Source organism: Oxyura jamaicensis, chromosome 1 (genome assembly GCF_011077185.1).
Source record: "Oxyura jamaicensis isolate SHBP4307 breed ruddy duck chromosome 1, BPBGC_Ojam_1.0, whole genome shotgun sequence".
Lineage (NCBI taxonomy): Eukaryota > Metazoa > Chordata > Aves > Anseriformes > Anatidae > Oxyura > Oxyura jamaicensis.
Genome location: NC_048893.1, coordinates 20,734,061 through 20,852,443, shown reverse-complemented (window position 1 = coordinate 20,852,443; position 118,383 = coordinate 20,734,061). Strand labels below are relative to the sequence as shown.

Below are 118,383 nucleotides of genomic sequence, written 5' to 3'. Positions count from 1 at the left end.
ACCACCCTCTGAGTGAAGAACTTCTTTCAGATATCTACTCCCTTTTAGTTTAAAGCCCTCCCTCCTTGTCCTGTTGCTACACTCCCTGATGAAGAGTCCCTCTCCTGCTTTCCCATAGGTCCCTTTAGGTACTGGACGGCAGCACTGAGGTTTCCCTGGAGACCAGTGGATGCCTCTCCACAGGTCCCATGGACTTGTGCAGCTTTAGGTAGGTTCCTTAGCTGGTCTCAAACCTGATCTGTCATTCTCCCAGAATAGGAGATGATCGAAAGAGCAGGTGGCTTGCAGATTTATGTATTTTGTTGCATGTTTGTCTACCTGAGTTGCTGGTCCAGAACTAAGCTAAGGCAGCTAGCTATGTGTGTATGTATGCACAAGTTTCTCTTCTGTTCTGACTGATGCCTTGTCCTGACACTAGAGAGCAGCCGAACAGCTTCCACAGGGAGCAGCTGATGTTTGGGACCTCAGAGCTCTGCACTGCAGCGTAGCTAGAGGAACAAAGTCGTAGTGTTCCCCTGAACCCAGTGCACCTGCAGGAGGAAAGCCCCCACGGCCTACCTGTAGCCAACTGACCTGCCTTAAGTGCCAGAGCAGGCCCTTGATACAGCATGCAAAGATTGCGTGGGAAGAGGGAAAAGAGAAAAGGCAATTCAGAGCCCCAAACTGAGCTCCTGCTGCCATTACATAAGAGCAGCCCCTGTCTCTAATTTCTAAATGAGCCCTGTATAGTGAAGGAAAACAGGAAGGTTAGCAAGAGCTAAAAAACAAAAAAAACAGACTTCTCAAATGCTGCTCACAAGTACTGCTCATCCTCTTCCCACTGTGTACTGACACAAGATTCCGCAGCACGGTGTTATAAAACCTGCCTCAGGTTGCTGCATTCCAGCTTATTCCATTCCCCATTAGTGATACTAAACTGACAAAGAACAGTTAGTTTCTTGTGTATTTATCCAAAAAGTGCCTTTTTTTTTCTCTCCTTAATCCCTTATGCTTCTTTCACCTTCCTATTTCCAGTTTTCAAACATTTACAAAGCTAGTGAGCTGGGGTTGGACTACATGACCTGGAGCGATCTGTTCCAGCTGCAGCTGCTGTGTGACTTTTTCGGGTCAGCTTCAACACTGCTGCTTGACTCTGTTTGCCTCGCACGCCTGCTCCTCGCCCCCCGCTCTGTAACGCTGAGCATATTGTCCAAATTCATCCCTTTGGTGCACCTTCTGAAAATAAAATAAAATAAAATAAAAAATAAAATAAAATAAAATAAAATAAAATAAAATAAAATAACATAAAATAAAATAAAATAAAGATTTTACAGCAAAGTTAGGCCTTCAGGTGCAGCCTGGCAGTGGCACCTTTTTTCCTTAGAGACAGAAGACTTAAAGAAAGAAAAGAAAGTACAGAAGTGAGCGTGGGCTGAGCCCGGCCTCCAGCCAAGCAGCCGCGCAGGTGCTCCCTCAGCCCCCACCACCACATGGGAGGGAAAGCAGGGAAAGAAAAACAAGGGGGCAGGAGCAGGGAAATCCTGCAGAGCCTCGCTCCTTGCCTCCCACGAGCAGATTGGTGTCCGGCCCCACTCTGAGTGATGGCTCCCTTGGCCAACACCCCTGATTTTTAGTTTTTTATTGCTAAGCAGGATGAGCTAAGGTATGGAAGGAGCCTTGTGGCCACCTGTGTCCCCTCCCACCTCCTCACCCACCGCTCAGCCTGGGGGGGCCGCCTTGGGGAAGCAGGGTGAGAAAAAGAGAAGGCCTTGACGCTGGGAAAACAGGGCCCAGCCACAGCCAAAACACCGGGGTGTTATCCTGTTATCCTCCGGGCTGGCTGAGCCGCAAAGGCCAAACGGCCCTGGGGGGGCTGTGAGGAAAGTTAACCTCACCCTGTCCAGTACTATTAATTTTAATTTGAAAAATATTGCTTGTTTAGAAACAGCAGTTCAGAAACATCAAGAAACCCCTCAAACTGGAATTACTAAGGCGTGTTTTCCACTCAGTGGTATTGGATGGGCAGGTGAGCAATGCAGTGGTTGTAGCAGCACTATGCTTTTCTGCATAGTAAAGCCTCTGAGTGCCATGGACTGAAAGTCATCCAGAAACCTCTGAAGGCTGAATTTTGCCTCAGAACCTTGGAACCAGTAACTGCTAATTGTGGGAGGAATGGTGGAGGACAGCCAGCCTGCTTCCCTGAGCGCGTGGGGCTGGGCAGACGGGGAACTGGCTCAGTCCATCTTTGACCTCTTCTGCCCTGGCTTCGTTTCCTTTCACTGAGGAGAGATCTGGTGCCTCCCGGTCTGCAGAAGAGCTGAAAGGGCGCTCCTCTTTTCTTTCAGCATTGGCAGGAGAGGACAGAGGGGAGACACCAGTTTTCCAAACAGAAACGTGATGTCAGTCTTGCTACTGAATTTGTTAAATCACAAAAAGAGCATTTCAGACGCGATGCCTGCGGCGCTGACAGGGAAAGGCAGAGGGAAGCAGCCAGTGGCTGCGCTGGCTGCTCCCAGCACTGCCCACGGCATCAGCCAGGAATCCTTTTTGCTTCTGCCTGCAGCTCACACACCACAACAGGGAGGCTGCTTTGGTGACTGAGCAGGCTTTGCATCCCCTGCCAGGCCAGGGAGTCAGCACGGCTCTGCCATCCGCAGTGAAATCAGTTCCCAGGGCTTCATGGTCCCCAGCTGAAAAAATGATAAAGGCATTACCTTTTTTTTTAATGAAAATTTTTAGAAAAAAAATAAAAAGGAGCAAATGCTATTTAAACATCAGTGTAACTATCTATTGTTATAAAGTATTATTAAAATATTAAGTTTTTTTAAAGTCCACTCTAGAATTAAAAAATAAAAATAATATAAAAAAAAACAGCACATGAAGTAAGCTTTGCAGGTCCACTTAGCCTCCTAAAAATGTTTCTGCTTACGCTTGCACAAAGTGTGATTAAAGCTCACCTCTGGATTTATTTGCTGAATGCGCAGGTTTGGCAAGAAACCTGCAGTGCTGCAGACTTGTACTTGCCCAGCCAAAACAACAGCAGGGGAGGAACAGGAACAGCGAAGAGCTTCAGATTTTTGCATTCCTTGGCTGTGGAGAAGGGCAAGTATGACTTTTCTCCTTGTTTTTCTGCTCCCCCATTATTAGAGAGTTGCTGTAAAAACTGCACAACTGGTTATTTACCATGCCTGCCCCTTCAGCCCTCTGTCACTGCTACAGGGAGGTTTGGCCACCCACCTTTGCCCTTTGGGTGCTTCATAGCTCAAAACAGCACAGCTCTGCGACACTACACAGGCACTCCTTGTGTCCTTTGGTTTCCCCATGTCACCCTGCCACTGCCCTCTGACACAGAGCAGCTGAGCCCAGCAGTTGTAAGGCTGACTTGGGGGTGTGGGGAGAACTGAGGTGCTAAATGGGGGCAAATGCCCAAGACCACATCCAGGCAGCTTTTGAAGATCTTCAGGAAGGCAGACCACAGCCTCTATGGGCAACCTGTGCCATGGCTCAGTCACCCACACACAGCACAGAAATGTTTCCTGAGGGAGCCTCTTGGGTTCCAGTTTGTGCTCACTGCCACTTGTCCTGTTCCTGAACACCACTAGAAAGAGCCTGGCTCTGTCCTCTTCGCACTCTCCCTTCAGGTATTTATACACATTGATTAGATCCCCCTTGAATCTCTTCTTCTCCAGGCTGAACAGCTCGCAGGTGGTCCCCCAGCCTGTACTGATACTTCCAGTTGTTCCTTCTCAGATGCAGGAATCTACACTTGTTCTTGTTAAACTGTATTTGGTTTCTTCCTGCCCATCTTGCCAGCACTCTTTCCTGCCCATCTCTCCAGCACTGTTTCCAGGTCTCGCTGAATGGCAGCACAGCCTTCTGGCGTGTCGGCCACTCCTCCCAGCTTTGTGTCATCGGCGTACTTGCTGAGGGCAGCCATTATTCCCTCATCAAGGTCATCGATGAAGATGTTGAACAAGACCAGACCCAGCACCGACCCCTGGGGAACACCGTTAGTCACAGGCCTCCAGCCAGACTCTGCTCCACCGATCACCACCCTCTGAGCTCGGCCAGTCAGCCAGTTCTCAACCCACCTCGCTGTCCACTCCTCTATCCCACACTTTCTCAGCTTTGCTAGCAGGATGTCGTGGGAGACAGTGTCGAAAGCCTTGCTAAAGTCAAGGTAGATGACATCCACTGCTCTCCCCCCATCTACACAGCTGATGATGCCATCATAGAAGGCAACGAGGTTGGTCGAGCATGATTTCCCCTTGGTGAATCCATGCTGACTACTCCTCATAACCTTCTTCTCTTCCAATTGCTTGGAGATGGCATCCAGAACAAGCTATTCCTACACATTTCCAGGGACACTGGTGAGACTGACTGGCCTGTAGTTTCCTGGATCCTCCTTCTTGCCCTTCTTGAAGACCGGAGTGACATTGGCTATCCTGCAGTCTTCAGGCACCTCTCCTGTTCTCCAGGACCTTTCAAAGATGATAGAGAGAAGTTCGGCTATCACCTCTGCCAGCTCCCTTAGCACACATGGATGCATCCCATCGGGCCCTATGGATTTGTGTGCATTGAGCCCACTCAGACGCTCCCAAACCACTCTCTTGTCAACCAGGGAGGAGCCCTCTATTTCCCAGATCCTTTCTCCTCCCTCCAGGGTCAAGGAGTCCCAGGGGGGAGTCCTTGAAGCAAAAACTGAAGTAAAGAAAGCGTTCAGTATCTCCGCCTTCTCGGCATCTCCTATTACCAGGACACCCCCTTTGTTCAGCAAGGGACCCACATTATCCCTAGTCTTCCTTTTACTATTTACATACTTAAAAAAAAAAAAAAAAAAAAATATTATCCTTTATCTCTTTTGCAAGCCTCGCCACTCTAGGTGGGCTTTACCCTTCCTTGTCATGTCCCTGCAGGCCCTGACAACACCTCTATACTCCTCCCAAGAGGACAGGCCTTTTTTTCCACATTTCATAGACCTTCCTCTTCCTTTTGATCTTATCAGTGAGCTTCTTGCTCATCCACACAGGTTTCCTGTCCCCTTCCCCGATTTCCTACTCTTCGGAATGCACCAATCCTGAGATTGGAAGAAGTGCTGTTTAAATGTTGCCTAGCTCTCACAAGCACTCTTGCCTTCTAGTAATCTAGCCCATGAGATACCCCCAAGCAGGTCCCGGAAGAGGTCAAAGTTAGCTCTCTGAAAGTCCAGGGTAGCAATCCTGCTTTTAGCCTTACTTCTTCCACCAATTTCCATCTGGAACTCCACCATCTCATGGTCGCTGCATCCCAAGCTGCCCCCAACCTTCACATCCCTAACAAGCCCATTCCCGTTGGTAAGGACAAGGTCCATGTCCCCCATACCAGCCCACCCCTTAATTCTCACTCACAAGCTCTCCAATTGTCCTTCACCCTCCCCCAGGTGGAGCTGGCTACACTCCAATTGCTCCCTCACATAAAGGGCAACCCCACCCCCTCGGTTCCCCAGCCTGTCTTTCCCAAAGAGGACATAGTCCTCCATGACAGCGTTCCAGTCATGCGAGCTGTCCCACCACGTCTCTGTGATCGCAACGAGATCATGGCCCTGCAACCAAACACAGATCTTGAGCTCATCCTGTTTATTTCCCATGCTCCACACATTGATGTACAGGCATTTTAGGGAAGCAGCAGGCGCAGTTACCCCTGCAGAGATGCAAGAAGAAGATTCCAGATGGGGTATCGGGATCATTACCTTCTCTGAGTAGCCCTCAGACAATCCTATGGGACAACTCAGAGGTTTTTCCCTATTATTGTCAACAGTGACAGCAGTGACAACTTCCCCCAGCCCTTCTCTGTCACTTTTAGCTCCCCTCCCTTCCCCCGTCAAACCTAGCTTAAAGCCCTGCTAATCAGCCCAGAGAGCTTGTTCCCCAACACATTTGTGCCCCACTTGCTGAGCTGGAGTTGTGAGATGTGTTCATTTGATTGGTGTCAATGTGGAGCAATGCTAGGGCCACACGATAAAATGTGACTTTCTGTCTTATACATCCTTGTATAACCAGGAGACTAAGGAAATAGAGATGGTTAACGTATGTATATAGTTACTGTGTTGGGTGATCAGTGTATGTATATGGTTCCTATAGTCAGTGGTTAATGTCTGTATATAGTTCTCCTGTTCTGCACTGGTCACCTGACAGGAACAGCCTGGACCAGTGTTGTTGCTAGGCAGAAGTCTGTGGGGGAGAGCATGCATGGGGTCTGGGGTCGAGAAGATTCCAGAACATGAAGAAGGTATGCTTGAAGGAGGACACGCCCACTAATGAATATGCATTACTAGCTGGGATATAAGCCCGGAATGGGACCTGTGGGGTGTGCGTCTTGGTGGAGCTGAGACTCCCAGCGCACCCACTGCTGTTTGCTTGCCTTTAGTCCTCTAACAAATTGCTAATTTTAATTGGAATCCTATTTGAGACTCAATCATTTATCACAGAGTCAATCAGCAGCCCACACACCCAGCTTCTCAAAGGGCTGCCCAAGATCAAAATACTCAAAGCCTTGGCCCAGACACCACCCCCTCAGCCAGTCGTTCACTTGTCCCATTCTCCTCCTTCTTTCTGGGTCCCAGTCACTCAGTGGGAGGATAGAGGAGAACACTACCTGCACCCCCCATCCCTTCAACAACCTTCCCAGGGATGTCAGGGATGTAAAGTCCTTTTTAATATTACTCTTTTTCTTGTCACAACTTCCCCGGACCCAGCCTGAATGACTATAAGAGGATAGTAGTTTTCTGGTTTAATGAGCTGCAGCAGAGCCTTCCTAACCACTCTCCAGGAAGACAGCACACCTCTCTGGAGAGGTTATCCAGGCGACAAATGGGAGCCTCAGTGTCCCCCAGCAAGTAGTCTCCGACCACTAAGACTCTCCACCCTTTTTTTGTGGCACTGTTTTTGATGCAGCGCCCCATCCGGCCCCACTCCCTATACTTGGTACTTCCCCCCAATCATGACATGCTTCTCAGGGTTGCTTCCTGTGTTCCAACTACTGTCCAGACCCTCAACCTCTTCCTTTTTCTGCCTGAGAGCCTTGAATCTATTACCCAAGGACACCGTGGGGGTTGGTGGCACCGTGGGTGTCGGGGGCAGATGCCTCTTTCTGCTTCAAGCTGAGACAAGGGTCCAGCCCCTTTCCTCTTGTGGGCAGTCAAGCCCTCTGTCCTGCATGTGATCAGCTGGGTCAGCTACTACCCCTTGTAGGGACTTAGGAGGGGGCCGCTGCGCATCAGTAGGTGGAGGTTGACACCTCCTATCTGTCACCCTCAGAGACTCACAGGAGCCCCTCAGGCTGCTGATTACTCTCTGCAGCCCAGCCACCTGCTCGAGGAGTTCCTTGAGCATGGCACATGTGCCCCCATGACAGCCCTCTCTTCCCTGAGGACCCAGAGGGGGCTCCAGATGCCAGAGCTCCCTGCAGTCTCCAGCCTGGACTGACACTTCACCCCTCAAGGGATCCACCTGAGTGGGAGCCCAGAGAAGCCCTGTCTCCTCAGTTTGGGTCACCGCCTCAGACTAGCCACTGCAACGGGTGCACGGTGAAATCTAGGTTATAAGAGGCAGAGCTCCCCGAGGAGAGCAAGAGAAAAGGAGGAGAGGATCTTCCTCGCGCCCGTCCCTGCCCCACGGGAACTGCCTGCGCTAACGGCCGAGGCGGTCCTGGAGGCGCGCCCTGTTGGCGGCGCTCCCTAGGGACTAGGGTTGCAGCACCAGGGGGTGGGCGGGCTGCTGTCACCCCCGGATCCGCCCTCAGCACGTCAGCGTCCGCGGCAGCACAAGCACAGCTCCTCCCTGCACGGGGGCACCGAGGCTGCGGCTCTGAACCGCGTTATTGGGGGGGTTTAAGGGGTTGGCTCCGTTCGTCTCCCTGGCAGTAGCCCTCGCTGCAGCCGATCCGCGCGAGGTCCTCGTTAAAATGGCGGGACGCGTATAGCCACAGGACCAAGCCCAACCAAAGTGTTTCCACAGAACATTGTTGGCGCTGAAGAGTCACAAATTCATTTCGAGTACAAGTCTTTTTACACAAGCATAATATTTGTTTAATAAGAAATAATTACTATTTCACATACAAGTTGTAAAAAAAAAAAAAAAAGGCAATTTATAATTCAAGTATTTAGGCTCCCAAATGTTATAGGCTCTATTTCCTTCTCTCTAAAGAGCTGATCAGAAAGATAAAGTTCTTACCTAGATTAAATTTGGTTTAATTATCACTAACAGTCTCCCACTGACACATCGTTCCAGAAACAAGAACAGAAGAAGCTGTCTATTGTGAGGATGAAACTATTGTCAAGCCCATGAAGAGTACAAGTGCTCCATTTGTATTCTGGTCATCACTTTTATTCATACAAAGCATCAATATTACCACATGCACTGAGAAACCAAGCATTTGAATGCCAGCACAGTTATAGAATCAGAGAATCATTAAGGTTGGAAAAGACCTCCAAGATCATCTGGTCCAACCATCACCCTACCACCATTGTCACCCATTAAACCATAGAATCATAGAATGGCCTGGGTTGGAAAGGACCTTAAAGATCACTTAGTTTCACCCCCCTGCTCTGGGCAGGGTTGCCAACCACTAGAGCAGACTGCCCAGAGCCACATCCAGCCTGGCCTTGAATGCCTCAAGGGACTGGGCATCCACAGCCTCTCTGGGCAATCTGTGCCAGTGCCTCAGCACCCTCTGAGTGAAAAACTTTCTCCTAACATCTAACGTAAATCTCCCGTCTTAGTTTAAAACCATTCCCCCTTATCCTATCACTATCAACACATGTAACCAGGCATTCCCCCTCCTGTTCATACGCAGTATTTAGGACTCCCAAGTCGGTAGCATCACATGGGGTTGTTGTGGCCAAAGTGCAGGCACTTAGCCATGTTGAACCTCACTCACAGAATCACAGAATGCTAGGGATTCAAAGCGACCTTGACAGATCTAGTCCAATCCACCCACCAGAGAAGGAACACCTAGAATCACAGAATATACCAAGCTAGAAGGGACCCATAAGGATCATAGAGTCCAACTCCTGGCACCACACGGGATCACCCAAAAATTCAGACCGTATAACTAATAAGAGCACAGTCCAAACGCTTCTTAAACTCCAACAGGCTGGGTGCAGTGACCACATCCCTGGGGAGCCTGTTCCAGTGTGCGACCACCCTCTTAGTGAAGAACCTTTTACTGATATCCAACCTGAACCTCCTCTGTCACAGCTTGACTCCATTCCCTCAGGTCCTATTACTGGGCACCTAGATCAGAGCACACAGGAAAGTATCCAGGCAGGTTTTGAATGTCTCTAGAAAAGGAGACTCCACCACCTCTCTGGGTAGCCTGTTCCAGCGTTCTGTCACTCTCACTGTGAAGAAGTTTCTTCTCATATTTAAAGGGAACTCCCTATGTTTCAGCTTGCACACATTGCCCCTTATCATCGGATGTCACTGAGAAGTGTCTGGCTCCATCCTCCTGACACTCACCTTTTACATATTTATAAACATTAATGAGGTCACCCCTCAGTTTCCTCCAATCTAAAGAGAAACAGCTCCCTCAGCCTTTCCTCATAAGGAAGATGCTCCACTCCCTTAATCATCTGTCTCTCTGCACTGGACTCTCTCAAGCAGTTCCCTGTCCTTCTTGAACTGAGGGGCACAGAACTGGACACAATATTCCAGATGCAGTCTCACCAGGGCAGAGCAGAGGGGGAGGAGAATCTCTCTCAACCTACTAACCACAGCCCTTCTGATACACCCCAGGATGCCATCAGCCTTATAGGCCACAATGGCACAGTGCTGGCTCATGATCATCCCACTGTCCACCAGGACCCCCAGGTCCCTTTCCCCTACACTGTTCTCCAGCAGGCCAGTCCCCAACTTATACTGGTGTCTGGGGCTGTTTTTGCCCACATTCAGGACTCTACATTTGCCCTTGTTACATTTCATTAAGTTTCTCCCCACCCAATTATCCAGCCTGTCGAGGTCCCACTGGATGGCAGCATGGCCTTCCAGCGTGTCAGCCCCACCTCCAGGTTTAGTGTAATTTGCAAACTTGCTGACAGCACACTCCATTCCCTCGTCCAAGTCACTGATGAATATATTGAACAGCACTGGTCCCAGTACTGACCCTCAAGGGACTCCACTAGATACAGAACTCCAATTCAACTCCGTCCCATTAACCACAACCCTCTGGCTTCTTCCCTTCAGCCAGTTCACAGTCCACCTCACTACCCAATAGTCCAGACTACACTTACTCAGTTTAGCTGTGAGGATGCTCTGAGAGACTATGTCAAAGACTTTACTGAAATCAAGACAGACCACACCCACTGCTTTACTATCATCTATTCACCTGGTTATATCCTCAAAAAATGGTATCAGTTTGGTCAAGCATGACTTCCCCTTGGTGAAACCATGCTGACTGCCCCAATGACCCTCTTATCCTTGATATGCCTATAGACAGCACCAAGGGTAAGTTGTTCCATCACCTTTCCAGGAATGGAGGTGAAGCTGACTGGTCTAATGGGGCACCCCCCCAGTAGGCTCAATAACCAGCTGATTCAGGAAGCTGTCTTCCACACACTCCAGGAACCTCCTAGACAGCTTCCTCAGGGGTGTATTGTACTTCCAGCGTATGTCAGGGAAGTTAAAGTCCCCCATGAGGACAAGCACTGGAGATTGAGCAGCTTCTGCCAGCTGCTTGTAGAATGCCTCATCCATCTCTTCATCCTGGTTTGGCAATCTGTAACAGATCCCCCCATGATGTCTGCTTTGTGGGCTGACCCCCTGATCCTTATCCACAGGGGCTCTATCATTCCCTACCTCAATCTCAACAGCATGGAAACACTAATACAGAGCCATGCCACTGCCCCTCCTCAGTTGCCTGTCCCTTCTGAAGAGCTTGCAGCCATCCATTGCAGCACTCCAGTCATGGGAGTGGTCTCACCACCACATTTCAGTGATGGCAGCTCAGTCATAGTTTTCCTGATTCACAATGGCTTCCAGCTCCTCCTGCTTGTTGCCCATGCTGTATGCATCAGCATAGATGCACTTCAGTTGTGACATTGCCCTCACCCTCAACCCTGGGACTGCTCCCCCAGGCTCATCTCTGTGGAGCCTCCCTTCATCCCCGTCCCCCTTCATACCTAGTTTAAAGCTCTCTCAACAAGCCCTGTCAGCTCCTGGGCTAGAACCTGTTTCCCCCTTTGAGACAGGTGGGACCCCTCTACAGCCATCACAGAAGCACAGAACTGTAGGGGTTGGAAGGGACCTTGAAAGATCATCGGGTCCAACCCCCCTGCAAAGCAGGTTCCTCAGAGCAGGCTGCCCAGGTAGGCGTCCAGACGGGCCTTGAATATTTCCAGAGAAGGAGACTCCACAACCTCTCTAGGCAGCCTGTTCCAATGCTCTGTCACTCTCACTGTGAAGAAGTTCTTTCACATGTCGGTACGGAACTTCCTGTGTTCTATCTTGCGGCCATTGCCCCTTGTCCTATCCCCACAAACCACTGAGAAAAGGTTAGCTACATCCTTCTGTCTCCCACCCCTTAAATATTTGTACACATTGATAAGATCCCCTCTCAGTCTTCTCTTCTCCAGGCTGAAAAGACCCAGGTCTCTCAGCCTGTCCTCATAGGGAAGATGCTCCAGGCCCCGTATCATCTTTGTGGCCCTCCGCTGCACTCTTTCCAGGAGATCCCTGTCTTTTTTGTACCAGGGAGCCCAGAACTGGACACAGTACTCCAGGTGAGGCCTGACCAGGGCAGAGTAGAGGGAGAGGATCAGGCCAGGTCCTGATCAAGAAATAAAAATTAAAAAAAATCCTGCAATGGCACCAGTCTCTCAGCCATGTATTGATCAGCTGGGCTTTCCAGGTCTGCTCAGTATCCCTTCTTGCCACTGAAGGGATAGAGGAAAACATCACCTGCACACCCACTCCATCCACTAACCATCCCAATCCCTTGAAGCCCCCTTTGATAGCTTTCAGGCTTCTCTCAGCAATTTCATCGCTGCAGCCTGAATTATCACTAAGGGATAACAATCAGAGGGGCAAACAGGGACAGGAAGTTTCCCCACAACTCTTTGGGCCCAGCCAACCAGCCAGTTTTTAACCCATCCAAGCCTTGAGCAGCCGGCTTCTTCAGGAGAATGCTGTAGGAAACAGTGTCAAAAGCCTTCCTGAAGTCTAGGTAGACCACATCCACAGCCTTTCCCTCAACCAGCGGGCACTTCAGTCAGGCTCGTCTTCTTCTGGCACTCCTCCAACCAATCTCCTAAACAGGCAAAGGCTGCCCTCAGGAAGTCCAGGACAGGAGTTCTTCTAACCTCTCTTCTTACTTTTTCAATAATCAAAAACACTATTAATTCATGATGGCTATACCCAAGACAGCCTCCAATCTTCACATCACCCACAAGTCTTTCTCTGTTAAGAAGCAAAAGATTCAGTGGGGTGCCATCCCCAGCCAGCTCTCTCACCAGCTGTGTCAGGAAGTTATCTTCCACAAACTCCAGAAACCTCCTACACCATTTCCTCTATACTACGTAGCATACGTCTGGTAAGTTGAAGTTCCCCATTAGAACAAGGGCTAGCAATTCCCCCAGCTGCTTGTAGAGTGTATGATCTGCTTCTTTGGCCTGATTAGGTGGCCTGTGACTCCCACCATGACACACACCTTGTTGGCCTTGCCATTGATTCTTACCCATACACACTCAGCTGTCATCACCATTGTTCAGCTCCTGACAATCCAAATACTCCCTAAAATACTGGGCTACCCTCCCACCTCTCCTTCCTGTCCCTTCTGAAGAGTTTGTAGCCATCCATTGCAGCACTCCAGTTGTGCAAGCCATCCCACCATGTTTCAGTGATTATAACTGTGTCATAGCCCTCCTGCTGCACAATACTTCCAGCTCTTTCTGTTGCTTGCCCATACTGTGTGCAGTTGTGTAGATGCACTTCAGCTGGGCTAGCGATCCTGCCATCTTTTTAGGGGAAGAAGGCTTAATTCCTGCACAACCATTCCTAGGCTCTTTTGTGACTTCTAACCCGTCAATGTCCCTTGTGCCTTTGCTGCCGCATGGCTCTCCATCCCCTACCTCAACATGGGCAGCAGACCAATGAAGTTGGTCTGAAGTTTCTTCCAGTTGAACTTTAGCAGAAATATTAAGAGTATAGTCACAGCTGGTGAACATATCTATTAGAAATCATAGAATCATTAGGGTCAGAAAAGGTCTCCAAGATCACCTGGTCCAACCATCACCCTACCACCAATGTCACCCATTAAACCATGCCCCTAAGCACCATGTCCAACCTTTCCTTGAACACCCCCAGGGACGGTGACTCCACCACCTCCCTGGGCAACCCATCCCAATGCCTGACTGCTCCTTCTGAGAAGAAGTGTCCTCCCATTTCCAACCTGAACCTTCCCTGGCACAACCTGAGGCCATTCCCTCTAGTCCTATCACTAGTTACCTGTGAGAAGAGGCCAACCTCCAGCTCCTCACACCTTCCTCTCAGGTAGTTGTAGAGAGCAACAAGGTCTATATTTTATTAAACCAAAAGCTTGGGCAGAGCTCCTTGAAAACACTGTTCTTCTGTGTCCCAAATGGAAAGATATAAACTAAGAACAATATCAGCACAGTTATGATTATCTTGGAGCATCTTTTTTTCCCCTCCAATTAATTCCTTTGGAACAAAAGACAGCATTGGTTCTCCAAATTTGTCACTAGGATGCTTGAAGTGTCTTTCGAATTGCCAGCATATACCTTTCTCATCCCTCAGTCCTACTTACCCAGCACTGACTTTTTGTTAGATTTTCCATTAAATGGTTTGGTTTCAGTAGCACCCAAATTTGGAGAAAAGATAATCCCTGATGACAGTCATTTCATCAGTCAAATTGCTATAAAAATAGATTATTTCTAGCAGACTAGGTTACTTCTAGCATACTGCACCAGCAAGTATTACTTATTGTTGCCCACTTCTTAAAGGAATTTCCTCTTTCAACTACTCCATTCTTCCATGGACTACATGAAAACACCTTCAGGTTTATCCTTTTCAGTAAGGAAATGTTGCAGGGAAGAGTTATTAGAGATTCTAATTTGTCAGACATTCATCATCAGCTTCTCTAGGTCAAAGGCAAGACAGAATCAATGTTTACATTCAAAACATCACCTATTTACTGTGGCAGCAACAAGAACAAACTGTTTATTAACAGATGGATAAGCACAGCCCAGCTGTTCTCCCTGTTTTCCCTTAACTCATGCCTTGAGGAAGATTTAAAAGAGCAAAATTCAACCTGAGCTAATAACAAACTTGCACAGGGTTGGAAGAAGAATTTACCAGAGTGCACTTAAATTCACAGTGTAAAAGAGTAGCCTCTTTGGAAAAGAGAAACCTTTGCACTAAGCCAAACTTGCCCAAGATTTCAGGTATCTGAGCCAGTGACAAAGCCCTTTAAAAGTAAGTCCAGAAAGCTAACTAATGCCTTTAAACGGCAAATTTTGCTGACATTGCAATAATGACAACTGAATTCCCCCTGAAATCTCAGCTGAAACCAACAAAAGGCAATAAAAAAAACCACAAAACATCAAACAAAAAATCAATAAAATTTTCAAGCAAATCAGTTCCCATCGTCCTCCCATTATCCGTTATAGTCCTTTACACAAGCTCAAATAGTATGTTCCTGAATGGCAACTTTCAGCATAAACATTTTCCAGAGACCATGGAACCAAAGTAAGTGGTACAAGACCAAAGTGGGAATGGAAGGACCCCACTGACCAATGTGAACAGACAGCTACCCCACCTGCATGCTTTTTGTACAAGGAGACTATATTAAGAATGTAAAAACAGACAACAAATCTGTATTTGAGTACTAGGATCACTTATATATAACGCTGATGCTAATGGGGTAACTGACATTGGCTGAGTCAACTGGCTTACAAATTGCACCCATGATTTTAGTAAATGTTTACACACTCATAGGCAAATGTAGAACCTGAATGAACTTCACTATCAAGATTTTCAAGTGCAAATATACAGTTTCCCTTAGTTCTGCTCTTCATATATTATACCAAAAAAAACCAAACATTTGATTCCCCCCAGGCCCCTGCTTGCACACACTCTAAAAACAAAGATTAAATATCAATCTAAGTGTTCACAAGAAATGAACTACTTAAATGAATCATGGCTTAAAACAAGCAACACTACCCCTCCATTAAAGAGGACAAAGTCCCTGCATAGAAAAAAGCAGCAAATGAATGTTAGAAGTACTATTAGTTAAGACATCAGACAAAAATAGATCAGATTCCTGACTTGCTATTTTTGTCTTCACATAACAACTCCATTTGGATGTTCAAAAGTCAGTGTGCTCCAACACAAAATATTGCTTTCTACTTGCTGTGTGGTGTGAATAAAGCAAAGACTTTGTCTCAAAACCAAATATTAATGATGTATACAGACTGCTGATTGTTACTGGTTTGTTCCAGTGATCATAATTGCTCCAAATTAAGCACAGCTGAAGACTGTTGTAGGTGCATCCAAATGTGGGGTTGTTCCTATAACCTAACAGCACTTTGACGTTCGCCTTGCTTAATTCTTCACTGCTGAAGGAGGATCTGAGTCTTCAGTTTACAGCAAAAAATAAGACAAGGCAGTTATGAAGATCATGTAACACAGAGCTCGGAAGCCCACAGCGGAGGTTTACTGCAATATGGTAGTCTGCTTATGGTTGCTTGAGCACAAGCAGCTGCCGGAGCAGTTGCTTCCTCCTCTTCTGTGTCTCCTGTCACCTCTGTGGAACTTCCTGTTTCTTGGAATGGATTCTCCAACAGTTTCAATACATTTCTTACCTAGAGAAAAGACATAGTATGGTTACGAGAATTTAGAAAATGAAGGCAAAATGATATAGAAAAGAACCTCAAACTAAGTAATGACTGAGTATATTGTATTTAACATGCAAATTCCAGACAAGCCAAATATGAAACGGATGAAAAATATCTATATAAATAAGATGAAAGTAATACCTGGCTGAATTTGTATCTGCATGGAACTCAAGCTCAAATAATTTAAAATGCACATCTTAAGTCCCAATTCTTTTGTCATACTTCTCGGAATACATTAATTCACCCTTACTGAGCATGTAGCAATCCATATGCTGAACTCCACAGATGAAAGCCAAGGCTTCTAAAAGATACCATTCAGCAGTAAGGAAGTTAATCCCCAACCATCTTCCAAGATAAAACCCTTGTCTTCACTATCTTCAGAATGGCTAAGTGTCCTGTTTTAGGATCAGGTTCAGACTCAGATTTTCAGTTCCTTTCTTTGCTCTGCAGCCATTAAAACCACAGCTCACTCACAAATAAGATGTTCCAATTAGTAAATTCCCAATCCCCTTACAAACATGCCAGAGTTAATCTCACCTAGCATAACATTCATCAGCAGCAGCACCACTATGCCTCCATGTAAACCTAAAGAGATATTAAGCAGTAATCTTACCTCTGAGAAATCTCCATTTTCAGCTGCTTCTATGGCATTCTGGGCAATATAATTTCTCAAGATATATTTGGGATTGTTGGAATTCATAACCTTCACATGATCGGTATTCCAGGCATCAACATCACTAATGCCTTCTATTTCTTTTTGTAAACGGACTCTGAAATTAAGTAGAAACAACTGGTTTGGTTCAAGAATGACATGCTGAAGTCTACCTGTTTCCTTGTCTCAAGATCTGTAGTTTGCAGTTCTTAAATATTACATCACCTATAACCCTCTCAGTTTATAAAACTCAGCACAACAACAAAATAAAAAACGCCACTTGCTGTATCATTTGAAAGCAGCATTACAGTCTATCAGCAGGTCATGATGATGCTCGAGCAAGTGGCACTAACCTTCACATTGAAAACTTGGCTTTTAAGTATTTGTGCTTGTTAATTGGTTAAAAAGTTTGTTGTTCTGATAAAAGAAAAAGGATCTGATACAACTAAGACTGCCTGATCTGCCAGCAGGCAGGTATACTTGCTAAAGTTCTCAGACCCATAGGAAAATGAGATCACAGCCAACCAGGTGAGGAAAAGTTTTGCTGTGTGGATTTGGTCAGAAACAACTAATGGTCTTCAAGGAATTTTCAAAATAGAAAGCCTCCAGCTAACATTGAGCTCTTAAGCCTCTAAATTATACCTGATAAAATAGTCTGAACTGTTTCTGGCCTTGACTTTTACAGTTACTCTTTAAGAATACTTCTATTTGCTTTCTATATTAGCATATATACTTTTCTTTTCCCCTTCAGAAAGAAAAAAATGCAAAAGAATAAAATGTTTATAGGTCAGCCAATTCTAGTTAGTGAGCACTTAATAGGTCACAATTGAAATCAGGCTCCTGCTAGAATCAAGATCAACATTCTTAAAGTGCTTTTAATATTGACTTTATGCTAGTTCTTTTCTATGACACCCCCGGCCCAAAATATAGAAAAAAAAAAACACCATGAAAACAGACAGATGTCCTTTAACTTTCACAGATACTCATTTTGAATAGTTAATAGCATTCTCAATTGCCTGCAGCCCCACCCCCCACCCCTCAGTCCGTATACTTTCAGACAGGATGTTTGAGATATATCTGTTATCAAACAAAATGCACAGCAAATATACTGCTAGGTATACTTATAAACCTTACTTGTATTTTTCCAGCCATTCTGTCCAGTGTTTTTTATTTCTGCCGAGTAAATCAGCTGCCGTTAATTGCTGCAGTTTAGTGAATTGTTCAATGCGTTCTAATTCTTTATTTATATTAGCTTTTGTTCCAATTAGTGCAAACAGTTGAGGATTAGACTGAGCCAACATCAGCATCATTGACAGTTGTCTGGGAACAAGAGGAAAACACACGGTAAAGTTAAGCTGCCTGTCAAGAATCATGTTTTTGCAACCATAAAGGAGATAGAAAAACATTCACAATAACCTGTAATTTCAATGGATAAGTTAAATATCATTGAATTACTTCATAATTCAAAAAACAATTTTATAACAATTATGCTTATTTTACTGTTCCTTCCCCCTTCTTCAATGTGTTTAATTCACATTCCTGTGATATACAATGCACAGATAGATCTGAAACTCTACCAATTGGATTTAGATGCACAATTCTCGTCATAACACCCTAATTTGAAAGGAATTTGGAATAAGGAATCTGAATTTACACCTAGGCACCAAGATACCAGAGAATGCGTACTTTTTTAAAATGTACTTTTCTAACATTAATATCTAACAGCATTCAGAATATGTATACGTCACCTACTAATCTCACTAATACTAACAGATTATATGGGGAAAGATACCTCATACTTTTGAGTCACCATCCCTAGAGGTCTTTAAAAGACGTTTAGATGTAGAGCTTAGGGATATGGTTTAGTGGAAGATTTGTTACCGTTAGGTAGGAGGTTGGACTTGGTGATCTTGGAGGTCTCTTCCAACCTAGACTATTCTGTGATTCTCATTTAAGTCACGAGACAGGTTTTTCTGTTTATTTCCTTATCTAAGGAACCTAAATTGGTTCAGGGAGGGTCAGGCTGGGTGTTAGGAAAAGGCTCTTCACCCAGAGGGTGCTCGGGCACTGGGACAGGCTGCCCAGGGTCACAGCACTGAGCTGCTGGAGTTCAAGAAGCATTTGGGCAAAGCTCTCAGACAGGGTCTGATTTTTGAGTGGTCCTGTGTGGAGCCAGGAGTTAGACTTGATCCTTGCGGGTCCCTTGCAGCTCGGGATACTCTGTGATTACTCCCTGGCATTGCACAACTAATTATATCCGAATTGTATTTTCCTACTTCTACTAAGCAGAGATAAGCTGAGTGCTTTCATTTTTTTTTCAGTTACACAATGTATTATCCACATGCGATCTATGCACCTAACACACCAAGTCCATGATTGCCAAGTGTTGTGATAAAAGTCAGTTATGCGTTCAGTTTAATGTAGTACTGTACCCCCCGCCCCGAAGTTTTACCTTTATCACATGATTTGTGATACCTTTTGTGTTCCTCCCTAAGCCTAAATGTAACACTTAAAATAGTATTGTCTTATCTCTGTAACATGGAGCGTCCTCATGTTTACATGGTAGTTGTTTACAGTTTCAAAGTAGCTGAAACCTGGAACTTAATTAAACAAACAGTATCCATCACCTTCTTAATTTATTTGCCTTTCATTTTAGGGTATCATCACTAAAATTTAAATAAGTAGCACCTCCAAAATGATAAACGATTACAGCCAATACAATCAATTATCTTGCCATAATACAGATCTTATGTGAACAAGTTGCACACCAATTCATCTTCTCAGCTCCCTGCTTTACACAAGTTAATGACTTGTGATATCAACACAGAGAAAGATGAAAAATTTGGTAGATTTGTTACAGTCATGGAACATTTGTGAAAGAGAGGGAGAAGAAAAGCCCTACCCAAAACATTCCCACTTGTAATTTTTCCCCCATCTGGGAAGACATTAGGGAGAAAAAAAGGACAAACTTACGGGGTCAAACACATTGTTTTCCACTGCTCCAAAAAGCAGAAAACTCCTGCAATTGTTTTATAAAGCAGCGGTTGAACAAGATCTCCTATTTTAACACACACAGAGCAGCGAAGCTGCAGAACACAAAACATCAAATAGGATACAGACAGTACCAAACAGGTTGCAGAGTCTAAAGTGCTCATTACAGTTATACTTGGCTCAGAGCTCTGGTGGCTGAAAGTGATTGGCCAGCTGCACGTAGGACAGTACACTGGCAGCACACTGGAGTCATTATTGTTTGAATCCATTTCTTCTGTAAAATATTTCTGTATTACTTCACTATCTGGCACCCTCTCATTGGCTCAGTCAGCAGGGAAAGTGAAGAAGAAAAAACAAAAACCCAGACAATCTTAGCCCAAGCTAAGTGACTTCTGGAAGTCACTGCTGAGAACTCACTGGTCACAAAACACACAAGAATTTACATTGCAGTAGATCATGATGCATCTGTTTGACAGTGAAATTTCCAAATTTAATATTACTAGAAAAAAATATTAGTTTATTACAGTAATGATAAAACTTAAAGCACTGGACAAAGTTTTTAAGTAAACAACAGCATTACCTTGGATCCATCTGAGGCTTGAAAGCAACTTTCAGTTCTTCCATAGAAGCACACTGACTTGCAAGCTTTTCTAGGAAGTCTTCCAGTCTTGAAGGATCAGAATCTACTGAGAATGAACTCAGCAAGTAGAAAATATTTGTGAAGTCTCCACCTGAAAGAGTGGATTCTGTGGGTAATGGAACTGACAAATGGGCAGGAACACAGGTCCCACAGTTCCTTCCTAACCCCCCACAGCAGCGTGGGTAGCCACTCTAGAGACAGATATATTCGTCCCTCAGCAAGGGTGCAAATATGACACAGGGAGTGCCCTGTAAAAAGGGCAACAACTGCCACACAGTTCGCAAGAGTGCAATTATCCTTCAGTCTTTCAGATGACAATGTAGTCATGCAAGGCTGCTTTCTTGTAAGGTCAGGGTGAAAATTACAGTTTGGTGCAGCTATAAGGTACTTATGGTCTATTAAATAATAACCTGATGCAACCTTCACCAACCTGTGAGATGCATGGTTTCGAGAAGTTCAGACACCAGCTTATTATCCTCTTCTAATTCCAACCGAATGAGGCCTAGTTTCTTCCTCATCTTCTGCAAATAATGTTTTTCAAATTCCACATCATATTCCTCTTCCAGGATGAGCTCGCTGATTTCCAAGGGCAGCTCTGGAACTAAGGCTTCAGCGAGCTTCCCTAGATTCCACTTGCAAATCTCTGGCTGCTTGTTGTAAGCATAGCGCCCTGTGTTATCAGAACCATTGCAAATGTGCTCAGGGTCATACCTACAAATGAAGAAATAGTTAGCATTCTTCTTGTTATCTGGACACGAATACCGTGTGAAGCACTCTAGGAGACTAAAAAGCCCTGAAAGGGAACAGTCCTTCTTGGAGTGGAGGAACCCCACATGCTACAAGACCAGTCTAACAGTTAGAGATGTTGTCAACACAGTTTTTCAAGGTTGACAAGAACTACAGCACAAATAGGACTAGCTTAACCTACTTTGCTGTAAAGTGGGTTCATAAATCTACTTGACAGCTAAGATATTAAAGCAATAGTGAACATCAGCAGGATTGTTCTATACAGCAAATTGATATACACACTTTGAATACTGTCCACAGGCCACACTGACCTGTCCATAAACCCAAAAGGGCCATAGTCAATAGTTAGTCCAACTATGCTCATATTATCTGTATTCAGCACGCCATGGCAAAAGCCAACACACTGCCATTCAGCAACCAGTCTTGCTGTCCGTTTCGTTATCTAAAAGAAAAAACATTTTCATTTTTCAACACAATGCATAAACATTCATACATTTACACACATTTGCTAGTCCAAGTGGATCTTTCTACTGTGGGAACTCTGATGGGAGCAGACTCTGGCAGTAAGCCATAAACACAAATATCGTGAAGACAGCTTGCCTCCCTCCTCTGTTTATCAACTGCCTGGTTCCTAGATCTGCCATTTCTGTTTGTTCCCTCTTTTACCTTCCACACTTAACTTGAAAGTCAGTTGCAACACTTCAGAGCACACTGGAGATAGAACACAGAAGTATGGTATACCAACATCAGACTTGCATACTTCTCTAGTCATAATGTAAAGACATTCTTTTGCTTACTACTTATTTTAAAGACCCTTTACAGACAGGAGAAAACAGCAAAAGTCTGAGAAATAAGATGAGCTATATGTGACAAAACTCAGTGTAAAGTCAGCCTGCTGCTTTACTTTGTATGTAGGAGTGATTTACAAAAAGGTCGGCTGTTCAGACAAAAATGATCCTTTGCTAACAAACTTCAATACTGATAAGCACTTACTTCAATCTGCCAAGAGTGGGAAAAAAAAAATCTAAGAGCTCACTTTTTAGCTAAACACATATTCCAAGAAAGGTAATTTTATTGAAATCTAATTCTTCACTGAACACATGCTTTACCAGAGCTTTTCAGTTGCTTGAGTATTATCTTTTGTTGGAGCCTTAACTGTAATCAGTGCATGTGCTCCAATCGTCAAAAAATTGAGTAATATTTTAAAATTATTTAATTTAGCCCATTTGTCAAATGCAATTAGATGTGCCCAATGAAATCCAAAATCCAGGAAATTAATCTGGCTTTTAAATAAATCTTGGTATTTCCAAATACCTTACTGAACTGCCATAAACAGTTTCATGTAGCCATTAGCTAGAGTCTTTAAATCAAATTGTTGTCATAGCTAAAATCATTTATTTTTCCAATCAGCTATCAATACAGAAATTTAAAGTGAATATTCTCTCCAGGCTGTGGTGCAAATGCATTTTATTAAGGTTTAAAAGTGATCTTGTTAACAAAGGAAATATTAGTTTTATTCATCTGTCTTCAAACCCAGAATTCTTCCACTTCTCTTTTTTAAAAACATGAGGTCAGATGAAGGAAAATTAGAAAATTCTTGCCCTGGGATAATCTAACAAGTAGTAAAAACTGTAAGTAATTGTTAGAACATAAGTTTTTGGCTCACTTTAAAATCTCAGGCTTCTACATTTCCAATATGTGGTTCTCTGCACATTTCTCCTGTATTCTGCTTCACCGTGCAGTTGAAAGCCAGTTGCCAGAAGGCACTCCAAGTCACTCCATGTGTACAAAACTGATTATAAACCAGTAAAGGAGACACACCCTATGTGATGGCACTGTGCCAGAAAGATTGTAAAATTCAGGAGAAATGAAGCAAAGAGACCCCCAAAATACAGGCTGCCACAGATGGGATAAAAGCTTTCCAGCAGGAATGCAATTTGTGACTGCTGGATGTCTTTCTGTGAAGGCATCACACTGCCAATGTCCTGGTCAAAATAAATGCAGCTAATGAGAGCACCTGAAAGCAATTAAAGATTGGATACCACTCAAAGATGGGTATATTGATTAAAAAGAGACAGCTTTGTATTCACTTTGACCTTCAGCTTTTTTTAATCACGTTTTTCTACTGCTAGCCATACTTTAAAACAAGTATGGTACATACATATAAACAAGAGCACTCTCTTAAAAAGATGTTCATGCAAGTTTAAACAGCATCTACAAATTATTTTAGAAGTATAGATAGTGGCGGTTATTTTCTGGTCAGCACTGCCAAATGCAATCACTTCTACTTTTCTCCTCCTGTTCTTCCACGGTACAAAAAGAAAAGATGAAAGCATGTTAGAGAAGAGCCGACAGCACTACCCTACTATTAAAAAAGACACCAGTGTTTGGTAAATCAGGCAAGGCACTATTCAGATGAAGATGGCTATGGAAAATCTCCACTTAGGGAAACAAAATATGAAAATACAATGCTAGGACAGACCCAGACTGGGGGAGCACAACAAAAAAGACAAGAGACTGAGGAAAATAAGGAAAACATGCCAAGATGGAGGCAAGGAATTAGTAGTAACTGGGCCAGGGAAAGAAGTTAGAGGCAGAAAGAGGTGGGACTGACTTTTGACAGTGGGACACGAGGGGAGCTGAGGGGAAAATGATCTTTGTTCACATGCACTTCTGCAAAGATCCTGAAATTCCATGTTTTTTTTTTTTTTTTTTTCTAATGTCAGAAAGTGAATGTGCCATCAGCTACAGAGCAGTACAGACCATGGTTGGTGACAATCTACAGCCATCATTGACTTCATTAATTCACATGTGAGAGGTCTGTCAGTAAAATTAACATCTTCCGCACCCAGGGGTGAACTAAGCAACTGCTTGCTTTTTAAAAACTAATTCAGTTATGCACAAACTCAAAACTCACAGAAGTTAGAGAAAGTCAGATTTTAAGGCTGCCTTTTGTCTCCTCATTGCTCTGTTATGAACATGCATCATGTTGCTGTCACTCTCTAACAGGGCATTTCAGATATCAAAGCATCACAGCTGTTTTTACTTGGACTAGTCAAGTATGTTAGACTGTTACAAGTACCCAGGAAGCAGAATAATTATAAGTATCACCTTCCCGTTGGAAGGTTATATTCCTATTTGGATAGTAATATTTAAACTTCAGGTGAACTTCTATAATGGCTCTCCAGTAATTGTTAAGGTCTAAATGTATACATTGATTGAAAACACTTCAAAACCATTTCTGAGAAGCCATCCAGCCTCTCCTCTGAGCACAACAGAATCACCCATCACCATGCCATTTCTGAGATATTTATCTCACTTGATCTTACTGTTCCCCCAGTTGGAGGTTTTGCAACTTCACCGGGAAAGCCGTCTCACTGCTTGACTGCCTTTAAACATTCAAATTCTAAAGTATGAAGTTAAACAAATGCTGATTGCAAGTCACCTTATAATTTGGAAAATAAAAGACAGGAAGTGACTCAAATTTCTCAACATTTTACAAGACAAAACCTTGCAAATGCGATCTCAGTACCATTAATTCATCACCTAACAGTCAGGGCTAGAATTCCCCCTCACATCCTAAAATGCTCTTAGCAAAATTAAAAAAACTGTTTTGGGAAGCTCACCAAGAGCCAAGAAATCATGCCTTACTATTAAAAAGGTAAATGATTAACTGTTTTTATCAGTTTGGTCAACATCAGCATAACGTTCTTTAATAAACAGTTGGATTAAGAGTGTTTTCTCCAAAGAAAAGAGCAGTTAAAGCAATCAGAAGATGCAAGCTACCAACCAACCCGTGCCTAAGATGATTTTTTGAATTTTTGAACAAAGAAGAATTTTTGAAGAACAATTTAGCTTTCTTACCTCTTTGAAGAAAGCAGCATTCCTCTGAATACTGTTGTCTGAATAAGCCTCCTGGATTTCCGGATAGAAAGTGCCGATCACATAATCGAGCATTTGTATTCGAATGTCATTTCGGTTGACACTAGGACCCTTGCGTCCTGTATATTCATCAGGAGGTTTAAAGATTTCAAAAGAACCAAATCTGTTGAAATAACAAAAACATGTTTTAGTAATACTTTTTACCATTCTGTGATCTTATTAACTTCATCTGATATTACATGTAGTAAAAAGTCTACTGTTGTTACAATATCATTTTTAAAGTTTAAGACCAATCCTTCAACAGCCTGAGAGAAAAGACCTGAAGAATTCTCACGCTGAAGCTAACGAAACAAAGTTACTCAGTGCAAGGAAGCACACACATCCACATGTAAATACACTGACAGATCAAGACCCTAGCTAGTACTGAAGAACAGATCATTAAGTTTCTTAGAACTGCTTCTACAGAAAAATCCTTATCCTGAGTGAACATACAGGAACATGACTTAAAATACTAAGTATTACATCACGTACATGATAGGTTTTTCCATACACACATGCACAGATAAACATGCATTGATATGTATTCCTTATGCCTCACTTTTCCCTAGCATGATGTCGCCTTCCAAGAAACAATGCACAACCCCAGTCCTGTTTTGCATTGGAACAGGAACTCTGTACACTTATCAGGCAAGGAAAGTACTGTCTTAAGGCTTTTACAAGATACCCCCAAACTTGGGAAGTACTGTATTATTAGAATAGCTTGGAAAGTGAGGGTAGAGCTATAATCCACCAATACTACCAACATCTAAGAAGATCCCCAACATCTACCTATTCCTCACAGGCATAAACATGAAAAATCTCTTTCGAGATCTGCAGAACTTTCTACCACACTCACACCCTCAGTCCCTAGTTAATGTTTACCTGCCTGTGTGCAAGGTGCTACCTCATCTCATCCACTGGGCTAAAACAGCAGCTTTCCACAGCCTCACAAAAAAGTTACAAGATTCAAGAATAAGAAAGATGCAGATGCTGCTGTTATAGATATACAGTTAAAACGATATTTTTGTGCTTTATTTTAGAAGAATAGTAAAAAATAAAATAAAAAGTAGGCTTCTTTCTACCTTAGGAATGTAGAAGCTATTCTCAGAACAACTGTACACCTTTCTTTTTTTGGATTTCCATCATAAAATATGTCACGAACAACTTCCGAGTCAGATGTCACACAGGTTCCAGCCCTCGTTGTTGGTATTCCTAGGTGATACATGGCCTCACTACACAGGAACTCTCGTATGCTTGACCTCAGGACTTTACGACCATCAGCTTGCCTGTAGGAAAGAGACATTGACAGGACTGAAGTCTTCTGGCTATAAAGGAAGGAGGACTCCTGCTTCCCCTTTAGCCATGGGGCAAGGAAAACTGAGTTGTGAAGTGCTCTGTCCAAAGTCACACAGCAAAGTAGTGGCAGATAGGAGATGAACACCAGATCCTCAGAGATTTCTGAGGATCTCTAAGAGTTCAGATTTGACAAACACACTAGCTATGAAAATCACACAGAATAGAAAATTTTTCTAATTACAGATATCCCTTCTAATTGCTTTGTTTTTATAGATGCAATAGACTTTCCAAAAATGAAAAGAATCTGGATAAATATAATGTGTCCTACAGTATTTAAACTTACAGCTGAATTATATAACACATCACTAAAATAAATTCAGACCACAACTGCCTTTCAATGTCAGTAAGCTTTGAAAATAACTTCTGTAGTATTTACCCCCTACCTTTGCAGTCCTTAACCAGTACACCGCAGAAATTAAACAAACACTGTAGCTGTCCACTAACAAAACCCTGTTTTTTATTGTTCTTGGTGCAGGAAGAGCAAAGCAGAAAGAAACAAATGAAACAAGTGACTTATAAAGTTCACTTTGCGGTTTCCTATTAATAAAGTGGCTACCGCTGGGCCTTTTAAACACTGTTCTTTGGGCTTTTCTGGATGAAACATCTTGGAAAGGATTCAGCCCACTCGGGCTGCCTCAGTAGCCGCAGCCTGACAGCAGACACCACCGCACCGTGAATTTTCGCTGAGTTTTGCTTGGAAAATCCTCACCCTTCATCACTTCGAGATGCCCAGGGTTGTGTGACCTCCCGCTGGGAGCAGCACCCCCCTTTTCAGCCAGGTCTGCGCACCCCAAGGACCGGCCGGGGGTTCTCTTACCGGGAGAAGGGGGTGAGGCCGGCGCCCTTCAGCTGCATCTCCCAGCGGCCGCCCCGCGGGCCCAGCACCTCGCCCAGGTACATGGCGGCGCCGTCGCCCAGCTGCCCGGCGAAGCTGCCGAACTGGTGGCCGCAGTAGCAGTGCGCGGCCGGCTCCGAGCCCGGCAGCAGCTGGTTCCCGCTGAAGTACAGCGCCGCCTCGGCCTCCCGCTCCTCCACCTCGGCCGCGGAGCCGGCGGCTTCCAGCCCCAGCAGCGCCAGCGCCGGCAGCGACATGGCCACCAGCCGCGGGTTGCGCAGCGGCGTGGGGCGCACCCGGCAGAAGCAGGCGCCGGGCACGGCCCGCGGGGCGCTGTCCTCGGAGGGCTCCACAGGCAGCGAGCGCAGCGCCAGGTTATCGAAGCGCAGCACTCCCAGCCAGCCCCCAGCACCACCGCCGGCCCCCAGCCCCGCTGCTGCCCCAGCGCCGCGCTCGGGGCTACCCTGCCGTGCCGAGGACGCCGCAGGGTGCTGCATGGCGGCGCGGAGGGCGTCAGGACGCCCAGGAACCCTCAGGACGAGCGACAGCAACGAGCTCTTTCTACCGGTGCGCAGCACCGCCGCCATTCGGCGCCTCCCGCCCACGGGGCGGTGCCGCCGCCATTTTGCACCTCCCCCAACGGGGCGGTGCCGCCGCCATTTTGTACCTCCCCCGCGGGGCGGGGCCGCCGCCATTTTGTTCCTCCCCCGCGGGGCGGGGCCGCCGCCATTTTGTACCTCCCCCGCGGGGCGGGGCCGCCGCCATTTTGTACCTCCCCCGCGGGGCGGGGCCGCCGCCATTTTGCACCTCCTCCCTGCGGGGAGCACCGCTCGCTGCGCCTGGGGCACGCGGGGACGGTGGTGCCGTAGAAGTCTGTCAAGTATCACTTTTTGGGAAGACAAAGACTTTTTGAGAAGACTCAATTTTGAGGAAGCAGACATTCTTTAGGAAGCAGTCATTCTTTAATTGCGGCGCTGGACGCATAGGGGATCACTCCACCTAGTGCGCGCACTGAATTGCCCAGGCTCCAGGGGTTATATACAATCAAGACATACGTATTCATTCGTTTTCCAAAAATAAAAAAATATGTCCACGCTATTTCCCAGAACTCGTTTAAGTAAGCGTGCGTGTTTGTTTCTACTGGTGGTCTTTCAGGTTCTTCCCATGTTCGTCGCTGGTGGTGTTTAAGGAAAGCTTGGACGTGGTGCTTTGGGACATGGTTCAGCGGGTGACAGTGGTAGGGTGATGGTTGGACCAGGTGAACTTGAAAGTCTTTTCCAACCTTCATGATTCTATGATAGTCAATTTATGCATGCATGCTAAGCTAGGTCATACATCCAAGGACTTGCATACCACGAGTTCCTCACCTATCTTTTCAGACACATCCTCCAGCCTTGGGTCATCATTTACACACAGCTTCTAAACTTATTTTTAAATAAACATAGTAAAGGTTTGGTCTCTCTGTTCACAAAGCATCCCAGATTTGGCTCCGTTATTCTATCAGCGAGAGAACCGCCCGTCAGCCGGTCCCGGCCCCACCGGGGGCGCGCAGCGAGGGCGGGCGGCCGGCCCCGGGGGAGGCGCTGGGGGTGGTGCTGAGGCGGCCCGGTGTCCCCCGGCACCAGCACCGCCACACCCCGGAGGTACAAAGAGCCGGGGTGCTGAGCCCGGAGCCGCCATCTGGTGGTGGAGGACGAGGAGGAGGAGAGGAGGACGAGGGTGCGCTGGGGACCGGTGTGTGGTGAGTGAGCGAGTGGCGGCGTTGGTCGTGTCCGGGGGTCTCCTCGTAGTGCTGCAGGCAGGCAGCGTCCCGTCCCGTCCCGTCCCGTCCTGTCCTGTCCTGTCCCAAGGGAGGGGTGCGAGCAGGCTGGTGACCCCGAGATGTCGTGGCTAACGAGGGGGATGAAGTCGAAGGAGAAGCCAGAGTCGGAGAGCTCTCTGACTCAGGAGGAGAGGGGGCTGTTGGTGCAGGCTATGCTGGAGCACGGGGGCGATCCTTGGGATTACAAAGTGATCAGCCAGGATCCCACTCTCAAAGCCGCTGAAAGGCACTGGGTAAACTACATTGCCACGTATCATCCTAAAGGAGAAAAGAAGTGCTCGGCCCTGCAGTGGCTGCTGTTCGATCTGGCCAGTATCTTGCAAGCCACAGTAGAAGAGAAGGAGCAATGCATAAAGACCTTGCAGAACAACTTGCAGGTGGCTCACAATGAAATCCTCGCGCTGCGCTGTGATAACGCTCTGCTAAGCGAGCAGGCCGAGCAAGTAAGAAAAATGAAAGAAGAACTCAGGGCAGAGAATGCTGATAATGCCCGGTTAAGAAAGAAAGTGCAGTGCCTGGGTAAGCTGTTATCCCTCGGGAAAGGCTTGGACCAAAGGAAGGTAGTGGCTCTGAGCGAGATAAATTGTAACCCAGAGACGTGGGATGGGGATACCTGGAATGTGGAGAACCAGGAAAACTCTGCGGTGCAAGGGGTGGGGACCAGAAAAATAAAGCCGGCGGAGGGAGATGGAAGCCAGGGAGTGGGGGATATGTCCAGAAAAGAGAAAGTTTGGAAGAAACAGAGGGAGGGATGGCCTGTGTGGGTAAACCGAATTTGGACTTTAGAACAGCACACACCTTTCACATACGAGGCAGCGAAGTGGGTGGTAACAGTCATAGGGCTGCCTTGGCCCAAGGTGGGGGCGATTATCAGAGCCTTGCCCCCTGAAGAGGCACTGGGGGGAGAGATCTTAAGGCTGGTGATTAGAAATCTGGGAGAATATGAGCCTCTCAAGGATAACATGGAAGGGGCGCCCTGGAGAGACGTCCAGGAGGCGTCAGCCTATGTGTGTGGGAATGTGGTGCTCCGGGTGCTAAAGCAGCAGGAGAAGCCAGTGACCACTGACTTCGACATCCTCGGGGTGAATGTGGAGCAGGCAGACATAGGGGTTCTGGCATGTCGTGCTCCAGAGGTGCATAAGAGTTTTTTCATCAGCCTGGGCTCTACTTTAATTGGCCGTCCCCTCCATGAGTGCATAGCTATGTTAGAGAACTTGGGGACCCTCGTGGGAGCGGGGGGAAAAGAGAAGGCAAAGAAGGATGTGGTGGGGGTAAAGACAAGGACATACATCCCTAGAGGAATAATTTGGAGATATTTAATAAATCAGGGAGTGAATGAAGGAGAGCTAGATAGTCAGCCCACGGGAGTTTTACTTGCCAAAATGAAAAAAATCCTTCAGGAAAAGGGGATGAAACAAGAGGAGATTTGGGAAAAACTGAAGCAAACAAAACCATCACCTCCTCCTTCTATCCCAAAGAGAAAACTATACCCATCGCTGAGGGACCTTAAAGATTAGGAGTCCCAGCCCCTGGTGTCAGTGGGATTAACCTCCACCTCACTGACTTGGTATTCAGGGGGCAGAGACTGTGTGGAGGTGCGGTGTCTGTTGAAGGGGGAGTGGGAGCTTACGAACACTTTCTTAGTTGATACAGGATCAGAAGCAGCATTAGTAGATTACTGGGGTCCCCCACTCCTGGGTAAATCAAGCTGGATGTTGGGAGTAGGAGGGGGGGAAAATGAGGGGGGGGAGAAGTAGAAGTCCAGGTGTGCATAAGGGAAGATAAACTGGATGGGCAGATAATCCTGGTAAAAGTGGGGGGGCAAGCACTTTAGGAAGGAATTTCCTGTCTTAGTTCATGGACATCTGTCCAAGAGAAAACTTACTGTACTGCTGCTTCAGAAGATGAAAAGGTGTCGTGAGTCGTGAAGTACTGGGATGGAAGTGAAAACAAAATTAGAGGCGATATGTAAAGTTGTAAAGAGCTGGAGACCCGCTCTTCCATTCCCAGTACTGCTACAGTGCAGAAGCTCAGAACAGTTATGAGGAGGGTCAGGAGGCACAACAAAGGTGTAAGAGAATATGATTTTAAATCCCTATTTTCACGATTCCTGTAGAAATCCAGAGATGTGGGTTATGTGGACAGTGGAACAGCCTTGCACTGAATTGTAAGTTTGTGTTGGGTTATGTCTTTTACCCCTGGGAAAGGGGAACGTTTGAACAGTGTCAAATTGATTGTGTGGGCCCCTTAGAGAGATCAAGAAGGGGGTTGGATGAGTTTGTGTTTGTTGCCGTTGATGCAACAAGAGGGGTAGAGGCCATGGCAGTCTGTGCAGCTACTGCAATGGTTTGGTGTTTGCGTGAAATATTGAACAGATTTTGGTCCTCCATTCTTAATTAATTCAGAAGCCCCTTGATGTATGCACCAGTACAGAAGTTACTTAAAGGGATGGGGCTGTGTCAGTTAAATCTTATTTCCTGCCATCTGCAGTCCTTCAGGATGGTGGGAAAAGCTGATAGCTCCATCGAGGTGAGACTGAAGCTAACGGAGGAGGGCTGAGGTGGGACGAAGCACTAGTTTGTGTGTTGGGCTGTGCGAGCAAAGAAGACACGAGGTACCAGTGATCACCCTTGTGAGCTGGTATATGGCTGTGGCCCAGAAATGGAAAAAATGGACAGTAAATGGGCTAAACAATTGTGTGCCTCAAACACCAACTCGATCTTGGAACAGTCAGCTCAGCAGAGAGCATGGGCTCAAGCAGCTCTCTGGAGTTACGCAGCTCATGAACAGCATACCAATATAAAAGAACATTACAATAAACCCCACTGGGACATGTGGTCCAATGCACACCCATGTACCAAGGGGAAGGCCTAGAGAAAATTCAGGGGTAATTGTGGCTCTGTTCTGGGGAAACACAGTACTAACTGGAAACAAAGAAGTTTCATGGGTAGAGGGGACTTGCTGCCAGAAAATCAAAGAGAATGTTTTTAACTAACTAACAAGGGAGACTGAATTTTTTTTCAGAGACACAAATGTTGCTGCGGGATTGATCACAGGTGTGGATCACAGACATCCTCTGCAAGAACCATCTTCTTCGAGGTGCCCGTCATTGTTTTAAGGAGCATCACAAATACCATTAAAGCCTTGCAAGCTTCTAGGTGTAAGAGCAATAGTTTGGACATGGAACATGACTGCTGTTAATAACTTTAATTCCTTCATGAAAGATCTCAAAGGAATCTTAATATGAGACCTTGAGATAACAGGAATGCTTGGTTTCACAGGAATAAGCATTTGTCAGCAGGCCTTTCAGAAATGATTGATTTTTCTCTGTAAGAAAACAAGGATTGAAAAACAGATGGAACTAATAAATTAGATATTCAGGTTGGATCCCCGTGTGGGTCAGCCACAGAAGTTGCCACAGAAGTTGCATGGATCCAAATGGTACCTTTGCAACCCGTACAGTAATAGGGGGTGCAGTTATATCACCAGGTTACCTAATTGTTCAGATGGTGCAGATGTACTTTTGGCCACTGAGCATATCCAAAGCTAAAATCACACTGTCCATTGGTAACCACAAATTTTAGTTTGAGAAGATAAAATGAAATGGGCCAAAAATTATATTAATCCTGTAACCTGGGGAAAGAATTAGGGAATTGACATGTGAGGCATGCACAGTTCTAGAATACATCCTGAGTGTAACCCGTATAAATGTAGGCTGTGCCTCTCGTGGTGGTGGAGTCTCTATACTTGGAGATACTTAAAAGCCATGTGGAGATGGACCTGGACAACTGGCCCTGCTTGAGCAGGGGCATTGAACAGGATGACCTACCTCTAGAGGACCCTTCCAACCTCAACCCTTCTGTGATTCATTGTATGAAACTGTGGTGGTTTTACCCTGCTAGGCAGCTGAACACCACAACCGCTCTCTCACTCCCCCTCCTCAGATGAGGAGGGGAAGAAGTAAAGAACAACTCACGGGCTGAGATAAGGATGATTTAATTAAAGAGAAAAAAAATAAGGAAATATTATTATTAATTAAACAATTCAACTAAAGGGAAAAAAAAGGGAAAGGGGAAGAGGGAGGGGTAAAGGGAGATAGGGAATAAGAGAGAGGGGGAAAGGGAATAACAAAAAACAAGTAAAGGCTATGTGGAAGTGCAGAGGAAAGAAATTACTCTCTACTTCCCACAAATGAGCGATGCTTGACCACGTCCTTGAAGCAGGGCCTCAACGCACGTAGCCGGTGTTCGGGAGGAGGACAGATGTTTTTGCAACGAGAGCCCACCCCTCTCCTCTTCTTCCCTTTTCCACCTTTTATTGCTGAGTGTGACATCATATGGTATGGAATATCCCTTTGGTTGGTTTAGGTCAGCTGCCCTGCTGATGTTTCTTTCTCACTTTTTTGCCCGCCCCCTAGGAGGGTTAGAGAGAGCCCTGATGCTGTGCCAGCACTTCTCAGCAGCAGACACAACACCGGTGTGATACCACTGCTGTTCTAGCTACAAGTGCAGAGCGCAGCACTGTGTGGGCTGCTGCAGGGAAAGTTAACATCCCAGCCAGACCCAGTACAGAAACTGGCAGGAGTTCTGAATCATGTGCAGGGTAAGTTGTATAGAAGGTTGTTCTGCCTGGAGAAGGGAGGGCTCTGGGGACACCTTATTGCAGCCTTTCAATAGCTAAAGGGAAGGATTGAGAGACTTCTTACCAAGTAGTGACAGGACAAGGGGCAATGGCTTTAAACTGAAAGAGGGGAGATTGAGATTTGATTTTTTTTTTAAAAAAAAGAAATTAAATTCTTTACTGTGAGTGCAATGAGGCACTGGAACAGGTTGCCCAGAGAAGCTATGGGTGCCCTGGGTGTGTTCTAAGTCAGGCTGGATGGGGCTTTGGGCAACCTGGTCTAGTGGGAGGTGTCCCTGCCCATGGCAGCAGCGTTGGGCAGGGTGATGGCTGAAGGTCCCTTCCGATCCAAACCATTCTATGATTCTAAATTGGTAACAGATTTCAGACCACTGTTTGATGCAACAACAGTGGTAATTCCTTGTGATGGCCCAATTTAGTGTGGTAAAAGCAACTACCAAGTTTAAAATAAAACACCAACAACAAACTGAGGGATTGAATAGCATCTCTGTCCATCTATTGCACTCAAGCTCAGTTGTTAGCCATTGAAAGAACAAATTGGTGGTTAGATGCCTTTTAATGGTATAGCTCCTTTCTCATGGGGAATAATGGAGGTCCTGTACTACAAGGGAATTTTCACCAACCACTACTGGAAATGCACAACTAAATGAAACACGTGTACTACTTTTGTACAATCTGTTGCGGACCACGGGAGGATATTGTTATACACCAGTGGAGCAAGTCAGCATGGGATCTCCCGTGGTAATTGGTAGGAGGGCAGGTTGTGGATGTGTTGCCTCACCTCTAGTGGGACAGAGGGAGGATAACGTGACACCTGTAGCAGCAGAAGAACAGGGATGAGGTATCGGACTTGTCTCCATGCCTGGTGGTGTATATTGATGTGCCTGTTCCCCAAAGCTGGGTTCTGTTCCAGACCGGAGGACTAATGACGTCTGTCTGTGAACTGACGGTCCAGCAGGACAGCATGCAGAAGGACGCCAAGAAACTGGAGAGCGGACAACAAACTGCAAGTTGATGGATCACCTTAGAGAATAAGGAACTGTTAGAACTGGAGACTGATAGCAAATTGTTAACTGTACGTTATTGGTATGACATTTGCACGGATGTGTCACCAAAAGCTAATGCTATGCAGTGTAATCACATAACCCTGTACTTGCTACTAGTTATGACAGCATTGCCCTTTATCCTTCTGTACATGCTCTGCTTCTTTCAAAAGGAAGGACCGCACTGACATGCCCAGGTGAACATCTCACATACGCTGCTGTCCTAACAGCCATGGTGGTTTCCAGCCGGAAGGGATTGAGCTTACGAGCATCCAGAGTGGTCTGCATGTCCTTGGAGAAGGTCAGTCAGGCCAGGGGGTGACTTGTGAGTGAGAGGTCCTGCTGGAGCACATGGCCCCGTGCAGCCACGGCCCTGGCAGTGAGTGGCCTAGGGCAGTGCATGGCCAAAGCGTGGAGAACAGGCACCTCTGCTGCAGCTCTCTGGTGTGTGAGCTGCCAGACAAGGTCTTGCTTGTGCTTGGTTTGAGCTCGCAGAAGGATCAAGGCTAAAGTGGAATAATTGTGTCTAATAATTAAATGAGGATAAACCCAGTGGGAAAACAACAGGGCGAGGGGCGACGTGAGGATCTGGGCTGCCTGCAGCAGTTATCCCCATCTGTAACACTGTATAAGGCTGTGCTTGCCTCAGTAATGGTGTCAGGAAAACTACATTTAGGTATGGCTGTAGCAAAACTGGGACCAGTGGGGAGAAAGTTAGGGGCAGCTTGTTTATTTAGGAGGGAATTGGGTGGGGGAGAGACAATGCGAGGGTGACAAAAAGGTGAACCTGAATGATGAGGTGTAAAACCCACCAACGATGACCAGAGGACACGTGCCGATGGCAGGAGTGTCACCTACAGCTGGTAGTAGACCCACGCAGCAGAGGAGATCTGGGATCACCACTCGGGCTCTCCATCTATGAGATCTACGGCTCATAGCTTCGTGGCTCTGCATAATGGTCTGCGTAACTGTAACTGAGCAGTGGTGTGTCACTTGGATTAGCCATTATTTTTCTGTTTTGCCAGTTTCCTTGTAGTGTGTTCATCAATAAACAGTTTGCCTCAGGTACCTCTTGGGTAGCTGCTCTGAAGAGGGAGAGACAAACCTCGGCCCACTTACAGAGTGCAACCCGTGCCATGAAGTGTGCCACAAGCCTTCCTCTAACGTACCTGGGCAGCAGGAGGCCTGGACATCCCAGGAGGGATGTGTAGGGCAGGATCTGGATGACACATGCGCAGGAATGCTGTGGTTAGTGGGCCTGCACACCAAAATCCCTCAGTGTGTCATAGCCAGGTTGAAATTGCTGGTGATGGAGAGGAACCACCCAGGCTCAAAACCATCACAAGAAATGCGCTAGGGCTTCTCCCGAGGTTAGGCCTTTCATAAGGGGCAAACTAAGCCTATCCTCAAAACATTACAGATGAAGCAATCCACATTAATTCCAAACATGTTAAAACAATGATTCTTACCCCAAAAAAGTGTAATAAGGAAATTCTCTAGCAGTGTAATCCTGTATTTCCCATAATGTGCCCTAAGGGAACATAATCATACTTGCATCTGCCTCCACCATCAGTCGTCACACCAAGAGGAAGGCTAAAGGCAAGCATGGCAGGCATTCCTTACAGACAGGCTGCTCCGGTTTGGGTCGCTGTCACTGACCCCAGGCACAGCGCTGGTGACAGACACCAGCCCTCCGCAAGCTCACCACCCTCTGAGGGTTCCCCAGCCACCTGCCTGCACTGAATCACGCACGGCATCCCGGCTGCAGTCGGTAGATGGCACTAAACCATCGCTGTTGTGTTTTTCAGCTAAAGCGGAACGCGAATAAACCCGCAGCACTCGGTGCCAGCTCAGGCGGTAATCACAAGGTGAGAGACAACACCGGGATGGCAGCCGGGAGGGAAGTGCAGGGAGATGGAGAGATGCTCACGGGTAGTGCACACCTACAAGCCTTCAGCACTCGTTCCATGGTAAATCACAGAATCACTGGGGTTGGAAAAGCCCGCCAAGATCACCTGGTCCAACCATCCCCCTACCACCAGTGTCACCCACTAAACCATGTCCCTAAGCACCACGTCCAACCTTTCCTTAAACACCTCCAGGGACAGTGATGGGCAACATGCTCTTGGCCCCAGAGGGCTCCAGGGACAAAAAAATAAAAATAATAAAAAAAGCGCTGGGGCTGGCAGGTGTGCACATCACTCCCTGCAGAGACACTGCGTGTTAATGGCACGCACACTCTGATCTAAAAATCTCTGAATTACAGTGCCCAGTTTGTGAAATCAGCTTTGTAGCCAAAAACAGGAATGTTTTACCAGTGAAAGAATATTGCTCGGCTGGGAGGAGATGCCACTTAAACTGAATTCATGGTCTAAACACGTCTTATTTTCCTAGAAGTCTGATTTTTTTCTTCCACTTTCCATCATGCATCAGTCGTGAGTATTTTAGATAAGTGTGAAAGCAGCAGCGTTTTTTTCCTTTCTCAAACTAACACCACTAGAGCTTCCCTTGCAGCAGTTCCAGGGACAGCCAAACCCCAAGAAAGGGAAAGCAAGCACTGATTAGGAATGCCCCTGGCACAGAGCAGGGCCCAAGGGAAGGTCTTACCAAGGAAAAGAGCGCACACACCACCAGTTACCACCCTTTTGCTTCCTGGGAGTGAGGATAAGGCCAGCCCCATCTTTGCTGCTGTCCTCTCCCCAGAGAGGGGAAGCTTTGTTTGCCCCTCTTTGGTAAGACCGCAGCACACAGAGGACAAGGGGCACCTTCCACCTGTACAGGCACTAGACCTATTTCAGGTTTTTTGAGCTCTTTATGTTGTGTTCAAACTTTCCAACGCACATTTCAACAGCACTCAGCATCACCCTGACTTCAGTCCAGCAGTCAGAGCTGGGGAAGTGACCCTTCTGCAAATACTTCAATATACGTATCTCACAATAAAGTCACTCTCAGAACACTCAAGTCTAAAATTAAAGTTTATTTCAGGCTTAGAAACAGGAAAATATGTACATGAGATCTTTGAGTTACACAGGTGACCGTGCTTCTTTTCCAGCTGTAGTTCCCATTACTGCCTGGCACTTTGAGATAATTTGAGATATTTGTCAGTGCTTTTCAGATGCTTCACAAAAAAACAGCTTCCGGGGGAAATCTGGGCACTGTTAATTCACCTTAAAAGTCAAATTTTTAATACCGTTGAGCATAGAAATAAAACACATCATAAGCACAGCCTTGGGCAGCTGCATGGGGGCCATGCTGGTGGCCACACAGGGAGTGCGAAGGGGGCTGCTGCCCTGATCCCTGCTGCCGACTGAGCAGTGCCCGGGAGCCAACCTGCTGTGTGGTGACACGTCAGCCGCCGGTCCCGGGGGCAGTATTCGACAGTAACTAAAAAAGAAAGTGCTTAGTCGGTACTTTTTATTCACAGCCACAGCTCAAAGTGCAAGTGCTGGAAGCTTTTGCCGGATCAAGGACCACACAGAACTGCACCCACAAACCTTACTTCACACTTGTGTCCAGGCAAGAAGTCTGGCCACTGACCAAAAAGCATGCAAGTAGTGACTAATGAGCCAGTGCCTTTTATGTGCGGAGTGCTGCTTAGATGCATGCTTTCAGTATGAGTACGGGGTCTTTTTTATCAGCAGCTCCCCCACCCCTTCAAAGCAACGGTCATATTGAGCTACCTGGCTCCGTTTGAAAGTTCTGCTCCTAACTCCACACCTTTTCCACTTGAAGACTCTTTGATTCCCATGCAGAGGGCAGCACCCTAAGCACCAGTAACCATCTGTGCCTGATGCCATGCAGGCGTTTGAGCGCTTTGCTGGGCTGGGACTAAGGCCATCAGCTCCTTGCACGACTGAGCCCTGGAGAGAAGTTAAAAGAGCAACAACAAAATCCACTCACCATGCCTAATTCTGTGCTCCAAATTTGGAAGCCTCCATTGAAAAGTTAGTCTCCCTGGGCGTTCAGCAGGGCAGGGAAACGCATCCTTTTCTTTACTGATAACATGCAGCAGGCAAAAAAAAAAAATCTAGTTTCCTTCCTTCAGCATAAATACCCCTCAGTGGGAGGTATTTATTCCAGCTGAAGCTCTTGCTCAGAAAAACGTGGTGGATGGTAAAACTGCTGTGTACTAGACCTAGCTAATCAATGTTTTTTCCCAAAAATACTAATATGGAAAATAAATGCCTTCGAGAGAAACGGTGGTTAAAATATTTTATTTTTTATATCATAGAACATACTGCTGTTTACTTTAAATCACTTTAGAGTAAAGGCACACATTGTTAAAAATACTTCAAATTTACACTGCATGTACAAATGCATAAGCAGATGTACATGTCCCCCCAAAAATACAATATGGCTTCATAAGGTTGAGGTGGGGCTGGGACAATTCAACATATATTTAAATTTTACAGGATGCTTTTAACACTGAAAGGACTGACCAGAACAGAAGAGAATGGACCTAGAACACTGATTGTTACATAGACAGTATAACACATTGAATACAGAACATCGAGCATTCACGTATGGATTCGCAGGACCGTTAGTTCTGCAAATTCATCAGGCTTTTCAAGTGCCACTGAGTAAACAGTGCAGGCATATGATCTGCCAGTTTGCAATAGTGGGAAGAAATCACAAATTCTCTGTCCACAGACTCCTTTAAGAATCTGCTGATATGCTTTGAGGAAAAAAAAAAAAGAAAGAGAAACAGACTTGAGATATTAACTGCAGAAAAGGACTGAATAACAAATGGACAACTTACACTTCTGGCTAAAAGCGTAACACATTAAGCCTGCAAGAATGCTCCATGACAATCATTTAGCATTAGTCCCACCCAAGTTTAAGGCTCATATCTAAAGTTTACCATAGATTTGTTTTCTTTTGTGTAAAATTACCTGAGCACAGATATCAAAGATCTACAGAGCTTCTAAAATATCTGCAGATACCTTAAAAATCTGTAGATATCTTAAAGCGAGATATCAATATATTGATCTCTACCAGCTTAAAAGATCTCAAAACAAAACAAAAACAACCACAAAACAACCACCACCTTTTGGTATTTCAGTAAAGCCAGGAGAAGAATGAGCTTAAGCTTTTGCTTTCATCTCTTAAAAACATACATAAAGTGTAATAGAATTCTTCAAATAGGACTGCTTAATTGTAAACAATACATTAAACCTTTACAAAAAATCAGGAATCAAAAGTCAGGCAGTCACTCTAGTCTTCCGTAAGTTGTTTATAAACGCTACTTTTCATCTTGCTAGAGATAGCTGGTGGTTTTTTAAGCACTCACAGATGGAAAATAACAGGACCCGACTCCACTCCAAGGGCATTTACACTCCTGGGCTGAAGCAGTGTGAATTGCTGCCATTCTCGTTTGCTGAGGTGTATTCCCTGCACAACACTAAGGGCCCAGATCCAGAAAAGCACCTTGCATTGTCTTAAGAGCTCTGCAGGATTGGGTTTGATTTAACAGGTTTAAAGACAAACATGCGCTTAAATGACTTGCTGCACAGGGACTCAAAATTTGCAAAGTGCAAGGCAGAAAAGCGTCAGGTCGCATGGACAGACCGGCTCCCAGCCATCACGGAGAGGGGCATCAGACCCTTAATTTCATTTAAAAAGCTTGAAAAAGACAACACTGCGTGGAAGATACATGTACATACTTTCAGCAAACAATAGACCGTTTACGATGATTTCCAACACACGGCTCTGGAAATTCACCCTACTAAAAACATTTGTTGATTTTATCGAACCAACCAAAACCAGCAAAGAAACACAAAGCACACGATCACCTTTTCCTCCTCTTGCCTCAAACACCAGTTCTCATTTTCCAATCCCAAAAGAAATTAATATAGATTAAAAACCCCACTTTAATCAATGAGCTACTGTATGTGAGCCCGAGGAGCAAATGGGCTTCTTCCATTCAAATACACCAGGTTAAAACTTTGATATGACGATTAAAACTATTCGCACTGCTGAACCGGGACTAGCTGATTGCCGAGGGCACTTTACAATCATCGACAATCCTCTACAAAGGGCACCAAAACCTCCTATTACGTATGAGCCTAGGATTCAAAAAAGAAAAAGAAATGGATGACAGATGGCTGTTCTGGAAAATTTATAAACATCACAGCAGTGTGAAGTACCCATAATTCTATGTATAAATAGCAAGTAACCCAAATAAAATGCTACAGCTAGTTTGAAAAAGCTAAGTTGAACATTGCTTTTCTATTAAATAGATTAAAATATTCATCCACTGAGAAATCACATTGATAAATAAAATATTTTCATGTATCAAAAATGAGGGGCAGGTACTATCAATTCCAGACTTCTTGTCCCAGTAATGGAAGGTCCGAGAAACAAAAGTAACTTGTACAGTAGTTCTAGCCTCTTAAATTTACAACACTGAATCCAGCAGGATTTGGCTAAATAATACAATTTAAATAACCTAATCTAAAGGAACAGAGTGTCCTGTAAACATCTGACAAACCACATTGCGTTCTGATGGTGTGGCTATACCTTCTCTATGCAGGAGAAAGACGATTCAGCTGGTGGCGGTAATGAGGGACGCAATCGAAAGGCAACGTTTCTGTTCTTCAGTAAGGCTTGTAAAAATGGGAGCAGTGTACGTATGACAGCCTGTAAAATTCTGAAACTTTTGGAAAGCTCTTAAGTTTAAAAAAAGCCTAAATGTTTTTAAGTATAAAACACACATTGAGAAGACGTTCTTCTAAGTTATGTTTAAAAGTGTCTGGCACCAAAAATGACCACTGAGTATTACTAGACCCAAGGAAAAAGAGACAAAAAACAAAGAATCATTCAAGGCAGGTGTCCCTGAATTTCAGAGCAGACACAGCCAAATTTGGTTACTTTGTGTTGTTCTGTTCCTCTGGGAAAAAAAAGGTCATGAACATACACTCTTTAAGCTGTCTGTACTACATCATCAATAATATATATTATATATACAGTACTTATATATATAATATATATACACTTGTGTACGTATTTCATTTGCCTCAATCTGAAATCATGTGGTTTCATGCAACACACCAGGAATCAAGCTTACTCATTAGATCATAGCTGGTGTAACATCAGTATCGTATCTTTTATTATACAGCAATTCAGTTTTGCTCAGCAATCACCTCTGGGCTAGAATCCTCATTTCTCTCTTCGTTCAGTCTGGTTCCCATCTGTTGCCTCCATCACTCTTGTCAGCCACCTTCTTCACATTGTGCCTCTGCTGGGTGTTCAATGCTGAGACCTTATTTCTGTCAGCTTCTGGAGATAGCTCTGTGCTGCTGGCATTGAGAGAATGAACTGAACTGTCCTTTGACCTATCCGGTAGCAGCCATATCCCATCAGTCCAAAAACTGTTGCTTTTACGACAAGTTTGAAAATCTTACTTGAAGCTGACGGAGGAGGCACGCTGCAGCAGAAGATGCAAAACAATGTTAACACCTGCACAGCTGGAAAGAACGGGCATTTTCCAACCAGAACAAGAATTATTTCTCCCCTCCCTTTTAGTCCTTTTAGACTGAGGGAACAGACGTGTAATGAATGAGCAATATGCTCTTTCTTTTTCAAGGGCTACATCCGGATTAAATAATCATAAATAAAGCTATTTATTTATTCATAAATAAAGCACTTATGTTAACGTGGGCTAATATTTCACCAAAGCTATTATTACCTCAAAAAGACTGGCTTGAAAATGCAGCCACGTGCACAGAGCCCTGTACCTACACTAACAGGCTCCATGGTACCCCAGCTCACCCCGCACCTATAGCAGGCGTACATCGCAACCTGTATAATGCCCTTGGTGACAGTTCTCGGTATGCCATTTCAGGGGAGTTCTCGTTTATTTATATTGAGAAAAAGTTCCTAACATATTTAGAAGCCATCAGTTACAGTAGTACAAAAGCATGGGCACGCTCCAACCCTGTCAGATGTGCTGACGTTAGGATGCAATGGAACCAAGTTGAGATCCATCTGCTTAAATTAGGGAAAAGTTATTACTGGTAAGATCTTGCATGTTGAGGGAATATACAGGAAGAGTTTCAAAAACATACATATTGAACAAAGGATAGAATAAAGGCATCCCTTTATGCCTTCACACATGCTTTTGTAATCTACTCTTTGCCATTTCCAGTCCCTCAGTGCAATTTAAAGATCAATTCAGAGCCTGAACCAAATAGTAAGATCTGCTCAGAGTCAGGTTCAATGACAGAATCCAAAAACTGGAAGTCTGGGAAATGTTATGTTTTGATTCAGATGATTCCCAAGACCATTTCGTAACACTTAACACAAACTGGAAAAAAAAATCTTTAGAACTTCTCGCTTTAGGTAGATGAAAATCACTGGCAAAAACAACAAACGTAACTGCTCTGCCACTGCACTGCAACAGCGTAAAAGGAAAACATGTTTAATGAAAAACAAATCTTAATACAGTAATCTTCTCTGCATAATTTGGTTTATATTATTTTAGAAAGTCAAGTTAATGCAACGTTTGAGTCTTAGGGAAGATACTGGTAGTTCTTCCACTTAGTTATGTCTTAGCATGGCAAAGTCAGTCAAGTCAAAGAGCATGACCTTTGATGAAAGAGATCCTGCAGGTAAACACAAAATCATGGTCAGGCTTTGGGCTGTTAAGTTCTGAAACGTCAGCAATACAACCAACGTTAACCATATAATTACATATATTCTTGCAAGCTCATTTTACAGGTTATTTGAGAAGGTGCAGAGGGATACGGATGTCTGTGAGCCCAGGCTTGGTTTAGCCTTGAGCAAGACTTAGGCAAGGCTTCTGTGCTCTTTCCATTCGTGGATCCGGATACCCAAAGTACCTAGATTGTACCCTCTAAAGCTTATTTTAGATGCCCAGGTACTCCATTTAGCCAGGGCACAGTATTGTATTTCAGAGCCTCTGATGAAACAGGAACACTGAGGTGCTTACATAAACACAGTAAATGGCTGTGATAAGATAAAGCACTAATATTTGAAAGGCTCTACTATCCCAAACCACTGCAGACCGGTATTACCAGATCGTACTATAACCCCTCCTACATTTCTGACATCCTGACCTTTGTGGCTTTATAGGATACACAGTCTGAACATTTTGGTTCTTTAGTTCCTTCTTTTACGGAGCACATACATCTATTTTTAACAGTTACACTGGAGTGAGTTCTGCAGGTACGTGGCTTAGATCAGCCTGTGTTGAGCATATTCATTAAAACATACTATTACTTTTATATCCAGTCAAAAAGTAGGTTGGTTATAAGCAACAGCAACAATCTTCCCAGAACCCACAGTGCCTGGCACAACAGCAGCTTTGAATCTCACAGTTTGTATTTATCTCAGCTAGACTGGAAGCCTTTTTTTTTTTTTAAATCACCTTCTACAGATCTCATTTGAGAAGCCTTACATGTGGATCAATAGGTGTTCTTTCTAAACAAGGACTTTCTCATCTTATTTCCCTCAATAGCCAACCAATTACGTCTTTTTTCTTCCTTTGACAGTTCCTTTTCCTTTGCTGCACACACAAACTGCACAGCAAGTCAGTGAGCTGACAGGGCAGGGATTACAGTAGAGACATTTCTTTACGCCATGACAACCAAGAAAACCCCAAACAAACCACTCACTGCAGACTTTCAGCAAGAGCAGCTGTTATGTCAGGACAGAGGAAAGGATGACATACCTCATTATTTCCTGGATATTCAAGTCAGAGTTCCAGTTCTTTTCAATTCCGGGTACGTGACCCATCCCAACTACACCAACTACAACAGCAGGGATATATCTTCTAGGTTCAGCTAGGAAAGAAAGAGAGACATTGGAACACCTCAGTAAAAGAACTAGTTTCAAGCTATGAACAAACAGGTAATAAGCGAGATTACAGAAGAGCATTTTCTAAGAAGCAGGGACTCCTCCTCTTACGTATTAAAACTGTTACATACTGAAGTTAACATGTATCTCACCAAATGCCTCTTTTGCGGGAAGTCTGGACGAAATTCAGCACAACTTCTGTATTGCCGGGAAATATTCGTTCCAGTGAACAGAACTGGCTACACTCCACCCTGAAGCTGGAGCATGAGCCCTCTAAATTCATTTATTTTCTTTCCTGCGCAGGTCATGTTTCTGTAGCGTTTATTGGGAACAGCCTTGGTCCTTGCTGTCTCTTGAGCAGAGCTTTGCTCACAGCTTCGGACAGTTGGCACGCAACCAGATTGTGATAAAACATGGGCTAAAACACACCAACAGAAGAGGGCTTGAGACCACGCCTGGCCCCGCTAAGTTTACCGTCACAGACCTGGCCACAGCAAGTAACAGCAAAACCTGTGCTATTTGTGTGCAGCAGCCAGCCAGCCACCGTTAGACCACTTTAACACAGGCCAGCTCTTGCTCTCCCCTCTGATCTACCAACAAGTTTTCACAACTCCCAGTGAAGTTGAAGTGTTCTTTCTGAAAGTTTTGGGGTTGCCTCCTCTCCTGGTGGAGAAATTGGCAAATAGAGGACTTATCCATCAGGTGACACACGCTGTTGTCTTTTGTCGCCCCACCTTTTATTTCAAATCCTTTTAATGCATATAAAACCCCTTCGGTTTCACAGGCATTCACTAAACCAGTGATCCAGAGACTTTGCTCTTAAGGCAAATTTAAAGAAACTAAAAATGCAGGTAAAATGCTATACAATTCTTGTGGCTCATGACCCACCAAGGACCAACAATTAAACACATTTTTCAGTCTGCTCCTTAGGTTGAGTGACTGAAGGCACTCATGCCTACTCAGCCACGCCACCTGCATTAACCGTGAATATTAGAGTGTTTGGGGAAATTTCACGAAGGCAGCATTGACGTAGTGCTAGACAAGGAAGATCTTCACTACTTTTGCAATCACAAGACCATGCCAGAGGTCTGCACTGAAGCGCTTAAAATCAGTAACTACGTGAGTATGCAGATACACACACACACAAATATATAGAGACAGGCATATCTATATGAATAAAGGACATGCAGATCACACATGGCAGCAAATTACTTCCAAAGGCTGGAGAAATAGAATTATTCCGTATGCTTACAACTTGCTGAAACATGCAGAATCTGTATTTGTCACACATGCTCAGGAGCTCCTGGGAGCCCAATTTATCATAAGCAAAGTATGATGAATGCTGAAATTAGAGATAATTAGTTTAGCAGGAAATCTGTGCCTGAGCAGCTATTGGTGACAGTGAATTTGGTGAGACAGCGAGACGGGGAACACATGCCTTGTCTGTCCCATGCTGTGCTGTAATACCAGATGCCTGCCTTTTGAAAAAGTTGTCAGGCTAATCAGTGTTTTCCACTTTTAAATAGCATAATGAGAAAAGAATAATCATTTGGAGCCTATTGCTCTGTGAAATTTCTTTACTTCTGTAAGAGGTTGCAACAGGAGTAAAATGCCTTTTAACTTTTCAAGCAGTGTCATCTTCTATGGCATGCAGCATCTGTCTTGGATAAACCCACAGAACACCACAGATTTCCCAACAACTGAAATTTATAATAGCACACAAAGAACACATTGCTGGTTATGTTATCTGCTTTAAAACAATTACTTTCTGAAGCTCGAGGTAGTTCTATCTGCTTTGCTGCTTGCTTCAGCATGTAGGTCAAGTAAATATCACGTTCAGAGACAATCGTTCGATGAAGATCAGGGAATTCTCCAATCATTTCTGCCATCATCTGCTCCAGTAAGTCCTTCTGCTTGCATTTCTCCACATCATCTTTACTGAAAGAAAAGGCAGCTTTTCTCAGTATCGATGTTATGCTTCCAAAGCCCAATACAAACCAATAAATAAAAAGGTGTTGCACACATTCACATAAACCCACGGTGGGCAGTTGTCCTCTCCCAGAGCAAAGCAGTCTACACAGGCCCATAAAGCTGGACACTGAACAATGCCTCTACAGTGAGGGCAAGGGAAAGAAGAGAGGTCACTTGCCTTCAGGCATTTCAACTGAATATTCACCCTTCCAGGTTTAAAAAGCTGAATACTGAACTGAGCAAAAGCACCAGGACTTCAAAAGACAGAGTTAGCCCGGTGCCCCACTTCCACTGTATATTCATAAGCTTAAAAAAGGCAACACAGCACTCCTGAGGAAGCAGATCTGATTGCTGAACGCACAGAGGCTCTATTTAAGGAACAAAAGCACACGCTGTCAGGCACAGTCTGTGGGGATGGAAGGAGTTCTGCAGCCCTTCTGTCAGTCACAGGCCTTCAGCAGGGAAGTGAAAGTTATTAATCAATTCCCTGAACGGAAGAATAGAAACGGGTAGGAAATAAGGACTGCGGGAGTGAATTTAATGAGCTTTTGTATTATTATTATTATTTTAAATAGGTGCTGTTAACCTTCTGTTTGCAGCCACAGCTGTGGTACAGCCATGGTTTGTGGCACAGAATCATCTGGTTTTGCATCGCTGTCTATTCAAGAACAATGCCCAAACTTTTTTAATACACTTGAGATCAGAAGGTACTACAAATGGCAGAGACAACTGAAGAAAGCATTGCTAGCTTTCAGCAGACCACAGACAGACCAACAGAAATCTGGTTTTCAATTACTCCATTTTCAGCAGAGTCTCATGTTGATGGCTGAGTGATCTTACCTACACAACAACCCCCAACAGCTTCCTAATTATAACCACCTTCCCTTCTCAACTCCTACCCACGCTACTTTTAAAATCAAATCCATCAGTTGTACGATAACAAATGGGATGTTATATTAAAGGTATAGTTAAGCACAATTATCTTAATTTTTCAGTTGAAAACTGAAATTACCTCGGGATGAATGAAAAATGTGAGAATTTGCTGAGAAATACATCCTCCAACGTCCCCCCAGAAGCACGCAAATAGCTTCAAGTTGGTATTAGACTATTAATTAACAAAATTGTATTTAATTGACTGAAAGCTGGCCAAACATTTTACAGATGAATGTAACAAGTATTTACAGGAAACAACAATTAAGTAAATGCTAAAGCTGGGAAACTGAAGACTCGATTGTCCTTACTACAGTTTGAGCCCTGGCCCAATTTCAAGTGCCTGAAAAAAAACTGACACAGATTACTTTATGAGCTATGTGGAGCTCCCATCACAGGCACTGAGATTCAGGGACCACGTGCACTGGGAACCCATTTCTGGCAAGCCTCCCACCACTGCAAGTCTGGTAGGAGCAGATGGAATTTAGGAGGACAGCTGTGCATGTTCTCACCCAGTTCAAGCAAGTTATCTCACACCTACTTGCGTCCAGAAGCAAAGAGGAAGCAAACTTGGCACAGTGGTTTCTCTAAAGGGCAGAGGAAACCAAACAAAGCAAGAGAAGAGCCATCTGAGAAGCATTACCGTAAGGCAAGAGTTCCTAACAGTGTCCCTTTATAAAGGTCACGTTCATTTATAGTCAGACATGTTACCCACAAACTTAAAAGGGTTTTCTTCTGTTCCCCAAATCTGCTCAGATAGCAGATGATGTTGACTCAATTCTCGAGCTGCCCTGATACAACGTGACTTAACACAGCAGGCCCAAGTCCTCTGGAAAACCTAAGGCAGTTGAAGATAACATCCTGAGACCCTGCTTTCTCTTACATTCACAATATCCACACAGTAGTACTGGGAAAAACTTTAATTTCAGCATTAAAAATATATTTTCAAGTATTTTTATTTATTATTCAATTGCACACAGAGCTCAATCTTTACTTCAAAATGATCCACAATTTGGACGTAATGTATCAAAATACTACTCAACAAAGATGTAACATGGTCAGAAAGCCAGCTTTCTTTTTAAAAAAGTATGGATTACTGACATGTAGTTTGTGTATTTATCTGTCTCACTAATTTAAGGTTTTACCACATCAGGCTGCGTACCAAGACCTTTGAGCTCCTACCAAGTCAAACTGAAAAGCTGAACAATTCTCTGATAAACATACGGGATGTTTATTCATACCTGATTGGGTCTGATAAGAAGCAAAGGCCCCAAGCAAGCTTGACTTTTTGCCAGAAAGAAAGTGCAGCAATTGCTCTCTTAAACGTAACAGGAATGGGTCTGTCTCCAAGATGAAATTTACAGAAAGGTACTTTACTAGCCTGGAAGAGAAAATACAGATTACTAGTCAACCTGTACTGAAGGCACGGTACATTGATAACGTTCATGTTACTACGTGATCTAAGCTACCTTACAAAAGAACAAGTAGTGTCATACCTCAACATCAAGAAATATTTTGGCTTTGAAGTGAATAAAGTTTTCAGTATACTCCTTCATAAAGGAATATCTCAGCCAAAAAATGCAGTAGGTATTACAGTAAAAAATGTTAAGCTGTAATTGCCCTCTTCACATGAGGGGGCTCAGTATCTCTCCAGGTCTCAATAAAGTCCAAGGTAAAATAATTTTGGACATTTTGCTTTTAAACAGGTTTGTGATCCCATCAAATCCTATCCCCTTGTCACAATAAGATACATTCAAGAAGGAGCTTATGAAACAAAAACTGGTGCTAGATACCAGGTGGCAATGCCAGGTGAGACTTCGCTGTAGCTGAGGCTGACAAATTTTAGCACAGCAGGGAATTTCTTGGAAGTTCTTTACTAAGCATACCTGTTTAAAAATCTCAAACAGCCACTTTAGAGGAAGACAGAGTAATAAATCTTTCTGGATGAATTAGAGTTAGTTTTCACAGACTGAAATCCTGACACCACAGATGACCGGCATCCATACCCAAAATTCAAAAATAGTTATCCAAGAGGAACAAAATAAACTGAAACAAACACCATCCAAAAATATCACTTATCATTTAAAGTCTTTTTAGGAGTTGTTTTCGTGTCAACTAGGGCTGTGAACCTCTACCTTTGAGTATACTTTGAAGCTGAAGATGATTTTTACCACTTCAGAGACTTCAGCAAAAGTACAGCCAGAGTGCTCCTTTCTAAGTGACTAGAAAATGCCTTTATTTACTGACTCTGAGAGCAAAAGGCCAAGAATTTGACCTCGGAAAAAACATTTCAATTTCACACCTCTTTGAAAGCCTCCCTGAATTCTCCTCCTGGGGCCATTCCCAGCTGTTCTGTGATGTGAGCAGACACTTTCAGAAGCAGCATTTGCATCAATCCAGACATGACTCCATTCTGGCAAAAAAAAAAAAAAAAAAAAGAAGAAGAAGAAAAACGTTAAAAAGGAGTATCAACATACTGCATGGAATCTTAGAATAATGTACTGTTCATAGTCATGAAAAACATTAAATATCTTAGCGAAGAAGAGACATTGAAGCTACTTTTTGGAACAAATTCACTGATCAATACCACTCTTTTGTTTCAGCTTCTGTCAGTTGTAAAGCGGCTTTTCACTTGAGTGTGCAGCCAGACTATCCTCCCTCTCAACAACAACAAAAAAGGATGATGGGAAGGGACAGGAGAGCTGCCAGATTTTTCAGTTTACATTCATTCTATCTGATTGAAGAAAGTGTCTGAATGGCAGATCAGCTCATACACTACATTTATTTTTTCTTGATCTGGTTACAGAAGGCCAGAACATAAAAGCACATTCCATTGAACACACAATGAATGCACAGTTACATTATGAATGTATTGAAAGGGAAATAGTGGTCTAATCATAAATACTTCCATAACCCCAGTGAAGCACTGGGCTGAACACTAGTTAGGTTAAGAGCTGTAGAAACACAGAAAATTCAGGGTTGTGCAATAATTTGATGTGCATGACTTCAGCACATGAGACCTTAGAAGGAAAACCTCAGTCTTGAGTCTGATGCACTCCAACAAGCACACTGAAGGCTCCTCCTTGCACAAATAGTCTATTATAAAACAGAGACTTAAAACCCAGATTAAAATCCAGAGCTCTTTATTGAAGAAGAAGAATCTCCTACATACATTTAAGCAAAAATTCCCTTTCCTAGCCTTTCAAACAGGGATGAAATCACCCCTGGAAATCCACTCAGAGCTGTTCTGCCCAGCTCTGGCTGTCCTGCACCAGTTGTTCTTACGACAAAGATCGAGTGGCTGAGTGTCACCTGTCTCCAAGAGCATCCCATCCCCTGTTACACATCTCCTTCAATTTGGCATCATTCTGTACCGCTACCAAGAGGGGCATGTCCCCCTACCTTGCTAAAGGTTAATTTTCTGTTCTATCAGCGGCTTCATGCAACTGAAGATGAGGTTACATAGGATAGCTTGAGTGAACAAGACTGCTTGAAGTTACCGGGGAAGGTCCTCGTCTCCCCTCCCTGCTGCCATGGACATGCTCAAAGAACCCACCCAGAGCAAGCTTTGATGCTTGCACAACCCCTGCACAAGTCGTAGGCAGTTTCTGCAGATAAGCAGATTCAAGAGTCACTAAGGACCAGAACTGGCAGAAGAGAGCAGCTGTTTTCAAAGCCAGTTGTGCATCTGCTTCCCTGTGCTTGGCCATGCTAGGTGACTGCCATGTAGTCACCACCAAATGAATATGCTACGCAGGAAGACAGGACACTGGGCTCCTGGTGGGAGACAAGGAAGAAAGAGCAGGGAAAAGAAAGGTCTTCAGCATCTTCGAGACTGAGAAAAGTCTGGGAGACAAGGGTTTCCAGAAGTTCAGAAAAAAACTCCTCACAGAAAAAGAAGAAAATGCAGCCTGAGGTCATTTGTGGGCTCACACACCCTTCAGGACGAGGTATTTGAAGTCTGTATTTTACACGGCAATGGAAAGATCCCTCCTGCTGGCTAACAAAGGGCCACGTCTCTGGAGTGTGTCTGAGACGTTTCTGCTCTTAACCTGCATGAGACCCAGTGCCTGCCACATTTGCTCAGCATCACCGAGATAAAAGGTGACAGGCAGCAGCACGGAGCACCAACCAGCCAGAAAGTCTGGGGATAAAGAGCAAAAAGCAGGAACAACAGTGGGAGCAGAACACAGAGAGGTTTTAGCAATACCAGATTATTCCACACCTGATAAAGGAAAGGTGACCACAGGAGAGCAATAAATCCTGTGTGGCTGGCACCCACAGTTCACAGGTTAGGTGCAACATAAAATAAACACAAAGCAGTGCACACATGGAAGGAAGCAGCTGCACAGGCAGAGGAATGCAGAGCTCTTAGCACACAGGGCAGAGAACGTGAAATACCAATTTTATCAGCCTGACATTCCACAGTCAGAAAGCAAGAAAAACGAGCGGGATTATCAGAAAAGGAACAAAACAGAAACACATGCTACCGTACGATCTTAATTGGACTTGTGCCTTGAGGACAAAAATATGTGAACCAGTACATGTGCAAAAGAAATACCAAGCATAGGGGAAGAGGTTAAATACCGCACACTCCTGAGGTTTGGGAACGGATGAGAGATCAAGGTAAGAGCATAGCTGACACCATGATTAGCATGGGGACAGCGAGTAGAATGAAACAAGGTAGGAATAATACCCTGACAAAGTATGACTGCAGGTTCTGATGTTTTTCTCCAGGCATCTGCTATTGGCAACTGTCAGAGGCCTTCTGGAGCACACAAACCTTCCCTCGGGCTCAGCACAGCCACACTTCTGCTATGTATGGAGAACACAGCCTGAGGAGCAGGGTTTGCAGCTACCCTGACTCTGTAACAAGTTACAGATCCAACACCGTAACTGCAGAACGGCAGGCAGAAACAAGCAGCATGTATTTTAGGCCTCCGGATTTCTTTAAGAAAAAGATAAAACCAACACTAAATGGCACGGATGCAGCCCTGTAAAAACAAAACTTGGCTATATGGAAACTGGAACGGGTTTCCCTACTGCTGCAAATCCCCTGGAGGTTGGTCTTAAAGCACAAGTGACTGCAGCCCACATGGGTCTGTATGAATATACTCTTCACTTACCTATTTGTAGTATGTTTTATTTAGCAGACAGTCCTGTAGGTTACCTAGCACAGAAGGATGTATTATGCTGTGCAAGAGTTTTTTCACTGCCCAGCAGTATAATAAAAGTCATTATGATATATTCCTCACAGGTAACTTCATCCTAAAGGAGCAGGTTATCAAAACAAGTCAGGTTGATCTAAGATTTTTGGCAAAGGAGAAAGAGGGCTGGTGGCAGCAAGAAATACGGTTTCCTGCCTCCTCCTTTGTGCCACAACCAGCAGACAGCCACCTGGGGACATAGCACAGCTAAAAAGCAAGCCTTATTCAGGTTGCCACGTGCTCTTGTGAGCTCTGCTATGGACAGAGGACAGCGGAAACATGAAGCTGGGGAGGGGAGATGACAAAACCAGCCTTACCAGTTTGTTTAAGCCAAATGTTACTCTGCAGTTCAGGTAATCCACATTTGAGCCAGATCTCACTAGGTTGCTTTGCTTAATGGAAAGCAAACAGGTGGCTCTCTGCAAACCACAGTAAGGGTTTTGAAATTGAAGGTGGGGAGGCTCTTTTTAACCCACAGCAGTTGTTGGATAAGTTGTGAATACCAGTGATCCACTGCAAGTGTGCAACAGATTCATCTTAACACTCTCCTCACTTTCCAATTTCAGTTATGACTAATAAAATGTAATTTTACTGCTTAAAGTAAAACTGCATTATCCCTTGTGAGGAAAGATGTTAAGATTGAGCTGTGACTATAGGAAGGATCCTTGTGTTATTCTCTGGTTTTGGAGCCAACACAACCTGTGGTTCCTACTGGCTGCACAGAGGATCACTCCCAGTCCAGGTAGGAACTGCTACTTACAAAGTTGCCATCATGAATTCACGACAGAGAAAAAAGTCTGCTATTCTTTTTTTATTGCCCTTTTCCTCTTAACAGAGAAAACTTAACACAGCAAGAACTGTTGCATTTAGCTTTGACTGAAAATAATAATAAAAAAAGCTTTCATGCTCGTTTACCAGGTCAAAATATCCTCAGCTACGCTGCTCTGATTGTTGTGAAGATTCATTGCTTTGGTTACATGCATCAAAACCATCCACTTTCCCCCAAAATAAACAGATGGATGCAATAATTCCTGCAATATGCAAATGTTTTGCAATCTTCTATCCTTTGATAGAACATAAGGGAAGAAAACAGGAAATGCACATTATTGCCTAACTGTATGAGTCAGAAAGACTGTGCCAAAACACTATGTGCATGTACACAAACAAACACATTAAACACAGCACACTTGTCCCTAGCCACCCCACACACTTCCTACATGGAGGAATTATATTCCAACGGGAGGTGCAATCCTGGGAATTTCCCAAAGACATCAATAAAATAACAGTCTATGAACTTGTTCATTCAACTGGACAGTGGAAAAACTTTTGACCTGCCCAGATACTACCATTCCACTCAAATATCCCATAACCATTTAAAAATCGACTCCATGCTCCTTCTCTGGGCTTAGCTTAAAATTACTTAAATACAAGCTAACAAGGTGAAACCAAGAACTACAGGACAAAGCTTGTTGTGCACTCACACATCCAAAACAGCACCAAACTGCCAGACCAGCTGTAGTTTGATTAATAATAATCTATTCTTTTCTGCCCAGCTTTTTCTAAAGTCTTCGTCAACATCTACAGCCAATAAGGAACTACTCAGAAAATGAGTAGAATGGAATTAGTAAAAAGACATGAAGAGAAATACACTAAGATGGAGGAATGCAACTAACCAGACCCCTGCAGACAGTATCAAAATTAAGTGCTCCTTCAATACCTGTGATACAGTTGCAGATTGCAGGGATAGCAGCCCTATTTAAATGGACTAGTGGAATGCTACAATTAAATACTTAAACTTGTGTCCTGGGAGCAGAACAACTGTTAAACACAGAAGAGCCCTCCTGAGGTCAACACTTGGCCATAGGATCCTGTAGTGCAACTTAAGCCCTCAACGTTCTAGCTAAAAACAAGACACCACACTTAACACACAGTCATGGTACCCGCTAGGTGGTAAGTGAAGGTGTAGGTTCACCCTGGTGAGCAAACACCATTGGGTTCCCAGCTGGCGAGAACAGTGTTTTTAGTTGTAACTTGACAAATCACTCCTAGCACAAACCTTTAATTCTCACTGCAGGAACCATACCTGCTTTATAGCTTGTTGCAGTTTTTCCAGATTTATTTCTTTGGCTTCTTTTAGTAATGTCCTTTCATCCATCTTTAACATGGAAACTCTGTACTGGCACAGCTCCACCACAACCACATCAGGCTGTACTTCCTGTATTGTCTGAAAAAAAGATGATTTCATTTACACCAATTTAGGAAAGATTAAAGAGAAGTGCGGCCAATATTGATACTTTCATGAGAAAAAAAGGACCTAAAAGCACAATTCCAACAGTAATTTTCACTTAAAATAGCAATGAAAGGGTAAGAATCCACCAAATAGCTATTTATTAAGAAAAACAAAGGAAGAAAATGAGAGTGAATTGATTTAGCTACTGGATGCTTTGGGAGAATAATAGGGAGAAAAAGTTATGCTGGGAAAAAATAAATCAAGATATCCACCTTTTTTCTTTCACATTAGCAAAGTCTCTTTAACTGTAGTTTGTGACCAATTGCAATCTGATTTAGAATAAGCTTTGTAAGAGCCAGAGCTGATGGTTCTGGCACAAGATTCCTCTCCTTCTTGCACCCAGAGAAGGAAGCCAGTCTAAACTGCAGACTTCGCATGAGGTACAGTATGAAATAGCTCCTACTTTTACTAGTGCTTCAGAGCTATTTGTACATTGGACTCCATTCTCAAGTTTGGGGCAGCATGGTTTTACAACTCATTATACATCCCGTGCACAAAGAAGAAAGGAGTTCTCAGCTTTTCTAGGCTTTGCACCCTCTTGGCACATTCCCATCACAGCAGGCATGCAGACACACTGCTGGTGTTATTCCATATTCTTTAGAGGACAAAAAGAAAAAAGAAATGGGATTGGAAAGCAATGTATTGCATAAAAAATTACCAAGATGATACGGGTATCTTTTAGTTCATCCCACTGTACTGTCAGCCCTCCAACACCTACTTTGAGAAACAGAACCCGGCGGTTGCAAAAAAACAAGTCAGAGAGCTGGACTTTGTTCTGTGTTGTGACATACTTCACGATAAGTTAACGACATTAACACCACGCTGCTGAAAGGCTTCCACTTCATATCTACCTTCACTACATCCTTTTTGCTGCTGTCACTGAAGTGGGCTGTTCCAACCACATACACTTTAGAACCATCCTCAGTGTCAAGCTCAGTCACAGTGCTTGGTAAAGAAGGTTTTTTCTGCCTCTTCTTCATCTTCATCTCCAGAAGGATTTTAAATGCCTCTGCATCAGCTAGAAAGGTCAAGAAAAAAGAAAAGCGCACATGACTACGAAACGCAAGTAAAAAAGACAGAAAATAAAAATGTCACCACTAAACAGCAGAGCAGAGCTAAAAGGCCATGATTTACCACTGTAATCTTACATTCAATTCTGAGGCTACATCATTGAGAGTGCCACCACTGGAGAGGCTGCCTCCAAGCATGGGTCTCAGTCCAGGTTTCCTACCCTGTGGACACTGGGACAGGTTGTCCACGCAGTTCAGTAAGGGAAAGAGAGAAGCTGTGTGGCAGGTGAGGTGGATAGAGAAGCAAAGAATACTTAGAAAAGGTATACACTAGATCGGGAAAAAAAAAGCATTTTTAAAATTCTAGAACAAAATCGTTCCCTTTTGTAACTTTATCTGTATAAACAATAGCAACATCTGTATACTGCTACAAATATGCTGGTAAAGTCGCCTCTACATACTGGATGGAGCATGTAGGATACCTTCCAGTACCAGTCTTAGCCCTGTGTGTAGCTAACACACCAGGGATCAGTATACAATTGGAAATAAAACCTTAATAGGCATTTGGGTTAGGAAATCAGTGGTTCTTCTCTGGTGTCAACAATAAACTGATTAAGACCAAAATGGTACAACACGAATGCTGGCCATCTGTAAAAAGCTTGCAATGGAAAACTGGAAGATCTATCGATTCCACCACAGTTGCTTGTGAAATGCCAGAAAGCCTCATCAACTGAGATGGAGAAGCTTCAATTTTACATCAATGGAAAATACAGTAACTTTGCGTGAGTTTTCTCTGAGTTATAATGGAACTTTAAAAAGTATCAAATAGGAAAACAGTTTTGTTTCCAGCCAACTTTGTGGCAAGCTGCTGCAGAAGTTAACAGAGGCTTGAAACAGCAGGATCTAAGAAGAGGATCATAGTACCAGCAGAAAAAGGTCAGCAAGCAGTTTACAGGTGGAATGAGAAAGATGGAGAAAAATTACAGCCTCCCACTGTATATTCTTTCCTTTCATGACTCTGTAGGACAGATCTGGGGCAACATGAGTAAACCAAATATTTATCTCACAGAACTTTATGTCAAAACCAAAACAAAACAGAACAAAAGCCACCCTCCAACATCCTTTTAGTTAGCATTTTAGCAGCCTACTACTTCCTGGTCAATACCCAAGAACATGGTGTGTTGCAATCAGTATGGTCTGATCGAAGACCATGTTGCTGCCAAAGCAGACGGTGATGCTAAGGAGGCGGTGGGGAAGACATGACTGTAAAAGGAAGGAGAAGGGTAAGGCCATTGCATTTGTAGCACTCTCAGTCACACAGTCATAAAAGAAGCTATTTAGAGCAACCAAAATCTACCTAATCAAATTTCTTGTCTCCCACAGCAGTCAAAAGAGGGTATCTATGGAAGAGTGTAAGAACCAGGGAAGCATGCATGATACTTTCTCCAAATACATAGCCTCCAGCCACTTATGGTTCAGATTCCCTGAGCTGAAAGGGGTTTCTACATATTCAGTAACCCTTAAAGGACTTCCTTTCCTGTTAATTTTTCCAGCCTCCACCTCATACATACATTCAGAACCAGACGTTTCATGTGAAGAAAAACCATTGTAACAGTGAAGTAATGGGTGTTATCAGTAAGGATATGTTCAAGGAAAACATTCTCAGAAGCAGCTACAATTTTTTATGAAACCAAATTCTTTATATAGAGGAAAAAAATCAACATAAGTCAATTTGCTTCTTTAGGTCTGAATGCCCTTCCCATAGCATTACTTAAGGCTCTGTTCGCTCCCATGATTTTCTTCTCCAATCTGCAGTCCCAAGGAATTATTCAGCAACTTCAGCATTATAACATTGCATGCTAATTTGCCCTAAGGTGGTTCTTCGCCTATTATTTGCCAGAAAGCACAATCTGAATGTTCCTATTGTTCAGAAAGGAAGACTGTATATATTAACGTCACAACATTTTATCAATAAACTGAAAGCAAATGCTAAGCAGCCTTTGTTTTTTCCTCCTGAGAGAGGAATGTCTGTCATTATCTGATCCTAATCACTAAAAGGTAAAGGCTGATACTCCTCCCGGGCTTCACAAGACAGTTTTGGCTGGAATACTTCTATTCACACATCCTGCAGGCTTGGCCTTCATATCAAAAAAACTAGTGTTGGAATGGGCAAAGTGTTCCAATTGTAACAGCTGATTCCACATTGTAACACTAGATGAGGAACTCTGAATCAACCAGGTACTTATCTATCTTCGGCTTACAGAGCAAAGATCAAGCTTAAAACAATAAATTAACATCTCTCTTAAATAAAAAAAATTGGTTTGCCTTTTTATTTTTTTTAAAGCAGGGGAACAGCAAACTGACCATCAATACAGTAGGTCATTGCTCTTTTCAAATTTGTTTTTATGCATGATTTGTAGAAAGGCCCAGTTGAGCAGATTAAGTCATCTATGACCTCATTCACATCGCCCTTTTGCACTAAGAGCAGCATCCTTACTAGGTAAGGAAAAGGCACGGACATTTAGCTTAACGTACTCCCAGTGTGACACCACCCTTCCCAGTCAAACCAGAAACATACAGATATTCTGTGATACACTTGACGTTTCCTTTGGTCCATCTTCTGGTGCATCAGAGGAGGACATTGGATCTGCAGCAGCCTGTATGGAACAAATTCAAAAGGAAGCTGGGAATTATAATGAAATGTTTTAATACATTTTTTCCCTCGTGGGTTTGCTTGATTTGAACCTACATACAATATCCAAGCAACTAAATAATTTAAGCAGTCTTAACAGTACAAAACATCTGTGGTTTTACAACTGTTTTTTCTCCTAGCTGTGTAAGTATGAGAGATAGTATTTATACCTGACATGGAATTAAAAAAAAAGTCTGACTCTAGAACAAAACGAACAAATTTATCCCTAGCTGCACTACTGTTTTGTGCGTTAGAAACCTAAGTGTGCACTGATAACACCATTCCTACTTATCACATGGCATATTTGACTTAACTACCAACCAGTCAGCATTCCTTTTGTCAGTCTTGACAGATCAATCAGCTCTCAAGAATACACACATGCATTCGAGGGGAGTCTGCCCAAGTATTTTAGACTGTTAAAATATAATTACAATACTCAAGGGCCCAACCTTGTAGAATCTGGCCATATACTGACTTCCATGTACATCAGAAACCAGAAATATTAGAAATTATGTGTTTGCATATTTTTCCTCCCTACAGGACAAGACAGTAGCTGAAAAGCCTTCTGAAGACCAACTTTAAAATACTGTCCCTAGAAGTATATGCCAGGTCTTTGACTAGCAAAGCCAGACTTATTTGTAACTAATGCGCAATTTTTAAAACTCTTGCACAAAATTCCAACAATTCAGCCTACGTCACCCAAGCTGGAGAAGCAGTTAGTGCAGGAAAAGACTTAAGAATCAAAGAAAGCTCAACTGTAAGCTATCTTTAGGCAACTGCATTAATTCTAAGCTGGATCAAGATGATTACCAGGAGAATTTGGAGTTCCTTAACAACATTAAGTCAAAAAGTTAGAGACAGCATATGAATCCATAATGACTCAGGTACTTTCCTAATGAAAGGCAGTATTAGCGAGTCAGCAAGCAGGTGGTCAGACTCTCCCAAAGGATGTCAACTTTTTAGTGGGAATGTCTGGTTACATTAACTTTGTACTTAACCTGGTCAGTTTTAAAATACGAGTGTACAAAACACATCCAACTGTTAAAGGCTTTCAACAAGATTACTTTCATCTCATATTCCATTGTACTAGACAGTACTTTTCAGATGATAAATCCTATGTGTCTTACCGTGACCCCACTGAAGGTAAGGCAGAATTTGTCATTGCGTTTCATGGAGTAACACCAAAAAGTACATCTCTACAGTACAAAGTTTAAAACATTCACAGCAACAAATTATCCTTTCACCACAAAGCAACGTCTGTTCATGGACAACTGCAAATTGCAATTCTACTCAGAACTAATTTAACACCAGCTCAGATTTTGATCACAACATATGGTTTGACTCTAATGCTTGCATACGTAACTTTAGTCACAAAAATACTGTGAAAAAGTGTATCGATATAACATATGGAATTAACTGTGTCACTTGTGCTGGCTTTGTCATCGTAACAACAGGAGTGGAAAAAACATTAAGGACCCCATTAGGAGTCTGCCTTTCACCCCCCATTTCCTTTTTTTTTTTTTTTTTTTTTAAGTTAACAGGACACATGAACCCACATTATATTTTGTGGCAAAAAAAAATTCCTAAACTTCACCTACTACATCGGAAAAAGGTTTTGAGATGCACAGATATGAAAGAGGAGCAGAACACGTAGAAAGGAGCACCTGAGTTTACTTGGCAAGATGCTTAAACCATGTACATTAAGATCATTTATATACACTCAAATTGTGTAATTTAATCACAAAAGAAATCTTTTCTCCAAAAGGTTTAAACAAGTAGGCTAGCTTGTTTTATGCCATTCTTGACTTAAAAGTAAATTAACACAGAAGGCCTTTTCTAATTCTTCCAACTGTAGAGAAAAGGACCATAAAAAGAAGGATGTAAGTGTGGCAAAACAATAGCACTGAACCCTTCAACCCTGTTCTTAAAATAAGGTTACATCGGTAGTCTTGATCCCTGACTCTGTAAGCCTTCCCGAAGCACGAACAGGACTGATTCAGAGTCTCGACCTTCCCTTCAATTACATCAAGAAGAAAAACCCCTTCAATTCCAATACCTACCTCAGGCTGTTGCTCCTCTTGCATCCCTGGAATGCAGACTTATTTTCACCAACCTCACAAGAACTGTAAAAAGTAAAAGAAACGAATGATAATTAAAAATTGATTTCAAGACCCAAAATATTAATTTAAGAACTGGGAAGGGGGTGGGGTGGGAAGCAAAGGCATTTCTATAAACTCATTGATAGAGGCTTTAAAGCAACAAACTGAAGATGTACAAATGTCACCTTTTCAACTCTGCTGGGAAAAAAAAAAAAACAACACAGCAGTAAGGTATGATAAATTGTCTTATTAACCCAGTTTTTGAGTTGCCTCTAAAACCAGATCACCCCCATTTTTCCACACACACTGAGAACACTTGGAATAAGAATGAATTTCCTGGGAACTCAGAATTTGCTTTTTTTTGTTGTCCTAGATTCTGCAGAAATGCCCTCTTCCTCCAGTTCATTCGTAGGCAGTCAAAAACACAGGGTGGTTGTCAGCAAAACATTTCAGCAAAAACAAAAATCTTGGTCAGCCAGGTCAGTAGTTCTGCCTTGTCCAAACAAACTGTGTTAAGACAGCTCTTAGGTGAATTTTAGGGATCATCTATATTTCACTGCTGCAAGGAATAGGAAAGAAGTCTCGGTCTTAATACTCAGCTAGCAAGCCACACACATTATTATCTGGTCTGTGTCATGTTATCACATACGAGTTTACAAATATGTCAGGGCCAGAACATCAGAGAGAGCATGGCTATGCAAAAAACACCAGGAATCACATTTTCAAACCCTTAGTGAATAGTTTCCATTCTTTGTTTTAAGACTCATTCCTCCACATGTATTCTTCAAGTTCGGAAGTTATCCCTGAAGCTGGCAAAGCACTAGGGTTTGACTTTGATGGCATCCCAAGAGAATTGCACAAGATGCTGAACTCATGGTCATTCTGTTTATTCTCACGACTACTCTGCTAATAACCAAAGCATGTGTGGAAGAAAATGACAGCACAGCATTCTGGGTTACCTCCCTCTTACCTGTTCTGTACACACAAATGGCATTTTACTACACAACAGACCAATTTCACTGCATGTGCTGGGCAGCCTTGCACACATCAGTGACACCTTGCAAGGTTTTATTAGATTTCCCACCTTCCCTGCTCTCTCTGCCTGTAAAGAGAATGAGCAGCACCTCACCGAGACATCTGGTCCTTCCTCCTGCACATGCATCTCAGGGATGGTCAAGTAAAGAGCAGTTCTGGCCAGCAAATCAGGACAACACATACTGCACGCAAGTAGGAGAAAAGCTGCCTGGCACCCAGGCAGCTGCATTTTCCAGCACACAAACATGGTGGCAAAAGCCTCCCCTTCCCTGAACACAAGAGGTTTGCTGAGTCTGATCAGTGATCCCCACCCTGGTTTCTAGTCTTGATTTTGAAGCAAGTTGTATTGCTTTCTAGCTTTGCTTTAAAAATGCTTCTCTAAAAAGAGCATTTGGCTGGATGGCTAGCTGCATACACGTGTAATTCAGACAGCTAGCACATCTCTACATGGCATGGAGAGGCTTCAATGGTTCACACCATTGTATTGCCCATACTGGTGGTCACCAGCAAACTGAAGACCACAGCTGCAAGGGAGATGACAAACCCAGAGAGACCAAAAACCTGGCTTTGCACACAGTTTGGAGCAAAACCCCCAAGAAGTCCAGCAGAGCTCCATGCCCTGAGCAGGTAACAGCTGCAGACACAGCTCTCGAGCTGCAAAGTAATAACTTTGCAAAACCAAAACTGCACATAGTCCAAAAGGTTTGGTAACACACCATATATTCAAAACATCCAAGAAGCCTGTGCAGGCAACATTAAGACATTTTCTTCAACTGCCCTATCGCTTTTTCTACAAAGCACTGTATAAATTTAACCCTGTGACCTTGCCTTCCCCCTTTCTAAGGCGTCAATTGCAGGAATGCTGGATGTCAGCGCAGACTGAAATGGTGGGTGAAGCTGAGTTGCTCTTTCCTTTGTGAGCATTTTCACAATTTGTGTGTCCTGCAGACAGCTCTAACAAGAGCAGCAGTGGGTCCTGCAGCCCAGACAGGCACAAGCCAGGGACAGGCTCAGGCCCGCCCACTGCCACCTTGGCCTGGCCGGAGCCTCCTGGTGGCACCACAGGCAGAGACGAACCCAGCACCTGTCCTGTCTCTGCTGGACCAGTTTAACTATTCCTGGACTTGTGCAGCAGCAAACCAAACTGGACAGACATGACTTTCCCCTCCCCAACTTTCCCCTCCCCAGGAGATTTTAAGCTCCGGTGACAGAATACCTGTGCAAACTGCTGTGGCAGCAGAACTGAAGGAACCACACATAGCAGAGGCTTGCTGAAGCCAACACTGTTGTCTGAAAAAAAAAAAAAATGCATGTCCAACCACATCACTTCAGGGTGCACTTTGAAACCCAGCCCTGAATTTGGCTCTTTGTTGGTTGACATGCAAAATAAAGTGTTTTTCTGCCAGTGGATTAGAGGACCCTAAGCACAAACTGAAGTTTAGGCTTGGTTGAAGGCCTACCTCAGTATTAAAACGTGACTCTTATCGACAGCAGTGCTGTTAAAAATAGTAAACTGCAAGTTTCAGTTGAAGAATAAACTTCTACACAGAAGCACCAAGTGATTTTCCACCCAGTGAGTGACATTTTAGAAAGCCTCACCCTGCTCTCACCACAGGTGAAATGATGCATATAATACTGGAAAGCACACTTCTCTGAATTTACTCATAACAATTAGCACTTTTTTTTTTTTTTTTACCTGAAACACACAACCTGTGGAGAAAGCAAAGCTGGTCAGCGTGGTTCCCAGCTCCACCATAACGGGGTTCTGGCCTCTGCAAGGAACCCACGGCACAAGGCCATGAGGGGCAGAGGGAGACTGGCCCAGCCACATGGACAGGCAAGTCTGTCACCACCTTCTTCTAGCAGGTTCTTAGGTGCTTAGACCTGTTTCACCTTTCACTGGAGGTGAAGTTTTCCACACAGAAGACCCGTTTCTGATCTCCCCCTCCGCCCCATCTCCAGACATGCTCATGAACTCAGGTTATTCATTCAACATGAAGAAAATTCCTACAACCGGCTGGTGACAGCAAACTGAGGTGAACAACTGCCATGAAAATCAGCGTGTTCAAGCTCTTGCACAGTGTGAGCCACAAAAGGCACAAAACACCTCAACACCAGAGTACAGACAAGGCCAAGTACTGACCTGGCCACCGCCCTCAGCAACAACATCAGAGAAAGAAGGCACATTCTGGGAACTACTCAGGTACCTCGGGCTCCAGGCTGACCTAGCTCACCCACGTGGAACACCCACCATCCCTGTACCTCTGTGTATTCGGAGAATATATCTACATCCCACAATACTTGAGATATTAATACTGAAACCTCTGAGAAAGGACTAAATGTACCCTGCTGTTAGACATAAGGAACTGAAGCATGTGAATCTGTAAGCACTTCCTCCCACCGTGTTCAACGGCAAGAAAAAGGGTGCTGATTCAGATCAAATCCTGGCAAACATCTGGAAAACTAAAATTCCAGTATTTCCAGAACTCTTTGAGCTTGATTTTTCAACCTTATAGCTTATTTACTTATTTTAAAGTTCAGCTACTCTTATTTATTTAGGAAGTTAACCAGGCATTGCCTGTTTGTCTGTGCTTGCTAACCCAGAGGAGGATTTTAAATGAATGTGGCAGAGGTAAGAGTCTCAGTCACAACGATGGATGTCTGCACAGCACTGCTCCCCTGGAGGAGGGGGCGGGGGGGAAACACAAAAAAAACAAGACTACCAAAGATTAGGGGTAGGGGGTGGAAGGGGTGTAAAAGAGGAAGTGGGCAGAACCTGCCAGGCAACAGAAGCAAACTCAACCACAGGTTGTAAAGCCATAGGCAAAATAAGCTGTTTGGACAATTCTTTATTGTGTGCCCTAATACATTTACCGCAAGATCTCAACCTCAAGTTCCTCTGCTTACCATAGGATTTGGCAAGAACATGCAAAACTAATCAAAACCTTCTCCTCCAGCTACTTCAAAGGCCCATACGATGCCCTCATCAGATAAGTCACATACTGAAAATCTTAGCTATGATGGTGCATTTCTTTCAGACAGAGCGGGAGATGTAGCTCCTAGGCACTCCTAAAAATCAGAGATTAGAAAGTATTTCTGTTCTCTTATCTACCAGGAGATTGCCTTATCCTGGAATAACTCCCATTGACAGTGCCACCAAGAAAATTCCTGGAGCCAGAAGAAACAAAACAGAGCCTGACCTGCAGCCTTGTGAAGCAGCACGTCTGGGTTTTGCCTCTGCAGTTTTCCTGAAAGGACTACTTGATGACTGAATCCCTGATTCAAAAAGCAGAGTGAGAAAGGTCTCCCTGCCACGTTTACTTCACGTCAGTCCTCCAGCTTTCCTCAGGTAGAACAGCTTCAGCAGAACGTCCTCTGTGTGAAACCTGCTCACAAACTACTGGCCCATTTTTCATACCGGGTAGTCTGAGCTGACCAAAGCGTTTCAGTTCTAGCTGCATATTTAGGCACGTGAAACTCATAGCTCCCCATCTCAAGGAGACGGGGTATACTCACAAAGCAGGGCTTCTGTCATTGATAGTTACAGGCTCTAGAACACAATCTGCCAATAAAGAATAAATGTCCTCTCATTTTATTTCAATTTTATTTAATTTCTTTTTACTTCAGTGAGAAAATTCAAATACATCATCAGGTGTGGAAAGGCATCAAGGTAACCTCCCACAGTAGGACTGAATCTGATCCTTTGTCTTGTCTAAGTCTGCTTCCTTCAGACAATGATTCAAGTGAATCAATAAAAAAAGCTTTAATAAAAATCCCTCATGTTCCTACCGATACAACAAGCTAGCCAGCTCCTCTTTAAAAAGGATTTTTATTGAATATTTTATTCCTTCTGAGCTAGGCAGAAAATCAGACACAGCATTTGTTTCCCTCATGTTGACTCTGCAAAAGGGAAATAAGGTTCTCTGCAGTCCTATATAGTTCCGTATTTTCTGTGACACAAAGACATCCTCAGAATAACTAGTACAAAATTATGGACTGCAAAGTTTCTACAACTTGTTTCACCTACTATTGAAAGGGAAATCCAACAATTCTTACAGTTAAATTTCCCTCCCTTTAACAAATCTGTTTATACCATTGCTTTAAATACTTAGAATGTTCATCAGCATTGCAGAGGGTATCCACAGCTCTCAGTACATGGAATATTAATCCTGCAAACTCTGAGATGGGATTATATGTACTTCTCTGTTTTACAAACACGGAACTGATGCATATGCATACTTAAACACATCTACAAATCCGGCCTTTGATATCTAAGCAAGTACATAGTAGCCTACTGGAGCTTTCTAAGCATTTCAGTTTTGCAATGTGAATTTTCCATTGTTTTTAAATCCTTCAAAGGAGGATTGCTCCCCTATCCCATCCCTGGGACAGGGCTTCCTCACAACAGCCTGCCAGCATAACTCATTCTTGTTCATCTAGAGTCACTGAGGGAAACACAGTTATGCTGAGGACTGAACTTGCTCCAAGAGCAAGCTGATGAGCGCTAACAGGAGGTGGTACACCTCGCACAGGTCACACTGTGATCAAACCAGAACTGACCCGTGCTGGACTCCAACCACAGGGGTGCACACACACACACACCTGTTTCATGAACAGCCTCCTGACCCAGATCTCCAATACCAGTTCTCCTGACTAGAAGACAGACTGTTTGCTCCTCAGACACAGCAATAAAAACATACTTATGTCTACATACATTCAGCGTGCTGCATTCCTTTTGTATTCTAAAGCTGCAATTTCTCTAGCAATGGCTATTTGGCTTATCCGGAACAGCCTACGTGCTTCAGGTTCACGTTACACACTGCATAAACACATCTCATTTGAATGCTGCTACCCATTAACAGGACAACTCATTTTATGTAAACACAAAAGGCATATCAACACCTCAGACCAGAAGATACAACCTTTCTCCCAATGACAAACCATCACGTTCATTACTCACTATCTGGAATGCCTACAAAGTATCTTCCACAGCTCCCATTTAGCCTACCAGGAAGGCTAAGCCAATTGATAGATCCACGCCTTTGTTTCAGCACCATCTGCAGCAGTGGAAGCAGACGAAGTGTTTAAGATTGATGAGACTTTTCCCATGCTTATGCTCAGAAATCTTAGCAATGTTTACAAACAAACTAACACTGGCTCCAAATGGTGTCTCTTCTCTGTTGATAGACTGCTTGTACTCAGAAGGATGCATCAGCTGAAATGAGGCTGCCAAATAATGCAACGGCCACAAATTCAGGAATTGGAGCTTATTCCAAAACCATCACCAAGGTGACCTACACTACATATTGCACATATTTCTTTGACACAACCCACGCCTTTGGAACTTAACTGAGCAACTGGTTCTGTGATCACAGATGGTCGGAGATTGTGGGCCTGGTTTCTCATGACTCAGAAGTTCATACATCTCAAAATACAGATTTTACCCTTTGAGCATGAATGAGATGTTCCTGCAAAGCGAACCGTGCTGATGTATGCTGCCTGAACTCAGGTACCTGCATGCCGGGACCAACATCCATTTGCATACTTTGGAAGCAAAAATATAAAAGTCAGAGAGCTTCTTTCCAAAGGAGGTGTTGGAACATGAGCATATCTGGCCCATGACACTGATGCACTGAAAATACTTTATCCGATGCACTGAAAACACTGCCTATCATTCTTTGTCACTGGAAGACAAGAAGGCATTCCCGGGTTTGTGTTTACAGAAACTGCTGCTACTAGACTGGCTGGGGCTACTTGATGAACTGAATGAATCTGACGCAATTCAGAACGCTAATGCAGGGCAGAATTGAGCATAAACAATAGGACAAATCTGTACTGATTGAAGAGGCTGTAAAGAGGTTGCTAAATTTAGAAACACGAGGCAGAAAGACCCAAGTGATGCAGCCCAAATCTGGTCAGCCACTCCGAAACTCACACCATCTTAACCTATAGATCTACTCAATCTCCTGTTTTATTCTCCTATGAATCATCTGGATTCAGGGAAGATCAGCAGACTGGGATAAGATATGCAGCCAGCATATCTCCTCCCTCCAAACCCCTCAAAATAACCCATGAACCAAACAGCACTCTTGATTCTGGGAAACTCTCTGCAGAGGTCTCCCAAGCAGGGCAATAGGAAAGCTGCACGGCTGCTGCACGCAGAGTATCTGTGAGAGGCTATTTTGTTCATCCACTCTATTCATTATCTACAAGCAGCCAGAAAACGAGGCAGGTAGAAAAGTTCTGCTATGGACAACTAACTGGTGGCTTGGTGGACGTTTGACTGCAACTGTTCCCACAGAATAGTTGCAGAAATCTTGTTGAACTCTGTGTAAGCTTTTATTCCAGTGTTAGTGGCTTCCTGGTGACATGCTCAGGAGCTGGGTCCCAAGAGTACTGGCAGACATTCATAGCCATCATTTTATTACAAACACTTAAATCCAATCCTTATGAGTGTAAAATTGGGATTTTGTAGGAAAAAATTTTGACCAGCTGCCAAATACATTATTTATTAGTGCTCTTCACCCTAGTTGCCAAACAGTAGCTGGGATCAAGGTGATCAACGTGATCAACTCTTTTCCAAAGGGATTGGGTGATCACAAAAGCTGCAAACATTGCTGCATGACGCCGGCTCACATGCCAGCAGCAAGCCAGGAGACACAGCTCTGACTGCAGCAGGAGGCTGGAGAGCCAGGGTCAGGTTTCAAGGCAGACCTAACCCAGACAAAGCACCAGGAAGGCAAGCTAACTTCAGCCCAGCTGCCACAGGGGCAAGAGCCCCTCACTGACAATACCCTTCGGCCCTACAGGCACACGCTAACCAGGAACGCCACCTCTTGCAACGCCGCCCAGCTGCTGCACCACTTACTTACATCATGAAGCTGCCTGAATCCAACAAACACAGTAATTAGAATAATAGGTCTTCCCTCAAAAGATTACTTCTACTCCTATCTGCTGCCCTCAGAAGAGACAAAACCCCTCCCTCAGCAATTCCTGATCCTGCTTCCTGACACGCAGACCTTTTTTGGTCTCACCAGTACCTACCGCCTGGACGTACCGAAGGACGGCTCCCAGTTGTGCAACACACCAGCTAGGAGTCCTAGTGAGGTAAGATTCAGTCTCTGTACATACCACACAGGTGAGCGGAGACCATTTTTCAACTTTGTCAGCATTTGTGCTGCTGTTCAGCTCGAGTGCAAGCCTCTCTTGAGCGCATACACCCTTCCTGCACACAGACACACGCCTCTCAGTGCACATCAACCCCGTGCTATCTGTACAGACAAGGTTATTGTGCAGACAGCCTGCAGGGTACAGCAAGTGGAAGACAGGAGCTGCTGGAGCTCCAGGGCCATCTCTCCCACAGCTTGATATGTGGTGTCACCAAGACACTCGGGTTCTCATGGAGGTGCTCTGTTCCTGCATCCCTCAGTGACTTCAATCAAAATGCATAGCACATCAACTAAAGGTGGAAAAAAAGAACAAGGAAAGAGGCAAGAGAACATAGATACTGACTTTTAATTTTCTATTTTAAAGAGAAAAGGAAGAATTTGTCACTGAAGACATGCATGTTTTCATACAAATCTAGATTCCAGTTAATATTAAAAGTCAGATGTCCCCACCTCAAACACATTTTATAGATGGGGGAGGGAGAAATCACTTCTGCTTCTAGAGTTCAAGTCCAAATGCGTAACTACAGTACTAACTTGTTCCCAGCACCTGAGATTTGAGCAGCCCTTTACACAAATCTGCAGTAATTGAAGGTCTGACCTCAGCACCGATTCATATTGGAAACCTATTCGCAAATACCTACCCAGTAACAGCCATTACTAACAGAACACATCGGTGAGATCTGGTACCAAATCTTCTGTGAGGGACAACTGGTGCTTCCAGCCAGCATGGACTTACCCTGGCAGGACAGGGAAAGCTGCAGAGCACCTCATTCCTACCAGCACTGGCTGGTAAAGTACATGTTAGATATCACACCAGGCAGCTGTAGCTACATACATACCACTCCCATTAAATCCGGAGCACTCTTATCTCTGGCCTTCTATCTTTTTTGTTTTGTTTTCATTTTCTAGGACTGCCCCAAATCTCTTTCTTCACTTTTGCCAAGTAGCAAATAAGGAACGCTTTCTGAAGAAAATACTATTAAAAACAAATCATTCAGATGACTCTCTCACAAATAACATGCTAATACTACTGTGCTTTATTCACAGCTGTGGTGGTGACAGCCGCAATATTTCATTGTAGAAGAAAGACTGCACTGAAAAATACCTACAGCTCTCCTGTCACCAAATTAAGCAATACCTGAGCCTACAGTTAAGACAGAGCGCCAGACGCTGTTGAGACTGTCTGACAAATTTAGTCAGCAACTCGAAACTTGAAAGTCTGCCGTAAGCCACTAATGGCAAGGCACAAACAAAGGCCGCAACCATAACCCAGTGTTTTCACTTAAACTCATGTAGCTTTTTCCCCAGCTGCTTAAGGCCTACCCCCCTTATGCAATGAAAATTCTGAAATCTTGACTTTTTATTCACATTTCTCTGTTAGCTGTCCAAGGAGTGTGAGCCAGAGAGGTCCCCGCACTGCCAGGCACCTCCACAAAATGGAGAAACGAGGCCATCCCAGGCACCTGGGATTCTGGGGACCGCTACCGACAGCGGCACCCGTGCAGAGCAGCAGCTCACTTTCAGAGGCACACCTCGCTTTCCCAGCCCGGCAGCCACCACTCAGCAGCTGCAACTTCGCGCAGAGTTGTACCAAGCCAAGCCGAACCAAGCCGAGCCGAGCCAGGTCTCTCCTCCCGAGGGCCAGCCCGAGCCAGGCTCGCTCCCCCGCCGCCCCCTGGCCCCCGGGACCACCACGCTGGCGGAAAACGCCCAGCCCACGCCGGGCACCCGGGCTATTCTCGGCCGCTGGTTAATCACGGCTATTTTCGGAGGGCAAACCCCGACCCCGCAGCCGACCCGAGAAGCCAACGGCAAGCGCAGAGGGGACCCAACCCCAACACGCCCCAGCCGCCAGCCCCCCGCCGAGGCGTTGCCCGTCCCTCCCCCGGCTCCCTGCGGCAGCCCGAACGCCGGGGCGCACCGCACGCCGCGAGGAGCGGCTGCAGGGACGCGGCAGCCGGGGTTCACCGGCCGGGACCCCACCACCCCTTTCCGCAGGACCCCCTCACCTGTGGCGCCCGCCCGGGGCCGCCGCTAGCGGAGGCGCTGCCGGGTGCGGGGGGGGGCGGCGGCGGCGGCGCGGGGCTCAACGTGCGGCATTAGTCATTCATGCAGGGGGCGGGCCGGCGGCCGCGGGGCACTCTGGGAGATGTAGTCCGCCGACGCGCTCTGTGTGTAAAGGGAATGGGGCGGCGGACTACAACTCCCAGGTGCGGCTCGGAAACAGCCCAGCCGCCATCAGGCAGCCGCCCGCCCGGCGGAGGCCATGGCGGGGCAGTGGCGCCGTGCGCGCCCTGCCTGGGGGGCAGCGCCCTGAGGCGGCGGGGGACGCCCGGTGAAGGCAGGCACCGAGCCGTGCCCCTCGGGACCAGCCCGCCGCTCCCCCCTGCCCTCTTACCGCTTCGTCCGCTCGCGTCGCCCAGCCCCGCGGAGCTGTGCTGCTGGACAGTTAATGTTTCACCACAGAAACCCAGAAATCCGGGTTGTGCAACCCGCTCGGTCACAAGCGGGCTTTGGCGATACTTGAAACCGCAGATAAATGTTGTATCGATCAGGAAAAGTTTCAAGAAAGATGTGCCAGAAGTGACTCCCAGATAGCGATTGGTTTCTGACACTGCCCTTCCTGCTCTGCTCCTGATGGCTCACAGGCACTGAAAGCGTGACTAACCCACCCAGTCAGTCTGAGCGCACGGCTACCATCCCAATACAGTTCCACTAGAACAGATTTTGTGTATGTACTTCTGGTACATTTTCTGGTCCTAAATAGTTTGCTCCATGTATATATCCCAGTCAGGGTTATTTTAGGACTGGGCTGAGGTCTGGAAGCACGTGGCACGTAGCAATCAAGTACAGACATGTTCAGACAGTTGGGAATTTCACTTTCCTTTTTGTGTAGTAATAGTTTCAACTTGCTATAGCAGCACAGATCAGTGAAGGATAGCACAGACTTTCAAAATACACAAATACACATAGTCAAGTAAAGGCATAAGAAACAAAACCATGAACTTGTGGAAAACAAACAAAATCCATCCAGTAGCTAGCAGATTGGGAAGAGAATTTCACTATTTCACTTTGGGCATTTTTATCTCCTCACAGATTTCACATACATTTTTTTTTCTCCTGAGCTGGTGTATGAAGGCCACTAAAAAGTTGAGACACTGTCCTGGACAAGAGCAGGCTGGTCACTGCTTTCAGGGACTGCGCCATAGGATTTTTAAGATTTTCTTGGCATCCAAGAGCACCCCACTCCAAGCACTGCCAGTTCCAGGTGCACCTGCTCCCCACTAACCACAGCTGATTGCTTCTGAGTCTGTTCATAATCCGGCCTCTTCCAGGGATCTGCTTTGCTCAGCCATAAGCTGTCCAGGACACGGGATCCACCACTCGGCTGTAATGTGCCAGGTAGCAGTTACATCCCTGTGTAGCGTTGACTAAGCAGCATGTGACAAAGCTCAGTGACCTGAATCTTGTCACACACCCGTAATAAGTCCCTTACACAGCCAGTCACACATTTTATCCTCATTCTGATTTGCTCAATAATTAGACAGTGTGCCAGGCATACCCTCAAGCCCAGTTATTAGCAGTGAATGTGTTGAATTCAAGTCTTTCTTTCTTATTTATTTATTTATTTATTTATTTATTTATTTTGGCTGCACTTCCCACTGCAACACCACTCGTGTCTTGTGCAAATTTTGTGAGCCCTTGAAGAGACTACAGACATATTCCCAGGCTTCCCACACTTCACCTGCAAAGATTGAATGATTACATTTAGTTAGGGCTGGGGATCACTGCCTTAGCCTGCAGAAAACATCTCACCTGATCTGATCTGATCTGGCAATTCCTTTGCTGTGGGAATACCATGAACTCTGCTAGCCTGCCTTTTTTTTTTTTTTTTTTTTTTTTTTTTTTTTAGTTCATGATGCTGCACCCTGATTATGTCAACAGTATCAGTGCTTTCACTAATAATTACTTCAGGCACTGCTTTGTCTGCTGGCTCAGCGAGAGCTGGGGTGGTTGAACATGCCTTTACAGCGACCACAGTACGATGCAGATCTCTACCATGAAGCAATGCCACTGGAGACTCTGCCTGTGCTGTTTCAGCCTGGTCTGTGGCACGCAACATATTTTAAAGCTGAGAGGGAGCACAGAGATGAGAGGAAGTTTATTAAACAGAAAAGGCCTTGGTACTGCTGTGGCCAGCGATCCCAAGGGCACAGGGCTCCACGGCTCTATCACCAACAGACATGCTAGGATGGTTTGAGGTGCCCTCTAGCCAGAACGCGCTGGCATCACTGTCTGCTAAGTGGCCTAGTATAACACATAGATCTGTTTCTTAAGTTTGTGAACAAAAGTATACAAAGATATACAAATATACGCTTTGTATATCTTCTTCTTTAAATGTCATCCTGAGATTATTTTGAGGCCAATGGTGGATGCCAGTAGTGAAGAAAGGGCTTGGCAGCTTGGATTTCCCCAGTGCTTCAATTCTACTTAAAACACTTTTTTTTTCTTTTTCTTTTTTTTTTTTTTTTTTAACTGAAAGTGGGGATCACTGAATAGTTATCACCCACAGCATGGTACATTTAAGGTAATTTTATAAATGTGTGGAGAGTCAGAAAGGTTCTTTATGCATATGACACTGCTGTTAGGCATAGGTGTTTCCAAGATGGGGTAGGAACAAGATGGGGAGCTGAGTGCACTTCTCCCTTCCTTCCCTCTTTCATTCTCTGCTTTGCTACCTCCCTTCTACTTCCACCCCTTCCTCACTCTTATTTCTCTCTCCCTCTTTCTTTTTCTCTTTAGGAAATGACAGCAATGACTATGACATTAACTGCAGTTGCTCTGTTCTCTTCAGTGACCTCTGCTTCACAGAAAACAGAGACCTTGTGAGACATTTGAATCAGCCTCTGAGCAGGTTGCAGGGTGTCACCCGACAGCTTGCAGGGTGAGCCTTTGTCTGTTCTGTTCACAACATATTCATAAGAATTTGCAGTACCAAAGGATTCACCCCAAACAGTCCTACCATTAAAAATCCTTAGCACTAGGAAGGTTGTTCAAGTGTCCAGCGCTGGTGTTGGCTTGGATGTCAGCCCACTAGTTCTTGCTCTCCTTGCTGCAGGTGCGGACAACACATTCCCCATGTCTTTGTAGCAGTCTTCACCTGTTTAAATGTCTTCATGTCTTAGGTTTCTCTAGGCCAGTGAGTCTTAACACGTTCCTTGAGTTGTGGCTTCTAGACAGCAGAGGTGAGCACTGGGCTGGGGCTGGTGCTGCGTGCCATGGTTTGGGGTGCTGCCTGTTACCTATTAACCATGCTTGGCTTCAGGATCTATGTGCCATATTTGCATTTCAGTTGTCTGCCTCATTTCAGGGGTTACTCTGTTAATTTTCAAAGACACGATCTTAAAAATGCATATTTGATAAGAAAAGTTACTGTCTTTCTCACCATTTCTCCTGTCATCTGTGATGGCTAAAGAGTTTGTCTGGCAGTTTGGCTAGCCCGTGACTGACAAAACAGAGGTTTCTGAAGAGAATATAACCCGTGCCTTCACTTTTTTGTGTGTGTGTCATGACTGGGCCATGTGTGTCTGTCCGTGTCTATGTTGTGTCCCGTCTTCCATCCTCTGCACCACCACCACTCCCGCCGCCAATTCTCCAAATGTCTCCAAGTTTCCTTTCCTCTTTCTGGTCCCTCCGTTTCCATCATTTGCTATTGCCCCGGTTTCACCCCTTCCCCTGCAACACCACGATGCGATATTTATACTGATGGGGGCTGGGACACCCACGGAGGGCCACCAGACGGTGGCACCGCGCCGCCTCCGCGCAGAGGAGAAGGCTCCCGCGGCAGGGCGGGCAGGGGCCGCGCTGGAAACGCGAGCCCGGCGGTGCAAGGGGAGACTGGAAACGGCCGAGGAGGCCCGGGGGGAGACCGAGAGGGTCCCGTCCTGCGGGGATCGTGGCGACGGGAGCGGTAGCAGCGGTGCTGCCCCGGGATCAGGCCGCCTCGCCTCAGTCCCGGGCCCGCCGCGGAGCCGCGGGGCTGTGGCGGCCTCTGGCGGCCCGCGGGCGTCAGCGCCCCTGCGGCCCCCGCTGCCAACGGGTCCCTGGGCTCCGTGACGGGGGGATATCCCCCGTTGTGTTAGCGTTCAGAAAAGGCCAGCTCGAATATACTTCGTTCCCGAAGCACAGAAGCACGGTGTATATTTATGTTGCTCCAAAATAGCATCTACACTGCAGGCAGTCTGCTGAGAGGAAGATTAAAGCGTGGTTCTGCTAACAGGAGTTACACAGCCTTCTGTTAAATATGCAGCGAAGGCCAGGGCAGGCCAGAGGGTGCACATAACCATAACAGGAGATTGTCAGCCAGACCCAAAGTCCTGCATGGTATCACTGAATCTGCTCCTGAAGGCTGGGACCCGTGGCAGCACTGGATGCTCTCAGAATTTCTCTTTCAGTGCTGCATCATCAACCCTGAGACACAACTGCTCCTGAACACAACTAGAACTGGCTCCACTAAAATTGGTTTGGGAAATCAAAAAGAGCCAAGCTGCATACTGGGTTGGCTTGGCCTTCTCCAGACTTTATAACTTATCCTTAAAACATTTACTGCTCTTGGGGCTGGGCCTTCAGAAGTTGCTGCTGTGAAGTGAAACAGGGGAAGCTGATTGCTGTGAGGCTTTGGTGCTCAGGCCAAGCCTGATGCAGGCAGGCATGCAACCTGCTGTGTCCATGTGGAAATGGATGTTACGGATGGCAGAGGGGGAGGAAGGGCTGCAGCCCCCTTGTTCCTCCTTTGAATCTTCCTATTCCTCTCCCCATCCCCATTACATTCACAGCAGACCTACACAACACAGCACTGCAGCATATTGATGCTCCAAGTAGCTGTAAATAACACAGTTAGGGTAAGACAAGCTGTTAGCTGTGTCAGCACAGGGCCATTTTCAGGATCATTTGTGGGGGAGGCTGCGAGGCAGGCGAAATGAGTAACACCATGTTGTTGTGTCAGCCAGGCAGACGTGAGAGACGCTCTGGGCTTCCCTTGTCCAGGGACTGATACTACAAACTGGGAGAATGATTGCCCAGGAGGCAAACCAGATCCTCTGCTTCTTCACAGTAAAGGCTAGGAAAGGAGCAAAGCCAGAGATATGCTCCTGTGAGGAGTCTAGGATCTCACTGGTTCATATTTCAGTTCACTGAAGGTATCTAGAAGTCCCACATCAGAACATAATGCCGGTAGGCTTTAAAAGACTTATATACCAAAACAACAAGCTGTTATGGTCTTGTTCCTACACAGAAACAATTCAATCCAGTGTTGTTTTCAACAACGAAAAAACAATCCAGTGTTGTTTTCAAATTATAACAGTCTGGATTAGAGTCACAAAGCAGAAAAGTCTGAGCTAAAGCCAATTTACAAGCCTTAGCACACACTATTCTGACTTATATTTGAAAGCCATATGACCTTATGAGAACCTTTTGGTGTAATCACTCTCAATAAATAAACAAACAGGTTAAAGATAAAAGCAGGGCTGTGAACCACTGAAAATCACTGCTGGTGTCAATATGAGATGTGTAGGCAAGGATTAAAAGCCTGGATCCAGAACCTTAATTTAAAGCTGCAGTGAAAAGAGTGATGTAGCAATGGGACTTTTCCATTAAATTATTTCCTCCTCACCAGCGCAGTACTGGCCTTGCAATGAATTTGAAAACTGACAGCTTGTCCTGCAACAAATTGAGCTGGGGAGTGAAAGGGCAGGTGCTGCCTGCTTTCCACTCACCCCAGGGGAATGTTCAAAGTAAACACTAAGTTAACTTGGAGTAGGTGGTGCAGTGGCTTCCCCACGCACAATGTTTCTACGGGGGATTCATATCATATAGTCAAAGGGCTGCTATCAACTTGCCTGCTCATCAGCTCTGAGACTGCAAGCAAATTAAGACCGGAGAGCATCAATACTGTCAACTTTTTATTTTCCTAAATGGTGTCATTTGATTTGCAAAAAATTATCAAGCTTGACACATGATTATCTGATTCACAAATCCCAGCTGCTTTTCCCTTCATAGACTAGATGGGGAAAGTGGTTGACTTCTGAAAGTTCCCTTCATAGTGCCATTAGTCACTTTCTCCTATAAAAAAGTTGCTACTGAAATCATTAGCCTGCCTTGATGTTACATTGTGTTTGTATATATGTTTCAATAGCAGGAATAGCTGTATAATGCAGAATCAGAACCTAAAATACAAATCTACATCTATCCGGATACTTGGTTATTTACCATGGATTGGAGTCAAACTGTCTGTTCCTGTTCCTGTGAAATTAAACTTGTTCAAATTTCGTACAGAAAATCCTGGGACTTATACCTAAGATAAGAATGAAGAGAAGGAGGGAGACATTGTCAGGGAAGAGATATGCTTCTTGTTTTGTTGAGCATAAGCTGAACCATAAGCTACCATGTGACCACAATGGACAGCTTCCTTCTACCCTTCTTTAGGGCTCGTGGTTCACAGAATCACAGAACAGTTGAGGTTGGAAGAACCCTCTGGTGCAACCCCCCCTGCTCCAGCAGGGCCACCTGCAGCAGGTTGCCCAGGACCAAATCCAGATAGCTTTTGAATATCTCCAAGAAGGTTACTGGTACAGTGGTTTAAAAGGTTAGCACCCTTCACTTTATGGTTACTGCCCCTACTGAGCTTGTGAGGGCTTATGGAAACCCATCCTACCTGGAGTGGTAGTGGCCTAGAAGCACCCTTGTAATCTGTCCCTCCAGTGCCGATGAGAATCTAGGAAATAATAGCAATAAGCAGAAGACTGTGAAATACTACTGCTCAGCTGTGAAAGAAGTATACTAGACGCAGTAAGGAAGAGAATTTTGCAGACTCACAGATAGTAAATACAAGTGCCAGGAGCTTTACTTGGCATGAGGAATGTACTCTTGATACACCTCAAAGCTGCCATTACAATGCAGAAGAGTTTGTGATACAATATTTACAAACAATTGCAAATGTCATTAAACTCAATTTAAATTAGGAATTTATTTTCACATAAGTGGAAATTCCATATCAAAAGTGAAGTTCTTCACAAGCAAATTTATCCTGGGGATGATAATAATGACCAGAACTGCATTACAGAGAGCAGCGATCTGCTAGCTATATCTGAAAATTTTCCTAAGTACTTTGAATAACTGAACATCCAAAGCAGAGCTACAAAGGTGGTGAAGGACCGAGAGGGGAAGACATGAGGAGCAGCTGAGGTCCCTTGGTTTGCTCAGCCCAGAGCAGAGCAGGCTGAGGGGAGGCCTCATGGCGGCCTGCAGCTCCCTCACGAGGGGAGCGGAGGGGCAGGCGCTGAGCTCTGCTCTCTGGGGACAGCGACAGGACCCGAGGGAACGGCATGGAGCTGGGACAGGGGAGGGTCAGGCTGGGGGTTAGGGAAAGGTTCTGCACCCAGAGGGTGGTTGGGCACTGGGACAGGCTCCCCAGGGCAGTGGTCATGGCACCGAGCTGCTGGAGTTCAAGAAACATTTGGACAGTGCTCTCAGACACAGGGTCTGATTGTTGGGCAGTTCTGTGTGGAGCCAGGAGTTGAATTCGATGGTCCTTGTGGGTCCCTTCCAACTCAGGATATTCCATGATTCTATGATTTTAAGAAGATGAAGATCTTGGATTCCCAGGTTGTCTTTTAATGAGACAACTTGTCAACAAAGCAGTCAGAGAACAGATAAAGACAGCTAGAGATGTGGCAGTTGACTGTACCGTCTAGGTGATTTGAAGGATGATGAAATGTAAGTTAATGTTTCTATCACAGTTTATAGGTCTTGAATCCTGTGCTTACTCTGTCTTTGCTTTATCCCACTACTTACTGCACACAAATCTGGTCTCACTTTGAACGAGTGACTATTCCACACAGGGATGAATCAAGTGGTATATGCCTAGGGGTATGTTCTGCTGTATCTACTTCCTTAGGAAGAATTCAAATATAGTTCTGTAACATAAATCTTCCTTTAGCTCAGAGATAAAAGGGTCTTTTGTATCTTTAAGATTAAAGATGGGTAATTGTATTTTTTATTTTAGACAGCAATTAGCCATCCCTGAGTTGACTGTAACATTCCTTGTTCCTCATCCAGTGTGAAGAAATAATTTTGCATGGTTAAGTTTCACAGCAAAAATTTAATTAATTATGTAAAATAACTTTTTTTTTCTTTTTTTTTTCTTTTTTTTTTCTCCAGTGTTAGATAATTTATTTTTCTCTTTCCTTTTATTAGTTACAGTTTGTTTAACCAACCTGGATTAATTTATCTGCATTATACCCTGTCAAAGGAGATGACATGAAATTTCAAAATGAGGAACTGTGCACTAATTTCAGGTAACCCATCTCAGACATTTAAGTTTTTTTTGTTTGTTTTGTTTTGTTTTTGTTTTTTTTTGATCAGAGTATTCAAAATTAAGACTGTGAATAAAAACTAAACATGTTCACAAATCAGCTTCTACTTGCTCTCTTCTTGACCAGAAAGGATACTCTGAGTGAGAAGGCTGTGATTATCTCCATGTCATTTGTCTTGATCTCCAAATCCAAGTCCTCTCCAACATAATTTACTTCTATTAGTATATGCAAATAGCACATAATTCAATTTTCCAGGTCCTTCTCCCACTTTACTACCTGTCACCTCTTTTACCAAGATGAACTTTGTCATTTGACAAACTTTTGTCATTGCATCTGCAACAGTTTTTTCCTCCTGCTTGGGTACTGTCAGCAGGAACATGGAGAGCACAGGAAAGTTACAATTCTAGTATATGGCCAAAGGGGATGAGAGTAGCAAAGAGCACAGATTTCAGGGCAACCCTGAACAGTGCTTGGTACAGGGGATTTCTTCAGCAGTTCCAAAGAAAATGTAGCATGTTGATTGAAGAGGTGTGAAGTAAAGTAGCAGAGATTTATAGTCGGCCAAATTTAACCAGTTCCATGTGAAAATTAGAACAAATATCCTTCTTAGGCCTTTCCCAGCTTTCAAGTCTCTAGTCTAAAACCTGGAAGTGCTATAAGGAGATATCTGAAATACTGTATTTAAGGGAGAAAAATAGTGCTTTAACCCTAAACTGTTTTAAAAAAGTTTTTGTCCAACCATTGTTGCTGGAAGCTGATGTATATGCATATATATATATTTCAGACTCAGAAATTTTCTATCTACAATGGAAAATTTTAACCCAGGGTAATTAAAGACCAGCTAACATAAAAGTACATGGAAATTGTATTGAAAAATGTAAAGTAGTCAGTAGTCCTTCCTATAGTCCAAGAAAACTTCTCGTAATCCTCATGTTTTCTATCACACTGATAAATGTTTTATGCATACAGGCAAGTTATATCATTGCATGATTAGTGCAATACACACTTCTCAAGGAAAATCTTAGTAATAATGTTTAAGATTTTACCATCATAGGAAAGCTGAACAAGATTCTTCGTCTCTGAGAGTATCAGAGATGGCAGGCAGGCTGACATATTATGCCCTGTTAAGGGCAATGATCCCCATGTGATGTGTTGTTTGCATGTGGACTGTTTCCTTTAAACAAGACTTTCCATGACCTTTACAACAGGCAAGAGTGATGCTTGCTTGAGGACAGCACGCTCCACATGAGCAATACAAGGAAGCTGTAAAAATCCATGGATATGGACCCCAAGGCTTGGAAAATCTTCTGGTTCTCTAATGTTGCTACATTACAGAAATTCCATAACTGTTCACCTCAGCAAGGACACAGGTTTCAATGACCCCAAGATAACAGTCTTTGCCTGATGGCGTTCTTCAACCTCTCAACACGTGTGGTCACCCTGCCCTCTCCTGAGATGGCATTATCTGTCAAAGCCTGGAAACATGGCAGAGAGAAAGTTGTGCTAAAAGCAAACGTGGAAGTGGTTGTGTATGCTACATGACTTCCTAATTTACCCTGATTTATTTTGGTTTGGATTTGCTAGTCCATAATTAGTATAATGATGATTGTTTAAGATAAGATGGCAAAGGGGGTTTTAATAAAGCAAGGTCGTTAATTTTCAAGGCTAGCAAAGGTGGTACAAAATTAGACCAACCAAGTGAAAAGTGGAATAGATTTTTGCTGCTAAAGATCTTGGAAATCCCCCTTACATGAAAATCCATATATGTATGTGTAGGTAAGTATTGTATGAATGATGACATGCCAAGTACACCTAACTGCTTTCAACATACACATTACATAAATCCCAGTATGTGAAACACTTAATGACCTCAGCACCTAATGCAACAAGTGGAAATTGAGAATCAGTAATTAGATTTTTAAGATCAGGCATAAAATTTGGCAATGTTTAAAATTACTTTGTCTTCTTATTGCTTCCTAAAATGAGAAGCCTAAAGACCCGCTTCTTTTTTAATTCCTCTGACATGGCATTTTGTCAGTCTTTTCCACTCATCTATCCTGCATGCTATTTGGATACACTAGTGTTGAAGCATATCCGATGTTCATAAACGTAGTTTTCCTCTTTATGTGCATAGATGCATCTTTATGTGCATAGATGCACATAAACATAGTTTTCTGTGGGCTAAGTGGAAAGTGCATTGAATTTTCCTTGAGAGATTTGCTCAAGGCATGGGTCATGTTATTCTTTGGAACTTCTGTGAAGCTACAGCTAAAATTAAATTTTGTGTTTTATTTTAAGGTTAAAAAACACATTAGACGTTAATCATTAGTTCAAAGGAGCTCTGATTCGTGCTATTAATAGTAAAGTAGCTGATCTGTAATAGAGATTGTATACCTTAGTTTCTAAAATAAGCTTACCACACACAAAAAAAAAACCAAAACACTCCTGCTATTACTGTTTTTTTTTTTTTTTTTCTTTTTTTGTACAGTACACTACAAGAAACAGCAGGTTGGGTTCTGCCTCAGGATCACACTTGCTGCAGGCTAAGACATTTCCTGCTCAGATATGCCAGCTAGTTGGAATTACACCGAGCTGATTCTGGTCTGCTCAGGCTGCGTATCGCACAGTCCCACTGACAAAACAGAAGCAGTTGATCCAATATTTCCTCTTGGATCTGGGGTTTGTGAAGGTGCCAAGGGTATGTGGTGTTTCATAATCTTCTAGGGACTCACAGTTGGAGAAGTGATGTGTTATGGAAAGTTAACACATTCCCTTCCCAGTGTTAATGGGAAGATCAAGGGGAAATTCTCTCTTTGTCCTGGTTCATCTTCTTTCCCCATCCAGCTTGGGCTTGCACCAGATCTGTGCTGCACAGCACTCACTGAGAAAGTGCAAAATTATGACTTCTGAGCCACTTGGTTTGACTTAGAATAAAGATATCATTTGGTTTTACTTACAAAACATTTCAGCTTGACTCTGATAACTGTCCTCACACTGAATAAGCTACTTTTCCTATTGAATTCAATTGAATTTATGGTGTAAGATATTACCCAGCATAACAAAACATCACAAAATCTGATTTAACAACAACAACAACAAAAGTCTTTTTGTCTTGTATGTAAGGAGCTTTTAAGCATGTCACAGGACAAGAAAATACCCATAATACAACATCAGCAGTATGCTGGTATAACATCAGCAGGAAACTACGATGGCATCACTGCAGTTTAGATTTCCCCCAAATGCAGGTACTTTGGCAGCTAAAGTACCTCTCTTTGGGTGGTGATGTGAAAATCTCTTTCAGTTGTCTAAGGAAAGCAGAGTTGTGAACACTGCCTTTCTTCTGAGAATCTATAAGTACTGGAAAGAGGCTGATTACCATCATCAGAGCTGCAGCTAGGCCCTCCTGGCACCTCATCTCCCCTTTAACAAAGCAAGTCTCCTCCCCTACAAATTACTCAAAATAAGAAACTAGCATTTGGTAAATCAGGACTGGAACAACCTGAATTGATTTTCTCAGGTCCAAAGAACAGCTTCAACTAGACGGACTAAGCAAACGGCAACCAGAACATCACACTGCATTTCAGCCTTCCCTCAGAAAGTGTTATTTCACTTCTTTCCAGTAGCAAAAGAACTTGAGCTCAAGGCTCCTTTTTCTAGGTAGGTGCTCACAACCTTGAATTCCTGCAAGACAACAAAGGGTGGGGAAAGGACACACTTCTTTCCCCCTCTGCTTTGTATTAGTTGCTAAACCAGCGTGCCCTTGAGAAGACCTACAGAAGCAGACCTGGTGAGCATGGCAGGAGGAAGAAGAGCTGGTTTTGTGGACCCACTGAGACAGAGGTCAGAGCTGGATACAGGTTGTTACTGCAACTGCAAAGAACTCATACAGAAAATCACACAGCTAGGAAAATGAAACACCATCCAAACCCAGACTGCAACTGTGAGAGGAGTTTTCAGCATCTAAGATCAGGAATTGATACTTTCATCCCTTTTTTGAATTAAGCTCAAAGTAGCAGCTGCCCATGTAATTTCTAATCTAATTTCAAATCTAATTTTCCTATGAGCAATCTTCAGTACTCAAAGGAAATTTATACTTTCATCTTTAGAACAGTTCTAATTCTCTCTCCTAAGGTGGGGGATCAAGAAGAAAACTACAGAGAACATGATTAGAGAAGTGCTGGGATAAACAAGAATATTATTTTTGTGGAGAAAATACAGTTGTCTTGAAATATGTAAATCTGCAGTTCAGTTCAAGCAGGATATCTTCAGATCTTTTCATGTTTTATAAAACTTGAGACAGTCCTGAAAAAGGGAACACATTTTCCACAAAAATTCTGATTTTCAGATGAGAATTCTCAAACACCAAAAGAAGTATTTTATGATTAACTGTAAACTGATACTGCTTTTTATTTTTATTTTTTTTCCTTCCTTTTTGAAGCTACTCCCTCTTCATGTACTGTTATGGTAGAAGTCCTAAGTACCTAATCTTGCAGTAAAAAAGAGAATCTCTGCTTTAAGCAGACTGCTTTTCTGTGCCAAGAAGTATTGCGAAGCACTGCCTAATTAGATCTCTGCTATCACCCACATATCCTTCAGACTCGCTGTTTGGCAGGTTTCTTCCTGCCACTACATACCAGTTTTCTCTAAGATATGCTAGTTTGCAGTTTCCAAGGTCAATCTCACCACACTTGCTGCCCATGTTTGTAACCACTCTTTGATAACTGGTGTTGCTGCTCTCACTGGTGGGTTAGGCACCTCTGAGTCCTCTCTTACAGAATTTCCAAGACACTTTGCATTCCAAGATGACATGTAAAGGAATATCACTTCACTTTCATCAAACTGTCAGTCCATATATCACATGCAGTATCATGAACATTTGTTCACTAGTATGATTTCATGAGATTCTGTAACAGTTTTCTTCCTAAGATGCCAACATATTTTATGATTCTGCCAATATCTGAAAAATCAAGCCATTCTCGTATGGTTATTTTTATACAGTGAAGGTGTTTCATCATATACAGTTTCACATACGCTCAGGGAGACCAGTCCTGCTTCCTTTACCAAACAGTCCCAGTGGCACAGCTTATGAGAATGGGCAGAATTTGGCCTCGTTGACCCATTTAACCCTGGTTTAAAAAAAGCACAAGTGTTGATACCATCTGACAACTTTTAATCTGGAATACTTAACTGAATTCTGGAGGAAGTTCAGCACCTAACTGACAGTGAAACTAATAGTCATAATTTATTAAATATTTCATAATAGTACTAATAGATGACAAAACTTCTTTAAGGATATGTTTTTAGATTTCCATTTTCTTTGCAACACCCTCCATCTCTGACACATGCCAGAGGAGCCTGGGTGGTGACAGATCTGCTCACATGCCCTGTATGCTCCCACCTGCTCCTCCCTGGCATAATACACCCTCAGATATCTGTGAAATCCCGTGCTGTCTAGCTGCCTTAACTGTAAGGAAAATTAATAACAGAAAACACTTTATCTACATTCCTTAAAGTGGATCCCAAATCTTCAATTCTGAGAAATATTCAAAGAGAGAATTCATTGGTTTGCCCTGTTGAAAGGGGCTGTAGCCCCTCATTAGGATTGTCTAATGTAGCAGGCGTAGCCCTTCTATGGGTTTCAGCTGTCTGCAGTCCAAGACCTAGTTCTGACAGCACCACCTCTGATAAATGTCTGAAAAAAATCACTAAGTTGTGAGAAAGAACTGTGAGAAAGTACACAGAGCTGTGCAAGATAAGAAAGGCCACACTGCAGCGGGTAATGTTGAGATGTGGATAGCTAGCAGTTCAAGGATTCAAAACGAAAAACACTGATATAAAACGGTGTAAAATCCTGAAAGAAAAAACAGGTGGTTGGAAGATGGCAGCTCAGCAATGATCAACCCATTCCAAGGACAGCAAGGACTTTTCTCTGCATGACTGACAACTGCCTGGCCAACAGAGATTTACTGCTTCAGAGGAAACATTGCTTTATGAAATGTCACCTTCAGAGCCTCCCAAAACCATATGTTCACTTAGGTGCAAAACTATAAAAACCATCACCTTTTAGCTATAGGTTATCAAGTGCCAGACTGACAAACCTCTAGTTTGTCTTTGCCATTTGAGCTTTTATTCTTCACTGAGGATATTAGCCACATGATTTAGTGTTAAACTTGCTAATATAATGCAATGTACTGTGGAACACTTCTAGAGTATGGAGTCATCATTCTTGAATCACCTTGACATAAAGATCTGGGAGTCTCTTGAGAAGATCTGAGAATCAAAGGAAGTAGCGCAGAGTTGGTCTGTCAAAAACTGATGAAAAACTCATTCTTGTAAAAAATAAAAATAAAAAAAAAATCAAGAGGAGAATCTGTAAAATGAAGGAATTAAAACATACTTGCTACTTCAATTATTCACGCCTCTAACAGATTATGTCTCAGTGATGATTATACTATATCAGTGCCTTGACAACTATGATTTTCTGAATGTATATTAAATGAGTGTGTTAAACTGATTTAAAAGGCACCTCCTTTCTTCCCATGATTCTGTAACAGAAGGAAGCCAACAAAATGTTTTTCTCAAACTTCCACACAAAGATTACCATTGGAACACAAACCTAAGATTTCAGTAGTAAAGGAGTTTGATAAAGATGTGAGCAACAGGGTAGTCTGACCTAACTTTTTGGTGTGTCTATGGAATATACAAGCTAAAATCTCCAAGTTTTATTTTACTACAAACTATAGCAGTGGAAATTGAAAGGATTGTCTCAGGATGAGGCATTATAGAAAAAATAAAAAGAGACTGACAGTTTGAAGTGCACAGAAATCTAGTAAGCTGCATAGGTTTAAAGATCTTTCACCAACTTACAAAACTGTAGTAATATATATTTTATTAAAAATGTTTAAAAACATTTTAACAAAAGCAATACAAACATTTAATAGAAGTCTGGTAGTGTTGCAGTAAATAACAGAATTAATTTATTGAGCTGCTGAAGACATACAAAGGTCAACTGTTTGTCTTGCAATGCCTTTGAGTCATTTCTGTTTTCAGATGGAGATGGTATGAAACCTTTGAAATCTTAAACAGAAGAGTACTACACACCCCTTGTGGTGGTGTTGAGAAATGCTAAATATAAATTGGTCATTTAGTATGAATTAGCTCTGGGGATGTTAATGCTATCTCTGCCTGAGATCCTGCTTCATTTACAGTTCCCTTTTCAGCTCTTGCTTACCTGGCATGTAGGAGTAGATTATCATTTGCAATGAGACTGTGCTGCAGAGGTGGTGTAAAGCGAGGTGGACTCGTACCAGACTTCATGGGCCAGTTGTTATACAGCATTTGTGGACATTCTTGTACAGCCATTTGATGCCTTCCCTACTGCTCAGTGTTATCACTGTCTAAATCAAGTGAATATTTAACAGAGTCAGGCCACCTGGAAAATAGTTTCCAGCTGGGCAAATCAGGACAGAACGAACCACTGACTGTACGGTTAGTTAACATTCAGGTACGGATTTAGTCTTGTTTCTTGAAAGCATCCTAAGTACAACAGATTGTAAAAGAAATAAACATAAAACTCTCTTTTAATAGATTTTTATGCTTCCTGTGGATTAACTGTATCTTGTTTAGGTGCTCCTCCTAATGCTCAGCCCCCCCTCAGACCCATCCTGGGCTGCAGTTTATCCAGAAAACGCTGATTTTGCCCGAGGCAGCCCAGCCCGGGCAGGGCGGCCTGAGCCCATGTCCATTCCCTTCTCCCCTCGGGTAGCGCAGTCCTTGTTTAAAACAAAAACACCTCACGGCTCCACGGGGCTGAGACCCGTCCCGAGCCGCCTCACGGGTGCGGAGAAGGGCCGTGGCCGGCTGTCCGCCCTCCGGGGCTGGCCGCGCCCACAGCCGGGGCAGTGAAAAAGGGGCCGGGGCGGAACAGAGGCACCACTCGCAGCGGATCCCCGGGCACTTTCTCCTCCCTTGTCCTTCTCTTCTTCTTTTCTCCCTGCAAGCGCCCCAGCCGGGGAGCAGCGCCCTCAGGGAGCAGCAGTGCTGACAGTCGCAGCCCCTCAGCGCCTGCCGCGGGCGCCATGACGGCGCTCAAGCTGTCCCTCATGGCCTTCAGCTTCGTCTTCTGGGCAGCCGGGCTGACCATGCTCGTCATCGGCCTCTGGGCCAAGGTGTGGCTGGGTGGCTACCTGGCGCTGTCGGCCAGTGACTACCCCAATGCCCCTGCCACCCTCTTGGCTACGGGCACCGCCGTCATTGTCTGGGGCTTCCTGGGCTGCTTCAGCGCTGCCACGGAGCACCGGGGTCTCCTGCGCACCTACGGCGCCTTCCTGAGCGCCGTGCTGGTGGCCGGACTGACCGCAGGGCTCTCGGGGCTCCTCTACCGCCAGGACGTGGCGCGGGGTTTCCAGGAAGGGCTGCGCCAAGCCCTGAACACCTATGGTGAGGACGAGGCGAAGGCGGACGCCCTGGATGCCTTGCAGCGTGCCTTTGCTTGCTGCGGTGTGGAGAGCTACCGCGACTGGCTCACGACACCCTGGGCACTCCAGCAAAATGGTTCGGTGCCCCTTAGCTGCTGCCGGGGCCGGCGGGGCTGCCAGCTGAGCCTACCCAACGTGTACGGGTTGCACCGCGATGGCTGCTTCGGCAAGGTCTCGGCCTTCGTCAGCAGCAACATGTTTTCTGTTGCCACTGCTGCCCTGGGGCTTGCGGCGCTGCAGGTGATTGGCATTGTGCTGGCCTGCCTGATGGCTGCCCGCATCCCTGCCCACCCACTGGGCATCGCCTCCCCATGCTGAGACTTCCCCCAGGTGCTGCTCCTTGTGTCCTTCAGCTCCTTTCCTTCCCTCAGATCCAGGAGACGTGGATGCACCCCACCACCTGGAAAATCTTCTCCTCATCACCTGCACTTCTGCCTGAGCCTCTTTCTCCGTGCACCATTTCTTTCTTGGAGCCTGTACATCAACACTGCAGGCATCTCCACAGCTTCCTGTCCTGGCTATGTCCCCTGTATGGCAGCAGGTCACCACTGCCCCCAGAGTCTCTGGACTTCTCCTACAGAGTGGAGAGAGGCAGCATGGACAAACGGCACCCTTTGAGGTAACATGGACAGCAAGGTCAAGGCTGACCAGTTTTCTGGGTGATGCAAACGTACTGAGGTACTGAAATAGGGGCCAGGAAGGAGGCGAGGGCCTGTGGGAGCATGAGAGACATCTCAGCATTTCATCGGGTGAGTGTTCTTCTGAGACTGGGAACTGCTGACAGCTCGATGTTGCTGGAAAACGGGACTGCACAAGTGGCATATCTGGTTTTGGGACACCAAGGCTGTGCCAGCAGGTGCCACCGAGAGCTACTCGAGGGACTGTCCAGCAGCATGCACCCCAACAGTGTTTCACTGTCTGGTGAATTCCCTGCAAAGATGTCCAGTTCTATTCATTTGCTGTGTATGGACTCAAGCTGTCCGGGTGCTTTTCCTGCAGTGGTGTTTCTGATGCCGTTCTCTATCTGGAGGTGGAGCTGTAGCTCTAAGTACTACATCCTCCTGCAGGATGTTCTTTAGCCGGGGCTTTGTGAGTTATGTCTTTGCAGGGCTGAGACCTCAAACCTGGGACCTGCTAGAGAAGAGGATGGCAAAAATTGTAGGATCTGATCAGACAAGGGGTGGCAAGAGGATGGAAGGGTGCATTTCCCTTCAGAAGTGTCTCCTGAACTTCTGCTGTTAACTTCAGGGTGAGCAGAACAGACTCACTTTTATAGTACAATTTCTAAAAAACAGCCCTCAGCCTCCTTGACAATTTTCATTTTTCAAGGGATCTGTCTGAGGCTCCTTACCTACTTTTTGAAGCAGATATAACCTATATAATCTGGAGGAAGCAGAGGACCCCAAGACTTGTGGGGTCTGGGAGTGTGCAGGACAGGCAGCAGTGTGAATTTAAATGATTTTGTTTTTCCCGATGTCTTTGTGTTTGTATTTGGAGCTTTAGGAAGAGCAAGCCCTGCACTGCAGAGGGTCCTGAACTTACAGCGCTTCACCCTTGCTTATTTCCTCTTCCTTAACACCTCAGAACTGGCCTTTTACCTGTCTCCCTGCTGGCAGCACAAAGGCATGCTGAGCACCCTTCGTCCGTAGCAAACTGGGGAGGGAGGATTTCAGAAAATAACCGGGAACCACAAAAGAACTGCAGGAGTTAACATCTTTCAGAAATATAGCTAGCAAACCTTGGAGAATGGACAAATGCCAACAAATATGAGCGGGACAGGAAAGAAGGAAAGAACAGGAAAGAACCCTTCCTTCTTCCATGATAGCCTGGGAAGGTGAAGTTCCCCAGGGGGTAAGGGCTCTCCTAGCCCTGTTTAAATCCTCACAATTTCTGTCCTTGCACCTTGTCTTTGTATTTTTGTGCTTTCCTTTTTCACTTCACCACTGAAAATAAATTTCTAGGATTTTGTGACAGTGCTCCTGGGGTTGAAGCCAGAGCAAAACTTGTATTTCACTCCAAAGGATTCTGATTTCAGGTATCTTTGCTGCTCATAAATGGTTCATACCATTTGAAAATAACTGGACAAAACTACTGTCCTTTGTGATAGTGCAGCCCTTGTCCCCTGACAGCCTCCTTTTGTTTGAGAAAGGGATTGATCAGTTCTATGGTGAATTTGTCCCACCTGTAAAACTGTAACGTTTTCTGACCTGGGGACAGTGCTGCAATTTGGCCTGTTAATCCAGATTAACTGTTTCAATCCAGAATTTTATCTACAAGCAAAAATCTATAAGGAGCAGCAGGGTGTAACCAGCATTCACTGGAGACCAGGCACACAAAACTGTTTTTGCTGCTGTATTTATATAAATGATCTTTGCTTGTGGAAATAAGTTCCTTGGGGTCAGTTCTTTTGACCAAAGCTCACAATATCAAAAGTGTAGAAAGAGGAAATGGGTTTCATCCTGATAATTTCTGCGGTTTGAGGTGGTGGGGGGTAAGATGCCCTCATCTCACAGGGTTAACAGGGCCTTGCTTAAGATACAAAGTCTGTAGTATGCCTTTTGGGCAAGCAATTCGTGTCTGCACGAATGGAGTTTAGGATTCTGGATTAACAGTTATGTTGTGCTTGAGTATTAGCTGTGGCTTTATTTAACTGTCCATTTGCTAAGATGTTAGGTGGCTACATTAAGTAGTACAATAATCATGTTCCAGGTGAAGAGTGCAATGTAAAAAGGTTTTGTAGACATTTAACTATTCATCTGCATAGATGAACTATGGAAATGTGTTGGAAATCTCTCTTTATAGAGAAAATGATGCTTCATTTTTTAGCATGGATTTTTTTTTTCTTATTTTACAGAAAATCATTTTTATTTTTGTTTGTGAATGTCCCTGTACTAACCCCTTTTTTGTTGTGGGTTTTGTTTTGTTTTGTTTTTGAATTGTGCACTACTAGAATTCCTGTTGTATTCTGGAAATCATCATTATTTTGTACAGTCTTAACAGTGGGCAAAATGTATATTCTGTGGGGGAAGTAGTACTTCAGAAATAAAGTATCAAGTGTTACGAGCAATTCAAGTCCCTGTTTTGTATCCAGCTCAGTACTTATATTTCATTATGTCTCTGCACAATTCAACAAAGTGCAAATGAAATGTAGTGTACACTGAAACGTAAAGACGGAAGTATACTTTTTTTTTTTAGTATTATTATTTGGAAAGATCAGTTAAAGAAGCAATAACACAGACATTGTGGAGAATGTGAGAAAGGGACATGGAGTTGCACTGTATTTATCACAACAGTTTTCACCTGAATCAATCAGATTTGAAAGCTTACAAAAATATAGCACTGATTATTTTTTTTTTTTTTTTTTTTTCTCCACTGATTACTAAAATCATTTCTGGTATTGATTCTGACTGCATTATATGACAGCTGTCAGTCAGAATGAAGCACGCTGCTAAAACATAATCAAAAACCTTGTGTAGATATTCAATTCGGTGCACTTGCTTTATTCTTCAACTGTTAAAATAACCCTTAATCAGAATAGGAGTGATATGACCAAGCTTTAAACATACCAGTGCATATGTGTATGGTGGCCAGGTCTGAGTCTCAGGACATCAACTCAATGTGATGAATAATTCAAAACGTAAACCGTTACTCTACACTTTTGTTCTACACTCACTGAAGTAGAATAAACCTTGACAAATGACCACAAAAAGGTTACACATACTTGTATCATTGAAGATTTCACAGACCAGCTGTGAGTTTTCGTTGACTGTTTATTGCTAGTTCCTAGAATAATCAATGACATTAACTTCTGTAAATGAATGGCAGAAATGTCATTCTTTTCTAATAACTCCCAGATGAGCATATTCCCAGTAGCTGTTACAGTTGTCTTGATTTCTTTGTGCTCAGTTCCCAAATTTTAATTTAATTTTAAAATGATTTAGATTCAACGTTATTTTTGTTCTGGATGGTCAGAATAGCTGTAACTGGAAAATGTTAAAGCAGATGACACCATCCAACCCTTGCTGGAACACGTATTTGTCTTCTGTCAGCACAGAATCACTCGTCAAAATGGTATACTTGAATATAAGCTGATCCCATCATTTGCACAAATATTAGGTGTTACTTAATCGATTAAAATACATACCAAGATAAATATAGGAGCAGGCTATGTTGCAACTGTAGAAACAATAGTGCTGTTGTTTGGACGGGCTGAGATTTAGGATTAACAGGGTGGTAAGATTAGACCCTTGTTATGAAACAGGGTCTATTTTATAACGATGATCTAGAATGCCAAGAATATGACTCTTTCAAATTTCAAGAGTGTTTTGATGTTTTTTGCTACATCAGTTACTTACTCTACATGTGTGTAGCTGAACGTCACCTTACAGATAGCCAGAATTAAAAATGGGCATTGTAAAGGATTGTGAATCCTGAGAGGATGATGAGTATCTTGGGCCACTTCCCTGTCACATCTCAAATTATGTCTCAAACAGCTGAAAAAAAGTAAAGTTGAAAGAAGCCACTGCAGTTTGCTGAGAAACCAATGAAAGTATCACAATTTAACCCTATTTTCTTGTGTCCTCCGCTGTCCTGTTCCCCTTTATGAGGCAGTGAAATTCAAATATCAAAGGATATGGTGTTCCCATGCTATCAGGGAGGAGATAAACACATGCACACAAACATTTTCAGAAGCTTTGCATTTATCGGTCAAATATGCAAATTTGCTTGTGGATGAAATGGTAACAGAAAAAAAAATCGGGGCTATCTAAGCAACATAATGTTCTGTCCTTGATACTACATCTCATTTGCAATGAACACTTAAGACTGTCTATTGCAGAGAAGAAACCTTTTGTAAATGATTTTAATCCATGTAATATAATTTAGTAGAGAATCTTATCTGGGCTATAGGATTAAAATTATCAAATTAAACATTATTTCAAATGCTCTAATTCTATAAAGATTTCTCTAACCTGCTTGAAGCTGTTTCTGTGAAGCCTTGCTTCTCCTTTTCTCCTGTTCTGTTAATGTCTGGAGTCATCCTTGGGTTGGATTCACAGCAGCAAGCTTTTGAGTTAAGTAGCGTTTGAAGCTTTAATCTTGAGATGCATGCATCTTAATACCAGCATTTTAAAGTGGTGATACGCTCTTGTAATAAAACCTAAGAAAAGCAATTTTTCTTACCTAATGTTAGTCATTTCTGATAGCTCCAGTTCTTCCAGCTCACTAAGATGGAGTGCTGGGAGTATCCTTGGTCGATTCTGAGACTGACTGGAGAGTTGGGATTGATAATATTTTGGTTCTAAGATTAGTAAGAGTAGATTTACTAATTTCTTACCATTTTGAGTGTGTCTTCCAGGGCTTTTTCTGTGCTGTTTAATTTCCTGACTCTGCAGAGAGCACTAGTTGAGTTGCTGCAGCCTTTTAGTAATTTAGAGACAAAGTAACTAAAATGGTAGCTTTGGGAAAATGATCTGCAGAGTACAGTGCTCTACTTTCTACGTCTTCAACATTCCTGCCACGGCATAAAGGAAACCTCTCCAGGTAATGGGTGTCTTTTACATTGTTTCTGACATTTGTTGTTTACAAGATGTTTTTTTGACAAGACTTCTTGAAAATACTTTTTTTGACAAGATGTTTATCCCTGTAACTGTGCTGGAGTCATATGTCACATTCCTTGGCCTAGTGTACTTGTCTCCCTGTAACCCCCAGATCCTGGCATTCTTGCCAGATGGAGGTGGAGGCCAACTGCATTAGCACCTTGAGTTTTGAGGCAGAGTTTGCCCACAATAATCACAAAAGGAAATATGAATCCATTAGGTAAATATGCCTATCTTGTGACTGGAAACAGATCTGCTCACTGAAACTGATGAAGAAGACATCAGAATGCCTAGGTAATAAGCAGAATTCTGAAAACAGCTGCTCTACCCCTTTCCAAGAACATTTGTATGTGATTCTGGGCAAAATTTCTCTGTGACACTGTCGTCTCAGTGACTTGATTCTAGAGCTGATTGACAACTGTCTTCAAGTAACGTCCCAGTTTAGAAACTCATTAATCCAAGATATTTCAAAATATCCCACTAGTGTGGCATGTTCACATTTTCTTGTCCATTTTTCCTTTCCAAAACTTGTTTTTGTAACTCCCCTTCTTATTCACGGAGTGTTGTTATCTATAATGCTCATCTAAGCTGTTGGGTTTTGGCAGATTTCAGGGTCCCTTGAGCCAACTCCTTCCCACCTCAGGAGTCTGGCAGTCCTTCCAGGTCCGAGCTCCTGGTTTGACTGGTTTTTGAAAAGAAATCTCTTTATCTGCCGGACTTTACTAACAGCAGCTTTCTAGCTCAAGTAGTCACCTTCCTGTTTTTTAATAATATGAAAATTTTTTCAGAAAGTCATAATTTTCAGAAAACTATTTTTCTAGTAGATAACATTTATTTTTTACTAAAGCAAACAAACAAAACTATACATCTTCTCTGCTGGCTCGGTGGTAGATTTTGTTACTGCTATTGCTAGAAGCTTTTTTTTTTTTTTTTTACATGGAAAAAAAAAGTGGTTTTGGATGAGCTCTGGTGATTATTAAATTGAATTAATGAAGTTTAGAAGGTACCAGTGAGCACCTCATCAGAACATAAACATATCAGCAGATATTTTCTGGAGAAAGTGGAGATAGAATTCAGGTCTTTCTTCCAGGCATTTTGCAGACTCCCAGAAAATGATCTTCATGGTTTGAAAGCAGTGTGGACATTGATTTTAAATTTCATGATGGAGGTCATTAGGATATATACCCCCTGTTAAATTAACTGCTTAATACAGTGCTGAAGTGGAGTGTGAGTGTTGTTCTGAAGCCAGCTTTCTAACATGCATTATAAATGTCATGCTTCCAGTGTGTCAGGGATGCCATCCTTTATTTCCATTCTGTATGATGTTCTTTGTGTCCTTATAACATTCACATTTATGTATTACTCAGTTTTTAGCTCAAGACACTTTTCATCATGTTCTTTTCCTTTTGCAGGAGGCTTAGCAGCAATGTTGAAACACCATTCTGTTCCTGCAAGTTGATGCAGTAAGATTTCTATAGTGCTTCCTATATATTTCACTTTTTTTTTTTTTTTTTTTTTTTCCAAAACAAAAGAAAAAGGCAGCACTAATTTTCATCAAGCTAATACTGTAAAATGTCATGTTTGGTTCTAATTTATCATATGAAACACAGATTAATCTGCTTGCCCACAGAGCCTTCTATTATATAAAAAGCACTGCTTTCCTTAAAGCCATTTGTTTTTTTGAATTTGCTCAATGTTACTATTTAAGCTTTATGAATGTAATTCCCCTGATGCTGCTTCCTCTCCAGCTTTTAATTATGACATTGCAGCACAAGGAGCATGCTGCTGGTCAGCTCTGTGGTTGTCATATTTTTGGGAAATGCATTTCCTTTGTTCTTCCCCCTAGCTTTTATCATATTGATTATGATATTTACATGATTTCAGGACATGCTATTCTGCTTCAAATGAGATTTAAAATGCATTTGACTGCCTATATCTCACATCAGTTATCTCAAATCTAACTTGATCCAAATTATTAGAAGACTGAGTCTTGGGACTCTTTTCCAGAGCTGGTTGGCACAAAGCTGGAAGCCACTGGGAACTTAAAATAAAACTTAATTTCTCAAAATTTGTGTCTTTAGGTTCTTTTGTTCTGCAGTACTACTGATGGAGACCTATATACTTGATTATAAAAAACTCTATTGTGCATCCTATACAGTAGTGCGCGCACATATCCATATATCATTTGCCCTAGGGTCAGACACTGGACATTATGAGTGGGCTGGCAGAAACAGAGAGATCACCCTCCAGGGTTTCTGGAAGGGCTCTCCCCTTTTTCTGCAGTAAGGCCAGTACAACCACTAGGAACTGAACGGTTTCACCAAGAACAGTGCTCATTCAGACTAAAATACAAGGAATCAGCTGCTCTTGCTGGCCATGTGGATCAGCCCAAGAGCAGTCAGGGTGCATGGTCCAGGCAGATGGCACTAAGCCATCTGCCAGTCAGCCCACAGGTTTGCAGTGTACACTGGGACCCATTGCAACCAAGGTGTTTATAAGAGGTTGGTCTCATTCAGTGCTGGGTTCCTGATAATCAACATGGCTTAGTACAACCCCCTGTGCAACAAGCAGCTGAAACAAATTCTTGTCGTGTTCTGATCCAAAAAGAAAATGCCTTAATGTTAATATAGAATTCCAAATCACAGAATCACACAATGGTTGAGGTGGGAAGGGACCTCCATAGATCACCTAGTCCAACCTGCCGCTCAAGCTGGGTCACCCAGAGCATGTTTCACAGGATGGCATCCAGACAGGTCTTGAAAATCTCCAGAGAAGGAGACTCCACAACCTCCCTGGGCAGCCTGTTCAGTGCTCTGTCACCCAAACTGTAAAGAAGTTCTTCCTCATATGGCAGTATTTATATTGGAAAATATTTATATCCAATCTCTTAATAACACTAATACTTCTACACAGTTTATGAAATGTCTTGCAAGTCTTATCCAATAATGTTTGCCTTGTGGAAAAGGTGCTAAGGACTTTCTGCTAAGCCTGTACTCCTACTAAAATTGCTTTGTTCTTTAAACACACATTAACCAAAACCAAAGCTTTAATTTCTTTTAGACCTTAATGTTGTATTAATTTTGTACTAATATTGTATTATTATGAACCAGAAGTCATTAGTTTTGATGATATTAAGAAGACCACATCCATCCTTTCCCAAAAGCATTTCAGGTTTGTACTTTCTGTGGAAGACTTAGACATGGCATTATACCTTTTTTTTCCTAAAGTTAGTTTAGACTTAGCAAGTCATTGAGTAGAGAAAGAAGCAAAAAGGCAGTTTTGAGGGATCCCGAGAAATGCATGTATTTTAAGTAAACGAACCATACCTTGATGTCCCACTGCTCCTCTGGCATTTATTGTCATTTCATGACACAGTGCTTCTTCCATGAAATATCCTTATCCCACTCAGAGACAAGAACATGCTTTTAAACCCGTGGATGGGGGCAGTCAGAGGTTTCTGTGCAGGGTAGAAACTGAAGAGGTAAAGAAGGCAAGTGAGAAGGACCTAAATATATGGCAGCAGAGGTCTGTCAGACCTGTAACAGCCTTTAAAGGAGACAAGTGAGTTCAGGATGTAGAAGGGTGACCTGTTCTGGTTGTGACACGTGGCATTACCTGGGATGCTGACTCCAAGCAAGCCACTTATGAGAGCAGATGTCAAAATGAGTGACTGGCCTAAGCTCGGGATTTTTCTTCTAAGAGCAATTTTCCTACAGTTAATAGTGTGGGCACTTCTCCTACAAGCTTTCTGACACCTCCCCATTCAATAAATCTGCTCTGACAATACAGCTGGCATCTCTAAAAGCAGTCAGCTACAGTACAATGTAGCAGCAGGAAAATCCTTTTTTTATCACTGCCAGTGCCAGTCACAGCAGTGTTCTTCAGTGATTCTCACTGAATTTAATCAGGGCCGTGCCGCTAAGCTGTATACAAGTGGCAACAGGGAAAATTAAGTGTTTGCATTTGTCTTCCTGTGGAGCAAAAGCATTGGACAGACACCTTATGTGACAAATGCATCCCCATCTCCTGGACAGCAAGAAGGAAACAGACCTCACCGACTGTGCCACCACAGCCCCCCAGATCCGTGTTCATTTATGCAGGCCTTGAAGGAACAGCAACCTCCTGGTGATTTTACAGCTTTTGGTGCTGTGTTTTTATAGTCTGTATAAACAGACACAGAGTGGGTCGATGCAGTGTGGCTGTGTTGTGCTGGCACCAGGAGAGATCACTGCTGGTGTAGAGCTCTTTGCTGACATGAGTGAGTCTATGTTCGGAAATAAGGAGTATTCTGAAATGGGAATGTTAAGTGAGGGTATCAATTCATCAGAACAGACACTAGAGAGAAGAAAATACATTATTTTCTGAGGGATTTCTTTGGAAGTCCATTACTTTAGAATTTTATTATTATTATTATTATTATTATTATTATTATTATTATTATTATTATTATTTTATTTTTTCATCTTCAGCTGTGCAGAAGAGGACCTGGCAGCTGTGGAGGATGAATCAGAGTCAGCAGTGTGCCCTTGAAGCAAAGGCATTCAACTGTGTCCTGGTCTATATTAAAGTGTAGCCAGCGGGTCCAGATAAATGATTAATTCTCTGTCTCTGGCACTCATGAGGATGTATCTGGAGTGCTGTGTCCAGTTTTGGACAAGAAAATGTTGACCAGCTGGAACTCATCTGGTTGAGGGCCACCAAGACTGGGAGCTGGGGTGTGTGATATATGAGGAGGGGCTGAGGGAGCTGGGTTTGTTCAGCCTGAAGAGGAGAAGGCTTGGTGGGTGGTAAAATTGTTGTCTTTACCTGTCTCGTGGCTTGATTTTAGGGTTCCCAATATACATGTCTCTGGGTATCAGAGCTGTTTACATTTGCAGATCCTGTTTGATGCTCTGTGTTTGACCACACAGTGGTTGCTCATAGGAACTGAGACACGACAGTCCTACTTCAGGTCTGAGGCAAAACTGAGGGGAAAAGAACAACCACTACATGAGCAAACACAGTGTGTAGGATACTACCAACTACCACTGGGAAGTCACAGCATCACACCTCAAGACAGATCCTGGCAATCAATCATTGCTTACGGGGGGATGAATGATTAATTTCAGTCCCATTATGTCAGGGAAGAGAAGCAGTGACTGTTTCCCTACCTTATCCAGCCATTTAGGGACAACTCACTTAATATTTATGTCCAGAGATTTTATACATTATTCATCATCTCCTGTTCCTATTCTCAGGCCAGGATGACTGACTGGAACTGTGCTGAGCGGAGGCACTCCGGATGAGGGGTACGAGTTCCCATTGTGCAGTTGTCCTTCCCTCACCCGCTCTTGTGGAGGTTTTCCCCTGAGAGAGGACTGTAGAACTATGGCATAGCCAGGAGCAGAAACCCAGAGGAACCCAGGACAGATGTCCAGCTGGTGAGTCCCCATAGCTCAGCAAAGCACCGTGTAAATCTGCCAGCCTGGGTCGCAAAGCCTCCTGGCAGTACTGTCTAGCTGGGGCAGATCACACCCTGCCATAGCTAACCCTGCTTCTGGTTGCAGTGACGGCTCCCGCAGAGCTAACTGAAGCATCTCTGCATGCCGCTTCTGGGGTTTACTCACTGTGGTCACCGGCTTGGATGGGTCTGTACTCATTGTGTACACGAGTCAAACCGCTGCTTCATAGAACAACTGAAACAAACTTCTGGAAAAACATAACCAAATGTTGAACAATAGTCACTGAATGGTAGCAGATGTTACTACACAAGTCAAGTGTTCTTGATGACTTGCCTCAGCATGCAGCAGCTTTTGGAATAGAATATAGCTAAACACAGCCCTGCATTTTTATTTTCTGTATCATGGGAATGTGTTACACACTCTGAAGAGGTCAGGATAAATGCTGATTACAAATGCACCGTAAATCCTAACCTGGTAAGAGAAACCTGATATTGAAAATATGCTTTTGGGCATATTTCATCCACATGTAATTTACAGTAAGCTTCAGTAGAATGGCTGGAAATTTGCATCATGGTACTGAACTGACTAAATAGTATGCCTTGAGGTTATAGTTGGGCGCTTTCATTTGTGTGGGCACATCTTAGAAAGCAGGAGATCAAAGGTGTCATCTCAGGAAGTACCCTTAGGCACTCTGCTGAACCGTAGTGCTTGCTGAGATGATGCTTCTTCAGAAATAGGAATTTTGCAGACACAAGTGGGAAGGTTTCCCTTTGGTTAAGTCCTTTGCTCAGCAGTAGACTGCAAGCAAATTTAGGGAGCAACATTATTGTTGAACATTGGCAAAAGCAATGCTTTGAAGGGATTCATACCTTTTATGTATACATTTATCTGCACATGCAAAATATGAATCAGTAATAAAATAACTTTTTCTCACATAATCAGTGCTAGGCACCTTAGATGGCTATCAAATGCTCAGTAAAGATCACTGATTTTACAGTAGAAATAAATAAAAATTTTAAAGTCACTGATATCCAGAATTGATCAAACCAGTTTCCATCTGACAAAGGAATGTGTGGGTGAAAATGGCAGCCTGCATGCTCCTAATCTGGTTGTTTGGCTAGTTAGGCAAGCAGCAACACTGTCTCTCTAACATGAAGCAAGATTAATACCTTGAGGGCTTTGTTAATTGACAAGTACAGTGAAAGTAATTAAGAATTAAGTTACCAGTACGTTGTTGGCTCAAAGCCCTATCAGGAGAAGGTATTGGAAATATGGACATCTTTTATGCCACTCCCTACTCTATGGCAGAGACATAAAGGATAGGTAGAGGACACAGACAGAGCAGTAGGAGACATTTTCTGTCAGAAATAGCTGAAGACCGGACACATGCCCATGCGTCATGTAGACTTATACCATTGTTGGGCTAAAAAGACCATGCTGGGAACTCAAGAGAGAATGACTTGGCTGTTCTGGGCCACAGGTTGTCTCACTAGGAGCAATGAACTGATTCCTGAAATCAGAGCGTTTCTGATAGACTTATTCTTGATGACACCATCTGACACAGTGCTTGAAAATCTGAGATGCAAAAATCTGAAACCAGCTCAAAAGGCACTATCTACTTAATTTCTTTACTATCTGACAGAGCCCTGATACATTCTCAGTATGAGTAAAGATAAATCATGAAATCAAATTAGCACTTTTCCAAGTAGAAAATAAGAAGTAGGAGAAGAAAAATACTTTAATTTGCTATTTAAAGCTTGGAACAAATAGAATAATTGAATAGATTAGTGGAACATTACTGTGAAAACATGGTTATTGAGAAAATATCATATAGAGAAATCTAGAGAAAACATCAATATTGTGCAAGTTTAGCTCATTAATTCCAGGAACCTTTTCATAATGCCCTTATATAATAATTTCCTCTTCTATTGTTTTGTATTCTAAACAAACTTCTCCCTTTGAAACATGCAATTACCAGCTTCAAAATCCATATTTTGTTGGAATAAGTAGGGAAAATAAACCCCCTTATATAAAGAATAGACAAGAAGTCAGTTGTTCACTTAACTCCCAGGCATCTAATTTCTGGGCAGAGTATCTCGTGTTTTGTAAAGCTGACTGTAAGAAAATGTTTACACTTTGACAGAGCAGGTATTTGCTGGGAATATTGATGCCATTTCTGGCAGCAAGAATGGTGCTATAGTTTCATACTAAGCTACTTTTTTCTTCTTTTGCAAATCACCATCTTGTACTCTGTGGTGACACCATGAACATAACCAAAGGCTCCAGATACCAAGCAGGTGTGGGAGGTTGGAGAAATCACTTCAAAGCCTGGCAATACTGCTTGTCATTCAGATTAAAATGGTGCACAGGCACATTTTCGTAGGGGGTCGTTTTCACACAACAGAAAAACACCAATTTGATATAATTCTATTAGATATTATAAAGCTGACATGAATGTTTTACTTGATGCAGACATTGGTTGGCTCATTCAGATTTTGTGTTTGAAAAGTAATTTTTATCTCCCTTTTTAACAAAGACCAGGCTGAGCAACTTTCAGGCAACCAATAATTATGCAACTTGTGGTATTTATCTGATGGACTAGGTTGGACTGTTACAGCCTGATGTTATATTGATTTTCTGAAAATATATTTATTAATGTTATTTAAGGACGGGAATGACTACAAGGCTGTAAGGAACTCTAGAAAGTTTTTAACAGTGCAATGGACAAAGCGAAGCCCAAGAGACTACGCTATCAAGCCAGCAAGCTGGTTTCCAAGGGGTAGATCAGGCAGATGAATGTCATGCAGTGTCTTCTTGGAGTTGTGGGAAACCCCTCCGAAACCCCCATAGAACAAAAGCAGGCCCTAGCTCTTTTTTGTAGGCCCCAGCTCAGAGCATCACCAAACCTAGGCAGTTTCAGAGACCTCACACTAAACAGCCTCGGATCCCATACTTGGGGGGAAATGGCAAAGAGGAAACCCTGCTGACCACAGCTATGGAAAGAGGTTTGTTTGCTCCAGCAGGCTGGTCCCTCCTCACAGAGACTGATGGCCTAAATCCTGCCAAAGCCTGGTCACAGGCAGATCTTTGCAGGCCCTGCAGTGCTCCCTATAAGCTGCCCGTAGTGATATTATACATTTTCTTAAAGATTTTAAGATACAACACATCTATAGAATGGCTTCTCTTTCACTGATTTGTATTTTGTTCTCTGATTTGAAAAAAAAAATAAAAAAAATAATCGCTTTCCTGTTTCATTGAACCTGAGTTAGGCTCTTCTGTTTGTGCATTTTTATTTCAGGTATTTCTCCCACATAGAGATGAACATCTTTTTGTTTTTGTTTAGACTTCCCAAGCTGATATACCTTTGGGAAATTTGACTGTCCTCGGTGAACACCAGCAAACATCCTTTGGGACATTTGTCATGGGTCACTTACACATGTGTTCAGGCATGGCATGATTGAATATCCATTATTTTCCATTATTTCAGAGACTGACCTTGCCCATCTGAAAATAGAAATAAAAAATGTTATACCTTTCTTGCAGCTAGAGACACAGAGTGCTGAGCTAAAAAAAAAAAAAAAAAAAAAAAGGCTCCAGCGGTGATGCATTTGCTGCAGACTGCAGATACGTGCTCTGTATGGGCTGAGCTATCACCTGCACTCAGTTTTGTCACCTGGAGCCATTCATATTAATTGTGAAAGGGATCTCATTGTACATTTTTATAAATTCAGTTTATACAAAGTCAAGCTTTTCCAAAACAGAATTTAACTTCTGACTGATCTTAAACAAAGCCTACCTAGAAAAATCCGTTTAACTTCCCTATGAATTGTTGGGGCCCCTGGGTCTGTAAGTGTACTTATTCCAGTGCTTTATAGAACAAAAATGTGATAGACGGCATAGACATACAGAAACTCTTGAGGAAGCACTGAATTGGGCTGTTGGATGCAGGCGGGGTCCGGTGGTACCACACAGAGGTACCAGCTCACAGCAGAAAGCAGCATAACCCTAACAGCAGAGCAAGCTATGCCCACAGAGAGCCAGCCTCAGCATCTGTGCTGACTCCCCAGATCCTTAATATTGCCTCTCACCCTTCGACATATCTGCTCTTTTCTGTCTGTTCCACATCATTCACTCCTCTCCAGTGATGAGAACGCTCCACTGCTTCCAGTCACTTAAACAATCCCCTGAGACTTTAAAGAGATGCTCTGTTAGCCTTCAGTCCTGGGTAATTTTCACCAGGTGTAATTACAGCCTGACTTGTCTCCATTCCCCCTGAAACTTCACTTTGAAATTCTCTATGGCTGCTTCCTATTAGAAAAGCCATTTCACTTCACTCGAGGTGATTGCACTTCACAAGTGAGTGATTTCTATCCACAGCTTGAAAATGCCTTCAACTGAGGGTTGCCTCTTGCCTTTTTTTTTTTTTTTTTCAGGCAGAATTCAGTAAAAGTGTTGGTCAGCAAAGGAGCTGGAAATTGAAGCTTGACATGTACACATCCGAGAGCAGTCTGTCTGATAAAGGGAAAAGTAAAATAATCCCTTTTTTTTTTTTTTTTTGAGAGCTGACTTTTCCCCTGGCAAGGTAAATTCAATTACAATAACTGCACTGATTTCATTGCAGTACCACTGGGAGCACTCTAAATCCATAAAATAAATTAAACACAAAGCACATATGATAGATATATGGAAAATTATTCCAAGTTATTTCTGTGCAATATTAATATATTATTTATCAAAGCTTGTGAGCTTCCTCACAAGTCAGGGATGAATGTTTTTAGCCACACCTGGCTTGTGGCAGCAAAAGAAGTGTTGCTGCTCACTGTTAGGAGAGTGTCTCTTTGCAGAAGACTTAGTAAGAGGGGAATTTCTATTGCCTGTCCATCACTGAGATTAATTGAGATTCCATTACATGAGCTTTGTGGAAATATATTTTCTCTGTTTCTGTCATCTTCAGTTGAGATAGTTTGGGATTTAATTTTGAAATTTATTTATTTATTTTTTTTTCCTGACAACTGATTATAAATCCCTTACTAGTTAAGCATGTATGACGGACAAAGGTGTGTAAGTATATTAGTAACAAATGGATAATAATGAAAAATGGGTATGAAAAAAAAATCAGAAAACTGACCATGTCTGCAAGTGACATGCCAGTCTAGTGTTATAATTATCTCTCAATAAGAGAATACAAAAAAGGTGATTTTATCTTCCAGATGTCAAGAATGTATTTGTTGATTCTTAAGTCTATCTTCAGGCAAGGCTTGATTTTAAATGCTGTCACTGGGTGAATGCATAATTAATGCAATATGCAATTAAGGTAATGCCTAATTAATTGCTCTTATAGTTCATTTAGGAAGCCTGTTATTAATACTAGTTACCTGCAGAATACCTGAGATTGTTGCAAATGCTTTTAACAACACATTAAATCAGGCATGATTGAGTTAATGAATTACAATATTTTCTCTTCTGATGACATTAGTAGTGGATTCTATAAGAATATTAACCAACAACATTGGACACTTAATGAGTACATTCAGAACTGCTTCATGTTCAAGCTACTTAAGTCACATAAAAAATGTCAGCTTTTGGATTCATTTATCAGAGGGAATAAAAGGTTGCTCATTTCTGAACCTTTCATTTCCACTTCAACCCACTGATACAATCAAATGTAATTTTGAAGTTAATGGAGACATTTCCCTACGTGTACCGAATGTAACTCCCATTGACAGTATTAAACTCTCCTGGGGAGAAAGGGGAGTGGGTAGAGCTGGTGTGAGCTAATTAGAAACATTCCATTATGTATTACATGTAGGAAAGGTATATGGTGTATACTTAACACATGCATACAGCATTGGTGACCGAGCAGACCTGTCAGACTCCCATCAGGTAACGAGTGAACATTGAGCAGCACCTTCTTAGCTCAAAAGAATTGAGACTGCAGAGACTGAACTTGCTCTCTGGCTTAGGGAAGGCATCAGACTTACTGGCTACAAAATCCTTCTCATTGCAAGGTTAGTAATGATTAGGCCAGGTCTGACAGTAAAGCAGAGCTGCTGCTGAGAGACCCACCCTACCACCAAATACTGGACCGTAAGACAGGAAAAAAATCCCTCCAATTCAAAGTTGTTATCCACTGATTTAAATTTTCCGATTACATTTTAATTGTATATATTTTTATAGGAAATGAAAAGCCTGAGCTGAAGTCTATTATTTCATATTCATATCAGCTATGGGAAGGAGGTGGGATTGCTGCAACCATTGTACTATTGGATATTGGTATAATTGCCTACACTCATGCAGTCCACCCTAAAAGTCTCAGGGGTGGAGATCTGTCTTTTTAAGCAGCCTCGGGTGGTAGCCAGAATATTGCTGGAGGTGAGACAGGTGCCTGCATCCTCCTCTGGGAGTTCCAAAGCAGTCCCCAGGCAACAGGCATGCATGTCGATAGTGAAGCCAGAGAGACCACAACCCTGATATCCCATTAAAGCGACCATCCATTAAACCCCATTCCCAAACCAGCATCAGTTATTGACACTTTAGTACCGTGTTGAAAGAGGGGGGAGGAACAAAGAAGGGGTGATGCAGGAAGGTCAATAAAAGCTTCTTTCAAAGAGGAGTGCTGAGTACTTTGCAGCCTGGTGTTTGGTTTTGACATTTAGTTTAGGCATAGCGAATAGCATTTATTCACTTCACCTGTGCAGTCCAGCTGAACAATTAAGTGGAATTTTGCACAGGCTGATTTTATGATGGGAAAATGTGAGCCAGTTTTGTTAGGTTATCACTGAATTTTCACTTAGTAATTTTGTGCATGTACCTGCTGTCCTCTCTCAGTTTTTCCATTCCTTTTTCTGTGTGCATCAGGTGTTTTCATCACAACATTTTTTTTTGCAGAAGACAGAGAAATAGCACTACTTGGGAAAACATTTCACAACTGGACTTCTACTTATTTTATTTTTCTCCTGACATTTATTAGATTAATGAGCTCTCTGATTTCTGGCTAACCCTGAAAAATTATTTGTTGGTTATGAAAAATGTCCTGTGCCTGTTGTGTCTGAGTACAGCAGTTTATATTGGACTCCCCTGCACCTCTGTGACCTATAACTAGTGGTGCAGTTATGTCCCTGACATACAGGCTTCAGCTGACCACGTCTGCTGAGGTGAAGGCCCTTCAGCAGGTCAGTGGGCTTTTAGTCACAGCCTTTCTGAGGTCTAGCACCAAGAGATCTGCTGTCCCTGTCTCTCTGAGCTTGAAGAAAGCCCATCCTGACCATCCCACAGAACCCACGCTTGGCAAGGGAGCAGAAAGAGCCCCTGGTCCAACCCAAGTGAGTGCAATATAAATAATTCAGGCTAATTTAGAGGAGAGTTGACTCAATTTCATTTGTAAAGCTTTGTTCTTTGAACACTCTCTTTAAAAGAAAAGGATTTAATATATCAACATAAGAGCAGATACAGGTTAACATTTCAGAAGGCAATTATAGGAGCTATCAAGAGGGAGATACTTTAACGGAAACATTTGGAGGTAATATATCTTTGGAGTAATGGTTTTGTTAAATATTAGGAGTTACTACTCTGGGAGTAAGAGATAATGGCACCAGCATTACCCAACACACAGAGAAAGTCGATTAGCTGATTGCCAACCTGCTAGCAGAATCAATGGTATCTTATTCATACATTTGCTGCTTAATTAACATTCGGGGGGAGAAAATGGAAATGATGCCATAAAATACTCCATTTGCATTCAGGTACACTGGCAACATTTATGCCATAAAATCTTTATGTGTCAGCCATCCATGCTAAACAAGTCTTATCAATGTTCCTCGAGAGCCAAATGTTTGGGGGTTTTATTTCTGCTCTAAATTGCTAGAGGAAACATCATTAAAGCTAGCTATTTGTGTAGTTGTGTATTATTCTGAACCTGACAGATTGCTCAGCACAATCATAGCTTATTTGGACACATTTGGTATCACTTACCACAAGGTCTTTGGCTTCCAAAGCAAAACTAGCAAATTAACATTTAAAATTTCAACATTGCAATGGGGATGTTAATGTTCTTGTCTCTAAGGAGTTTCCTAATGGAGTCAACTTCACAGACTACAGGTTTTTTCATTTTAAAAAGATCTTTGAAGAATCGTGTTTTAGCTAAAAAATAAGGGCACAGTTTCACAAAACTAGCAGGGAAGGTAGTCAGCGGTAATAAAACTTGTACACATGTCCATCCTATGGTAAAGCAAAGCTTGTTCTTTGGTGACGATGGGGGCATTATTGAACATTTAATGTGAGGTAAGAGTACACACATGCACAGGTACCACACAGAGGTAATTAATACACTAATTCAAGGCAGCACTCACACTAAATTACTGGCTAATGAAGTAGTAGCTAGTGAAACCCAGGCATGATATCTGTAGGAACTGGCTTTAAAAGAACAGTTTTCAAGTGCAGAGAGGGATATGGAAGAGAAAGAGGGCAGAACTTCAGAAGATGACTCAGCAGGCAGGGACATCATGGTCCTGGGAGGAGATGATAGACTTTGGCTGAAGGGGAAGTAGGCAGAAATATCTTAGTGGCTTATCCCAATAGACGATAAGCCGTGGCTGTATCGCCTTAGTGTCTGACTTCCCGGTGCATGCGTGTTGCCTTTCGTTGCTCTGGGCCCTGACTCACCCTTCTGAGTCTTCTATTCATCGCTTGCTCTCTTGTGAAAACCAGCAGGTCAAGCAAGCTCTCCAGTGCCCCCTGGTACTGTACAGCCAAGGCAGCGGATTCATGGGCTTTCTGTTCAGGGGAGACTTTATTGCTCTCTACAGCTACCTAAAAGGTACGGAGCTGTGGGGAGCTGGGGGTTGGCCTCTTCTCACAGGTAACTAGCGAAAGGACAAGAGGAAATGGCCTCAAGTTGCACCAGGGGAGGTTCAGGTTGGAAATTAGGAGACATTTCTCAGAAAGAGTAGTGAGGCATTGCAACGAGTTGCCCAGGGGGGTGGTGGGGTCTCCATCCTTGGAGGTGTTGGATGTGGTGCTTAGGGACATGGTTTAGTGAGTGACATTCGTGGTAGGGGGATGGTTGGACCAGGCCATCTTGGAGGTCTTTTCCAACTCTAATGATTCTATGATTCTCAGTGGGTAATGTTAGGACCCGCAGAAACAAAGCGGGCAACCCTTCAGTACTAGAGGGTGTGTTTTAATAACTACAACTTTAATGCTGGTCAGTGCTTTCCTAGGAGTTCTCCAAGCAGGGGCAGCTCCCTCTGACTGCTCAGAAGCAGTGCGATGGCTGTAGGTTAGCTGGCTTCTTGGCCAGAACTGCCACCATATTACTGGTCTATAACAGCTGCCAAGCGTAACTGCTGTCCAAACAGAAGGTACTAACGTGTAAGAAATTATCAAGTTACCTCATCAGAAGTCTCCTGCCTTGATTTTGCACATGTAACCTGTCATCAGGGGTCTTGCAATTTATTGCAATTTAATGCAATTTATTGCATTATTTGTTAGCTCAGACAAGAAACTTTTAAAAAGAAGCAGTGAATTACACATCACAATTTGTTACACAACTTATACAACTTAATTATACAACTTAAAATTTGCAGAAATTAGATAATGTTTTATGGATTGTTTTCAATTTGAATTCAATGCTTAGGGTAAAAAAATCAAAAATCAAATTTACATTTGCAGTGAAAATGACATTTCTATTTTAATATGTATTTCCAGAGGAAGTCAGTACAATAAAAACATTAAGTTTTAATTATAACTATGTAAAGCCTAGGGCCAGAACCTCCAGAGGAGATACTTGGTCTGCTGTAAAAAAAAAAGAGGAGCATGCCTCCAGAGGATATTTGCCAGCCCACATTTACTCTAGTGTTTCTCAGAGATTGTGTAACATAAACCTGCATTTACATAGTAAAAGCGAAAATGAGGAAAATAAATAGCTCTTGCTTTATGGCCAAGCATCTCTTTCCAAGACTTTGCCGTTGGATCTGCACTTGGTTCCTGTGCTGTGGTTACTCTAACATGAGAGTTAGCTTAAACAAAAGGGCTTACAGCAGGAGACCAGGCCTTCCCAGCACTTGAGCAGAAACCGATGATTTAGAGCAAATTAGGTAGTGGCAGGCCAAGCCCGCAACTCTTACAAGTAAAGACAGCCTTGCAGAGAAATACTTTGCTGCTGTAGGATGTTCTGACAAATCTGTGGGAACGGGAGTTAAACAGTCTCTTGTGAAGACAGTGGAGAATAATAGAGAACATATCTTTTTTTTTTTTTTTGCTGGCTTTTCCTATGAGGGTGCTCCCTTTCCACAGTACAGAGCCCCTCAATTTCACGCAGTCTGAGAGTGGTTCCCAGGAGGGCAGCTGGGCTGCCCAGGGACCCTGCAGTCAGGGGCCTGTGTGAGGGCAGAGACCTGAGGCAGGCTGCATGCAGTGCCTGTTACTGCCAGTTTTGGTGGACTCTCACCTGTACATCCATGTTTCTCTCGTACTAAGGAGCCCAGGTCTGGACACAGCACTCCAGTGGTGGCCTTGCCAGTGCTGAGGGGAAGGATCACCGTGCTCCTCCTGCTGGCAACGCTTTGCCTAATGCAGCTCAGGATACCATTAGCTGCCTTAACAGCAGGGTCACATTGCTGATTAATGTTCAACTTGGTGTCCACCCGGACCTTTTCTGCAGAGCTGCTTTCCAGCTGTGTGCCCCCCATCATGTCCTGGTGCTTGGAGCTGTCCCTCCCCAGGTGCAGGACTTCACATGTCCCCTCACTAAGTGGTGCTTGTTGTTCCTGGGATGGTCCCTGCTGCTCATCCCCTCATACCGCTGCTAGCCTGCCCAGCCCTGGGGCATGGTGGCCATGAGTGAGGGCTGGCCTTGAGCCATCCCCCACTGCCCTCTTGTCTCCATGGGCACTGGCCCACCTCATGGCTGCTGCTGGAGAACAGGGGCTTTCCCTTCTCTCACTTCATGCTCCAGAGCCTCCTCCAGCTGCTTTCAGCATAAAGTCGCTCAAGGCCTTCTTCACAGGTGTTACGATATTCTCTGCCATAGCCTTGGAGTAATCTACATGCAATTTTAAGCTTCTGCCAGAAGTTTCTTTGACTCTTCTCCAGCTCGTGTTGTCTTCTGAAGCATCCCTCTGCTCTGCTGGGTTACCTGTTTCATCATGTCTCACTCTGTTGTTTGGACTATTTCCTTCACTTTCTGGTTCATTTTTTCCTAGCCACTCCTTTACACTGTTCATTCTTTCCAACAAAAAGGATAGACCTGTCAGTGTGAAGTCTGCAGGACTGTACACACAGGACAAATAGTACAGAGTTTTCCTAGTTCTCATTCTGGCACATCCTTTTCCCAGGCTTTTGTGGATGAACACATCCATCACTTCACAAAAGAAGTTGAACTTGAACTGCTCTCAGAAGCTGTTTCCCTCAGCAACAAAATGTACCCAGCTGTCTCCTCGCTGTGTGCCCCAGGCCCTGGGCACAGACTTCTTATCCCAGAGCATCAACTGTGGTAACTGTCATGGCTTCATAGACATAGTATAAAAGCTTGAAGAGCAAAAAGCAGGATAGTCTTTTAAGCATGTAGTTTTTCTTTACAGACGGGCATCTGCACTGCAGGATACAAAGGGGTAGGGGGTGGGATTCTGTCTCATCTCATGCCAGACATCAGATTTTGCTTGTGAATCATGAATTCCTCTTCCAGGGACTTATTGTGCATTCTATGCACTCTCTGGATGTGTTTTTGGAAAAATAGATTGGTGAATGCCACGAGGCCTGAGATTATAAAGCAAAATGATTTCTAGTTAGCCAAAAGAATCAGTAAACTTCTTTGCTTTCAAACCCAGCAGGAGGCCCAACAACTTCTTTTTTCAGATTAAGCTGGCTCTGGCTCCGGGCAAATTCACTCTGTGAATAAATAGCAAGTCAGTAAAAGATTAATTCAGGAGCATCAATAACGACTGAGGACAGCAGGATTGGCTGGCTAGAATCTACATGCTTGTGATCTGCAGAACCCTGAGATTCTCATTGGTGTTGTAGCAGCCATTCATATTTTTTCTGTTTGCATAGTGTTGCAAAATGGCTAAGAAGTGCTTTAAAAATGTTCAGAGCAAAAGCTGAGAAAATTGTTGCTTGTAAGTAACATACATAGAATGCTTTTCCATTAGTTACAGTCTGTTTACAGGCAGCGTGGAATGTTCTTAATTAAAAGCCAGAAAATATTGGAAGGTGCCTGAAAAATAATTGTCCTCCTTAAAACTCCTGCTGTACTCTGTGGCTTGTATTTTAACAGAATGATTTTACTGAGACCCCCCCCCCCCTTTTTTTTTTTTAAAGCAAAACATTCTGCGATCGATATTCTACAATGTTCCTAGTAGGAAAAAAAAAGTGTTTTCTTCTGGGAGAAGAATTCAGAGAGCTTTACTGCACCAACCAAAGATATCCCCACTTACCTGTACTGGAAGACAACTATGGCATATCTCAGCTCTATTTTATACACTTCAGACACAGCCTAAGTAGCTTTGGGACAAGCTGTTTCACTTTCCTGTGCCTCAGTGCCTTTATCCATAAGCTGGGGACAATGATGATGCCCATTTACTAGAGCTTCTTGAACCTCCTGACTGAAAGGTTAAAGCTGGGTTTTCACTATTCCTATGAATACTTTTTTTTTTTCTTTTAATCACTGAGATATGAAAGGAGACATTTTCCCCTATGCAGTGCTAGGTTAAGTATGTTTAAGGCTGTCTGCAGTTTTTAAGTCACTGGCTTTAGGAGCCTGTACTTTCTTTCAGCCATGAGGTAATCTGGTGGCTGGTCACCAGGGTCAAGCGAGAGGACATTTAGGACTTTGCTCGGCTTATCTCAGGGTTCGACACTGGCTTTGGGAGCCACAGCACTGGAGTTGTGCAAAGGATGCGCAAAATACCTGTCTGCTCTATTGACCACATCCCCAGCACAGAGAGAGAAACTCTGGTTTAAATTTTTGGTGCCATAGGTCATCATAGGCACTGTGTGAAAAAGGGCTCTCAAGATGAGGACCTGATTCACTGTCAATATCAAAATATAAGCTACCTAGCACACTTAATTCAGAAGGGAACAGAGCATCTTCACCAGCATGCCCAGCATCAGGAAATCCCAGTGGAGTCAGAGAGAAGCGTAACGTGTTGCTGGGCTGGGCCTAATGCACAATAATGGGAAATGAAGAGACTTGCTTGTATATTTACAAGGCAAAGTAGAGAGGGTGAATGTTTTCTGTATGCGATAGATACATATTTGCATGTCTGTGTGGCATTTATAGGTATGTAGCTGATATATATAAATATGGATGTGTATGTGAATATGCATGTTTACTTGGTACAGCTAAATGGTAGGAACATCAGTACTAAAAAGCATTACTGCACTAAAAAAAAACAAAACAGTAAGAGCACTTCTCTAACTGGCTGTGAGAGAAATAGCTGCTAGGTTTGTACAGCCTAAAAATAGTTCAAAAGATGCTTCTGATACACTTATCCCTACTGTTTGGTTGCCAAATATACTCTGAGTAAGTACTCCGAGGAGAGGATGCTCTGTGCTCTCGGCGCGCGGTACTTTCCCTGTCAAGCAGATGGAAAGCAGCCACCGATCCGAGTGGGGCGGCAGGGCCCGAGAACAACGTGAGTCATCCAACTCGTCAAACTGAAGCCATTAGTGCAGAGACCAGGCAGATGGTGATGACAGCGCGAGTCACGCTGAAGGAGACATTTACGAATGGGCCTGTGCCTTGTTTTTCTCATCTTTGGCAGTTCAGCTGAGGTAAGTTCCTCTCAGTGAGCAGTCCACTAACATTTTCCTCTCCTTCAGCAAGGCAGTGTTTGCTGCATGCCTTTGTTGTTATCCACCCTACAGCAGCCAAGACTGAGCTGCTCTCACTCTGCATGCCCAGTGACTTACTGTGCCCAGGCCTTCAGCCACCAGGCTTCTACCAGGTAGCTTGAGTCAGTCCAGTCAAGTCTGATACTGATTCCTACAAGGGCACCAGCAGGCCCTAAATGAGTAGCAGAGTGTTCCGGCAATAGAGAGACGGTGTGTCTGCACAGACGTGAGTCCTGGTCTTGAGTGAACAGGGGGCTTTACAACCTAGGTGAACAGCCATTCCTAGGGAGCACTCTCATGAGGCTGGCACAGCTATCTGACCCAAGAACCCAGCTCCGTATGTTCTCCATGATGAAAATCCCTATAGTTACTGGATGTAGCTATTTTCAGTACACTACATACACAACTTGTATCCTTGGTTTTGCAGACAGCCTACTTTGCCTGACACCAGTGTGTTCAAATATTGGTATCTAACTAGCTACAGGCCAGCATGGTTGACCTTTTGTTCAATGTGTGATACCAGGTGGAGAGCAAAGAGGCGACCCCAAAGAGTTCTCCTCCTGTCTGTTAACATTGTCAGTTGAGGTGCCTCAAGCAGGAAGACATTCACCATGATGACTTCTGGCAGCTGAAAATATTGTGGCATAAGAGAGTTGCATCTCTGTAAATCTGGCCTCAGGGTCCTATTCTTTCACTCTGTTTTTATTAATGGGTTCCTGATTTTCTTGAGACAGTTCTCTTTTTTTTTTTTTTTTTTTTTTCTATTTATTGGAATTTAAGAAGTACTGAACTATAATGGTTTTAATTTGCCTGAAAAAAAAAATAAAAATCTAACTAGTGGATTGCCTAGATGAGTGAATATAATGCAGTAGGGTATTTGGCTCACCTCCAAAGTCTTGATGTGACACTGGTGAATCCAAATGGATGGTGGCTGCCCATTGGCAGGGCAGAGACCTTGTTTGCAGTGCCTTCAAGGGCTCTGCTCCGAGGGTTCCCACCTGGAGAAAGCTTCCTCTGCCTATGCAGGTGCAGATTTGTTCTTTAGAAACTTCACACAGGTTATCAACTGACAGACCACAACAATGCCCTGGGGTTTGCACTCAAATTGGTTAGAAGAGGGGTGGTAAACCTGTGGCCCTCAAGCCAAAGGCCACTTGTAAACAGCTTGAGTCCTCGCTCATCCCAGGGCAATCTGACATGGACAGCTCTGCAGCACAGAGACCTCAGCGAGTTACAGCCACGTCCTTCTTCAGCTGTCCCCAGTGATCCCTCCCCTGACTGTACCACACATCCCGTGGTTTGCTTCTTGATATTTGTCTGTTTGGGCCCAAAAGGTTGGGCATAACTGAAGTGATCTATGGAGGAACAATAGTTTTACATGTCTCACCTACTGCTTATAATAAAATCCCACTTATATGTAACTAAGCTAGGAAATAGTACACATTAAGCTATTCAGAATAATATGTATTTATTTTCAGTGCTATTTTCATTAAATACTGGTATCATATATCCATGTCTGAGGTAATAAATTAAAAATAAATTCAAGATTTCAATCCTGTATTTGTGCTGTGTAGTTCTTCTACCATTGTACATAATTTTGATGCAAACACACATAATCTGTAATTCTGAATGCAGCTAGTAATATTATTTTAACACAGTCACTTTTTGTTTCACTATAATTTTGCTGAGAATGGTTATTGCATGATACACTTTTAATAGATGTTTTAGTTATACTAGAATTTTCTATTAAATCACACATATCAAAGTTATAGGAAGATGGGGATGAAGATGTGCTTTGAGCCAAGGAAGGCAAATATTGAATCAGAATGATAGCACATACGGCAGGATTATTGTCTGCTTGCACTTGAGTCCAGATCCAGCAAAGCCACTTCAGTATGTGCTTAGCTTTAGACATATGAGTAGTTTCAGTGACATCCATGGCCTTAAGTGTTTGCTGAATCAAGGACTAGCCAAGTCTGCAGACCTAAATTCATGGACTTTCTTTAACTGTGTGTTATTTGAAAACAGTTCTGCTGGTTTCTTATTTTGCAAGATGTTTTGTAACAACCTCTGTAAGATTTTTCATCAGTGAAGCACCCATGAAAGTTTCTAACCTGGTTCATAAATACACTATGAAAAAATAAGCAGCTACAATGACTCTCTTCTACACATTTTGTTAAAACTAACACCTGGTTTGAAAAGTTATTAAAGTAATTTTTCCCATGGTAAAATATATTTAAAAAAATAAACTCTTCATTTCATCATCTTCCATCAAACATATAAGCTTGTTGAAGGGCGGGGCATACCTCAGGTATTTTCATTTATAAATGCAAGAGATTGAACATATCAATTCTTTTTGCACTTAAATGCTGGTGGTAGTAAGGCCCTTTCAGCTAAGTCTCCATCGAGCCCAACATTAGTGAGCTAAAGAAACAAACAAACAAAAATTCGCTTGCATATAACGTTTTCATAATCCTGAATTGTGAAAAAAAAACACCTCTCTGCTTAGAAAAAAACTCTTATTGAACTGCTGCCATTAAAAAAGTATACCTCACCTCCATGTCGTTTTAACTTCAATCAGTGATTCTGAATGCAAAGGATTTAAACACTCACTAAAATTACTGTGGCATGCCATCAGACTCTTAGTGTTCATAAATTGTGCTAAAACCAATTGAATCTGGAAGCTATCGTTCAGAGCTAGAGCTAATGGTTGTCTTGGCATTAAAGGTCTATTTCCACCAGACTTTACTTATTCTACTTGGTAAATGACTGACAGTGCTCATGATGTGATCCTGAAAAACCCTTTGGTATTATTACCAAGAGCTGTTATCACAGTCTGTATGAGGACTCTCCATGCTCATGCAGTGCAGCACGTTGCGGAGGGGACCACGTTTCTCACTGCAGCAGCCTCAGACCCGGCCCCAAGGGAGCAGGCGTGCAGCCGGGGCCTTCAGTACTCCACCGAGCTCACGATTGCCATTGGCTCATCAAACGTAGCCAGCCTTATCTGCTTGGGGGTGGGGATGGAGAGGATTTCCCCTGTGTCAGCCGGTGAGTGAATCCCGTTGTCAATTATGTTTGGGACTTCCTCCTCGTGATCTTCGTAGAGCGTGTTGATGTGCAGCAGCGGGTGCGTGGGGTTGCAGTTCAGTGCAGGGCCCGGTTCTGCTTTGACCGGGTTCAAAGTCATCGTTGTTGTTGCAGCAGTGGTGGCTATGTGGTTGTGGTTGCATGTGACAAAAGCCCCAGCAGCGGGCCCAGTTCTGCATGTCTCAGATGAGTACAGCATCTCTTTCGCAGGATGAGGAGTGTCTAAGAGAAACCAAAACAGCCAGTTAAAAGACGGGTAACCTTTCACCCTCCCCGTCCACCACAGAGCAGTGTCCTGAACCAATAGAGGCCATTGTCAGTTCTGCCATCGATTTCAATGGGAGCAGGAGTGGACCCCAAAGTGAATTTTCTTGGGACCCTTTGAGGAATCCAACAGGACTGCCTCATAACAAGAGGACCGTAAGCTCAGGGAAACAGGACAAACAACAAATGGGTTTTGTAAATCTCACTTTTTTAGGCATGCTCATGCTTCCAAATGTGAATGGTATTTTTGTAAAATGAACAAAAAACAACTGAAAAGTATCTTTTACTCTCCTCTATGGTCTGGCAGGTGTTTTAGAAATGTTATGATTTAATGTTTTGACAAATGCTATGAATGTTGAGAACCACAAGATGGAATACAAATAGCACTGATATTTTCAATGGGAAAAAATAGTGGCTACAGATTGTAAGCCACTTGTTTTCAGAAAGAACTCAGCAATATGCTATCTCTTTCTAGAAATTAGGAGTCTGCCTTACCTGATGGACTGCAATGTTGGTCTAACTCAAAAGCAAAGCTGAATACTTTTAATTAGAATGGAGAGTAACAGAGCCCCAAAACTACAGTAATTATTTTTCACTCTTAAAATATTCAAGCACTAATTTAAACGAAGGTAATTGAGACCAGAAAACCCCAGTAGTTTTGAGGAGTTGAAATCAGAGCAGGTGACCGGATAAGGAAAGCTGTAGAATAGCTCACATGCACATTGGGGAGTTGGAGGGCTCTAAGGAGCATACGGATTTGGAAGTGACAGAAACGTTTATACCTCAAATCACTTCTTTGCTGGGCAGTGGGTGACGGTAGCTGTCAGTCTGTCGAGGCCCAGAGGGAGGTCTTAGCTTGTAATGAGATGAGAGCCATTGCTTTAAGTATGTACAAATCTTTCTGTAACTTCAACCGCATAGTGCTTCTTTCTTATGTCAGTAGCTTACAAAAATAAACAAGAAGATACCTAACTGTCTGTCAGCTTATCTACTGGTCTATCACTTTTCTTAGTGCTTACATGGCTTTCCCCATCAATCTAGCATCTAACAGTTGTTGATTTATTTGGAAAACTCCTCTGAGGCAGGAAAGGGGTAGCATTTGCAGGACACACACAAGGAACTGAGACACAGAAAGAGCATCTCTTGTGAGGCCATACGGGATGTGAATGGCAGAATTCCTGAATCCCAAACCAGCACCCACACTTCAGACCATCCATCCTCTGGTCCACATGAGACAAAGGGCAATTTAAAAATATAATCTGAGTTGTGCCTTCATAGATGGCAAATGCCAACCCCTAAGAATTAGTAGTTACAGGTTTTGTTTGTTTGTTTGTTTTTTCCTACAGGCAGGAGCACAGTTTCTCACACACTCTTAAGAAGTTGCTGTTACTGGTCAGCATACTGGTCGTCTACCATGGCAGTTTCTATATGACTTGAAAACAAGGCAGGTTTGAAATATACCAGGTGCTGGTGGAGCAGGAAGAGTGTCATGGAGGCCAAACCCTCCTCATTTCCTTAGCCAGGCACGACCACATTCATAATTGTGAAAATCTGCTTCTGTTTGAAAGATTACCTGTAGCAACAGCCTACAGGCTGCTTTGTACAGCTCTACCTGTAATAATACTTATCCTCCATGTAGCTGTATTCTGATAAAGAGAGAGAACCATTGTTTCTGAAGCCTACAAATCCTAACATTGTTACTTATCCCAAAATCTAGTAAGGTAGGTCAAACTATTCAGGAATGCTTTGAGTTCCTGAAGGTCACTACAAAAATCATGGTCTGTGGAGGTGGTACTGGCATTACAACATACTGTACCTTTGAGAGAGGAGGTAACGTGTACTATGACATTCTCTTCCTGGTTTACGAATCCACCTTCTTGACTTTTTGATGTAGGCATCGAGGGGATAGCTGGAATCTCTGGCTTGGGTTTTTTACTACTAAGTATATATGGATGTACATCCAAGGAAAAGTGTCGTGTGTGCTTTTTTTCACTGCCTGTGCTTGGAACGGCGTTTGACTCAGTTTTATGAGCTGATGCTTGCTGTGAGGTTTTTGCAGTGGATTCTAGCAAAGGAGCAATAAGGCTATCTGTCGCCGTTTTTCTCCGCACAGGCTTAGGCTTTTCAGGTTTATGGTTTTCAACCTTCATAATGGCTAACTGTTCCTTGAATGGCTGAGGAAGTGGATTGGTAGTTGGGATCCATTTCATCTTCTTCCTTGGTCTCTTAATGATGAGCTGCTCGTTACCATCAATGTCCGCTGGATCGACGCTTGGGTCTATTGTTTGGATCCCTGAATCACGCATGGTTGGAGTGGCATCATGATTAGACTGGGCCAAGGCCGCCAGCAGCTGGCGTACCACATTGTCATACATCAGATCACTTTCGTTTGTAATAAAATCCAGACGGTTCAAAGATTTTATGTGGTCCCGATTTTCATTACAAAACATGGCCAAAATATTGATGTCACAAAACTGGGACTTCTGCCACTGTTTTTTGGTCTTTATTCCAACTTTGTTCAGTTTATCAAATATGAAGTTGGACTTACGAAATATGAAGAGGTGAATTAAGTTGATAAG

At 43.5% G+C, this 118,383-nt stretch overlaps 5 protein-coding genes across 16 annotated transcripts in view; 2 read left to right on the top strand and 3 right to left on the bottom strand.

The window, feature by feature from the left end:
- Nucleotides 1-15,456: 15,456 nt before the first annotated feature.
- Nucleotides 15,457-27,615, bottom strand: SELENOO (selenoprotein O). Its single transcript, XM_035333654.1, has 9 exons — nucleotides 26,990-27,615; nucleotides 25,899-26,102; nucleotides 24,760-24,940; nucleotides 21,207-21,337; nucleotides 20,579-20,859; nucleotides 20,089-20,239; nucleotides 17,652-17,837; nucleotides 16,479-16,635; nucleotides 15,457-15,832 (listed from the first exon to the last, which is right to left on the bottom strand). Exons 1-9 carry the CDS (start codon nucleotides 27,592-27,594, stop codon nucleotides 15,638-15,640), a joined length of 2,091 nt encoding a protein of 696 aa, XP_035189545.1. The 5' UTR covers nucleotides 27,595-27,615; the 3' UTR covers nucleotides 15,457-15,637.
- A 1,020-nt stretch (nucleotides 27,616-28,635) lies between these two features.
- LOC118170985 lies at nucleotides 28,636-35,581 on the top strand. Of its 2 annotated transcripts, none has more exons than XR_004752981.1 (2): nucleotides 28,636-31,928; nucleotides 34,384-35,581. XR_004752981.1 is itself a non-coding variant. In XM_035333669.1 (2 exons), the coding sequence occupies exon 2, from the start codon at nucleotides 28,889-28,891 to the stop codon at nucleotides 30,344-30,346; it is 1,458 nt and encodes a 485-aa protein (XP_035189560.1). In that variant the 5' UTR covers nucleotides 28,646-28,748; nucleotides 28,858-28,888; the 3' UTR covers nucleotides 30,347-32,127. The 2 variants fall into 2 exon arrangements, 1 of the variants encoding a protein (XP_035189560.1); XM_035333669.1 differs by lacking the exon at nucleotides 34,384-35,581 and having other exon boundaries at nucleotides 28,646-28,748; nucleotides 28,858-32,127.
- A 3,127-nt stretch (nucleotides 35,582-38,708) lies between these two features.
- On the bottom strand, nucleotides 38,709-70,879 carry TRABD (TraB domain containing). Of its 4 annotated transcripts, none has more exons than XM_035338216.1 (10): nucleotides 70,742-70,879; nucleotides 60,490-60,552; nucleotides 58,316-58,394; nucleotides 55,579-55,745; nucleotides 54,521-54,661; nucleotides 49,533-49,643; nucleotides 48,472-48,611; nucleotides 46,095-46,267; nucleotides 44,205-44,316; nucleotides 38,709-41,939 (listed from the first exon to the last, which is right to left on the bottom strand). In XM_035338216.1, exons 2-10 carry the CDS (start codon nucleotides 60,511-60,513, stop codon nucleotides 41,762-41,764), a joined length of 1,125 nt encoding a protein of 374 aa, XP_035194107.1. In that variant the 5' UTR covers nucleotides 60,514-60,552; nucleotides 70,742-70,879; the 3' UTR covers nucleotides 38,709-41,761. The 4 variants fall into 4 exon arrangements, with proteins under 4 accessions (XP_035194107.1, XP_035194119.1, XP_035194097.1 ...); XM_035338206.1 differs by lacking the exon at nucleotides 70,742-70,879 and adding an exon at nucleotides 68,695-68,717 and having other exon boundaries at nucleotides 41,762-41,939; XM_035338199.1 differs by lacking the exon at nucleotides 70,742-70,879 and adding an exon at nucleotides 65,676-65,699 and having other exon boundaries at nucleotides 41,762-41,939.
- A 16,188-nt stretch (nucleotides 70,880-87,067) lies between these two features.
- LOC118160330 (tetraspanin-7-like) lies at nucleotides 87,068-87,995 on the top strand. The gene has a single exon (XM_035314931.1). It carries the CDS (start codon nucleotides 87,184-87,186, stop codon nucleotides 87,898-87,900), a length of 717 nt encoding a protein of 238 aa, XP_035170822.1. The 5' UTR covers nucleotides 87,068-87,183; the 3' UTR covers nucleotides 87,901-87,995.
- A 25,904-nt stretch (nucleotides 87,996-113,899) lies between these two features.
- The window catches only part of PANX2 (pannexin 2), a 23,922-nt gene continuing 19,438 nt past the window's right edge, over nucleotides 113,900-118,383 (bottom strand). For 6 of the 8 annotated variants that reach the window (XM_035337784.1, XM_035337804.1, XM_035337832.1 and 3 more), the window contains 2 exons: nucleotides 117,621-118,383; nucleotides 113,900-115,762 (listed from right to left, as the gene is read on the bottom strand). The exon at nucleotides 117,621-118,383 is cut by the window's right edge. In XM_035337784.1, coding sequence (XP_035193675.1) covers nucleotides 115,401-115,762; nucleotides 117,621-118,383 — 1,125 coding nt within the window. In that variant the 3' untranslated portion in view covers nucleotides 113,900-115,400. Of the gene's footprint in view, nucleotides 116,660-117,620 lie in introns of all 8 variants that reach the window. The other 2 variants (XM_035337822.1, XM_035337820.1) reach the window with 2 other exon arrangements.

Excerpts from the sequence above, each read along its gene's own strand:
- LOC118170985 (XM_035333669.1), top strand. The coding sequence starts at position 28,889 with ATGTCGTGGCTAACGAGGGGGATGAAGTCGAAGGAGAAGCCAGAGTCG.
- LOC118160330 (XM_035314931.1), top strand. The coding sequence starts at position 87,184 with ATGACGGCGCTCAAGCTGTCCCTCATGGCCTTCAGCTTCGTCTTCTGG.
- TRABD (XM_035338216.1), bottom strand. The coding sequence starts at position 60,513 with ATGCAAGAGGAGCAACAGCCTGAG. Across the intron at positions 48,612-49,532 it reads TCAGGGAGGCTTTCAAAGAG|GCTAGTAAAGTACCTTTCTG; the intron begins GTGTGAAATTGA and ends TTTCTCTTCCAG. Across the intron at positions 44,317-46,094 it reads ACTACCTCGAGCTTCAGAAA|CTGAACCTAGAAGATATATC; the intron begins GTAATTGTTTTA and ends TTTCTTTCCTAG.